Source organism: Lepisma saccharinum, chromosome 21 (assembly GCF_977018435.1).
Source record: "Lepisma saccharinum chromosome 21, izLepSacc3.1, whole genome shotgun sequence".
Taxonomy (NCBI): domain Eukaryota; kingdom Metazoa; phylum Arthropoda; class Insecta; order Zygentoma; family Lepismatidae; genus Lepisma; species Lepisma saccharinum.
In genome coordinates, this window is record NC_139249.1 from 51444494 (window position 1) to 51564832 (window position 120339).

General features: G+C 38.1%; 1 protein-coding gene across 1 annotated transcript; it reads right to left on the reverse strand.

Moving 5' to 3' along the window:
• Positions 1-5707: 5707 nt before the first annotated feature.
• On the reverse strand, positions 5708-65129 carry LOC146004188 (ribose-5-phosphate isomerase-like). Its single transcript, XM_083142857.1, is given in 7 exon segments — positions 5708-5796; positions 10729-10828; positions 49086-49227; positions 50419-50552; positions 60369-60484; positions 63950-64010; positions 65121-65129. Coding segments are annotated over 7 exon segments (651 nt in total).
• Positions 65130-120339: the final 55210 nt, after the last annotated feature.

Here is a 120339-nt window from a genome sequence, read left to right on the forward strand (position 1 = left end):
GAGAGAAATATTTTCCACATTATAAGGCAATTATTACCATATACTGACAAACCCAATTTTTTTTTATTGAAATTTGCAACAAAAAATGTCAAATTTTGTATTAAGTTCATTTATACTTAGAAAGGGTAATTGGGATGAGACTGCAGTTTAAGGTGCGATCAGAACCACTACCGGTATCCACCAGGGGCTGAACCTGGGATCCCTTAAGCCCTAAGGGGGGTTTGACGTACACCAAACGTCTGCATCATGGCTCTAAATGAATGCCTGTTCCGTGCCATCTATTTACACAGAAAGAAACAAATTTTCTTCAGCTTGCTAGTGAGACTGTATATTACTGCCACCTAGTGTAATTTTGCGAAAATATTTTGATAGTTACTTTTATTTGTCCCTTGTTTGCGCTAGTTTTTCGTAAAAAAAAAGGCTGGCGGGGAGCACAGATTGAAGGGTCGTGTGAGCGACAAAATTTGTAAAATTATTGAAGAAAGTGACGATGATTCATCCTTCAGATTATTGATTGATTGATTGATTTGGTTTTTTAAGTCCACTTTATGCACAGTATGGCTAATCGGGACTGGACCTACAGTTTAAAGTTGGATCCGAAGCACAAGGTGCCTCCACCGATCCTCTAGATTATTGTCAGGTAGTAAGGAAAGTGATTTAGACTACGCTGAAATGGAATCTCAACAAGCAAATTCAGCATTTTAAACAATGCCGTGCAGATCTACAGATCCCAGGCGCTAGACTTCTGGGTATTAAAATTCCGGCCTTAGGGGTTAATAACAAGGGTATCGTGAAAGCCCATGTGCTTTGCAACAAACCTTTCTCTGTTATATGAACATTTTGGAAGACAATATTGAGAAAACAATTGTCCAGATTTTGCTTTACAAGCAACCAAATCAACATAATCAAAAGGCTCTCTCTTGGAGCAGTTCTATATAGCTTCCACGCTTTACCCCCACTCCCCCTATACGCCTTCATGGCATGGTGCTGTGCACAGGGGAACACTTTACCTTTTTTTTCCAAGCTTTTAGAGAAGGTCACTCATCTTTACGAACTCAATGAGAAGAACAGTCCAGTTCACCAAGCAGTAGGTAAAAACAGATCTACAAACTCAATGAATTTTAATTTTCCATTAATTTTCATTACTATTTGCCTTATTAAACTTGATGCAGTTCCTAGTGTTCCCTAAGACTGAAGTCTGCAAACAAAATTACTACAAACAATTACAAAATGAATTGGCTGATGCAAAATAGCAGAAAACGAAGACTGCCGCCAATTTTTAGTGCAGTGCATTAGCCAGACATGCAATTTTATTACTGGAGCAAAGAAAAATTGTAGAAGCTAATTATTATTGAAATCTCAACTTTAAATTTTCCAAGTTTTTATTTCTTGCTTACAAAAATATATAGGTTTCCCATATACATAGAAATATTTTATATTTGTAAAATTTGGCATTTTCTCAATACAGGGTGGTGCACAAAAAAGTAGCCTGGGTCGGCATCATATTCTACTGACTCAGGCTACCTTTTCATGCACCAGCCTATATATACTGCTTACTGGAAGTGTTAAGTTAATACATGAATTACTGAAATTTTCAATCTCACTTTTACATGTAGAAAAAGCATGGCTAGGACTTGAACTTATGACCTTAATGCTATTTTGAAAACATAATACTATTGCACCACATTTCCGCATTTTTTAAATGCATTATCAAGAAATAAGTTATTGCATTTCTGCAAGAAAGTTAATGTTAGGTACACAAAATAACCCAGACATGTCATCAGCAGATGCATTGCACACACTGACTTCATATTGATCTATTCTTGGATTAAGTATCTCTTTGTGACTCAATAGACTACATCAGCATGACAAGAATTTATTTGGGCAGAGAAATCTGCAAAAACTGTTTATTTTAAAAACAGCTGGGGAAGACATATAATGTTCAAAACTGTCATAAAAATATTGAATACATATGAATAGTAAATATGTGATCATATAGATGCAGCTCTTCTAACTGAATATATATAAATGTGACAAAGTGGAACAAAATTAAGAAAATAACATACAAAGGTTTAATTTATCTTTTTTAAAAAAATGATGTCTCATTAGCAGTTGAAGGAGCATACACATATTTACAGTAAGGTTTTGTCATGTGTAATGATACATATAGTGCAAATGGTACGTTCTGTAATATAGATGTCACCAGGTGAATAACAAAATTGTAAATCCAGTGAAAAACTCTACTGCTCCCTTGCAGATTGTAGGGTTTGTTTCTCCACAAAGCTAGTTTTAGAATATGATGCAGCTACAAATGAAGCACAATTTGAAGACTTCAATGTGTATAAAGCTAATTTAAATAAATTTATTAAAGAATGTATTCTATATAAAATATGCAAAATGTCAGAACCAAACTTCGTGTTAATTTAGATAAATTATTTTTATATTGTATTAACATAAGCAGGTGAGTAAGGGGACCAAGGTGAAAAAACTCAAAATCCACGAAAACGTAAAATCAAGGAAAATTTGGAAAATTTTGCAATGTTGGGATCATGCAGATTTAATTTAAAATTGGGGTTCCACTGTACATAGTAGTACTGAGATAAATAAGGACAAATATGCAATTTGAATATTTTTTTTCAGCAGGATAGATCTGTCTTTATTTATCATTGCCACTGATAAGGGATAAGAGTTCGATTGTAGAGCAATTCATATCTTTCACAAAAAAATGACTTTGTCTTTACTACAGACTACTTACAGGGTTAGAAATTGCACTTCATATGCAACTATTACAAATTAAAGTTAAGAAGGAGAATAACAACACATGTGTACATTAATCAGGGAGGGGGACCATGTCATCACTAGAGCTATACCGATGCGATGTGTCGATATCGGAAGGTATGGGTTGGAATTTATTTACTGATATTGGCAGATACTTTTCCAGCATTTTGGTATTTGGCGGAGTCTAATTATCAAGGAAATTAGGCAAAATTAGAAGTTTATTTTTATTTTGCTCCAGTTTTGTGTGAAAAAAACTGAATTGTGTAATAACATCACATTTAATTTAATAATCTGATGTAATTCTTGAATATTCTAAGCAAAAGTGTTTGTAAAATGAAGCAAATAATTAAGAGTGAGATACTTACACATAAATATTAACCAATATTTTGAATAACTTTCAGTTATTTCAATTTTCAAGTATTGGTATCGGTGGGAATCGATGTGGGTATTGGTATCAGTTCAAAGTTCAAATTGGTTCTTGCACCAGGCATAGAAATCTATGGCTAATGTTCAGCAAAGGAGGGTCACGATTACTATTTATGTTCTAGCATTTATTAAGGTTAAAATAAAATTGTGGAAATTTTGCATGTATTGGCATCGATTTGTAAGTACAAAGTACACCACCTGATGACATGTTCCACCAGGCACAGACACTGCTGTGTGTAACCACAAATGAACAAACAATACATTAACATTTATATATTAGCTTTTACATTGTCTGAATTGCAAATATTCCATTGCTTATTATTCATTCTTCCGTGTAACCACAAATGAACAAACAATACATTAACATTTATATATTAGCTTTTACATTGTCTGAATTGCAAATATTCCATTGCTTATTACTCATTCTTCCGTGACAATTGCTTGATTTTTGTTATTTACTGTCGCTTTCTGCTGCTTTTTGGTAATCATGACGATGAGGATGAGTGATGATATAATGACACTGATGGAGGGGCACTCACAAAGAACACACATACCCATGCCAGGATTCGAACGCAGGATCCCTGGCTTTATAATGCAGTATGCTAGCCACGGAAGTTGATTATAGATTCTTGTTACATGCAAAATTATCGTATATATGCATTGCATTTTTTCTGAGATTAGTGAAAAGTACCTTTGGATTACAATGATGTGGAGTACATCATGTAGATTTAATTACATGTTTTGATTAGCACGTTTGAAAAAATCCTGATAATGTGACAAAGTTGTAAAATTCCTTTTCAAGGCAGATGTTAAATAAATTAGAAGCTCATCATCTAAACTCACCAAGAGCTGCTACAGGATCCTGTGAACTACAAATGTCTTAAAATTTGGCAAAATTGTCTGGCAACCCCGAAGCAATAAAACGACCAGATGGGAAGACGATATTATTGACACTTGTTGTTTCTTCCTTTTCCATGGTGCAGCTTTTTCGGTACTTGTGTGCTGTAGTTGTGCATTTGTCTATTTTCCTTGATTTGTCGCGATGAAGAGTGTGGAGAAATTGTTGGTGTGAAGTTTTTCTACCAGAAGTCTGGATGAAAAAATAAACCAAAAAAACCTAGGCCGAATTTGAATCTAGAACAAGTGTCAAAGAAGGGAGGTTGTGAGTTCACTCGCCTAATTTTGCATTGAAGGACAGAAGGATGAATTTCAGTTACAAGCATGTCTGAAGATTTCTGGTAAGTTTGAAGTTTCTACTTTAGAGCTTCTGGTAACGCAGATATCACCTTTCCAGTGAGATATTTATTTTGGTGTCCTATTTCACATATCAATCAGTCATGTTGGACAGGAAACTTTTTCTGTGTAACTTTTTTACTAGAAATTTTCACGATCAATGCACGTAAATATTAGTTATTGTGCTTATCAAGTTGTGTAAAAATTAATATCCCTTCTTCTGAATTTTACCCTCTGTTAAACAACTAAATCTGTTAGAATTCAATTTCTTCTTCCATCTTCTTCACATTAATGTTAAATAATTATTAATTTATTATCATATGTGCAGACGTGTAAAACATGATATTCGGTAAACACGAACGTATCAATATCTTATCAGGTTGGCTGTTATATGAAATTCATCATTTAAACTCACATTATTAGTAGAGCAAATTTGTGCCAGCCCCCGTGGTGGAGTGGTTAGCACATTGCACTACGATTCCAGAGGTCGCGGGTTCAAATCCCGGCCTGGGCATGGATGTTTGTGAGTGTCCATTCATCAATTTAATTATATCACTAGTACCCATCTTTTCAAATTAGCCAAATGTGGCACAAAAGGCAAAGTAAAATAAAGCAAATCAATAGAGCAAATTTGTGAGCTATCGCCCCTCCACTTTGGTTCACCACAAGCCGCTACTGTGTTCCACAAAGTGTTAATCTTAATGAAAGTAAAGCACATTAGAAAAACAAAACTGTAAAAAGAGAAATGGCAAAGAATAATCGCAGATCTATCACAGTTATGCATTTTGCCTCCCATATTACATAATGTTGTCATATGATCAGATTCTTACATAAAAAATACTAATGTGGTATTTCCATACACTGTGTTCATAATAAATTGCTTACACACAATCAAAATGGAGCCTTAAGAACAGGGACATTTAACAGACAGTAAGTAGAACAATTGATGATCATTACTGTGAATGAACTTAAGTACAATGACAGATGAACATCATATGTATGGTTCGAAAACCAGTGTACAACTGTAACCTTGGTAACAAATACTTTTACCACTACATTCTTGGCCTTAGATGCTTAAAAGTCACTTAAAAGTAACTTGACAGTCAAGTTACATTCTAAACAAGAACATTATAAAAAAATAATAATAATGATATTCATATGTGAACATGCACAATTCATAAGAATATTACAAAATATGATAACAGTCTCTCATGCATTTGTCACATTTAAAATGCAACCAGCATAGTTGCTTCAATGGTGTGGCTAATACTTATGGTTGCTTCTCCTTTATGCTTCCATCCTCCATGCCAAAGCAACCTTTAGTAATCATGTTGGCAAACAGACCAGTCTCAATGACACCTGGAAAATAAGCAAGCAGATAAGAGATAGGGTAGTAGACTTATGATTTGTAAATCAGTTCCTCAGTAGTGTTGACTTTCTCCCATGCAGCCCTGTGATTAATGCCTGGTAGGAGCCAAAACATTTTTTTGTTGATTCTAGCTAGCATTGCAAGTGATAGACACATGACAGGAAGAAGAAGAATAATTTGTATTTAGAGCATGTTATTTATTGGTTGTCATGGTATTGTTTTACATGTATGTGAATGGGTTCCAGGCGTTAAAGTTATGTTGTTACAATTTGAACCTACGTAAGATAAGGATGTAATTACACACAACACAAGGCTTACATCTATGGCGCCTTCGGTAGGATGTTGTTGGCGATTCTCTGTGAGAAGAAGCATGGATGAAGATGTCACAAAGAGTACGCGATGATCATCATTCAAGCATAGGTTTGTGCAACAGAAAATGTGTCGGCTTGATGAATTTCTATGGTAAGAAACCAAGATTGAATGGATTGTGTATTGTTTACAATAATTGTACAATAGTTTCCTGTAAGTACTGTACAAAACTACATGTAAGTGCTTGTTGCCCACCATTTCTTCGACCACGGCATGGCTGAGTAGACAGGAAGGGACTTGACAAAATTATATTATCTTGCTAATGATCGAGTCTGGGTGCAGACCTCAAAGGTAAATTCACTGAAGCATATAGCAGGAATGGTCTAATATATAAAGTTCAATTGTTGGTTGGATAAACATGTGTGATATATGTCAGGTGGCTATGAAAACGTGAGTGTGGACCAAACCCCTCATCAACAGATCTACCTGATCCAAAACTTGAATCGACACCAGCAGGTCAGCTTGAGAATGCAGAGGGAATAGATAACGAAAACGAACCAAATGCAAATGCTGGGCATGCAGCACTCAGAAGATCGAACAGACTTAGAAGACCTCCAGATAGATATGGGTAGACCAGCAATTAAAACAAAAAGAGAAGACTCTAGGAGGAGATGAGAGACAAATGCAGGAAGAATAAATGTTGTATTTATAGCACGTTATTTATTGGTTGTCATGGTATTGTGTTACATGTACGTGAATGGCTTCCAGGAATTGAAGTTATGTTGTTACAATTTGAACCTACGTGTTTTGTATGTCTTGTGTACATTTAGATAAGGATGAAATCACACACAACACAAGACTTACAGCGAGGACAATTGGGTTCCTAGTTCAAAGAAATAGTAGCCAACTCTAGTCTCGATAGTCAAAAAACAGCAGCTATAGGTAGAGGCATGCATATTTAGTTTTTGACAAAAACCCAAAATGTGAAATAACATACTGTAATGTTCATTTTCCATATTTGTGAAAGGTGTGAGGTACATTTTCCTGCCCTGTTTGGTAATGAAAAAATAGATTCTTAAACACGAAATTTAGAGTTAATTTACCGATGTGACACTTTCTAAAGTTTGAATTATCCTGTGAAATATGCAATTCATGGAAAATTTATTAATTCTGCTGTAAATATTTAATAAGTAAAAATGGACTCTTTTGCACAGGAATAAACTTAATACTCTGGTAACTACATAAATGTGCTATTAGAAGGGATACGTTTATTTTGCATAATCAGTGCAGTTTTCATATGAAATTTAGGATAACATTTACAATTTTTGAAGTTTGCCATAAGTTAATGTATAGTTTGGGTTTACAGTACATAGTCATGCATTCTATTAACATTTATAGTAAAATTTACAAATCACACTAAACTAAACTGTGGTGTAACAGCTCTTTCGAGGCCAGGCCATACTTTTCACTTGAATATTTAACTTATTATTAAATTGTCTAGCCCCTTGTTGATGTGCATTTATTTTAAACAACATTGCATTTCATTCTTTAAGTAGCACTTGCAGAGACATGTGACAAGGTGTCAAAACAGAGCAATCAAGAGTTTGATTGCTACAAAGATATAGTTTTTAAATAGCTGAATTTGACATAACATGGTAAATCCAAAACAAATATGTAAGGCTTATAGAAATGTTTACCACCATCCTTCGCCCTTTTCTGCCTCTGGCTGGGTTGGCATAGAAGTCGAGCCTCGCCTTTTTTCCTGGTCTTCCACTACTCCTCCCTTTCCATGGTGTTCCAATCTTGTCCTCTTCTCCTAACACTCTCCATTATCTGCTCTTTCCACTGACATCTTGGGCCTCCCCCCTGGCCTTATTCCCACTCCTTGTGTATTGTAAGCTCTTACTAGTAGTCTTTCTGCATCCATCCTCTTCATGTGTCTGAACCATCTCATCTGCGCCTGATATATCCTGTCCTGAAGCTTCACCACACCTACTGTCTGTCGGGTATCCTCATTCCTTATTCTATCCCTTCAAGTCTTCCCCAATATACTTGTTAAATATTTCATATCCACTACCTGCATCTTTCTTTTGTCTCTCCCTGTCATTGTATAAGTCTCTGTTCCTTACATAATTACTGGCACATAGTATGTTGTTGTATATTACCTTCTTGCATTTCATAGGTACATCCCTGTTCCATACTAATCTTTGAATGCTTTGATATAGTCCACCACCCATTTGATCTCTTCTGTTTACCCCCTCATCTATTCTTCCACTTCTCTCAATTATGCTTCCTAGATATTTGAAGCTCTTCACTACCCTCAACTCTTCCATGTCCATCTTTATGCTTGGTTCATTTCTGGCTCTGTTTCTTGTTATTATTAGCACCTCACTCTTTTCTGCACTGAATTTCATTCCTGCTCTTCTGATTTCCTCATTCCATCAAGCTGTCCCTGTACTACTTCTTCCCTGTTCCCCCATATTACTAAGTGATCAGCAAACAACAGGGCCTTCATCTCTTCCTCTCCTATCTTCTTCCCCACCTCTTTGTTAATTGCATTCATTGTAATTATGAAGAGCAGTGGGTTAAGATCACTTCCCTGCTCTAGTCCATTACTTAATACTGAACCATTCTTCCCACTGGTGTCTTCACACAGCTCTGATTGGTCTTGTATGTGCTCTGCACTCTACACACTATCTCTTCCTCGACTCCTTTCTCTCTTAGAGCCTTCCAAATCTCTTTGTTCTGCCAATGCTATCGTATACCTTTTCTATATCTACAAATGCCATATCAATTCATTTCCATACTCGTAGTGCCTTTCCTGTAATTGCCTTATAGTGAATATCAGATCTAATATTGATCTGCCTTTTCTAAATCCATACCGTCTCTGTCACTTCCCTTATTCTATTCTCTAATATTTTCTCATACACCTTTGCTGAGTGGCACATAAGTGTAATTCCTCTGTAGTTTTTACATTCATTTCTGTCACCCTTCTTGTATATGGGAAATATTGGTCCCTTTGTCCAATCTCTTGACATTTCTCTCTCACACCATATGTGGTACTGTTTTCAACACACTGTACAGCCACTGCACACCAATCACTACTGCTCCTAGTATCATTTCCACTGGCACTTCATCTACTCTTGGTCTTCTACCTATCCTCATTCTCGTCAGAGCTTCCTTCCATGTGAGATTCACTTTTCCTTCCTCTTTTTTTCCTTCACTTCATGTTAATTTCCTTTTTTCTCTCTCCACATTCTCCTTATTTCTTCATCCTCTTCTACAACGTTTCCCCTTTCATCCCTTAGCTTACAGCTGTCCCCTCTTTCTCTTCCCCTTTCTCTCACTAATCCATACAATATTTTCTTGTTCCCATCTACATCTTCCTCAAACACTTTGGCCCATTCTTCCATCCACTTTCCTCTTTCCTCCTTTACTACTTTTCTTGCCTCTTTCTTCTTTTCCACATATTCTTTTTCTACATTTTATGATTTTACTTTAAACCCTTTTCTAAATGCATCATTTTTTTTCACTGCCCCTCTAGTTCTTTCATTCCACCATGGTGTTTCTTTCTTCTTCTTTTCTTGCTTGTCCTTCCACATGCCTTTTCTGCTGCCTCTACTAATTCTGTTTTAAATCTTGTCCATTATGTTTCTACTCCTTTGGGTTCATCTCTTGGCACTTTTGTTCGCAATATTTCTTGATATTTCTCTTTTATCATCTTATCCTTCTCTCTTGTTCCTCCCTTCTATCTTTTATTTTCCATCTCCTCACATCTCCTACTAGTAGCCTGTGGTCACTGTAAGTTCTCACTGGGTATTACTTTAATGTTGTTCATTTCTTCTTTACTTCCTTGTTTACCAATGTATAATCTATTACAGACTTTTGTTTATGATTCCAACTGTATGTTGTCATATTTCTTCTAAAACCAGCTATTATCTACTAACAGTCCATTTCTCTTACAAAAGTCCAGTAGCCTCCTTCATCCCTCTGTCTCCATCCATCTGCTCCAAGTACTTCTGTATACACTTTCCTATCTCTTCTACTTGTGAATTAAAATCACTCATCACAATTTGCCATTCCTTTCTTACATGTTCTTCCAAGTCATCTTCAAATTCTTCTTTCTCCTCTTGTACATCCTGTTTGTGGGGCATACACTTGAATTATTTCTATTATCTTCCCTCTTACATTCATTTTTAGTTTAATTATTCTGTCATTTACCCTCTCTACTTCCTCACTTATTCCACTTCTGACAACAAATCCAACCCCACTTCATCTGCCCTCTTCGATACCTGCCCAGTACAGTTTATAGTCTTTCCTCAATTTAATTTCTCCTCTTCCTTCCCATTTCATTTTGCTCATTCCAAAGATAACGATCCCTCTTCTCTCCATTAGATCCACAATTTCTTCAGCCCTTCCTGTCAGTGTTCCAATATTCAATGTCCCTATTCGTAGCCCACGTCATCTCCAATTTCCAGTGCAGCTTGCTTCTTTCTTATTTTGAATTCTTTGTTTTCGGCTGCTGGCTAATCGGGCCTGTAACAGACATTTTTTTATTCACTGAAGGGAGAAAAACATATTCTAGAATGATAGGGCTACATAATTATACATACCTGGGATAATTTTAATATCCGTGTTTACAACACTCCAATCTAAGGGCACTGCAAATTTTCAGTCAAGTATAAAATTACCATTATCAGTGATCACAGGTCCCTAAAACAAAAAAGCTGCATGTAAAAGGGTCCAAATTCACATACTTCTCATGTAAATAAAAACAGGGTGTACTATTTTGTGAAAAAAAATTCCTGACTTTTCCAGGTTTTCCAGACCAAGAACAAAAATTTTCCAGACCAAGTCATTAGGGCAGTTAATGTACATGAACATGTATGTACAGTAGCAGTGATTAGGGAAGTGTGTGGGGGGATTGTCCCCCTAGTTTTTGCCCCACCAGTATGGTCTCTTAATGCTATCCCTTATCTACCAAGAAAAAATTAACTGTTCTTGCCCCAACCCCAAAGTTTTGGCACTCAGTCAAAGGTGATATATGTAAGAAAATCAGAGCACTTAGATGAAAATTCACACTTAGTCACACTCAAGTCTAAAACCGTAAACTGTAGCACATCAGATTAATCTTTTCACCACAAAGCATACTTTATCCTCTTGTAGCTGTATATTTATGGGAATTTACGAATATACTAGCAAGCTTTCATTATCACATTATGTGAAATTATTGATGGCCTCCCTTCACCCCTTATAGCCGATCCAATCCGATCCACCCACACATTACAAAATAATCGTTTTACCAATTTTTTTGAGTTAATTTATTTCCATAACAAGTCAGTAGTCACAAGAAAAATAATATACATGTTTATAAACTGAATGTAATTTTGTAAAATAGTCTTCTTCTTTTAAAATAAATGCACAATTTGAATACTTGAACTGTTTTTCTAACATATAGAATTGGCGTTCATTAACATGTGAAAGTTTCAAAAGAACACATTACTCGAAAAAACACAACTACACTATTTTCTTTAATGCTTTCATCTTTTCATCCAATTCTTGGATTTCCTTCGCAGATCTCTCAAGGATTTTAGCTTTCTTTGTACTCAGTTCTTTCAGTTCTGCCATACTTCTTTCCCTCTCTTCTAAATGAGTCTTCTGAGTTTTTGTTGCATCATGCTTTCTTTTCAGTGCTTCCTTCCACTTTCCATTTGCATTCCTTGCTGCTTGGATTAAAGATTTTGTTACAGGGACTTTTTCAAGCCCTCCATAAGTTACAATTGCATCATGTATATATACATCGTTGGGCAATAAGTGAGTCCTCATCAAGATTATCCATAAGGCATTACTTATTTACAGAGAAACTGCACTCAACAGAAGTGCATTAAAGCATTAAAATCTTCTGGACAAACGGTATAAAGGTACTGTTGTTACAGTCTTCAAGAACTGTCATCTACATCTGATCCAGCCGATCAACAGCAATGTCAAAATTTTTCATTCTTGCAATCACACTGTCATTACTACATAAGTCAGTATAGAACCATTTTATATCATCTGCAGCGGGGCCAGAAAAATGGCACTTTTCAACTAGGACTTGTAATGCCACTTGGTCTTCATTTACTTTTTCATCCAAAACAGATGCAGGGGAGAGACATGCTCAGCACCATATGTGAGCCTATATTTCAATGATGATGTCATACATATCTTCTTACACAAAAATTGTAATATTTTCAGATAATCTTCATGAAAATGTAACACTTGAACGTCAGATAGTTTCACAGATCTAAATGTTTCTCGGGTTGCAAATCCAATGTCAACTTCTTTTGCAGAAAACACACATTCTGGATAAGTTAGATTTATTTCAAAAGATCTCCAGAACTTACAGCTTCAAGCAGAATGAACTTCTTTATAAACCTGGGCATAATGGATTTCAATAGCTTGAGCAAATGTTCATAAAGGAAAGGTACCATTAGTGAATGAAACTGAAAGCTGACAAGAAAGGGTACTATATCAGCTGCAAGAAAGAAGTCTGAAAGAAAGCTACCCTGACTGGTAACAGAGGATTCCTCACTTGTGACTTAATAGTTTTAAAGCTTTCACACCTTTGTTGTTCCTTGGTACCAGAAACACTGTCAGCATAGGTTTTCAGAAATGGTAAGAAGTACTGTGCATATTCCACCACACTTCCATTGTCAAACCACCGAATTGGACAAAACTTTTTTGGAAAAAGTTTTCATTCTGTAATTCTTATGAAATCTGCTCTCTGAGCTGGAACATGTTTAAATAAATTGTACACTGCTCTTCAGAATACCACTATGTTCCAACCAGAACTCCGAAAAGATGCTTTGAAAGCACCATGAACAACATGAAGTCTGCAGGCAGCTTCCTATTTCCAGCAATGTTGTACTTTCTGGCTCATTAATAGCAATGTTTTCCCTGAAAATGGTGAGAAATTTCCAGTTAGCTGCTGGTCCATCCATGGATATTTGCACTTTGTTTTTCAAATTGATACTTTTACACATCTTCAAATACCAGTAGCAAGTCACTAGCTTTGGTATGGCCCAGAAACAAAAATACATTTTTTTCCAGAAAAATTGTAAATTTCCCTGACTTTTCCAGGTTTTCCAGACTGGTCGTTACCCTGAAAAAATATCACAACTGGCAATACAGTAATACATGAAAAGCAACACCAGAGAAATCTTGGAGCAAAGTTTGCTAACAGTCATACATAATACAAAACTTCCTTCTGGCAAGATTTTCAAGTTCAATCATGTCACAAATGTCAAGATCTTACCTCAAATGGGATAACACACCTGGCAGCCCTGGTAAAATGGATCAATTACATATGTTGGTTGCCACCGATAATCACAGTCTGAATATTTCCTTCTTTTACTGGATTTAATTGCTAATACTGATATTTTAAATTTGAATTTTTGTTTTTAAATCCACATATAAGCACAGATAGGCTAATCAAGACTGGACCTACAGTTTAAAGTGGGATCCGAACCACTATGTGCCTCCAGCAGGTATCAAACCCAGGACCCCTTGATTACAAGGTGACGATGTTACCACTACACCATCAGGGAGGTCCTGGTAATTAAATCACAAACTTTTTTTTTTAACTTCTGCCTCAAATGGAGTCTGGAATATTTCCCTAAATTAATTTGTAGACTAAACTATCATTTTTGTTGTGAAACAATTTTCTTTTTTAAATTTCAAATTCCTTAAACTGGATTTCTTTACCTACACTATTAACATGCTGAAGATAGAATTTCATACATTAATGTTTCAAATAATATTCAATGATAGGGCACAATGGAAAATAACAAAACAATTGCATGGATGAGATTTTGCAACATTACATATTTGAAAGGGAAAAAAATAACACAATTTTTGCCTACAATAAGTAAAGTTCCTCATTATACTCTTGACACATGGAAAAATTAGTCAAAAAATTAAATTGCTTCCTAGATTCAGAACTGCATGATATTATATAGACAGAGAAATTATTGAAATACCTCTACTAATTAATAGTTATGAGGGGACGGAAACACGTTATGAAATTTCAAAGGAACTTAAACCATATGCCATGTGTTGTTACCAGTGTCTAGACCAAGGATCACCAAACCATCGATTACGAGCTAGCGGTAGCTTGTGGGGTCACTTTCAGTAGCTCTTGAAGTATTGGCTATAATTTGCGATTGCAGCTATCTAGTTGATTTGGTGTTTTAAGTCTACTTTATGCACAGTAAGGAAATAAATACGTTACATAGTATTGATTAATATAACTACTTACGTGAGTGAGTATGGAGTCTTATTAGGACAACATTTCGGAGGTCAGACTGCCTCTTTCATCAGGTTCATGGATGTTTCTCGGCACAGAGCATAGTGCCGCGTAAATGAATTGTTGAATGAAAATTTGGTTAAGGGTTAAGGTTAAAAACACTTACAAAACTCTGCCATATTCCAACTTAAAAATCTCAGCATGTTAAAAACTTCGTAAAAATACTGCACACTTACATTAAAATAACTAAAAAAGGATCCCAAGTGGCCGTTATGAGCCCAGCCTAGTTTCCACCTCAACCGGAAGGAAAAAGCTGCCTCCCCTCCTTTATCTCTTAAGTCACCAGTCCAAAGTGAATTCTCGTTCTTCTTCTGCTGCTTTGATGACCTCCGAAGTAACATGGAAACCTATTTTTGTGTCAGTTTTCACTGCCTTATCCCATTTTTTAAGAAAACTGATCCATCCTTCCTCTAAATTACCGTTGTGTCTGTTGAGTTTATTCCTATTTCCCATGCAAATATATGCGGCTTCATAAACATTCCTATTTGATTTATTATTATCTTTCCTAATGAGTCCTCATTCTTACAATCTTATGCCCACTTTCAATAATATGTTGAGAGAGACCTGTTTTGGGTACTCCCTCCTCGATATCCTTGTCATGCTCGCCCTATCTCATGCGCATGCTTCTTCCAGTCTGTCCTATGTATTCTTTGCAGCATTTGCATTCTATCCTATAGACTCCTTCTTGTTCTTCCGGGATTCCCTGCTCCTTCCCCCTTTTCATATCCAGTGAAATGTTTTTCAATGTTCACACCACATTTTATACCATATTCTCTTACAGTTTTTTCTATTTTTTTCTGATAGCCCTTTATAATAAGGGATTCCGACAAAAAGATCCTTATTAATCAAATTCCTTACCTCTGTATCCTCCTTTGAATTCCCATTAAGGGTGTGGTGTTCTCCCTTTTTATGATCCTTCATGCTTTTCTAGTGACCTTATTCATTTCTTGATTTGTATACCCGTTTTTTAAGCCTACTTTCGTTATCCATGAAATTTCTTTTTCTTTTTCTATTCTTTCGTTGCATAGCCTTTCTGCCCTGATGAAAAAATTAAGAAAAACATTTGTCTTAATCCTTCCAGTGTGTTCAGATTTTTTGTTGATATACAAGTCACCAGCTAGCAGTTTATGGAAAACCCCTGTTTTTATTCCCTTATTGTTTTTTTGATACTTAGGTCTAGAAAATTAATTTTCCCATCGACGAGGTTTTCCCTTGTAAAACCAATCCTTTTTTCCTGCTTTCCTAATTCGTCAGAAACAATATCAAGCTCTTTTTATTTTCCTATTATTAAAATATCGTCGACGTACCTTCCGTAATATTCTAAACTACATCCTGTTTGCTCTAAAGCAGCTTTTTCTAAAAAAATGCATGAAAATGCTAGCCACAATGCCCGATACCAGGTTGCCCATTGCCAACCCCTCTTTTTGTCTAAAAATCTTATTGTTGACATAAAAATTAATTATAGCCGGTTACAAGGAAGACCCATCTAAGATATTCCCAAGTGGCAAGAATTTAGAAACCTTTTTCCAACAACCACCTCTGAAGGCAGTCTCATGCTTTTTCTCTAGGTACGCCCGGATACAAATTTATCACGTGAAAGCTACTAATCATATCTTCCTTCCTGATCTCTAACCTTTTGATGGATTTCTTAACCTCAACAGAGTTTTTGACACTATACTGTGTGTCCTTGTTAATTTTCTTCATTCTACTTACCAATACTTTAGTCGTAGGTCGGGATTATGGGTATAAGTGGAACCCCGGTCTTATGTGTCTTAGGAATACCAAAAGCAGTAGGAATGTTGCCCTCTGTAACATCTTTAATAAGTTTCTTTTTTTCTCCGCTTCCTAGAGTGATACTAGTTTCTATACCTTTCCTCACTTCCTTTCTTATTTTATTTATCAGGTTTCCCTTAACCTCTTTGTAATCGCTGTTTTTGAAGCTTTCTTCTAACTTATGATATTCCTCTCTCCCCATTATTACCATTTTCTTTTCTTTATCAGACCTGATCAGGTATACACTATTATCTTTAACCCATTTTTACACCTGAGTTTCTTGTCTTTTTCCTCTTTTTGTGTCCTACTTTTACCATTGGTTCTATAACCATTTTCTTCTTTCCTTTCGTTTATTTCCCCTCTCCCAACTGTCATCTTGTGTATTCCTAATTTTGCAATTTTCTTCTTAAAGAAATACCAAGATATATCTTTATCACTAGCTTTTTCTACCGTTCTAAAATGCCGTTCCTCGATACACTTCCATGTTACTTCATCAAATCGTTTCCCTATCTCCAAGTGTAATCTATAACAATCTTGATTAAGCCATTCCAGCTGCCCATACGCTTCTTTATACATTCCATAAAATTCTAAATTGCAATTCTCTGTTATGTTCTCTGCCGTTAATACTCAAGGGTTGATACCTCCATTTTAAAAACCCAGGTAAAATGCCCTTCTTTTTACATTGTTTGAGAAAACCGATCCTAAACAACACTTTATTGAGCATTATCCTCATTCTTTCAAAGGTATGCACTTTTCTCCCAGTAACGGAGATTCATAACATATTGTAGATTTGTGCGTGTTACTCACTATTAAAGGAAATAAATTTACAATATGGCACAGTAAGGCTAATCAAGACTGGAAATATAATTTTAAATGGGATCCAAACCACTATGTGGCTCCACCGGGTATCGAACCTGGGACACCTTGATTACAATGTGACAACACTACTACTGTGCCATCAGGGAAGCCCGATTCCAGCTATCTAATACGACATGGCGAGAAATTTTGAATCTGCCCGAGCCAGGTATTCTTCTTTGCCATGTGGACGCAAATGAAGAAAACAGGAAAAGTGCATTGATAATTGAGAAAGTGTTCTTGTCTAGAGAGGCTTAAAACTAAAGAAAATCTTCCAAAGTTGCCTTCATCACATTTTGTTATCATTCATATGTTGTCCTCACAGGATATTTGAAAATCATGCATGACAAAAATTGATCTGAAATAATTATGACATGCAGCGTTACACTTCACAATAAACATTTCCTGATTTCAATCCACTGAGGTAATCATTTTTGTTTTCATTGTAATCAAGGCATCTCAGGTTCGATAGCAGGTGGAGGTACATGGTGGTTTGTATCCCACTTTAAACTGTAGGCCCAGTCCCAATTAGCTTTTCTATGCATGAAGTGGACTTAAACACTAAAAACAAGCTATTTTGAATGCAATATTTCAAACACTACAACACATAAAGCTCTACAAAATGTATTATGTCAAGGAAAAAAAAAAATTTCAACAGTTTCACAAAATATACTTTACAGACTTACATTACAGTATCAGTCATCAGTAACAGCAATAAATTCTCAGCACATACTAGCTTACATTAATAAGAACGGCGACAATATGTTTCATGTTTCTGGTTGATACTGATCAATTGGCTGTTTTTGTGAAGATGGTTTTTAGTGATTTCAAAAGAAAAGAAGCACTGATGAAGATAATTTCTATGAAAGGGTATACTACAGGATAGGATGTGTATTCACAGACTAAGACATTTATTTCCTCATTGTAAAATGGTGGGTTTGACAACAGATGTATCTTCAGCTATGGTTGGAGATGATAATGAACTTGTAGCATTGTGTTACAAATGAAAAAAAACTTTCTGCAATTTGTTTCCTACACTCCATTATTCATCAGCAAATACTGTGCAGAAAGTTTTCGAATATGAATGACCCTATAGTTGTCGTGGACAATGCGAGAGCACATGGTCTACAATTGTGCTTATTCAATTGTCAATATGGTGACCTACGGTTATATGTCAAAACATCGACGCAAAAACATCGACAACAAAAAACTCGCCTACATTTCATCGACAGTACAAAACATCGACGGTAAAAACATCGACGGTAAAAACATCGACGACAAAAACATCGACGGCAAAAACCTCGACAGTACAAAACATTGACGGCAAAAATATCGACGGCAAAAACATCGACACCAAAAACATCGACACCAAAAACATCGATGCCAAAAACATCGATACCAAAAACTGACGGCAAAAACATCGATGGGAAAAACATCGACAGCAAAAACATCGATTGCCAAAACATCGACACCAAAAACATCCTTATTTTTTTGTCATTAAAACCGTTAATTTACAATGCAGTCATGTTTTATTATTATTGGAGGAAGGCGGAAAGTAGGAGCAGAGTAGAAAGACGGGGGTGAGTAATAGGGGGGAAAGTAGAGGGCCATTAAAATCCAACTCGCCCAGGTGAAATTTATATCTTGATTCGCTTCATGAATAGGATTTAGTGTTATGATAATAGCATCATGAAACTACACCTCTTCTTTGTTTCGACCAAACATGAGTAGTGTAAACCTATTGGTTCTAAGTACCCCTTGTAGGTATGCCTAGTATTTAACCTTAGTTGTGACATATTTTGATGATTTTGATGATTTTTTTATGGATTTTATTGCGTTCGATGATGTTCTAGCCCTATTTTTTGCTCAATCTCATTTTTCGAACCTCTTCTTTGTAGGTATGCCATGATCTTACGTGATATAACTTAACCTATTCACTTTTTACTGCTTTTTATGGGTTAAAATAACCTACAAAGTGCAAATGTATTGTTTCTATGCAACCCTTGTAGGTATGCCTAGTATTTAACCTTAGTTGTGACATATTTTGATAATTTTGATGATATTTTTATGGATTTTATTGCGTTCGACAATGTTCTAGCCCAATTTTTTGCTCAATCTCATTTTTGGAGCCTCTTCTTTGTAGGTATGCCATGATCTTACGTGATATAACTTAACCTATTCACTTTTTTACAGTCTTTTACGGGTTTATATAACCTACCAAGTGTAAAATGTTTGTTTCTATGTTATTTAACCTCAGTTGTGACATATTTTGATGATTTTTTGTTGATTTTATAGCATTTGACGATGTTCTAGCCCTATTTTTTTGCTCAATCTTAGTTTGGGGCCTTATTTTTGTAGGTGGGGCCCTCAACTTAAACGTCTACGATGTATTTGGCGGGGGCTCATTTTTTTTGTAGGGGAGGTCCTCTGCGTAAACGGCTACGATGTATTTTTTATGATGTGTGAGCCCCCCTTTTCACAATGTATGTTGTGGTCTTTTTACAATGGGATTCAATGCCCCACTACTTTTGGAGGTCAAAGTGGGGGCTCGTAGTTATAGAACTCGTCGAGCAATAGCAGATAAAGCAAGAATCGTTTTCCTACAGCCCATAGTTTATGAATTACAAAACATCTTAGAAAATACATCTTGAAATTTTAATCTAAAATAACTCGGAACCAGCAAGCACTAATCATCATCTGTCTAATAGGTTGTAGAGTACTTCTAATTTTTTATCGAATGCTATTAAAATTTTCGAATTAGGGTCAAAACTAAGCCAGCAAATCAAGTTTCTTAAAAAATTAAAAAATGTATATATTTCCGAAACTTGAGAGGATGGAATTAATTTTGTTTGCTAGTCGAGAAGTTTTCGTCAAACTCTATCCAACAAACCTATAATTATCATCCTAGCTCAATTAGGAGCCAAGAAAATTAATGTCTTAGAAAACGTCTTAAGATATTTGTCTTAAGAAAATTTTCTTGACAGACCAGAAATAACATCTTGACAGACTGGAAGTCGACTTTCTTAAAGATTAAGATATTTGTCTTAAGACATTTTATAAGACGTTGAGTATCTCAACTCCTATGGGAGCTAGAACCATGTAACTTTGGTCTATGTATATGCTAGTGCTTTTCCAACATGTTCACCCATCTTAGAACCTTCACAGAAAAAAAGTAAAGTTTCCCCTGTGCACATGTATAAATTTAAACTCCAACCCACCAACATTCCTATTATCTTACTGATTTTTTACCTTCCCAAAGCTCTTTTACCACTCCATTCACACACCTCAACTGTAGACCTCATGGTAAGTGAATTGGGCAATAAAATTCAGTCAGTTATTTCATTTGCACATAGCTGTTTTTTTTTTTTTTGCTTATTTTTCTCCGTTTTTAGAGATATTCGATATTTCAAGTGACCAAAAAAACAAACAATAACAGCAAATGTTGGAACTCGATGAATGCTTGAGGGGAACAAGTCATTTTTTTCAGTACGTCAACATTTTTAACTCTTTTTGACAGTGAATTGGTTAGGTGACTTGCAATGACGAAGGCCTTCTAGCAATACGAACTTAGCTTATGCCGGCGTAATTCGCTAAAATATCTTTAAATTTGCATATTTCTTATACCGCCGTATCTTGTTCTATTACACCTCTTCAAGAAAATTGCCAATTAGTGAAAATTAATTGAGCAACAACAGCAAAAGAGGTGCTAATAGGGGGCAAGCATACAGTGATATGAGAATATAAAAATTGTTGGTTTCTTCGATTCAGAAAGATGGATCGAATTGAAACTGGGATATTTTGCATTTTTTTATATGATAGCTAAAAAAACAGAGATTTTGATTTGCTAATAATTTATACGTCGTGTTTTCTGATTGGTTTAAGTAAGCAAGATTTCTATTGGCTCTATAAATCTATATAAGTCAGAGCACAGTGCTGATTTCTCACCTTTGCTGGATCGGCAGAGGAACCCACATTGCGGGGGATAGAACCTGAACGGGCTCCATCAAAGTATAGGAGACTAGAAGCATATAATTTGGCGGAAAAAAACCCAAGTAAGGTCATAGAGTTTTTCATAGGGAATAGTATTATGAGGTTGAATTTTAAGTTGGTGATATCCCATTTAATTTTATATAAAAATTTTAAATTTTATACAAATAACATATCTGAAATTTCTATCGTTTGTTTGCTCATATTTTAAAGCATATAAAAAAATGAAATCACCTAGCTGTTTTACTCGTAAGAATGATAAGATCGAATGTGTCACTTGTGGGAAACTAATTTCAAAGAATAATTTATCGATACATAAGACAAGCTGTAACGGAGCAAATCGTTTGTTACCTTCTAAAGCCTGTGCTCAATGTGGAAAAGAAATTAGCATTCGAAATCTAAGTAGACATTTGAAAATTTGCAAACCATCGACCGGAGGAGGAACATTGAAAAGAAAATTGATTGTTCTGAAGCTGAAGCTTCTGCTCCAAAACAAATTAAATTAAATAATAAATATAAACCAGTTAGGTCTGCATTTAATGGTCGACTTCAGGATTTATCATTCACGTCGGAAGCAGGCCGTGACATTCCTAGTTTCTTGCGTGAAGCGAAAACCTTTGTACTGAATACTTTGAAAAGTAATCTTGAAAATAATTCCATAAAAGTATACGTTGATTTATGTTCCGAATATGAGAAAGTCGATGGTACAACAAAAGTTTTTTATCATCGTACCAAAAACCAGGCTCTTTATTTGGCAGATGTTGAAAATTTGGAAGAGTTTTACTCTGTCAAATGAGTTGATTATGAAGCATGACACTTTCGAGGCTAAGGGGTCGGGAAGGTCTTTATGTGGTAGTCCTCATACATTAACCGTTTATGTGAACAAATTCATGCCTTTTTCTGCATCGAGTTACGTCCCTCTACCACCGAACATTCAAAGCAAGAAAGCAGTGTTAAATATTCAAAATAATGACTCAAAATGCTTTCTTTGGTGCATCTTGGCAGCTCTGTATCCTGTTCATTGGAAAAATCATCCAGAGCAAGTTTATCATTACAAGCAGTACGAGACAGTTTGTAAATGTAATGTCTATCATTGAATACCCCGTGGCATTGTCAGACATATCAAAGTTCGAGTCGCGCGCACGAGATTCTGATGGAAAACGCATTGCTATTAATGTATACGTCAGAAAAACATCTTGTGCATCACATCAGGATAAATTATATCAACGATAATAATGCTCATATAATTAATCTTCTTTTAATTTCAAACAACAGTATTCACCATTACTGCCTTATTCGTTCACTATCACAACTAATCAGAAGTCAAGCAACGAAGTATGCAAATCCCATCGAGGTTTGTCCAAGGTGTTTGACCACGTTTAATGATCGAAGAGAATTCAATCTCCAAATATATACCGCACGGCAAATTGCTATTGAAAAACGTGTCGAACATGAAATATATTGCGGTGACAACAAACCAGCTCGAATGTTGATGCCCAAAAAGAACGAAGTCGAAGAATTCAAAATGTATAAGGCTTTGTTTGAACATCCAGCCATTATCTCACAGATTTTGAATCATTTCTGAAGCCACTGTCCTCCTGCAAACCAAATCCAAAAATTTCCTCCACAACAATATACCAGCTTCATGAACCAAATAGTTTTGGTTACGACAAGATGAAATAAATTAACCATATGTATACCGTGGACGGAATGTTATCGAACACTTTTTTGAAAAGATGGAAGAGGAGGTTGAGAAAATTGGCAGCTTCTTGCAAATATGCAAACCGATGAATTTGTTGACATCAGAGGAACAAAAAATATTTGATGAAACTGTCGAGTGTCCAGTGTGCAATCAATACTTCACAAACGAGAATCGTAAAGTGTTTCACCATTCGCACACAGACGGTCATTTCATCAGCGAAATCTGTAATGCTTGCAATCTCAAAATTCAAAGCATATTTTTTCATAATGGATCGAATTACGATTTTCATCTCTTAATTCGGAAACTTGGATATGACACACACAAAAAAGATATTCTTGCTCAAAATGAAGAACGATACATTTCTACGTATAAGTCAGAAAGTTAAGATTTCGGCGACAAATAAAACCATAGAGATGAGGTTTCTCTCTGCAAGTTTGGACGCTCTAGCAAGTAAACTCTGTGACGAACAATTCAAAATTACGAAAGCTAGTTTTCTCAACATAGATATAAAACTGATTAGAAGTAAAGGCATTTATCCGTATGAATATGTAAACAATGAATCTAAATTTAATGACGACACTCTCACTCCTCAAAAAGAATTCTTCAGTCAACTGAGAAAAACAGGAATTACGGACAAAAAATGCGAACATGCACAACTGATGTGGGATAAACTAGAATGTAAAACATTCGGAGATTATCACAACGCATACTTGAAATCAGACGTAACAATACTTGAGGATGTTTTTCAAGCATTCAGGAAAACGTCAATGTCTATTTACAAGTTGGAACCTGCGCATTTCTCCAGCCTCCCGGGATTAGCGTGGTCTGCAATGTTGTTGCAAACAAAAATTAAGTTAGAATTATTAACAGATGTAGACATGTTACTTTTCATCAAGAGAGGGATTCGGGGTGGGATGGTACAATGTGCACAGAGACATGAAAAAACCAACCACATGCACATGGAAGAAAAATATGATGCGAATAAACCATCGAATTACATTTTTTACATCGACGTTAATAATCTCTATGGATATGCTATGGTACAGAAACTTCCTTATGGAGGTTTCGAATGGATAGAACCAACTTCTATAAATATTATTAATTTTGACGATTGTGATTTTTTTTTTTCAGAAATGGATATTGAATTTCCAGACAATTTGCATATATTTTTTCCGATTTACCACCGGCACCCGAACTTAAATGTCCACCTAATTCTAATCAACGCAAGTTTTTATTAACTTTGAAGAAAAAAGAAAGATATATCCTCCAGTACAAAAGTCTACAGTTTTTGATTGCGATGGGTGTTAAGGTATTGGATATTAGAAGAGTCCTCAGGTTTAAACATTCCGAGTGGCTCAAAGCATACATTGAAACAAACACACAACATAGAACAGTTGCCACTTCAGATTTAGACAAAGATTTTTTTCAAATTGATGAACAATGCTGTATATGGCAAGACAATGGAGAACGTGAGAAATCGCGTGGACGTGAGATTGGTTTCAGATGAAAATAAATGCACTAAGTGGGTGGCTGATCCTAGATTTAAATCACGAAAAAATACAACAAGAATCTGTCACTTTTCAATCTAGATATAAAAGTGATAAAATTCCGAAACCCAATTTATGTGAGGGCAACAGTTTTAGATTTATTGAAACTTCGCATGTTTCAATTTCACTACAATGTTATGCAACCTTTCTACAACGATAGCATTTCATTACTTTACATGGACACCGACAGTTTTATTTATAGCATTAAAACATCCAATCTATATAAAGATGAAAAAAATCCGTCCTTGCTTGATTATTATGATACTTCTTTCTACCCTCAACCCAACAGATTTGGAATTCCATCTAGTAACAAAAAAATTCTAGGTAAATTAAAAGACGAGTGTAACGGTGTCATCATTCTCGAGTTTGTCGGTTTGTGTTCCAAAATGTATACATTAAGAACTGAGAGCAGCATCACGAAGAAAGCTAAAGGTGTTGGTAAAAATACTGTACAAAACAAACTTTCATTTCAAAACTATCTTGATTGTCTGAAGAAATTTAAGCTGCAGCTACGAAGGGAAAAAAGAATTCAAAGTGTAGACCATGTGATTACAACAAACAAAGTTAGGAAAGTAGCATTAGTTTCGCATGATGATAAAGATGTATTTTGTCTTGTGGGATCAACTCGTTGCCTTGGGGCACTATCGTTTAGATAGTAGTAAGAAATGCATACAATGCACTTAAAAAAACTAACCTTATGGCTGGCAATATTTCTATCAACACAAGCATATAAAATAACCATGCCTATGAATCTGTTTGGTTTCAGGAAGCAAGCTATGGAGGTACCCATCCAAACTGCACCATCATCATCACCTCCGAACTTTGACCTGTTGCCCTCCCTACTATCTAAACTCAACGGTTTGCGCATTATTCATCTCAACAGCATCCTGACCCAGTACGACGATGACGTGGGCAAAACTTTCTATGTATTCTACAACAACTTGAATTATTACCAGTTCCCCATCTCTGGCAAACTTAAGTTCAACATGAATCCCGAGAACAAAGGGGAGGTCAAGGTTTGCTCTGGCAAGAACATCTATCGCATCAAGCATGATAGGATGGACAGTACCACTACGTACGATGTATCTGCTGGCGATCGCCTATACGTGGAGCTCTTGGACGACTACGATAAACTCATCCTTCTTTTTATAGAAATGCCTACTCTATAATAAATAACCAAAGCAACAATGCCTAATGACATCTTTGGTCACACCAAGCGCGATGATCACGGCGACGAGCTACTCATGCTTCACGTCAGGATGAAGAAGCTGCGAAGCGACGTGCAAGCTCTGCAGTCCACGCTCAACTCTAGCCTCCAGACCGAGATAGCCAGCCTGCAGTCTCAATGCCTGGACCCCGTACTCAAAATTGACGCCGAGCTTAAATCACTGCTGCAAAAATATACCGTCCTCGCGTCAATAGAAAACCTCGAGAACCTGGCACTGAGTGTAGGCAAGCTCCAAAACGAACTTGTGAAGCTGCAGCAGGCGCAAACTTCTGACGTGGAACAGCTGAAGCGACACTTGCAAGACCAAACTAGCACCATCCAGACTGAACTGAAAAACATTATTAAGAGTATAAAAACTCAAGATGACTACGATCGCGTGAATGCAAGTATTGCCAAATTGCACGAAAAGTTTCAATCATTCGAAATCCCTACGTTGGAAAGCATCAAGGCTGAGCTTCAAACAGACGCTTTCCATGCAGCCATCAACGAAGTTAAAACTAAACTCCAAACGCTAGAGGATTTTATTGACAATCTACCTTCGTCCAGCGAGCTGAATGCCATTGCCCGTAGCATGGCCAACATCAAACTCCAACTTGAGACCTACGAAGATTTCGGAAAGCTGCAAGGTACCATAGCCCATATTGAGGATGCTCTTGCTGTTATTAGAAATGATCTAGCAAACGTACACGAAGCACTGGAATCCCAACTGCCTAGCATCAGGGATACACTGGCCAGCGTCCAACAGCAGATCTCCAAGCTTGAAAATCTGAATACCGAATCCGAGTTGTCCCATTTCCATCACTTGATCGACGATATACAGGCTAAGTTAGAAACTCTGCAACAATCCCCCCCCCCTGGACAACATAACGCAATTGCAAGAAGGCATACGTGCTGCTGCTGCTGCCTCCGAGTTGGATGCGGTGAAAAAAGCTTTGGAGTCGCTCCAAAATACGGTGACCACCCTGCCTACCTGGCAGGAACTGAAAAATTTAAAAAGGGCTCTCAACCGAATACTGAATTCCGACGACATCAAAAACATCCAAACCGAAATTGAATCGATTCGGGGGTCTGTTGCAACCTTACTCACCAACCAGAACATCAGCGAGCTACATGAATTGTTTGCGGAAATTAGAACCCAGGTCCACGACCTCGCAATACAGAGCTCCAAGTTGACACTTGTGGAAAGTCTACAGCAGATTATTGCCATCGTGAAAGAACAAATTGGTAGTATCGAGGCAAGCCAGGAATCCGCCATAGCCAATTTCAGCACCCAACTACATGACTTAAACGAAAAATTCAAGAGGCTAATTGTCGATGTGAAGATCAAGCCTGACTATGATACTGTTGTTCATGCTATCGAGGAACACCTGTAATCGGTGAACGGTAGATTGGAGGACGTAGAGAGTAAGGTTCGAACCAACGCGAACACTCTGAACGCCAGCATCGACAATCTCAAGTCCACAATTTTCATCGAACTGTACAGCATTCCAAACAGAGAGTTTTCCTCGCCCTTCAATCCAGGTTCCAAACTCTACATGTTGACTCCTGCAAAAACCTATCACCAATTTTGCCTCGCTGGCACACTTCAGTTCGTCAAGGTTTCATACTGGTCTTTGCCTCACGCAACCCAACCATGACTGTAACGAACATCGGTGACGAGCCTAAAATAAGAGGAGTACAGTTGGTCGATTTCACCCACCCCGAAACTCGCGAGACTGCCTATGCCGAAGATGCCACTCAAATTATTGACATAGAAATAGGAGACAAACTGTACATAGAAAACCCGGCATTGTCTGCAGCCAGAAATCCCATCCAAGCTATATTTTTATTTTCGCGCAATGTCTAGGCAGGCTATTGTGAACGAGTTGCACAAACCTTTACGAAGAAATTATAAACGATTGGCGGTAGTAACCAAAAGCATAGACGATCTGTGGCAAGCTGACCTTGTGGAAATGAGCAGTGGCAACTTAAAAAAATTACATAAAATCAACAAGGGATACAAGTATCTTATCACCGTTATGGACACATTTTCAAAATTTGCGTGGGCTTTACCTATCAAGGCAAAAACAGGAACTGTGTAGTGGAAGCATTCAAAACTATTTTCGACAAAAGTGGCAGGCGACCTCGATTTCTTCAAAAAGACACCGGAAAATAATTCTACAACTCTGTCTTTCGGCAATTTATTCAAAAACAAAATATTGAACATTACTCCACCTTAGGTCACATCAAAGCCAGCATAGTGAAACGCTTCAACCGAACTCTCAAAACACGCATATGGAAACGATTCACGCTTCAGGGGAATTACAAGTGGCTCGACATGCTTCCGGAAATTGTTAACAGCTATAATCACAGTTTGCATCGCACGATAAACATGAAACCAGCTGATGTCAACAAATCTGACGAGCAGCGTTTAATTTCTACGGTTTATTGTCCAAAATACAAATTTACAAGCAAGAAACAGAAATACAAAATTGGAGATCAGGCGAGAATCAGTACATTTAAGCGTGTGTTTGAAAAAGGATTCACTAAAAATTGGAGTACGGAACTTTTCACCGTAGTTCGAGTCTTACCTGGAAACCGTCACACGTATATAATAAAAGATAACCGCGACGAAATTCTGAAAAGATTTTACGAAGAGGAACTTTCTAAAACAAAATACCCCGACACATATCTTATTGAAAAATTATTACGTAGAAAAGGTAACAAACTATTGGTGAAATGGCTGGGACTCAAGGAAAAAAGTTGGATAGACGCAAACGAGGTCATTGTGTAACGGGTGCTTGGGATGTGGTACGGCGACTGCCAGATTTTCCATCGGAACGTTAGGATAGGAGAAATGACGAGCTTCTACCCGACAACATTCGCTGCCTTATTGTTGGACCTTCTGTATGTGGAAAAACAACGTTACTTATTGATAATTTTCTTCTTGCACCCAACTGGTTAAACTGGAAGAACAGGCACCTGTATGTTTTCTCCAAAAGTTTGGAGCAACCGAAGTATCGCCATTTGTCGAAACTGTACGAGGGACTAGGCATAGCTATATTTGCTTCTGAAGTGACACCACTAGACTGCTGTCTCGAAAATTCGGTGGTGGTTTTTGACGATGTGATCCTGGAGAACCAGAACGAAATTCGCAATTTTTTTTCTCAGGGTCGGCACAGAGGCATGGACTGCTTCTACCTTGCTCAGACTTTTACCAAAATCCCCAAGCAGCTACTCCAAGACAATGCTAATTTCATTTGTTTCTTTCGTCAAGACTACACCAATTTAAAACACGCTTACGATGATTATGTAGGTGGGGACATAAACTACAATCAGTTTTCCAAATTTTGCTCTTCATGCTGAAACCAAGATCATTTCGGATTTGTCACAATAGGCATGACGCGGAAACCCAATAACGGAAAATACAGAAACAAAATTAATAATTTTCTAAACGTTGCAACGTTACAAGGAACGTCTTGACCTATTATAAATAACTACATACAAAAAAAAGATCAAACGCAAACTTGCAGACGAAAACCTGAAGCTGCGTAGCTACCTGGCAAAACGGTTTAAGGGTTGGAAATCCGAGAACCGTGGAATTTACGAAGAGAAAAAGCGTCTGGACCAACCTATCATCGATGCCATCAGTGGACTTGGTAAAGAAAGCAAAGATGTCACCGAGCAAAACAAAGAGTTAATCAACGAACTTGTGCCACTCACTGCTCGAAATTATACCATACCCACACCAATATCCAGCATTCACACTACTCCGTTCGAACTTGCTCCGGCTCCGAGACATCAGGCCCTAGGTAGTACCTCTTCGGACAAGCTAGTCGAGCTGGGTCCGTTGGCGAGGGATTACCTAAGCACCGGGAAATTCGAAAAAGACGAGGTATTCGGATTGTACCCGACCATGGAACATAACGAGGGTGTGGTTTGGAAGATTGGAAAGTCAAAAGTCACGTTCGAGGGCGACGATGTAAAAGTTAATTTGGGCGAGAAGAACAGCTGGGCCAGGTATCCTGGCACGGTGGGACTGTGGGAACCTATCACTAAGAAGCAACCTAAACATTATACAGACGAGGATTATAAAAGTTACACAGAAATTTTGATCATGATGGACGCACTGTACCAAAACAACGATGCAACACAGAATCGCGTGAAATCTAGCAGCGGTGAAAAGTACAGGAACCTCATCAAGCCAATATGGACCCAACTCAAGACTGGCAGCGGTGTTAAACTCTACAACACCTTGCCCAAAACGTTTGTTTGGGTAGACGAAGTAAGGAAGCTTGTAGATCGATTGCTGGTTATCGCAGGCGAAGAAAATGCAGGCAATCGCAACTTCCACAACGAGAAGGTGGGCATCATGGACATGATTAGCACCAAGCTTACCAACTTCATTGTCAACGACAACAAAAGTATAGGTTACCTTATCAACATCATCAACACCCTACCTTCCAAATTCTGGAATGTAGCCGAGGGTCGAGGTTTGGTGAACGATATTATCAACAAGCTATTCTTCGAGATTCACCTGCCAGGTTACCAGTACTGTGGTCCGGGTACGAAACTCGAACAGCGACTGGAAAGAGGAGACAAGGGAGTGAACCCACTGGACGCAGCATGCAAGGACCACGACATTGCCTACAATGCTCACACCGATCTTGACGCACGTCATGATGCTGACAGAAAGTTGGAGCATGCGGCTTTCGGGAGAATCGTCAGCAGAGATACCTCGCTAGGTGAACGGGTTGCGGCATTGGGTACGACCATCGCCATGAACACAAAACGAAAATTAGGGTGGGGATTGTAACTAAATAACCCTTGTGAAAAAAAAGCAACTTGTATAACCAACCTACCATCACTTCATTACATTAGGCAAAGCAGACATTTTTTCTTACCCTCTCACGATATATAAATAACATACTATCACCATGAAGCCCAAAGGTGTTGTTTACCAAATACCCTATACAAACCTTAAGTCTCTTGGAACATTAGATGGAATGCTCACCAAAAAGCAGCGCGAGAAGAAACATTCCTGTTTGGCAAAAGATCATGGAATGAAATTGCTGCTCAGCATTCCTCAGTTGAGGAGGTTACAAGGTTTGCGAAAGCAGCAGAAGACTGGAGGTTTCATATTCAGCATCCCGGCTATCTTGGCAGCTTTGGGTGCTGCAGGCAGCTTGGCAGGAGGCAGTGGCGCTATTGCTAAGACCGTCATCGATGCAAAAAAGAACAAGGCCGAGTTAGAAGAGCAGAAACGTCACAACCTGGCTATGGAGAAGAAAGGGAAAGGTGTGACCAAAAAGGGAGAGAACAACCTCGAAGCTTTGAAAAAGTTTTAAAAAAAGAAGAGCCCCTGTCCAACTTCGATATTGAATCTTTGGTCGAATCGTTGGGGATCAAGCACTTTCATGTCTGATTCTCTACCCTCTGTTGTGAAGAAAAAAGAGTGTGGTGTGGTTAACTTAGACAGTTACGAAAATCCAGGTACAAACATTGGATATGCTACCTCAAAGCCAACAACAACAAAGCATTTGTTTTCGATTCATTCGGAGGCATGCCACCTGCTGGGTTGGTACCCAGTCAACACACTAACGTTGCCACAACGTTGTATGAATGTTGTATTTATGATGAATGTTGTATGTAGGGGAACAACGTTGTGATAACGTTGCCACAACGTTGTATTTATGATGAATGTTGTATGTAGGAGAACAACGTTGTGATAATGTTGCATCAACGTTACAAAAAACATTCCACTGAATACGCTTTAGTTTGGATGATCACCACCATGAGCGCCACAACCGTCAGATCGGAGTGTTTTGTTTAATCTGAATTTGTGCGTGCACTGACCACCAAACCTTATATTTCCTACAGCGTACACTAGATGGCAGTGCGACTCAAATGCCAAACAAACATAACTTTTAGTAACACAAATAAGGAATCTTTCGATTGTAATTAGTGAAAAAATGTGTTTTATTATTCTTCGAAAGATGTGTGAATATTGAAGTTGTAAGGAAGATCAGAAAATGAAATGTGTTGAATACAAGTGAAACTCCCATGATAAATATTTTTATTCCAGACTATATAATCAGGAGCTAATTACTGCAAAAAGAAACTGATTACCAGGTGAAGTTAGAGATTGGTTAATTCATCACAATCTCCAGACTAACAATTGCCTATTTTGGTGGAGCAGGAAAAGTTTTTTATAATATGTAAAGAGAAACTGTGACGTTACAAACATGAGGTTTTCCTGTTACAAAAATATACAAAAATGGCTTACCATGTGAAATAACTATATTTTAAATATGCATTGTTATATTCATAAATTACACAGGCAGCAAGGTAATGTTGCAAAAAAGTTGTGGCAACGTTAACCCCTGACATACCTAACATTGCTACATAATATTCAGTATATGTTGTGCCAACGTTGTAGCAACGTTGAAAAAAATGACCCTTAAACGTTGACACAACGTTTTCACAACGTTGTATCAACATACATTCAACGTTGTAACAACGTTAGGTATGTTAGGGGCTAACGTTGCCACAACATTGTGGCAACATTACCTTGTTGACTGGGTAAAGTATCTCAGTGTTGCAAACCTCTACTACAATGACGAACGCATCCAGGGTTTCAGCGATGTGAACTGTGGCCATCTCTGCGTTTCCATGCTTGTCTTCCTCTCGCAATTAAATAACACAACAATCGAGGATTTCCAGAAAGCATTGTGGCACCAGAAGCACTATGGGAGTATTCCATGTCACAAGCGAGACTTCGCCTCTGAAACTCGCATTGCATGACGATATCATCTATCCTAAATCTATTGCTCTTCGTGCATTCTACAGCATGTACCTGATACCTAATGTGACGGTAAACAACAATACCATCAAAATTGGCAGCGAAAAAATCAGCATCACCCCTGGCCAGTACAATCAGTCTACCTTGCAGGCTCAATTGCCAAGAAGTGTACTGCTGTCGTAAAATTCTGTAACTCACAGGGTGGACCTTGTGTCTGCCATGGCAAACGTAGGCCTGGGTACCATTGGAGAGCTTTTGGGATTCGAGAACAACACAAAGCTCGAACCTGGCATCAAGCACATGAGTCCTAACATTCCTAAATTTCTAGCCATCGAGACTCTGAACATACATTGCAATGTGGCAGAAGGTATGATCACCAAATCCTCGGACGGCATCCCAGGGAGTCACAAGAAGACAGGTATTATCGCTACGTTCAAACCAAACTCTGAGTTCATGGAGCCAATTATCTACACACCCTCCCCACCGATATACTTTCCTGTTTCTCGTAACCGCATAGACAACATAGAATTGGCAATTACCAACGAGAAGGGAGAGGTGAATGATTTTGCAGGAGCCACGACCACTGCTGTCGTGCAGATCAATGTGTAATAAATAACCATCATGGAGCAAATCGAAAGTTACGAGTTGGAGTCCTTCCCTCCCAATCGTCGCACGTTTGCCAACCTCAATGAAGCGAATCGAGAGATAGAATACGACGTGGATGTCGAAGACGGGTTCATTCACCCTCACAGAGCTGATTTGTATATCAAGTTTGATGTTGTGAAGAGAGACAACGGCGAAGCATTCCTTGCCAATGCAAATTTAAGACTTGTAGATAATTTTGTGCCGTACCTGTTCTCACAGGTGGAAGTTAGAAAACATGGCACCATCATCGATAGGGTTGACTACCCCGGGATTACCTCTACAGCTGTGGGAACATTGAAACTCTCCAAGACCGATGCAGCATACTACCAGGCAGGAGGATTCGAAGCAGGTACCAAAATCAAAACTCAAAATCACACAGTACTGTTTCCCATGCGCCTGCTTAATGGCTTCTTCTCCGACTACACAGAGATTATGTGGAAGGGTGGTTTGCGCATCACTTGTCGCAGAAGCGCCAACGACAACGATGCGCTGATGCGTTACAGCACCTTGCTGCGGTTCAGCACTTCCCAACACACTACCCGATCCTGCCAAGTGCATCATCCAGTCCATGGAGCTGCACCTGCCCGTAGTGGAATACGAAACTAACTACGCTCTCAAGTACAAAGCAGACATTTTGAGGAATCACCAAGTACCCATCCAATTTTACGGTTATCAGTGCGTGCAGAAACCTGCTTCCGGCAACCATTTTGAATTTGACGTGACCTCACAGTTTAACAGCATCCGGTACGATATGTCAGAGTTTGTGGTCGTACTCTTCCAGGCAGGGGAGGACAACAACGAAGAAAAAGATTCGAGCCAGTTCGACAACTGCAAGATCAAGAACATCTACCTCAAAAATGGCAGAAACGAGATATTCCCACGTGAGAACTAGAACCTAAACATTGCAAACAACGACTACCTGAAACTGTATGAGGCATACACAGCTTACAAGAGAGTGACCTCCGGCAATGTGGACGTGTACTACAACCCCAATGAGTTCATAGCTGGCACACCCATGTTCGTCATTAACACATCGAAGAGAAATCAGGTGGTTGTTAACGATCGTACCAACATCAACATTGTGTGCGAGTTACAGAACGCCTTGCCTGCCGATACTCTATGCAGCGTCATTCTTATTGCAGAGAAAACTTTTGTGTATGATGTCAAGAATGAAAGAGTGACTGAACAGTTTTAGATACAAGAAAAAAATTGGAAAATTCTATAAAAATTACACTGACCTTAGATCCAAACATTCTTCACACATAAAAAAAATCACTATACTATAGAAATTTATGTCAATACTGAGTAGTGCCAACTTCTATTTGTAGGTTAGCTTCGCCTGTGAAATATCGTATGGTGAAATTTTTGTGGAGTAAGTTGGCAACACTGCGAGCCCCCACTGTGGCCTCCAAAAGTAGTGGGGGGGCATTGAACCCATTGTAAAAAGGCCACAACATACATCATGAAAAGGGGGGCTCACACATCATAAAAATACATCGTAGCCGTTTACGCTGAGGACCCCCACCTACAAAAAAAAAGAGACCCCCAAATACATCGTAGACGTTTACGTTGGGGGCTCCACCTACAAAAAATAAGGCCCCAACATAAGATTGAGAAAAAAATAGGCCTAGAACATCGTCAAATGATATAAAATCAACAAAAAATACATTTTAGCCGTTTACGCTGAGAGCCCATCTACAAGAATAACATAGAAACAACCGTTTTTACACTTTGTAGGTTATTTTAACCCGTAAAAGGCTGTAAAAAAGTGAATAGGTTAAGTTATATCACGTAAGATCATAGCATACCTACAAAGAAGAGGCTCCAAAAATGAGATTAAGCAAAAAATAGGGCAAGAACATCGTCGAACGCAATAAAATCCATAAAAAAAAATCATCAACATATGTCACAACTGAGGTTAAATACTAGGCATACCTACAAGTTTACTTAGAACCAATAGGTTTACACTTTGTAGGTTATTTTAACCCATAAAAGGCAGTAAAAAAGTGAATAGGTTAAGTTATATCATGTAAGATCATGGCATACCTACAAAGGTGGGGCTCCAAAAATAAGATTGAGCAGAAAATAGGGCTAGAACATCGTCGAACGCAATAAAATCCATAAAAAATCATCAAAATATGTCACAACTAAGGTTAAATACTAGGCATACCTACAAGGATTGCGTAGAAACAATACATTTCCACTTTGTAGGTTATTTTAACCCATAAAAGGCAGTAAAAAAGTGAATAGGTTAAGTTATATCACGTAAGATCATGGCATACCTACAAAGAAGAGGTTCGAAAAATGAGATTGAGCAAAAAATATGGGTAGAACATCGTCGAACGCAAAAAAATCCATAAAAAATCATCAAAATCATCAAAATATGTCACAACTAAGGTTAAGTACTAGGCATACCTACAAGGGGTACTTAGAACCTATAGGTTTACACTACTAACATGCCTACATTGGTCGATCTTGTTTTTAGATTTCTTATCAGCCATGGTTGTTGTGCAAGAGTGGTCTTTTCATTGATTTGATAATTTCGCGTTACACGTGCACCTTCTGACATGAAAACAATATTATTATTAGCACCTGATTCTTGCCCCAAAGATCAAACAATGGAATCGTAAACAATGTGAAGTGTGATGTTTCCTTCTGCTTTCTAGGAAGCTGCTTTTAACTTCATAGACGGGATAGTTGTATGCTCGTTATATTGTGGATGTGGAAGAAATGTTCCTTTATGACTATGGTACGAACCGACTGAGGGCCCCTTTGCTTTACCTCCCCCGCCCACCTTCACACAGCAGACCGCTTGTCACAGCCACTGGACAGAAGCCTTCAAAACATCGTCTCTCACAAACATCAGGGTTTATCCGCAGCTGATATAAATTCTGCCAGTCACACCAGAAGGGTTTCTAGAATTTTTGTCACAAATGTAGATTGTGCATGAAGTGTTTTTAACAAACAACGTGTTTTATTTTTTAAAATACACAGCCTTATATGAACTTAAGAAAATAAGGAGAATAATTTAGCTGTAATTTTTTGCTAGTAGTTTGTATTAGACATAAATATACAGGTTGTCGCCATACACATAGGCGGATCTGGAACTTGTTTCTGAAATGATGTCCTCCTGCATCCACATATTTATAGGAAATTTTCACTAACACGTATGAGTTCCTCTTTCGAAATTGCTTCAATTCATTTCTTCATATTTTCTTTCAATTCTTCTGATATATGGCTTCCGGTATAAAAGCTTGGTAGCTCGCCACGATGACGTTAGAAATATGTCTATTTCTTGTGCAAGGCGTCGGAGAGATTTCTGAGGAGTATGTTTCAATCGTGTTCCAACGTCGTCTAGTTTATCCTCAGTAAGCGCATGCCGTTTTACCTTAACAAGAGCAGACCCTATTTTCCTAAATTTGTTCACAAGTAACAGATCACTGTCTCTGTGTGAAACAGGAGCATGTGGGAATTCTGCTGCAAAACGCATTCTAACTTCCTTACAAGAATTAGTAATGACGTAAGAGTCGTATATAAAAATTTGTTGTTTAAAATTGTATGGAAGGCGTGGCATTATTAGACTGCAGAAAGAACTGGTAATACATAAACTAAAACAAATCAATCTAAAACACTTGATAATAATTTAACACTTCACAAACACGTGCAAACTGGACAACAGCTGTCTGGATACTGAAACACGGACGTATCCAATGTCAAGGTCAGCGTACAGTTGTGGGATTAAATGCCGGCAGATGTGTTATTAGTTTCTGACGCGCTAGCCACTGCCCAACGGCCACCTCGGCCGTGAAAGGCAGTGTATACGTATATCCTTATCACTAAAAATTCCGAGAGAGAGAAATACGACGTTATGAAATCAAGGAGTTAACAAACTATGAATTAGAAATATTAAAATTGAGCTCCACACCCAGGTAGTCTGGTAATAATAAGACTGCTGCCTTGTAACCAAGTGTACCCGTGTTCCATCCCTGGTGGGGGCACATTTCATTAAGTGGCTCGAATTCAACTATAAAATACTACAATTTGTGCAAAAGTCAGCACCCTTGTGCAAGTTAATGCTCTTCGGAGTCTTAGGAGTATGACTGACTACATTCCCCAAGCGTGCTGATTTTTGCACCGTATTGCAATATTTAGTTGGTTGGATTTATATTAACCTCATTTCTGAGGTTAGAAAATAATTTGTGCCCTGTCGTAGTAGCCCATTTCAATTCCAGCATGTGAAGAGAATATTAAAATTGTGATTTATTAACTTCTAAATTAAAGGAGAGCTTTACTAAGGACAGTAAGTAATGTGTTAATTGGATTTGGCAGTTTCAATTCAGAAAGTTCCGAATTTATGAAGTACGGAAAGCTACAATCTTCCGCCGCTCACTACTGTTGTGATATGGAAGGGAATTAGCAATAAGAACCCTTCAGCAACTGCTTGCAATGGTTGAAACGTTCAAAATTGCCTTTAACGAACTTTATAAGCTTTGTGTTATTCATTAACATTTAAATTCAGTGGAGGCGATTGGGTTCCAAAACTGGGGAGAAGGGGGGGGGGCAAGAACAATTTACTTTCTCTTCGTACATATGGTTTAGCATAATGCTGGGGCAAAAGCGGCAAAAAGTACGGGGTGGGGTATCTGCACCCCCATGCCAACCTAATCGCCGCCACTACACTAATCAAGAATCAAAAGGTTTTTCCATCCCATAAAAATTATATCCAGGACTGTTTTGTTAAATAACTGTTACATTTGAGGGAATAAATACAGCACTCAACCTCCAGTTACCAATCCCATTACGAAGGTAACCCATGATTTGCTGCAAAGTAGAAAAATGTTCTTTCACATTTAACTAGTTGAGGAGATTGTGTGTGTGTGTGTGGGGGGGGGGGCTGTTGCACCACCCCATACATTTTTCCACATTTTCTCTCGCACTATGCTAATCTTTATGTACCAAGGGAAAGTAAACTGTCCTTGTCCTCCCCCCCCCCCCACAGTTTTGGAAACCAATCGCCGCCACATTTAGACATCATTTTGCCACGTATTATCTATTTTTTTTTTTTTTTTTTTGTTTGACGAGGAATTTCTCTATCCAAGTTCATGGGCATAACTTGGAATCTAACTTTAGGGGGTCACAATCGAACTTTCCTCTAAACTTTTTTGGGGAGGATTCAAAAGTTTTCTAGGCCATAAAAATAGCATCCAAGATTATTTTTTATTTTGTGAAACAACTGTCACATTTGTGAATTCATAAAAATTGCTCCTCTGGCTCGAAGAGGTCAATAAAAGTACGGACAAAACTCCCCTTGCTTCCGCCATTCTCATTTGCGAAAGCAGTCCTCTTCTTATGCCTTCACTTCAGTTACATTTGTATTTGAGACTATATCCTTATGTCAAATATTTACGGAAATAATTTATGACTGTCGTAGCATTCGCACAGCAAGCCCATCTTGTTACAGATAGGATCCTTAAGATACCATGCATTGTTGGACTACTTGCAATTAAGCTATATATGTATTGCATTATTAAAAATAAGATTACACTGTTTAAATTATATGTTACTTTAAATGAATCTCTCAGGTTCAGATTCAAAACAACTACACATAATTTATTAATTTCCAAATATTAGCCATTTATTCGCCAGCCACATTAAGCTACACAGCTCACAACTCACAGCTAACGTATAAAGTATGAGTGAGTGTTAATTACAAGAAATTTCCTAGAAAACGGAGTGGAATAGTTCAATTATATACAAAGTAATATAAGCAACCCCCCTCTCCAATAGTTGTTTGGACATGTATCGACTTAAAAATAGGTAACATTCTTTTAGAGCATAATATTATAACTGCAATAAGATTACATTGCATTTCTAAGTAAAGGATTAGGGGAGACAGTCGGCCACCCTTGCCTCCCGTGCGCATGAAAATGAAGCTTAGAGGTTCGTTAGGTGTTGAACGTTCTCCTACTTATAAAAAAAAAAAAAATTCGCACCTGTTACAACTATTCCTAAAAATAGTGATTCAATTTTTGTAGCAAGTTTGGTGAGTTATGATTGGCCAAATGGAAGTTTTTTTAATGGAAAATATTGAGTGAGAAAACTTCTAGTTTTTCCTATTTTTGGTCGAAATGCGTCTAACCCACTATAAAAATCTTGGGGAGAAGGGAGCCAGAGATGTTTTGTGTGGCTTCAGTCCCCTAGCCCGCCTGGAACGCCGTCCCTGATGAGGTGGACATAAGGGAATAAGAGCGAATATTCTCAGAGAAAGTGACTCACTAGATGGACAGTTTGATTCAGATGGTCATTGATACCCATCACTGTAACATTTGTAAGAGTGCAGTGAAAAATTTAAAAATACTTTCAATCACCAGTTACTTTATTTGCAAAAGAAACTAATTTTTCCAATTGTCTCTGCAATAAACGCAGTGTTACCCTGTAATCAATGGGTTCCGGGTTCGATACCTAGTAAAAGCACATGGTGGTTCAGATCCTAATTTAAAGTGTGGGTCCAGTCCCGATTAACTTCTCTGTGCATAAAGAGGACTTAAAACGATTATTATTATTTTATGGGTGCACATGTAACATTGAAATTTTCGGTATTTGGAATAGTATTTATTTTGTCCTGCATGTTTATTTTTTGAAACTGAAATATGCAATTCGTAGTTTTATACAATATCAATTGTTTGCAAATATATTTATAACAAAAAACAATATATATATATTTAATCTTAATAATTGAGGATTTGGTGTTTTAGACCTTTAATTTAACCTATATTAAGAACCCGGTCTCTGGCACCATGAGCGATCAACAAGGTAATTTTTCTCGTGTGACCCACGAAGGGTTAATCGAAACTGAACCTATAGTTTAAATAATCCATACCACTGTGCAACTTTCCTCCATGGGGGATCGAACCTCGGACCCCTTGATTCAAATACAACTGTGGAACTGATACACGCTTCGTGGTGCGACACCCGGGGAAAATGTCTGGAGAGGAAGGGGGCAAGACAATATTGCAAGGGGGCAGTTATATCACTTGCACACGATGTGTACCAGTGCATGAACTGAAAGAAAGTCTCTACGGAAAAGTCAAGTAGTATATTTATTGGTCCTTTCGGTCTCCTGCGTCTAATAAACAAGAAATAACAACAGTCGGTGACCTTTTCATCTTGCACACGGAGGAGCCTTCCTTTCCCTTTCTCCCGACCACAAATGCTGCCGGCGAGAAGTGATAAATGGTTACCAGAAACTAAACAATCACGTTCACTGCGCAATCTCATTGTTTGAAATTTTGTCAATAATAATAATAATAATAATAACATCTTTATTGAGAGGGCGTGTTTCGGCATCGCGGACCGTTCTTACAACAATGACCATTATACATTGGAAGCACGGTAGCACTATAAGTTGGCAACTTGAGTTCACTCATTACACATTGCTCGTTTCACTGAAACACTTTATAATTTAGGGTAGCCCATCTCAAAATATTCGGGATTAGATCTGAATTCCTTAGTGTGGAAAACTTTGTCAAAAAATGATTTTCCCGTCGATGTTTTTGGTGTCCATGTTTTGGCTGTCGATGTTTTTACCGCCGATGTTTTCGGTGTCAATGTTTTTACTGTCGATGTTTTTGTGTCAAATGTTTTTGCCGTCGATGTTTTTGGCGTCGATGTGTTTGGTGTCGATGTTCTTGCCGTCGATGTGTTTGGTGTCGATGTTTTTGCCATCGATGTTTTTGGTGTCGATGTTTTTGCCGTCGATGTTTTTACCATCGATGTTTTTGGTGTCGATGTTTTTACCGTCGATGTTTTTGCCGTTGATGTTCTTGTCGATGTTTTTACGGTAGATGTTTTTGGCGTCGATGATTTTGATGTCGATGATTTTGCCGTCGATGATTTTGTTGTCCATGGTTTTGCCGTCGATGTTTTTACGGTCAATGTTTTTGGCGTCGATGTTTGTGATGTTGATGTTTTTGATGTTGATGTTTTTACCGTCGATGTTTTTGGTGTCGATGTTTTTGATGTCGATGTTTTTGCCGTCGATGTTTTTGGTGTCGATGTTTTTGCCGTCGATATTTTTGCCGTCGATGTTTTTGCCGTCGATGTTTTTGCCGTCGATGTTTTTGCCGTCAATGGTTTGTACTGTTGATGTTTTCTGCTGTCGATGTTTTGTACCGTCGATGTTATGTTGGAAATGTTTTGTCGGCGATGATTTGGCGCTACACCGTGACCTATTGCTTGACAATGGGGAACGATGGTCGAGTAGCGGAAGATTTCGACAGCATTTCAGTCATGTATTTTTTGAACCATGCCCTCAACTTCAAAATTCAATCTGGTTGCAGGGTTTGACATTCTTGGTGGGCATAATTGAAAAGCTGAATGAACTGACTTGCCAACTGCAGGCCAAGGATAAGAACTTGAGAGAAATTAATTCCAACATGCAGAGATTTTCAAAGCAGCTTCAGTTGTGGGAAAAAATCTTACCCAAGATTTGCCAGTTTTCCTGATTGAAATACAAACTGGAGAAACAGGGCCCATTACAGCTCTATTATTAAATTGGTGAAATTCTTTGAGGGTTGAGAGAGCAGTTTCAGAAATGTTTTCAAGATTTCAAGACAATTGAGCTCCTGCTGATTCTAAGGCACAAAAGTTTTCATTAACAGATGTTTCAGAATATTAAATGTACATTGGCCAGAAGTAATCACAAATCAATAACTTTGGACATGAGTAGCAGAAGACCAGATTAAAAACCAAATTAAAAGAAGAAAATGGAACTAGGTAAGACACACCCTAAGGAAAGCACTAAATGCAATCGAGAAACAAGCACTTGATTGGAACCCTCAAGGTGCTAGAAAAAGGGGAAGGCAAAAAAGCTAATGGAAACGTACTATTGAAGAAGAAGAAGGAAGACAACAGGGGAAAAGTTGGAGAGAAATTAAGAAGATCGCATGCAACAGAGTGAGGTGTAGATGATTCGTGGATGCCATATATTCCAGTAGGAACTAAAGGAATTGAGTCAAGTAAGTGATACTAAGGAATTTTCAACTTCAACATCTTGAAGAAAAGAGCTATGCAGTGGAAATGGAGCTCATGCTTTTCAAAATGATTTGTTATTAAAACCACTCGTCTCTTTAAGTGCAATTTGGCCTTTTGTGCCCAACGATGTTTTGACTTGGATGGTACTATGAGTGAAGACATTGCTCTGCTCTACTTATGTCAGGTTTATTTATATCAATTAAGGTGATTAAAAACAGGTTCAGGAATGCAATGACAGATGGAGATCTAGAAAATTGCATCCACTGAGGTAACTTAGGAACCCAACTTAACAAAAATGTGGATGAAAGTATTCACATGTCTTAAACTCTCTTTTTATGTTCTATGTTGTACAAATTTAAAAAGTATAATTTGATTATTCCTCTTAAAGTTTTCACAAAACAAGGAATAATCATAAAATAGCAATACACCCTTGGTAGCTCCCCATGTACTTTCAAGTCTGAGTAGGATATTAAAAATTCTTAGATTGATTGATTGATTTGGTGTTTGAAGTCCACTTTATGCGCAGTAAGGCTAATCTGGACTGGACTTACAGTTTAAAGTGGGATTCGAACCACTATGTGCCTCCACCGGGTATCAAACCCAGGACCCCTTGATTACAAGGCAACGACGCAACACCTGCGCCATCAGGGAGACCCTAACAATTATTGGAGTTTGGAGACCTCTAGTCTACACAAAGACAAACACATTACGAATTACCCAAATTTTGAAATCCACCTGGGTTCATTTTCAGGGATTGAGAAAGAAATAAGCATAACTTTGGATTAAGATAGGTTTAAAATATTAAAATTATACTTTCTGGTGTCCATGGAGTCTCAACGTTTTTAACCCACAGTAATGCTTATTCCTTTCTCAATCCCTCCAACACCCAGGAAGGTTTGAAAATTTCAATTTTTTCCTTTAGGTCTGTGTGAAAATCACAATAATTATGAATATGTAGGGTAGGTGGGGGTAAAGGTCTGCAGTTTTTACGTTTAATTTTTTTATCGATTTTTGGTCTTAAGTTTTTAATCTCAAAATGTCATAAATTGATACCTTATTTATACAGCTAAAATGAACACCAGTTTTAGAACCCGCAAAGTTAATGGTTTAAAGTAAGAATTTGATTTTATCGACATAAGCAAATTCGGACCTTTGCCCCATAGCATGGGGCAAAAATCCGCAGGTGTGCTTCGTTGCGGATTCTTGCCCCACACAGCAAGAACAAAATTATTACAATAACTTTTGCTATATTTACTGTATTAAACTGAATTATGATAACCACAGAACATAAAATAGTCACTCATTTTAAATTGACAAGTAGGTATCCCAAGATTTCAGTAACTTTAGAAATTAAACTCAAATAACTTTAGAACAAAAACAAATCACTCAGATCAGTCTTAAAACCTATCATGTCTTTGAATCGAGTAGAACTGCTTTGAATCGGTGTGGGCAATTTCCTCACAACATCGTCTTTATGAAAGAACGATCGTTCATCAGTTTCCTTGAATCTCATAGTTTGCGGAGCCCTTTTGTAAAAGACACCGATGTAGCCATCAACGTGAAGTTCAATGATTTTAGCCACGTACAAACGGAATGATGATTTAGTTTTTCCATACACTTTCACCACAACGAAGTCACTGGGTAGAAGTTCAGCTGGAATGTTGTCACATTCGGATTCATCGCTGGTTACTACAAATGCAGAATCGTCGCTGCTTTCATGAAGGGAAAATTGGGATTCTGATTCAGACGATGACACAATTTCTTCATCAACTCTTTTCTTTGGGTTATCAGTATTTTGAAAGAGTCTCTTCTTCGATTTTTTTTGATTCGTAGACGTTCTTCCCGTGATCTACCGTTCCCTGTCGTAGTGCTTCAAGTTGTTCCTTGTGTGGTGTCGAAGTGAGAAGAGTAGATTTTAGGCCTCTTCCGGTACATTTTCTTCTAAGATTTAATTTCGGGAGTGGAATAATATCATGGGGAGACACTGATGATTGACGAGAACTAGAAGTCCCATGTGCAAGATTTTGTAAAGCAGCTCTGTTGCTTGTCCTATCAACGGAAGAGGAAGGGACAGGAGTAGGTTTTCCCAGAGCAGCCACGTTGCTGGACTCATCATTCCTTGTTTCTACAAGAGCAGACTGAGAGTTTTCAGGCAGACTATCTTCAAAGCAAATTCTTCCACACAGGTCAGGATCTTCAAGATCAACAGTATCAATTTCATGTTCTTGTTCTGTTACTGAGGCTGGTAAAAAATCTTCATCAGTAAAAGTATTGATATCCAATGGATGAATTCCAGTCACTCGAAATCCTTGAGTGGCTTTTGACTTTTTCTACTGTGGCTGTTTTCTCGAATGCTCGACTAAATATACCTGCTACATGGTACTCAGTTAATAGCTCACCAGGATTCGATGTGATCCAATTGTCGCATAAATCATCATAATAAGCTTTCAATGGCCTAAAGAAAGCACGATCCAAGGTTTGGGTTCGGTGGCTGCTATGAGGAGGAATACTAACCATGTGTATGTTGTGTTTCTTAGCCGAAGTAATAGCCTGGAGGGAAACATGTGATATGTGATTATCCAAAATAAGCAAAACTGGGACTTCTGCAGAGGGGTTAGTGTGTGTTTTCTAAAATGGTCTAGATAAACTAAAAATATTTCCACATTCATATAACCAGAATCTGTCACAGCCATTGCAGAACCGATTGGCCCATCTTTCAGAAGAAGCAGATTGTTTCTTTTTCGTGAAAATATGAAAAATGGTGGGACGTGATGTCCTGTAGCACTCATCGCACAAGCAACTGTAATTGCTTTTCCTCTGTCAGCTGACACATTTTTTGACACTTCTCGTTTATCTTTTGGAGCAACATGTTTAGGTAATTTATTTGGGACGGTTTGGAAGCCACTTTCGTCCATGTTGTAGATGCGGTTTGGCGGAAAGTGGTATTTCTCCAGAATCTGCTTCAAATTTTGAAAATATTGGGTCAATTGTTGCCTGTTGAATCCCATTGTTCTAGTAACACTTGTCTTTCTCGGAGTTCTCAAGAGAGAGATGATTCCTCTTCATAAACTCCCTTGTCCAGTCTCTGCCAGCTAACTTCGATTCCTTTGAAAAGGAATGCGTGATTCCATTTCTTTCTGCATATTCATAGGCAAGGAAGCGTAGAGCCTTCAATGTAAGTCCATAGAAACGGGCATCCAAGTCTTTAAGATGTGTCACTATTTCCTTTTCTTGCTCGGGCGTGAACACACGTTTGAAACGTCCTAGCGACCCAACTCCGTTGCCAGCTTTCAATCTTTTACGAACTGTTGATTTATCGAACCCAAGAACTCTACCGATTTCTCTTACAGACATGCCATCTGCTTTCATTTGTTGTGCTTGTTGAAAAAGAGCATCGGTCAGTGGTCTCACTTCTGCTTTCTTTCTTTTGTAGTTCCTGCAATGAGAATATTAGGATTGTATGAGGACTTCTAGCATTAGAAAGTATTCTTTATCAGATATATTATGTACATTTGACAATAATTGAGTATATTCCCACGATTGAATTTTTCCTGTTGAATCAAAATTTTGCGATGTTGTTTGAGAAATACGCTAAGCTCTATTTTAGTGTTATAATTAATTCAGAAGCTATCAACACAAAATGTCTAATTTTGCTTCCACTTTCGCATGATTTGACAAAGCTACAAAGAGAAAAATTTTCAACAATACCGGTACCTAAAGAAGTTCATGAAGTTTAATAGATAGCTATGCAATTATAAATTAATACAGAAAGAATTTTTAAAGACAAAAAAATATTTAGCAATTCAACATGAAACCCCAACCACAAGACAAAACTTGGCAATAATTTAGTCGGTCGATCTATAGCCTTGAATTGTTAGCCTTCTTTTAGACATTGCTAATACAGTATAATCCCAACAATAATCTTACCAGGTTGTTAAACTATCAGCAGTTAAACAAAACAAGTAGACCTAAATGATAGAAACCATGTAGAAAGCAAATAGCACAGTTTCTGTTTTAGATACGCATTGTTACCACACAAACTCTACTTACAAAGAAAAATATGTTTTTACGACCATAATTATTTATATAGATAATTTATATAGATATTAACAATGTAAGGTAGAGAAAATTTTTATGGGGAATTGAATATACGATTTGAAAAATTATACGAATGGGGTAAAGGTCCGCAGCGGACGTTTGCCCCACTCTCTCAGCAGATTTTTACCCCATATCGCCATTTTAAAAAATGCTGCCAATTCCCGCCAAATAACAGCATAGCTTGATGGACTTCCTCCATTAAATGATTAATAAAGCTTTATACATAAACACACAAACATAGTAATACATGAACCTATAACCACGCCAGTGTCAGAGAAGTGGTTTGTTTATTCCAAATTACATCAAACTATACAAAAACGTAACTTACCTCATCGCTGTAAAGGTTTTTGTTCTAGGAACACCACACTTCGTATGTCCTGTCTCCTTGACTATACCTCGTAATCTGAACAACAGTGGTGCCAGTTCAATTCAAAGCCTTCGCAAAATAGCCCTGCGGATCTTTGCCCTCCCCGGACCTTTACCCCCGACCACCCTATGTATGTACATTTTTTCAAGCAAAGTACCATGATATTAAAGTAACTTATTCTGAAATACACAGTTCAATAAAACTGAATACACTACTAGTGTTGAGCGATATATTGTCCAAATGATATATTGCAATATTGAAAAAATATTTTTCAGGGGATATCAACTAGATGATATATTGTCACAATATCTTGGCGATATATATCGTGTTGGCGATATATCATCACGATAATATTTTCTTCATATATATCATCATGTTGGCGATATATCATGATATTTGGCAATATATATTGTGTTGGCAATACATATCATAACAATATTTGGTTAGCGTCGTTGCCTTGTAATCAAGGGGTCCCAGGTTCGATACCCGGTGGAGGCACAAGTGGTTCGGATCCCACTTTAAACTGTAGGTCCAGTCCCGATTAGCCTTACTGCGCATAAAGTGGACTTAAAACATCAAATCAAATCAAATCAAACAATATTTGGTGATATACAGGGTGTTTCTAAAGATCGTTTCCAACGTAGGAGGTGATTCTACACTTGAAAATAAACACAAGTTAATGTGACGAAATGCCGAAATTGGCACCAATTTGGATTTATTGAAGTGGGAAAAAGTGTGAAAATTAACTTCCACACAAAGATGACAACGCCGAATCAGCGATTGTCTAGTGCGAGGAAACAACCCTGCGGTGTCTGCTATCGTCCCTGCGGTGACATTAATGCATGCAACAAGATCCTCGGCTAACATGACAGGTGTTTCGTATACGAGGCGTTTCATCTCTCCCCATAGAAAGAAGTCCATGGGAGTGATGTCCGACGATCTTGTTGGCCATGACACAGGCCCATCCCTACCAATACATCGATTGTGTGCCACAAGAATTGCATGTGGATTTGCTAAATCCCAAACGTGACTGTTTTTGCTATTGAACACGCTCGTTTCGGTGAACATTGTTTAATCGGTCCACAACACCCTGTTCGCAAAATTCAGGATAGTTTCCATCTGATGCAAAAACCATTGGCAAAACACCACACGTGGGCCAAAGTCCTGAGTTAAAAGGTCTTGTACCTTTTTTAGTTTGAAAGGGTACATCCTCTCTTTGGACAGGACGTGTCACACATTAACATGGGAGGTATTATGGGCACTTGCTATAGCGTGCATACTGTTGTCAGGACACCACATCCACAAATTGATCTGTGAGCACACTTCGTGGGCTTCAATTTCTCGACGGCGTGGTAGCACTGATCCTGTTTCCCGAAGTCGAGTATACACTCTTTCAAAGAAGTTGTCCGATGGCAGCCTCCTATTTGGAAAATGTTCACCATACAAACGCCATGCTGCATAGCTATTACTTCCTGTCTTGCCATAAATGAGATGCATGTCTGCCAGCTCCTCTGTGGTGTATGCAGTCATCCCTATTGCTGGATATCTGCCGACCCGTAGATGACGAACACTAGTGCACTGTACACGATGGGCTGTCCTCATCGATAACACCTAGCAGTGCCTATTGCGAGGTTTGTCCAATTCTTTTACCAAGTTCAAGTCTTTCCACTCGTATGTATTCAACCGCAAACATGTGATGGTACCCTGATGCACTGTGATGCTGATATCACAGTACATGAAGCATGAATGGCAGCAACTGGTGCTTTCCTGCTGGAAGAAAACTAGTGTGTTAGCGCCCCTAGCGAGAAACGCCAAAGTCAAGGTCATGCTTCAGCCTTTCTGCATGTGGGTATGTACAAATATCGACAACACAACATCGCGACCAAATACATAAATACATCGCCCAGGTTGCCCATGCTAATCACTCCATAAAATCATTCCCTACCCCATGACTTCAACATTGATTGATTGAGTTGGTTTTAAATCCACTTTATGCACATTAAGGCTAATTGGGACTGGACCTATAGTTTAAAGTGGGATCCGAACCACTATGTGCCTCCACCAGGTATCTAACCTGCCATGACTTCAACAAACCCATTCACTTCCTTTGGGTAATCCCTTGCGCATCAACTACACACATCTGCCATGTGCTTTTTTGAATACAGGATGCTGTATTTCTTTATGCAACGACCTTCAAAGTGGTCAAATGGTTGGCCGTTGTGCCACTATTTCCTTGTAAACATAATTTTCGCACCTTTTCCCACTTCAATAAATCCAAATGGGTGCCGTTTTCGGCATTTCATCACATGAACTTCTGTTTATTTTCATGTGTAGAATCACCTCCTATGTGTTAGAAACCAACTTTAGAAACACCCTGTATATCCTGTCAGTGATATATTGTCACGATATTTGGTGATATATATCGTGGAGACAATATATCGCCAATATTACGATATGGAAAAAAGTATCATATAGTCTGTGATGATATTTTCTTGACGATATATCAAATTTCCGATATCGTCCATCCCTATACACTACTACTTCAGTCACAAATTATCCAAATGGGAGAAACATAATAAAAGAAAATTCACATTAAAAATAAACACTCACAGCTTTCATTTTTCCCATCCTCAGTTCAGCTTCTCCTCCAAAGAGAGATTCTATTTTGCTTCTAATAGGAACGTAAGCCATTGGAATCACTTCCACTGGGATTCCCTTCTTGCACTTCTCACCTAAAACAACTGAGTCTTTCCTACAAAGACATTAAAGAAACTAAAATCAAAATAATGTATTACAAGGTAAATGCAAGTGCAACATACAAATATTTGAAATGTAATTGTTAACTGCATTTTAAAATGCACAAGAGTGTTTTCAATGTGTGCAGATTCAGAGGTGTTAAAATGTAACCACAAAATAAATATTATTTTAACACAGATAATACCAAACTTTATAATCTGGCACACTGACGAGATTTGCTGAGATTTGCTATGCAGGCTCAACCAGGACTGAAGAGCTACCAATATCAAGATAAGTTAGTTTAGTACAATTAAGACTTTTTCAGGTTGACCGTGTAGCTAGACACATTCAAAATATTATTAACAACTGTATTTGTAATGGAAAAACTATATTTGCACAACCTCATAATACTGTATATCTCTAAATGCAAGATGACTCTGAATCAAAGATGACTCCTCATTTTCTAACAAGGGATTACAGGAAAACTATTTTCAAAACTTACAATTGGTTACCTTACTACAAGTAACTGAAGGAGACAATAAAATTATCGGTACACAAAAAATAAAATTAGATACAGACATCTCTTAGTCAGATACAGATCCCACTTAGTCCTCCTCACTGGAATGGTCCACAGAGAGTTAGAGCTTAATGGAAGCTCATGATTCTGTTCAGTAAAGACAAGAAAAACTCCACATCATATGCCGCGAAAGCAAGATGACCCCATACTTCTGCTGCAAAAAATCTCGTTTTGCATTCAGAAATATATGGTACATTAAACTTGTATCTTTCTCAAGAGCTAACAGTACAATGAATAGTAATATCTGTTACATAAGATAATCCAAAACAATTATTTCACAATGAAGTGAAAACACTACATTTTTACAGCCAGTTAGATGGCAATCTATTTTCGAAACTATTACAGCACATTGGTGTTATTGAATTTATCAGTATCACATATAATTATCACAATTTCTCACAACATTTGCTTAGGTATGTATGGATACAAAAATATCAAACTTTGTTTTAGAAATATTGAAATTATTTTAAACATAGGTAGGTTAATCTGAACTGATCCTACAGGTTTTTGAAATGGGATTCAACCCACTGAATGGTATCTGAACATATCAGATGCAGCAGAATATAGTAAAATGGAAATATAAAGTGAGATGTTATTTACAAACTTATGGTAACACTAACAATTACTTACATGTAATCTCCTATCACAATGAATTCTCTGGCACATGATGCCACAATCTTTTCTTGTGTAAGGCAACCACCACCACCTTTAATGATAGTCAAATTGGCATCTGTTTCGTCAGCACCATCTATTGCACAATCCAGCTGAAAGGGAAGGAAACGGTCACTTCAATAATACATATTTTTTAACATCACAAATTATTTCTTTACTGCTGGCAACATTTCAGCTCTTCTCACAAACTTCTTAGCTTGAAAAATATCATCAATAATTTGGATTTTAAATTTGTAGGGATTGAATTGAAATGAAGCAAAATCTAGCAAGTGTCGTCATGTATTGACCTAAATACATTTTCCTCTCACTTATGGTACGAACACAAAATATGACTAGAGGAAGTAAGAAATATGTCAATCCTACAATATTATTTTCTTCAATATCTTGTATAGCTTTTCTCTGGCTCATAGTTCGGTTTCTAATGAACTGCAAAGTTATGAACAGTAAACAATGTCATTAAATTAGGCACACAAGTTGTACTACGTAGATTTTTCAGCAATAAATGCAGGCTCGACCAGGACTCAGGCCTACTGTGCCATTGCTCTACCACTGAGCTACTGAGCCGGCCTGGCTTCGCCCGATTTTTTACTGGCGCTGTTTTACCTGTGTGGAATAGTCTCTGCAAGTACACTGGAAATCTAAAAAAAACCTCCCTTACGGATATGCAACCAGGAATTTTATATCATCTAGTTTCGCCTGGAAGAGCAGCTTGCAAGAAGCGTAGTGTTTCCAACTTTTGAATCTAACCACAGATTCACACGAGCAGATAGGGATCTTACTTTCCTCTTGATTTGATTGCAACGGATGACGAGTTTATTTTGAGAATATGTCTGGTAATAATAATAAGTGTTATTAACATTTACGTTTGAGTTTTTTATTATTATTTTACCACTTCCGAACAAATATGTGAAGAAAGGAGGTATCACGGATTTCGTTATCACTTGGATACTTGGCACCTCTCATGAGAGAGATCTGCATATGAAAAATTATCATTATGACTAATTCTGTTGTATATTTCAGAAAAAAAAGCTCCTTCGGATAGCGTAAAGTCGCCTTGTAATGAAGCGGTCCTGGGATACAATTTCCAATGGTGGTCCACCAGTCTAGACCATAAGTTCAGTTTCCATTAATGTATCTGTGTATAAATTGAACTCAGAAATTTTCCTAAACATTTACGTGTGCTCGGAACAACCCTTGAAAGGCAAAAGTAAGATGAGTTGGAAGTTGTGATTAGTTTTGTTTTTTCTGCTACCATAGGTAAGTCCAAAGAGAGGAGTCTGACCCCCATAACCACCCCCTCCCCATTCAGTGTGCCTATGACTGTTACGCTTGTCTTTTTCCCCACTGTATCCTATTTGCACCCATTACATATATTTTTTTTCATTTTGCAATAATGCTTACGGCATTTTTCTTCAGAGATATTATTTTTGTTCTTAAATTTTTGGCAACATCTGTTTTGGAAAAAGTTCCACGAAGTTTGATTTAAGTGTAAATCCATGTAGACATACTGTGTAGAGTGGGATTCGAACATGAAATATGAGCTCCCATCGCGAATCGAACCAGGTCTTCTTTGATTATGTTTTCTATCAACATTTATAAAATAGCAGTTGCTTCCTTAGCCTACTTCCGCTTGTCGTATATTTCATTTCGTATTAGTTCTTTTCACGTTTTTTTAATTTGCATTGTTCGAGCTTAATATTATTTGCTGTGATAACTTTCTCTCTTAATTTGGTTATAAGAATATATTTATACTTTTTTTATTATTATTATTATTTTTTATTTTCCCTTCGCACTCCTTACAGATTTCGGTATCGCGCTTTTCCATATTTTCGGTAATTTAATTCTCTTGTGTATAATTCCTGTGACTATTTTTAATTATATAATTTGCCCCTAGTCCAAATCAAGAAAATTTGTTAGGAAATGTTTCCCGTGTATGGTGGTGTAAAATTGATGCCAGCTTTTTCTTGCGATAAGGGTTTTGAAAGTGCAAGGGTCTAATTTATTAACCATGGTGGGAAGGGGGGCGGAGGTGTGCCAGAAACCTTCCAGGTGGAATATGCTTGAAACGAAAAGTAGGTGCACCATTTGACCATACTCTTGCATCAGCAGGTGGGGTGCTGAGAATGCTATCTGCGAGAGAGGGGAAAATGGCGAGCAACACTGCCACAGCAAGTCACTGTAAATGATTTCATCATCTGTGCTGGGTGAAACCGGTTCTTGGTGCTCCTATACTTTTCCGATACATTTCTGCCAGCCTTTTTAGCGAAGCGAGGCCATATGTTCCAGATTCGAACTCTGGCCAGGCATGGATGTATCATTGAGTTTGTTCCGTCACCATTTTATAAATAAATAATTCATTCGTATTATCGCGATTAACTCAAGAGGTAGAAGAGTGAAGTAAAAAAAAAACAAATAGAAATTGATATACTTGTGCCTGCTGCTGGCATAACAGCGAAGTTAACCTTCTATAAATGATGAAATATAGGTAGCCCTTGAGCTCAAATATACTTATACTTTGGTAAACAAAAAAAATCAAACTTATCGCTGATCTCTTACTACATTTGAAATACAGCCAAGATCGACATAAAGCATTGCAATTATATTGTTAATGTTTCACATCCCATAGTCTTTCTTTTTCTCATAGCAGGGGCGGGGATTCATCCGTTATAAATATCTAGGAAAGGATTTAGCAGAAATCCGTGATATACTTAAATATCATAACATGCTGCGTAGCCAGGGTTCTTGAGCCCTAGCCTCTGATAATTGTGAGGTTTTCTTTTTCGTTGTTTCATCAATTTTCATCAATTTCCCTGAAGCATCATTCATCCTCTGCCGCTATTGGCTATATGCAGAAAGTTGACATAAAATGAGTAACATTCGAAAAGAAAACACAAGGATTTACTTTCCCATAGCTTGCCAAACATGCACATTTCCATATTTTATGCTTTCAGTACTATCATTATTCTTTGCAGGCAATGGGATTGAAGCAACTCTCACAACTAACATAAACTACATTTCACTCATGCATGACAATTCTCGTGGGTAAAGTGGAATTTTTGTGTACTGGCACGTGGTAGCGCAATATCTATCTTCTGGTCCACTAGATCAAAATCTATACTTTTTATTCCAGTTGAGTGATTGACTCACAATTTCGCCATTGAAGGTTTGGGGTGTATTTTGTATATTGTGTTTATGATGCGCTAGGAAAAAGAAATCCCAAAGGCTCGCACTTAACAGAAAATGGTGTGTGTTCCCCCCCCCTCTCTCTCTCTCTCCCAACTCTGTCTCTATCTCTATCACCTCCACGTCCCCACTATTTAGATACACTGTAGTTAGAAACATATTTACCGAAGAATATCCACATTGAAAATAATATTGCCCAATTGTTTTGATATAGGACATTTCAATTATTCCGAACGAATTATGTCTGTCAGAGGACTAGGGCCTCCCCGATGGAGCAGTGGTAGTTGCCATAAGGAGAAAAATACTACTCGCTATATTAGATGCAGTGCTTGAATCCAACGGCTGGTGGACACAGTATTGAAACCCTGTATGGTTTAACCGATGCCCTTTGCTACATCCCTGGACAAAACTAATTACACATATCTCCATATGCAACTTATCTTTCAAATTCTTTCTTATTGATACCTTGGTTTTTATGGTTACTTTTTCACACATCTGCACCATTATATTACATTCTATAATATTAATTAATATTCACATTATTGACAGATTTGATTCACATGAAATTCAAATGAACAGCACACATGCAACCATTCCTAATATTTAACTATTAGTTACATTACACCTCTCACGTTCTAAGTGAGGATTGCCCAGTGGGAGGGGCATTATGGTGCAGGCTGTGATGGAAATTTGACTGAGTAAACAGGGCACACGTTGAATTATGTTATTAATTAGTCATTTCTGTTATACAAATAGTAATTTGTAGATTATCAAGGGATTTTTTTTTTTGAGTTGGTGTTTTAAGTCCACTTTATGCACAGTAAGGCTAATCGGGACTGGACCTACGGTTTAAAGTGGGATCCGAACCACTGTGCCATGTGCCTCCACCGGGTATCGAACCCGGGACCCCTTGACTACAAGGCAACGATGCTACCACTGCGCCATCGGGGAGGCCCTATCAAGGGAATTGTTACGGGTAATAAATAATATTAGGGGGTGGGGATATCCAACTATTACATATTAGACCTTAGATTGATAGGAAAATATTATGGTTCTTTAAATTTCCGCTCCTCTTTCAGCCCGCACGGGAACCACCTTTATGGCAGTGAACCTCTGTTGTCACGTTTACCTACGAAGGGACTCGTGGTCAATCAACCAATTAGGCCTACTGCTTGGGCAAGAAACGATAACTTTACGAAGCCTCCTTCCCCAAAGAAGCCAGCAGGGAAACAGGAGTTTGTCAAAATAACCTTTCTGCTCTGTGAATGAACACTGGTTCGAACAGAGTTTCAACTTAAGTGGACATTACCCATTGCTATTCTTTTTGACTGACTATATATGAGGCGTTGCGGATATGAAGGGCGAACTCAACAAACGAACATTATATGTTTCAAGTTGAGAGACACAGGCTAACAAAACAAATAGGTCATACCATCAGAGTTTGCCCTGTACCTCACAACGTGAAACACATTTTGAGTTTGCCCTTCGTATCCGCAATGCCTCATATATTCTATCTATACATTTCAAGAGAGCACCTATTCTCTCATCTTCAGGTGAACAAATTTTGCTATGTCTGTAGTGTGATTGGAACTATGACAGTCCGTGATTTTGCACCAAATCCGGTGCGCTAACCAACCACTCTTAGATGCCCATTCAAAATCGACAGCCATAGAGGAAAATATTGAAGTGAAGAGTCTTATTGAAGGAAACAGCTCGACTCACCCTCACATTTGATTTTTTTAGATAACTCGCATACACTTCGTATAGATGGCACCACGAGACTGAAAATTCACACTATTTGGCATGTCAAATAGACCTTATTCCAGCTTCGCTGAAAGTTCATTGTATATAATAGTTGTCAGTCATAAAGTTCAATGCCCTCTGCATGTGTGTTGTGATGGGTTACCGTGTTTCAATTTTGTTTTAATTCCATTTCATACTCAGAAAGGCTACCTGAGGTGGGGCCTACAGTTTAAAGTGGGATCCGAACCACTAGGCACTTGTGTCTCCACCAGGAACCGAATCTGGGACTTCATGATTATAGAGGGTTAGTTTCGTGAATTCAAGGAAGCCAAGGTGGGAAAAATGTGAAGAAATGTCTTCTACACAGAACTAACTATCTATATTGTGTGTGTGTAAAATTTTCTAGCACATCCATTTTCCTACCTTCATTTTATCATCATTATATTGAATTTACACCAGTGATTTTTAACTATGTTCTAGCTCACGTCACTGAGTCGTAAAGTATTGTCTGTAGTTCTGTTTTAGTATAGTTTGTGAGCTCTCACCCAATAATTTTTAAGGTGGGAGTGGGGAGGTGGGACTTAACTTCTGGAAAAAATAGTGCGAGTTCAATTCAGAATACGAAAATCGAGCGGGATGATTATATTGCTACAATATCTTCAGGAAAGTAAAGCATAATATTGAATTCTGCCCCATATCTCGCCTCTGATTGACCCCATGATATTATTTATGTTTGTAAGTAATATATTAACCATGAATTTCAGCATAACTGAACGCATATAATGAGATAATTTACTAGTTTTACCAAGCTAAAGGTGTGGAGTGCAGTCTGTTGCCCCTTTCATTAGGGAATTCCACATGTAAAAATTGGTCAGCTGTTATTGTGAGTAACAGTTATAGGAAGGCACTACGCTTACACCAAATTCTGTTGTTTATATTTCAATTTCCTTCAACAAATCCTTTCTCGGTTGACTAGATTCTAAGCAGAGCGTCATTCAGTTGTCTGTCAGTGTTCTTTTTGCAGAAGCAACAGCAATCGCTGACACCCACGGTGCCCCGCCCACTCGAAGAGATGTGTTGCCTCGATGTAGTGCAGAACAGTGACAGTGTTGCCTCTCAATTCGATCTTTGTGTTCTTTTTTGTCTGGAACTACACACATTTCAGACAATGTTTCCCATACAACAAATAATGCAAAAGCAGGCAGGCAACTGTTAAATAGATCTTTTCTCGATTTTGTATGAACACTTTCCACAGTCAAGATATGTTAACTTGGTTCTGTTTAGTATTCCCACAATTTGGCTTCATGCAGTAGGGGTTCATATTGCAAGCTAAAACAAACGTAGGCAGGTATTTTAACATTTTAATTTTCATCCGTTTCATGATTCTATGAACGAATATGGTGGTAAAATACACTACTTGAGACAATATCACTAATAGTAATTGGCCGTTGCTGTGCCCGAGCGTGGTAAGTCGTCGGCTTTTGATCTCGCTTCCAAAATTCTCGGGTTCGACTTCCGGCCTGGGTATGATTGTTTATGAGTGTCCCTTCATGAATTTTATCATACACTAATCCTCATTGTTGCTATTAGCCAAAAGTACCATAAATGTGAATCATAATAAAGAAAGGTAATAATAATGGTAATAATAATAATATCAATCTAGCCCCCATTTTCCGTTGATCAATTTAATCTATTCATCCTCATTGTTGCGATTAGCCAATAAATGGTAGAGAAGTAGCGAAAAATAAGATGCAAAATAATAATAGAATTTTCTCAGGAGAAGGAGAAATAAATGCTCCAGAAAACATGCAATACAGGATAAGAGTGGCCTGTAATGTGAGTCTGTAAACAAAATACAACTCACGATTGAAGAAGTTTATGTGGAGGTTTCGTGTTCTACCAAGCAATACAGAATTGGATGGCGTAGTGGTAGCATCGTCACCTTTTAATCAAGGGGACCCGGTTTTGATACCCAGTGGAGGCACAAAGTGGTTTGGATCCCACTTTAAACTGTAGATCCAGTCCTGATTAGCGATACTGTGCATTGTGGACTTAAAACAACAACAACAAAAAAGCAACCAACCAACCAATACAAGGTTGGAAACACTACGGTTATAGGGTAGGACACATTGCACCCCTCGGGAAATTACTGTACCAGGCGAAAGTAGATGGTATAAAATTCCGGGTTGCATATCCGTAAGGCAGGGCGTTTCGTAAGATTTCCAGTGTACCACACAGGCAAAACAGCACCAAGGAAAAATCAGGCGAAGCCAGGCAGGCTCGGTAGCTCAGTTGCAGAGCAATGGCATGGTAGGCCAGAGACCTGGTTTTTCATCTACATAGTAAACAATGTGTTTTATTTTTCAATGGACCTTGGCACTAAGTATAAAGCACAGTATAAAAGAAGGAAATATCTTCTACTGAATGAATGGCATAAATTTTGACATTCATGTAAATTAACAATGGTTCATTAAAATCATTCATTCACATCATAAGTACAGGACACAAACACTGAAGGACTACAATTATAATCTGACTGGTCAATACGATTGTAAATGGAGATCCTGATTACCTGAAAACCTCAAGTACATCACTCACAGTATGAAAATCACACATGGGACAGATTAAATGATATTCTATCAATATAAGTGCAAAATTCTGCCATTTTGTTAGTCTCATGAACATGAATGTATAATCCATACACCTAGTTTTGTAAAGTGAATGTTTAAAATAAATTATTATTTCAAAGGTAAAACGCATTGCATACATTAATTAATGAGGTTAATGAACTATTAATGTCCTGCACGGAACATTGGCAATTTTATATTGTATCAGTAGAACATTGGTATTGGAAAAAAAGTCATATTGGGCCATCCCTAATGAAAATTATTCATAATGCAAAAATGTAAATTTTCGAACATTCTGTAAATATAAACCCATGTTGTTACAATGGAGTACGCATCATAGAGTTGCCTGCTATATTTGTTTCCTTTGCCAATACAGGACACACCTGAAGGGGAATATAAAAACCAGGCTTCATGCACTAACAATGATATATTTTATATATTATATCTTGCATTAAATTAATATATAATATAAAATTTCACAGGATGTCCTGAAGGAACATAATCCTAACCACAAAACAATGTAAATAGAATTGTATATACATATATAACTCGGGTTCTTCCTGACAATTAATGCAATGCCACAGTGCATGTGCATCATCTCCCGAATAACCTTAGGCAAAGCATGCTGATGTAACTGGTTTTTGCAGGAGAGGAGACTGTTCAAATATATACAGGGCATCCAGCCTAGACTTTTAACATTACAAAAGAGTTCATGAAAGTTGTGCGAATTACTCACAAATTTAATATATATTATATATATATTAAAAACTCCATAGGTACAAGAGAGTTTGACGTGGTTATGATTTATACATAACCTAAACGTGAGCAGCCTGAGGAAAGTAGCAGTTGCATCCCGAAACATGGCAGGAGTTACCTAGATTCTCGCAAAATGTAAGTTATTAACACACACACACACACACACACACACACATATATATTACAAAAGAGCATAATTTTGCAGAGAAACACAATTTTATTATCAAAATCTTCATTTTGATAGAAAAACTCATGCATATTTTTGTTCCAGCACCAGCACTTCACCAACTTTGCTTTGAGCCCCCCCTCCCCCCCTGTGGCATGGCAGATGTTGAACCGATATTCTAATTCTGTCCAGGTATTCACTAGCATTTGAGGGGTCACACTGTTAATCGCCTGATGAATTCTGTTATGCAGATCTTCCAAGGTCTCGACAGGCATACTGTAGACTTGGTACTTGATGAACCCCCAAAAGAAAAACGTCTAGGGGGGAAAGATCCGGTGAGCGCGGAGGCCAAGCAAGTGATATACATCCTCTTCCTATCCATCTTCTAGGAAAATGCTCATCAAGAAATTGTTGTACAATGATAACAAAATGTGCCGGGGCTCCATCTTGTTGGAAAATGGTTTCTGGAGGCATAATTCATTCCTCTCACAGTTTCTTCAGCAAAGAAGAACAGGCCTATTATCTTCTCTTTCATTAACCCACAACACACATTAAATTTTGGAGAGTCTCTCATAATTTCACGAAACTCATGAGCATTGTCACTTCCCAAATGCGGCAATTATGCTTCTTAACTTTGCCACACGTGTGGAATGCAGCTTCATCAGAAAAGCACACCTTGTCCAGAAAAGCATTGTTGGTGTCAATTTCAGTTAATATTTTGCCCGATAACGCCTGTCTTTCAGGTATATCATCAGGATACATTCGTTGATGTAAGTGGATCTTGTAGACATAACCTTTTGTGCACAACGTCATGGATAGTAGACTGAGAAATGTTGAGCTCTAAACTTGCAAGTCTTATTGATTTACTTAGACTTCTTGTGAATGCAATGCGAATCACTTCAATGTTTTCCTCTGATACCCTCCGCTTTGCGTACTTCCCGCACACTAACACAACACATCCAGTTTCTCTTAGTTGTTTATCCCAGTTAACAATACTCACATAGATAGGAAGGAACAATGTTGTGATGTTGAAGATTGAATTCACGCCGAAAAGCATGTTGAACAAGCTTCACAGATTTGTTTTCTGCCAGTGAAAGAACGCAGAACAGTTTCTGCTGAACCGTCCACTCCGTGTCATGTCAACTCGAAGTATTCTTGTAAATGGCCCCAGTTGCCAGTCCCATACAAACAATAAGTTTCATTTGAAATTGAATATAACTAAAGTTATACTGTTTTGTAATGTTAAAGGTCTAAGCCAGACACCCTGTATAATAAAATAACAATTGTGGATGTAATAACTTGCTGAAATTAAGTCACGTCAGATTACACCATTGAGCATGAAAATTGCAATTCATATCTGCAACAATACTAAATATTTTAAGGGAGAAAAAAATGGCAACTCTCAACATGGCACATCCACTTAATTTACTTACTTGTGGGGTTGTTGCTAGATCTCCCAGAGGAAGTTTATGCTGAAGAATGAGTTGACGAGCTTGGAAAGAAGTTGGGATGCAAATCACACTCAAATGCTCACTTTTCATCCTCTCGGCTGCAAAGGAAAATGAGCAATTTCTTACATGGGTAAAAAACACAAAGCTAAGAATCAGATGAACATTTTATGTGTCACTTTCAAAGACTGGTTGATTTAGAAAAATGTAAAAAGTAAGAAAATACATTTTGAATGTCAGAATATGAAGCATTGTTGTTGGATTGTTTTATCTCAGATATATTTTTAAAGTCTTTTTTCTAAGTGTTTTTCTATCTCTCTAACAGTTAACTATTTTTACAAATAAAACAAAAAAGATCTAAAGAAGGTGTTATTAGGTTATGTGATGAAAACGTCCATAGCAAATCTTCAATAATTTTCTGTTCCGCAACACACCACCCTTACTGGGTAGTTTCTGGCAGGAAAAAACTAAATAAACAATTAAATAGGCTCGTTAGTCCTGGGTTCGCATCCCATTCATCACCATATTGCTCGGAACCAAAGAATCAATCACAGGCAAGAACGTATTGAATTAATGTTGCAGGGTAATTGCTGAAACTTGCAGTAATGGGCTTCATACATTTATTTACAATAAACAAGGCTCGGATTCTTCCATTAATTTACATATTCTATAATTTGAGCCCCACAGCAGAACAGTTAATGTGAAAACTAGCCTAGCATCAGCGGAACTGTCTCGGGATGCTTTGTGAGTGATGGGAGACTGCTGAAGTCCGTAAAATCACTCCCTCCAGCTATCAGTTTCACACACATTGTCTATCTTGCGAATATAAACAACTGCCAAGGACTCGTTCTTTAGCTGAAAGAAATAATCCAAGAATCACTCTAATTCTCATTTGTGATCCAACCCATGAAAATTCTTGAGCAATAAATTCCTGAATGCATCCAGTTCGCCTAAAAAGCCATAAACTTACATCCCTTTTGTTTCTCCATTAAAAGTTGATAACGGTACTCTAAGATCGTCTGGAAAAATCTTTGGCCTGTTTGTTACTGTAGCATTATTTTCTGAACCCATTGTTGGCATCAAAATATTTTCCACAACAGCGAACGTTGCAGATTGAGCCCTTTTCAGCATTTTGACCCTTTTTCAAAAACCGTTAATTAGTTCCCCTTTCTTTGCCTGTGTCCTTTCACACATTACTTTAATATTTTTATCATCATTGTAATTTTATAAAAAAGATTGAACAGTATTAACAATATAGACAATTCTACCACACCTGAAGAAAAATTGGCCAATTTATCCACGTGTTTCTTTATTGATATGTAACTACAGACACTGAATACTTTCAAAAATGTGTCAATCTTAAACTTATTTGAGATTACTAATGTTAGTAAATGTAACAATTCAAAACTGCAGTACAGTGTGGATATGTATAATACCTTATGACCTGGCACAAAAGAGAGATGTTCTCTTCTGATCCAATCAAGAAGTTCAGCAACTTACATATTCACAATGAGTGGATGACCATAACTGTGGCCTATAATGCAACAGTTTAAAGTTTTGATGAAAAAAAATTGTGTGTGTCTCAAAATTGTGACAAATTTAAAAAGTGAAGTAATATTTTTTTAATTATATTCATCCTCATAAATACGACGAACTTCTTTCTGTGCCAGTAAAACACCAAGGATATTTATAATACAGATACATGATTTACAGCATTTTTCCTGTTATACAAACACACACATTGCAATCTGTGCAAAAACCATCAGTAGTACATTTGGTATGTTGCATTTACTGTCATGTTATATTCTATTTTCATATTTAGCTCATTTCTGAGCACATTATTTCAAACCAGATACTTGAAGCTCACTTGTGGTGTGGAAGAGCTGTTTCAGCAGACTACCATTTTGAGCACCGCTGTGGCAGTGGTTCAACATGAGTTGACACTCAGGTACTAATACTCCCAACATTTGCCACACAATAATACAGGGTGTTTCACTTGCTCTCGGCCCTGATTTTCACTTATAAAAATCAAACTATTGGTCATAATGTAATGAAATTTGCTTGGCGTATAAGAAACATGGTGACATCATTGCTATTGATTTATTTAGTTTATTTTACTTTGCGTTTTGTGCCTCGTGGCTAATTTGCGAAGATGGGAATGAATGATGAAATGAAATTGATGAATGGACATTCACAAAAAACCAAGCCCGAGCGGGATGTGAACCCGGGACCCTTGGCAGAATGATGTGCTTACCACTCGAGCACAGGGTCTGGTGGTGACATCATTGGAGATGGCGCTACAGTCTCTCTAGTCCGTGCATAGGCCTGCACTTCCGTGTTGGCGGTTCTGTCGTTAAATGACAATTGTACGGATGTGTGCTTTCAGTCTGAGTTCTTGGCCTTGCTGTTGTGACGTACCAGGCTTTGGGCTACTGAGAATCCTTACAGTGTGCACGAAACACCTCTTCATGATGAAAAATTGAAGTGTAGTGCACTTTATCAAGGTGCTGCATTATTGGCACAATCTTTTTCGACACAATAGTGGATACAGAAGTCCACATTGGAATCTTCCATGAGTTTGTAAATCAGTTGGATGACGAGACGAGGAACTTTGTAATGGCTATTTTCAGCAGAATGGCACCACTTACCAAACTTCCAATGCCAGCATGCAAGAAATTGTGTCCTTCTTCTTTGAAGATCGTATCCAACACTCGTGATGTCACCATGCTTCTCATACATCAAGGTATGTCCATAGTAAATTTCATTACATTAGACCAACAGTTTCATTTTTATAAGCAAAAATTAGGGGCTGAGAGTGAGTGAAACACCCTGTACATTGCACTGATACCCTAATGTTGATTCATGCATGAATGTGTCAGCACTAACATTATTTAGCACCCATCACTTTACAAGGTTAATATGTATGATAGGTTTCACAATTTAAAACAACCAGGAAGAGCTTCTTAAATTCACATCATGGAGACGAAGTACTTACCAAGACTAAAACCAAATACACACATCTGATGATTGAAACCTTCATACATTTGATAAAAGCTGAACCTGTATAGGAGATCTTGGCATACATAAGGACAATACGAAACTGTAACCCCACAGAGGATTACACTGGTTGTAGGTCCAGAAACAAAAACCATCTTAGCAGGCAAAAAAATGCATTGTGTGAAAAAGGGGTTGGCATTGGGGTTTCTTCACACTAAATATTACAATGTTAAAAAGACCCAAACATGACTACAAATGAATGGCTTATTGCAGAAAGGGACCTGAGTCACTTTTGCACAATTCTGAGAAAAACAAGAAAATCGTATAATATTGAGAGTGTAAAAAAGAAATGTGCTGTTGTTGGCTCAAATTTTTAGCATAATGAATAGTTAATTTTGCAACCCTAAATGCGCCTTCCTGCAGTATGCTGCTAGAGACAGAGGAGATGAAAAAGTTGTGACTCCGATACCTCAAAAATGTGACTCAGGTCCCTTTCTGCAATAAGCCATTCAAATACACTTTTAGTACTTCTCAACAAGTTACATTTTCTATAAAAATGAAAAGCTCACCTAATCTCTCGACTGCATAAACAATTGTAGAACCACTTCCGATGCCAACAACTGACTTGTCCTATGATATAAAGAGAGACAAACACAATAATTAATTCGAAATTGAACTACAATGGTTGAATTGAACATTAAACCTTAAACTTTCAAAGCCCATATTCTAGCTCAATAGTAACAATGTACATCAATCCTATGAAATTTATTTTTCAGCTTTCCATTTTTTTCTATATAGGATGACCACATCTAACTTGCCAGTATTTAGTAAAGAGGTGTGGGGGAGCAACATGTTAATGTTGAAGGAATTTTTCCCCAGAAGTGTACCTGATTCGTTTGGTTTATTTTACTTAGCTTTTCTGCCACTTTTGGTTCATCGGAAAGATAAGGATGAGTGATGAGATGAGATTGATGAAGAGATATCAACAAAGAACACCCATGCTCAGGCCAGGATTCAAACAAGGGACCCCTGGTGTTGTAGAGTTGGTGTTTTAAGTCCACTTTAAGCACAGATAGGCAAATTGGGAATCGGCCTACAGTTTAAAGACAAATAGACAAAATCGCATCTAAAAGTTCATTTTGAATTACCATTGATGCATCTTTCAAGATCCTTGAATCACTTTCTAAATAGTCTTCCAAAACATTGTCAAGAGTCGCAGTGTAATTAATGAGGCCTTTATCTCATCATGACCACGCAAAGCCAATTCAAAATCCCCACAAAATTTAATTGTATCCATAATACGTGACAAAATATATCAATTTTTGTCACGAGCTCGTTTTGCCTTCGAACAGAAACTTCATAAGCATCATCAAGTTGCATGCACTCTGATATGAGTTTTCCCCAAGACAGCGAGCCTCATTTCATTGTCGAAGTGATTTTTTGACGAACAATTTTTTTTTTTTTTTTTTGCAGGAAAATGTTTCAAGTTTTTTTACCCACTTTTAGTCCATGTGTCTTCTCAGTTGAATGCACAGAAAACAAAAAGGGAATTAGGTACAGGACACCCACACATCCATTCACACTTTTCGTAGATATTTTTATTAAATTTTCTGTTGTATGTTCTGCTTATTTTTATCATTGAACTTGTGATTTAGGCAAAGCTCTGGCCATGACGGGCATAAACCTTTGGCCAACAATCAGTATTGGTGATTTAGAATTTTACTTTGCATTTTATCTCACCTGGTTCATTTCGCTTTATTTTCACACACACTGTAACAATTCAGTAAAGAACTCACTAAATCACATCAATTTTTAAAAAATTCTCAAAACACACAACCTTCCCACCTATGTCTTCCCAAGTTCCCTCCTTCCCTTCCTTTTGTTCGATAAGGTACGGTAAATTGCCCCAGTCACCATCTAGCGAGAAACTGAAAAACAGTGCCCCACATGTTGGGTCTCAGCGATCATTTGCAATGAAAACACCCATAACCCCCTGACCTCTCCCGCAGCTCAGAACGAAGGGATGATGTTAAAGCAGTGAGGCAGGAAGTCTGCAGGCAGAATGTGACCATTGCTATGTTGTTAAGTTTCCTCCAACCCACTCTAGTCATCTTCGCTCCGATGAAGACGGCTTGAGACAAAGGAAATAAAATACAAGCGTTGCAAACAATGAATTGTTATAATTGTAGTTCTTTTTAAATACATATACATAATGGATGGAGGGGGTACATGACCGTGTGACCTAATGGTAGAACCGCTCCTGGCTCTAGGTCACCTCAAAGATGTTCTATGGGGTTCCAGTAAGGGCTTTCAGGGGGCCAGCTAAGCACATCCACCTGATTGTCCTTAACCACGATGCAATGGACCCTGCTCTGTGGACAGGGGCATTATTGTATTGATAGAGAAAAGGGCCCATAGTAGTATAATCAGATTCCTTCAAAATAACACTTTGTACGAGGCCTATTATTTTTATTAATTTAAGCACAATGGTAAACCTATTTTGATGATGTTTTTGTCGATTTTATACTATTGCAAATCTGTGATTTTTTACCTCACACTTGGTACGAATGTCGAGGTATATTGGTTTTATTAATTTAACCACAGTGGAAAACGTATTTTGACAATGTTTTTGTTGATTTTATACTATTGCAAATCTGTGATTTTTCACCTCACACTTGGTACGAGTGTAATTTTTTATGAGTTAAATTACGTAACATTACATAATATTGTGATGCCCCCTATATTAATCTCCCTTTATTGTATTTTTATAAGGGTAAACTATTGCATCATGCTTATGCAACACGTTATTACATAACATTACGCAACACTACAATGGCACAGAAGGTAACTTGTTGCATCATGTTTATGCAAACAGGTTATTATGTAATATTATGATGACTTGTATCTGACGTGGTGTCTTCTGATTAGCTTCTTGTCTCGGATGTTTTTAGGCTACTTAAAGAGTTTTTTGCATTACATTATTTGAATTTATGCAACCTATCTAAATACCACACCAAAATACTCTGTGATAGTTGTAGAGTCTGTTATTTTCTTGACATTTTACAATATATATACCAACTGAAAAATAACACTAAAGACCAAACATACTCATGCAGAGTCTTACAAAAAACTGAAACTTAATAAAATACTAACCTGTTATGATAAGATGTGATGTGACAGATTAGTCAGTTTTGCGAGATCAGTTGAAGAGTATGGACGTGTTGTTGCAGTGCTTTTGTATACATTTTTTCATGTGATAAGCGCAGGGGGATATTTTTCTTACTATAAGTATTTATTCATTATTTTATACTTAGTACAAATATATATTTTATATATAATTAAAAATAGCTAATATAAAATAAAACGTCATGAATATTTTTGGGTTTAAAAAGCAACAACATAATCAGCCTGTAGAGAGAATTCTAGTAAACATGGATGTATTTAGAGAAATTTATCATCAATTGAAAGAGTTACTTCTTGTTCACTTGAATAGTATTTCATCTCATGTTGACGAGGATACTGGAAAGCACTTATTTGTATTTAATAATAACTTATCATCACATAAGTTACCTGTTAGTGGGAAAATTCAAAGAAACCTTTCACCACCCAATGCGGCAGTTTTGCACATAGGTCGAAATTTGTACAGAATTAAACATAGTACATTACTTCCTGATACGTCTTATGATGTGGAAGCTGGTGAATTTTTGTATGCTGAGATAATTGGAGAGTATGATAAATCGATTCCTCTGTTTATCGAAATAAGAATAATCTATCCTCTTATTAATATATAAAATACCTAAAAACAAAAAACAAAAAAAAACATGGATATATTTGGTAATAGAAGGTGACAGGAGATTCCAGATAATTCCAGCGAGATTGCTAGTTTAGATGTACGTCTAAAGAAACTGAAATCAGATTTACTCATACTACAGAATTCGCTAAATCAAAATATTCAAGCAGAGATTACAAATCTTCAAACTCAACTGATTGATCCTATAGTAAAAATTGATGGAGAACTCAAATCTTTGCTTGATAAATATACTAATTTAGCTTCAATAGATAATCTTCAGAACTTAGAAGAGAATATTGCCAACTTGAAAAAAGAACTTGATAAATTTAGACAAATCCAGAGAACGAATACCTAACAGCTGAAACAGCAATTAAATGACCAGGCAAATAGTATTCGTACCGAACTGCAAACCATCATCCAGAATATCAAAACTCAAGAAGAATATGAGAAGGTAAATGCTAGTATTGCTAAATTGCAAGAACAGTTTCAATCTTTCAAAGTTCCTACATTGCAAAGTATCAAATCTGAATTACAGACAGATGAACTGCATACAGCTATAACAGAAGTTCAATCGAAACTACAGACATTGGAAGATTTTATCAATAATTTACCTTCATCTTCTGAATTAAATGCTATTGCTAGGAGCGTTGCTGGCATCAAATTACAGTTGGAGACTTATGAAGATTTTGGGAAGATACAAGGTACCATAGCTCACATAGAAGATACTATGGCAACTATGAGAAATGAGCTAACAAGTGTACAGGAAACTCTGGAATCGAAACTGCCTGGCAATACTGATATTCTAGCTATAGTTCAACAGCAAGTTACTAAGCTCGAAAGCTTGAATACTGAATCAGAATTATCGCATTTCCATCATCTTATTGACGACATTCAGAGTAAATTAGAGACACTGCAACAGTCTACACCTACGCAGGATGACATAACGCAACTGCAAGAAATTTTGAAAATTGCAGCTGATGCAACAGAACTCGATGCTATAAAATTAACTCTTACCCCACTTCAGAATGCTGTAGCTGCTTTGCCTACATCTCAGGAAATCAGAGCTATGAGGAGAGCAGTACATCGAATTTTAAAATCTGAGGATATCAAAAACATTCAAGCAGAAATTGCGCATCTCAGAGAAACTGTTGCTAGTCTCCCCAACAATCAAATAATTAACGAACTACATGCATTATTTACAGAAATCAGAAGTCAAGTACATGATCTTGCTACCCAGAGTTCTAAATTGAAACTTGTAGAAAATTTACAGGAGATTATTTCTAATATTACGTTACAAATTACCACTCTTGAAGCAAGTCAAGAATCTGCTTTATCAGGTTTTGCTACTCAACTTCACGATCTCAAAGAGGAATATAAACAACTGTATGTTGATGTAAAAATCAAACCAGCTACGATGAGTTGGTTCGTACTATCAACGAACACTTGGAATCGGTATTAAGCAGACTAGATGACGTAGATACTCGTCAATTTTATTCTATGGAAATTGTTAGGTTACAAAGTGTTCCAAATGCTCGAGGGCACTGGACGTACATCAGTGCTGGCAATGTTTACAAATTATATCCGTACACTCAGGTACATGAATTTTTTGTTGATGGTAGTTTACGATTTCTGAAGTTTAGTTTGCTAAAACATGGAAAACATAATGAAGTTCCTCAGTTTACTATAGTGCGAAAAGATGGTATACACAAGGCAGTTCAAATACCTATTGCATACTGGGATGAGTCTACCAATAAATATAAAGTACATAACGATGAACAATTATCAGTTTTTGATATTAAAATTGGTGACAAGCAAGTATTTGACATAAAGCGGTTATACCCTGAGGACAATCCATTTTATGCGATATTCTCACTTCGAACTCGATGTCAAGACAAGATATAGTTCATGAAATACACAAACCAGCCCGTCGCAATTACAAGCGATTAAGTGTAGTAACGAAAGGTATAAATGAATTCTTCCAGGCTGATCTGATTGAGATGGCTCCTCTAAGGGGGGACTTTATAAAAATTGGATAAGATAAATCATGGTTACAAATATATGCTTACAGTTATTGATACCTTTAGCAAATATTCATGGGCAGTTCCCTTAAAATCCAAAGACTGGTACTTATGTTACCGAGGCTTTTAAATCTATTATACTATTCACATGAAACCTGCTGAGGTAACCAAATCTGATGAGCAACGATTGATTTCTACTGTTTATTGTAAAAAGTATAAATAAACTACAAAGAAGCCAAAATTTAAAATAGGGGATCAGGTAAGGGTCAGTAAATATAAACAGTTATTCGAGAAGGGATTCACTAAAAATTGGAGTACGGAGTTATTCTCAGTGGTTCAAGTTTTACCAGGGAATAGAAATACATGTATAATAAAAGATAATCATAACAAAATATTGAAAGGGAGATTTTATGAAGAGGAATTTAGTAAAACAAAATATCGAGATAAATATCTAATCGAGAAAATATTGAAGAAGAAAGATAATAAATTGTATGTGAAATGGTTAGGTCTGCCAGACAAAAGTTGGATAGAAGCAAACCAGGTGATTCTTTGACACCAACATGGAATGTGGTACAGCGTTTATCAGATGTAGTGGAAACTAATAAAAAAAATGGAGAGTTGTTACCTGATAAGATAAGATGCCTCATTGCAGGCCAATCAGGTTGTGGAAAAACCACTTTGCTGGTTGATAATTTCTTGCTTGCCCCCAATTGGCTAGATTGGAAAAATAGACACTTGTATGTATTCTCAATGAGTTTAGAACAACCGAAATACCAACAACTCATGAAGCTGTACGAGGGACTGGGCATAGCTATATTTGCATCAACAATAAAACCTCTCGACCAATGTTTGAAAAATTCTGTTGTGGTATTCGATGATGTTATTCTGGAAAATCAGAATGAAATTAGAAATTTCTTTACACAGGGTCGTCACAAAGAAATAGAATGCTTTTATTTAGCTCAAACTTATTCCAAAATTCCCAAACAATTACTACGAGATAATACAAACTTAATGTGTTTGTTTCATCAAGATCATACTAATTTGAAACATGTATACGATGGTTATGTGGGAGGAGACTTAAATTACAACCAATTTTCAAAATTCTGTTCATTTTGTTGGAACAGCGACGATTTTGGATTTGTTACTATCGACATGACTCGGAAACCTAACAATGGTAAGTTCAGAAAAAAAATCAACGACTTTTTAAACGTTGAAACGATATAAAATAACAATTAATCAAAAAATAAATATGACAAAACACAAAATAGAAGATAATTCGAAATTAGGAGAGTACTTGTCCAAACGTTTCAAAGGTTGGAAATCAGATAATCGAGGTTTTTACGAACAACACAAACGTCAAGACCAACCTATTATCGATGCAATTACTGGTCTTGGTAAAGAGATTAAGAGTGTTACAGAACAAAATAAAAATCTCATGAATGAATTGGTACCTCTTACTGCTAAAAATTATGCAGAATTTCCACCTACGCCATTATCTAGTATCCACACTCCCTGGTACTTAGGGAACCACCTGCTAAAGCAGCTATAGAAGAATCAGAGAAAATCGAGTTGGGTCCCCTGGCAAGGGATTACCTGAGTACAGGAAAATTCGAAAAAGTTGAAGTATTTGGTTTGTATACAACTATGGAGGGAAATGAAGGCGTAGTATGGAAAATTGGCAAATCTAAAGTAAAATTCGAAGGGGACAACATAAAAATTAATTTGGGTGGGAGAAACAGCTGGCCAGATATCCTGGTACCGTAGGGCTATGGGAGCTTATTACCAAAAAACAACCAAAAAAATTTACAGAAGATGATTATCAAAGTTACTCTGAAATTTTGACACTCTCTGATGCTTTGTACCAAAATAACGATGCCAGTCAAAAGCGTGTGAAATCGAGCAGCGGGGATAAATACAAAAATCTGATTAAACCTATTTGGAATCAACTCAAAACCGGTAGTGGTATAAAACAATACAATACTCTACTTAAGGAATTTGTATGGGTAAACGAAGTGAGAAAACTTATAGATAGGTTGCTGGTTATAGCAGGGGTGGAAAATGCTGGGAACAATAATTTCCATAATGAGAAAATGGGTATATCAACATGATTGGTGACAAATTAGCTAATTTTATTGTAAACGATCCTAAAAGTATAGGATACTTAATTAAAATTATCAATACTTTACCTCCTAAATTCTGGAATATATCAGAGGGTCGAGGTTTAGTGAATGATATTATTAATATACTTTCGTTCAAGTTACACGTACCTGGTTAACAATATTGTGGTCCTGGTACAAAACTTGAGAAACGAATAGAAAGAGGGGACAGGGGTATTAATCCTCTGGATGCAGCTTGCAAAGAACATGATATTGCATACAACACACACAAAGATCTAAATGATCGTCATGTGGCTGATCAAAAACTGGAAGAGGCAGCTTTTGGAAGATTAACAAGCAGAGATGCATCATTGGGTGAAAAAATAACAGCGTTGGGTACAACCATTGCTATGAATACAAAACAAAAATTAGGGTGGGGTTTGTAATATAAATACCCTGAAAAATAATAATAATAATAATAAAACAACCTGAAACCAAAAGGAGCTGTATACCAAATACCATATCACGATCTTAAAAATTTAAAACTTAATTCGATTTTAACTAAAAAACAACAAGAAAAGAAGAGACAATGTATAGCCAAAGGAAATGGAATGAAATTATTACTCAGTACGCCACAATAAAAACAATTGCAAAATACAAGAAAGAAAACACACAGTGGAGGATTCATATTCAGCATTCCAGCTATCCTGGCTGCATTGGGGTCAGTTGGGAGCTTGGCTGGGGGTAGTGCTGCTATAGCCAAAACTGTAATTGATTCGAAAAAAAATAAGGCAGAACTAGAAGACCAAAAGCGTCATAATTTTGCCATGGAGAAAAAAATAGGCAAAGGTGTGAAGTCTAGAGCACTCAGAAAATTAAAAAAAAAGAAGAAGCTATTACCAACCAAGACATTGAATCTTTAATTAATATATTTAAAATTAAACACTTCAGGGGGGTTTTCATGTCTGATTCTCTCCCTGAAGTTAGTCCTCACCCTCGAGAATGTGGTGTGGTGAATTTGGACAAGTCCGAAAACGTTGGTACTCACTAAATATGCTATTACAAACAAAATGACAATGCTTTTATTTTCGATAAAATACCCCCTACAGAATTAATTCGTTACTTGAAACATGTTAAAATTTATTACAACGACGATCGTATCCAAGATTTCGATCAAATTATATGTGGCCATGTTTGCATTACGATGCTCAGAATTTTAAATAAAATACCAAACATCAAATTAAAAGATTTTCAGAAAGCTGTATTATATATTAAATATGGGAATTTTTCATCTCTCCAGCGAGACTTCGGTTTTGAAACTACATCTTCACGATGATATTATCTATCCAAAATCCATAGCTCTGAGAGCATGAATATTTAAAATATATAAATAGATACCAAGATGGAAAATATTGAGAGTTATGAATTAACAGTCCTTCCCTCCAAACAGGAGGACATTTGCAAATTTGAATCAGCCCAATAAAGAGATACAGTATGACATCACGGTGGGGGATGGGTTTATTCATCCACATAGATCTGATCTGTATATAAAATTTGATATTGTAAAACAAAGTAATGGTGAAGAATATCCCCTCCCTGGGGCTAATGTAAAACTTATAGATAATTTTGTTCCATTCTTATTTTCTCAAATTGAAGTCAGAGAGCATGGTACATTGATTGACAGGATTGATTGTCCTGGAATTACATCCACTACTGTGGGAACATTAAACTGTCCGAATCAGATTGCATATTATAAAGTTGGTGGGTTCGAAGCTGGAACAAAAATTCAAGCAAAAAGTCACACAGTACTGTTCCCCATGAGATTGCTATTTGGATTTTTCTCTGATTATAAAGAAAATATGTGGAAAGGTGGTTTGAGTGTCATATTTCGCAGAGCACCCAATGATCATAATGCCATCATGAGATACAAAACTTTGAATGCAGATGGAACAGCTAATGAGGCTACTTTACCCAAAGCTGCGAAATGTGTGATCCAGTCTATGGAGTTGCGAATGCCTATAGTTCAATATGAATCGAATTATGCTCTCAAATACAAAGCCTACATTTTAAAAAATCCTCAAATTCCGATTCAATTTTATACATATCAATGCATTCAGAAGCCTGTGGAGGGTAAATTGTTTGAATTTGACATTACTAATGAGTTCCAATCTTTGCAATATGACATGCCAGAGTTTGTAGCTGTGCTGTTTCAAACAGGTAGAGATGACAATCAGGAAAAGGATAGCAGCCAGTTTGATAATTGTAAAATTGAAAACGTGTATCTGAAGAATGGCAGAAATGAAGTATTTCCTAGTGAAAATTACAATTTAAACATTGCAGAACAAGATTATTTGAAGTTATATGAAGCTTATAGTACATTTAAAAGAGTAACTGAAGGTAACATAGATATGTATTATAATCCAGATGAGTTCATAATTCACAGACCAATGTTTTTAATCAATGCATGAAAATGAAAATTGGTAGTTATAAATGATCTAACTAATATTAAATTAGTATGTGAATTTCATGAAACTCTACCAGAAAATACTACATGTAGTGCAATTTTAATTGTGGAGAAATCATATATTTATGATGTAAAAAATGAAAGAGTGATAGAACAATTTTAATAGGAGAGAATAATATATAAAAAAATAGACTACGTGTTGATTGTTTTGTTATTTTCGAAATTTTGGTTTGATGTTAAGTTTATTTTTTTAACATGTGTTGAGTGAAATTATTATTAACTTCTAAACTAAAGTGCCCCCAAGGCAAAGTATGGATTCCACACTCGAGAATACACCTCTTGTCATCCTGTGGATCCAGTGCTACTTTTTTTTATTTTATTTGTTGTAATCTCATGGTTTGAGGTTTGTATTCTATTATCATCTCGAAGTATCCTCAACTGTGAAGAAAGGCAATCAATATAATCCTGGAATGTTAGTTTGTTTTCCATAGTATCTTTGCATGTTCCTTTTGCTTTCTTCGTGACGCTGCTTTCTGTTCTGAATGTTCGAACGCAAACCAGCGAACTCAACAATAATATCACCGTTACATTCATCTTTGAACTTACCGAGAACCTTCTTGTTGCGGGAAGGAATTCCAAATCCGTTGGGTTGAGGGTAGGAAGAAGTGTCGAAATACCCAAGCATGGAAGGATGTTTAAGATCTTCGTAGAGGTTAGGTGTTTGTATGTCATAAATAAAACTATCGGTGTCTATGTACAAAATTGACAGCTTATCATTATAGAAAGATTTCATAATATTATAATGAAATTCGAACATGTACAGTTTGACAAACCGAGAACTGTTGCACCAACGTAAATAGGTTTTCTGAATTTTATTAATTTTATTTCTAGATTAAAAAGTGTTAAATTCTCGTTGTAAATTTTTCGCGATTTGAATCTAGAATTAGATACCAATTTTCTACATTTATTGTTATCTGAAACCAATTTTATGTCTACATGCTTTCTGACGTTCTCCATTGTCTTCCCATAAACGGCATTATTCATTAGTTTATAAAAATCTTTATCTAATTCTGAAATGGCAGCTGTTCTGTGTCTCGTGTTGGTCTCAATATAAGATTTTAACCACGGAGAGTGTTTGAACTTGAGAATTCTTCTCACATTTACCACCTGAACACCCTTCCCAATCAAAAACTGGAGATTCTTGTAGTGGACGACATATCTCTCTTTTCTCTCCAGAGTTAACATAAGCTTGCTTTGATTAGAATCAGTTGAACATTTAATTTCGGGAGCCGGAAGTAAATCGGAAAAAATATCATGCAAATTATTTGGAAATTCAATGTCCACCTCAATAAACAGACCAAATTCACGATCGTCGAAATGATTAATATCAATTGAAATGGGGTCTATCCACTCGAATCCTCCATATGGAAGTTTTTGTATCATTGCAAATCCATAGAGATTGTTTACGTCAGCGTAAAATATGTAATTCGATGGTCGATTTGCATCGTATTGATTCTCAGACATGTGAATGTAGTTTGCCTCTGCGTATCTCTGCGAACATTGCACCATCCCCCCACGTATCCCCCTTTCTATAAAAAGTAACATGTCCACGTCCGATATCAATTCCAACTTGATCCTGGTCTGGAGCAACATAGCAGACCACGCCAAACCAGGAAGACTGTAGAATTATGCTGGATCAAATTGATAAATATCTATTGCTGTTTTTCTGAATACCTGAAAAACATCAGCAAGTATTGTTATGTCTAATTTGAGATATGCATCGTGATAATCGCCGAGAGTATTGCATCTTAATTCCTTCCATATTAATTTCGCATGTTCGTATTCTTCATTCGTAATTTCGTTTTTTTTTCAGTTGACTGAAGAATTCTTTTTGAGGTGGGAGAGGATCATCGTCAAATTTAGATTCATAGGTTACATATTCATAAGGGTAAATGCCTTTACGTTTAATCAGTTCTACGTGTATGTTGGGAAAACTAGCTTTTGTAATTTTAAATTGTTCGTCAGTAAGTTTACTCGCTAAAGTATCGAGACTTGCCGATAGGAATCTAAAAGAATCTAGAAACCTCATATCTATGATTTTATTCGTTCCTGGAATTTTATCTTTCTTACTTATAGAAATATAAGTATCTATTTTTTGCGTATCGTATCCAACATTCTTAATTAAAAAGTGGAAGTCGTAATTGGATCCATTGTGAAAAAATATTGGTACGAATTTAGGCTTCAGGATCTTGAGGTTGCAGGTGTTACAGATTCCACTAATGTAGTTTCCGGTGAAATGATTATGGTGAAATATTTTCCGATTCTCATCCGTGAAATGCTGATCACACACCGGACACGTTTCAATGTTATTGTAAGATTAAAGTTCATCGCTGGATAATGGAAGCATTGATTTCGATTGGAATAAGAAGCTGCTAATTATCTCAACCTTCTCCACCATCTTTTTAAAAAAGAGTTCAATAACATTCGGTCCGCGATATATATATGGTTTATCTATCCTATCCTGCCAAACAACAACATATCCAAAACTATTTGGATCATGAAGCTGGTACGGTGTTGTGGAAGAAAATTCGGGATCCGGATCGCAATAAGACAATGGTTTGAGAAAAGCCTCAAAGTCTGCAATGATAATGGCCAGATGTTCCAACAAGGCCTTGTGCATTTTAAATTCTTCGAATTCATTTGCTTTGGGCATTAACATGCGAGCCGGTCTGTTGACTCCACAGTAGACTTTATGTTCAGCAAGTTTTTGTTTGGCAATTTCTTGATTTTGGAAATGTTGGTAATTACGTTGGTCACGATCCTCGAATACGGTTAAACACCTTGGACAAACTTCCATGTGTGCACGAAACTTGGTTGTTTGGCTTCTGACTAAGCAGGAGAGTGAACGAATTAGCGTGTAATGATGAACATTATCGTCAGCAATAAGAAGCAGATTGATTTCCACGGCTTCGTCATCAACAATATTAGTTATCCTGACGGGATGCACAAAATGCTTAACTGAAGTATACGAATATACATTTATAGCTAATCGTTTTCCTTCTCCATTTCGTACCCTGTTTTTAAACTTTGTTACGTCAGAAATAGCAACAGGGTATTTGATGCCTGTCATAGCATATTCAATCTCGTCTACATATTGTGTGTAATGACTAACCTGTTGCAGATTATTTGAACAATGAACCGGGTGAAGCGCCGCTAAAATGCACCACATAAAATACTTATTGTCAGTGTTATGAATATTCAGCACAGCTCTCTTATGCTGAATTTCTACTGGAAGTGGAACGTAGCTGGAAACAGAAAAAGGTGTAAATTTGTTTACATAAGCGATTAATCTGTGAGGACTTCCGCATAAAAACCAACCCGAACCCTCACCCTCGAACTCGTCGTGTTTTCTAATCAATTCACTAGTAAGATTAGAATAAAAAACGTTCAAATTATCAATGTCTGCCAAATAAAGAACTTGGTTTTTCGTTTTGTGAAAAAAAATATTTCTTGTACCATTGGTTTTCTCATATTTACAGATTAGATGAACATATACTTTTATGGAGTTGTTTTCCAGTTTATTTTTCAAAATATTTATGATAGATGTTTTAATTTCACTTAAGAAACTATAAATATCACAGCCTGGTTTCGAAGTAAAAAAAAAATCCAGGAGTTGGTTGTTGAATGGAGATCTAATCGGCTTTTGATCATTAGACATCTTAATTTGTTTGGAAGTAGAAGCTTCAGTTTCAGGATGATCAATTTTTCTTTTCAATGTTCCATGTCCGGTTGATGCCTTGCAAAGTTTTAGGTGTTTACTTAAATGTGCAAATCTAATTATTTTTTCGCATTGAGGACAAGGCTTAGTAGGTAACAAACGATTTATTTTCAACCTGTTTCGCTACATCTTGCCCTATGCTTACTAATATTAGTTTTGGAGATTGATTTCCCACAAATAGCACATTTGATGAAATTGGTAGATGACATTTTTTTAATATGCTTTTCTAGAGAAAACGCAAATCGAAAAATTAAGTAAATAACAATAAGACGCACAATCGACTCAAAATTTAATGACATAATTACAATAATTGATAGAATGTAACTTAAAAAAACAATAGTTATATTTATAATAGAATTTTTCAGCTTAGGTATTTATATATAAATTTTCTCGGGAAATTACAAAAAGAAAACGCACAATTAAGTCAAAATTCAATCAATGTGAAAAAACCACTTAAATCACCTTCAAAATAAAATAAATATTTGTACTAAGTATAAAAAAATAATTAATAATTACGATAAAATTTTTAGCTACGTTATATATATAGAATTTTTCCGAAGACAACAAATAACATCCAATCACATCAAAACTAAATCTGATCAAAATTACTATAAAAAAACCCACTTGAAACACTTTTAAACTTGAAATAATAAATAGTATGTAGCTTTAAAATAAGTTAAAAAACTTAGATTTTATAAAAAAATAAGGAGCACTGCAACAACACCTTCGTACTCTTCAACTACTCTCACAATACTGACTAATCTGTAATGCGAAAACTCTTTAAGTAGCCTAAGCGCAAAACCATGTTGAAAAACAGAAGACAAAACGTCAGATACAAGTCATCATAATATTACGTAATAACCTGTTTGCATAAACATGATGCAACAAGTTACCTTCTGTGCCATTGTAATGTTGCGTAATGTTATGTAATAATGTGTTGCATAAGCATGATGCAATAGTTTACCCTTATAAAAATACAATAAAGGGAGATTAATATAGGGGGCATCACAATATCATGTAATGTTACGTAATTTAACTCATAAAGAATTATGACACTCGTACCAAGTGTGAGGTGAAAAATCACAGATTTGCAATAGTATAAAATCAACAAAAACATCGTCAAAATACGTTTTCCACTGTGGTTAAATTAATAAAAACAATAGACCTCGACACTCGTACCAAGTGTGAGGTAAAAAATCAGATTTGCAATAGTATAAAATCAACAAAAACATCATCAAAATAGGTTTACTATTGTGCTTAAATTAATAAAAATAATAGGCATCGTACCAAGTGTTATTTTGAAGGAATCTGATTATACTACTGCCCATTTAAAACTGATGCCACAGTGTAAGCAGCTACTTTCTAAAATGTCATAAACACCACTGGTCATGTTGCCACTGACCAAAACTAATGGCCGGAGCCCAAACCAGGAAAAAACAGCCCCAGACAATGACACTACAGTCACGTTCACTTGGGTGTCCAGTGACTTTTGGCTATATAGTGTATATTCTATGCATGCCTTGCAATTTTTGGAACTTGTCAATACCGTGTATGTTTATGTTATTCCAATTATATTCTGTAATTGATAATAGGATAATTGGTAAGCTTCAATATTCCTTTCAAAATGTGTAGCCATACACATCGGTAATTTTTAGCATTGGTATATAAATGCCAAATTACACTTCAAATCATTAGTTCTCATGGCTTAGAAACTTCAAAGGTTATTTAACAACTTTTTAATGGGGTTTTTCCATATTTTTCACAAGCTGTACACAAGGATGAGAGGACCTCCCTGATGGCATAGTACAGTGCTCAAAAAAAGTTTTGCATATTATGATTGCATGGGGTTTGAGTTGCGATATCCCCAAAAGGTATACAATTTTCATTATGTGAGCAATGCCCGAGATAGAAACTGACATAATGCCCCAAGGGAGTTTGATATTCAGCAGATAGAGGGCAGTAGTTGCCACATGATCCCTGAGCAGATTTGAAAGCAGCCCGATGGGAGGCATTGTCCATGTCTTATCCGCACTTGTGAGTTGGAAACTGCACAGAGAGCGGGTGGAAAACGAAGGGCAACATGCCTAGAGGAACCATTTCTCCTACGGACCGCATTAGAATTGTAACGCTGCTGCAAGAGGGATATCGGCAAGTGGACGTAGCTGTCCATGTTGGAGTGAGCCAAAGTGATGTCTCTCGAGTGTGGAAAAAGTTCAGGGAGACACAATCAGTTGCTGATCGACCAAGGACGCAAAACAACACGCAGGGAAGATCGGTACATGGTGATTTCGGCCCATTGTAGACCCACTGCAACTGCTACCAGTTTGTGCCAGGATCTGCGGAGGTCCTCAGGAGTGAATGTTTCCAATCAGACAGTGCGGAATCGACTTCATGAGGAAGGATTGACGTCAAGAAGACCCATACCCAAGGTTCCTCTGAAACCACACCATAAGAGAGACCGTGTAAGGTGAGCAACAATGCACAGCGAATGGAGTAAAGAACAGTGGGAGCACACGCTCTTTACAGACGAGGTCACCATCACTTTGCACCCGTTAAGCAAAAACATAAGGGTTTGGAGACGATCAGATGAGAGATTGAACAAGCCCTTCATCCAGGAACATCACGAACAGCAGGGGGACTTCATCATGTTTTTGGTGGAATCATGTTTGGTCGACGTACACCCCTAATTTCTCTCCAGGGTCACGTGACTGGTCTGGTGTACAGAAACGCTATTCTCGAACCCGTGGTAGCAGGTTTTTCTACAACTGTGGGGGATGACTTCACACTGGTGGATGATAATTCTCGACCACATCAAGCCAGAGTGGTTCAAGAGTTCCTTGATATGCATGCCATTCAATGCGTGGTGTGGCCAGCGTATTCTCCAGACATGAACTGCGTGGAACATGCATGGGGACACCTGAAGCAAGCAATTATCAGCCACGAAAATCCTCCTGTGAACAAGGTGCAATTGCGGGAGGCTGCCATTCAAGAGGGGGACAGTCTTCCTCAGGAAAAGTTGAATGCTCTTATCCTTAGCATGCCCCGTTGTGTTCAAGCATGCCTTCGGGTTTGAGGTGGCTATACAAGGTACTGAACTTACATTTGTTGATCCCAAGCATGCCTGCGAGCCGTAGGTACACGATATTGCACTGCCTTTCTTTTGTGTTTTGCATCCCACATTTTCAATCTTGTGTTTCTGGTGTGATTTTGTTTCTTCTGCATGACTGCACTGTTTTCTTTCTGTTTGTATGTCTCCCCTGTACTCTTGAATATGATTCCATGTATCTAGTACAATAAAATGATCACAAACCCTGAATATGCAAAACTTTTTTTGAGCACTGTAGTAATGTTGTTGCCTTGTAATCAAGGGGTCCTTGATTCAATACCCAGTGGAGGCAAATAGTGGTTTGGATTCAACTTTAAAACTGTAGGTCCAGTCCCAATTAGCCTATTTGGTGAGTGTGATATTAATTTTAAAGTTTGGAGAAATTTGCTTCTTTGAGTGAACCAGAAAGAAAGATAAATATTCATATACAGAGTGTCTGAAAAGTAATGCAACCCGGTCTATACGACCGTATAATGGAATAGCGAAACGGAATGAGAATCAACGCTTTCTGCCAAGAGTGCCCTGTATATTGGGAAAATTTAGAGAGACAAACATATGTAAGAACAGGCATGTTTTAATAACAATTAAGCAAAGTGTTGCTAAAGGCGGATTTTTTCTTCTTTTGCAAATCGTGTGTATTGATGCACAGAACTCACTGAGGTAAATTATTGCAACATTTCACAATACCAACGAACAATTTGGATGACCATCTATTGAATTTGACAGAAAAAAACTGTGACGAAGTTTCAAAAACATTGTACAAGCGAATAAATGGGCTGTTCCAAAAATCGATGTTTTCACAATATTACGAGGGACACTGGCAACTCTATTGCTGTCACGTGTCACTAACAGACGTGTTTTACCTCAGGCTATCACACTAAGGCACTTTTAACGACAAAGGAGAAACTTGGTTATTCTCGAAACTTATGGCGACATTAACTAAAAATTCTGACTTATTAAGCATAAAAGAAATACTAACAGAATGCTCACAAATAAATGGCCAGGTGCAGAAAATTATTGAGGATTTGGAAATTTTTGAAGAGACACCTTAGGGTGTGGAAGAAAAAATAATGGAAAACATTCGCGGGGGTACACTGGAATGTAAGATCACTGAAAGCAAGAAAGCAAAAGCTGGTGAAATTAATAGATGAATATAGACCTGAAATTTTATGTTTATCGGAAATCTCTGTGAACCCATCAAACATAAATTATTTTAAAGTAAATCATTATCACATAATTTATGAAAAGATTAACGATGATAGTAAAGGAGTTGCAATTATGATTCATGAAAGCATTCCATTTGAACCTATATCTTTTTATTATACATTGTCTGTATACGACACATACAAAATTGAAGTCGTAGGAATGAAAATTGCTTTTATGAATCAAAAAGTTAGTATTATATCTATATATATTCCTACAGGTGCAGAGTCACAGAAATTAACGACAAATACATTATCGCAAATGTTTAATGCATAGAAAAGCCTTATATTATAGCAGGGGATTTCAATTGCCCACACACAATATGGGGAGATCAGGATGAAGACAAGTTGGGGAAAGTGTTAGTAGAATGTATGGATTTGTACAACTTTAATGTAATTAATGACGGGTCTGCTACCTATATAGGAAGATTAGGTACTCGGCCAAGAGCTATAGATTTAACGTTAATGTCAGATGATATATGTGGTCAATTTCAGTGGGAAACAGACAGTGATCAAAGAACCAGTGACCATTATCCATGTTTCTTTTATGCTGATACTAGTTCAGTGAGATCTTTCACTATTCCGCTCAGAAAATGGAAAGTTAACGAAGCTGATTGGAATAAATATTCTAAATTACTTACAATCTTATTTAAAAATTCAGATTTAAATAATATTGATAAGAGTACATATGATTATTTTGTAGATTCTGTTAGTATTGTTATGGACAGATCATGTACAAGGGCAAAAGAGGAAGTTGTAAAAAAGTATCCAATAGTACACTGGTGGAATAAAGATTACCAAAATTTTAAAATACAGAGAATTGAAGCTACTAAAGTTTATAAAACAATACCAAATCAGGAAACTTGGATTAATTATAAGAAAGCAATAGCGCAGGCCAAGAAAAGTTATATCAGTGCAAAAAGACAATCGTGGGCAAAGTATTGTGAAGACATAAATAACAAAGAAAGTATCAGTACCGTGTGGGCTAAATTCAATCCGCAAACCACATACCCCTCGATTAATACCACTCGAAGAAACCTGGAAAGATGAATTTATTATGAAGGTAACATCTAATAATAAACACGAACCTGCAAATGCCCCTGATGAAATTTTCTCTTTCAATCCTAAAGATAGACATTCACAAGGATTATACACCAATATTATGATCGATGAAATAAGAGACACAATAATTAGAGCCAAGGACACAACTGCAGGAAAAGATGGAATAACATACTCAATGATTCAAAATTTACCGGAATGTGGTATAATATATCTTTGTAACATCTACAATTATATAATGAAATCAGGAAATGTTCCGCAATCGTGGTACACTCAAATGATTTTACCAATATTGAAACCTGGCAAAAGTCCACATAAAGGAGAATCTTATAGACCGATAGCTTTGTCTTCAGTACTGGGGAAAATTTTTGAAAAAATAATTCTAAAGAGAATAAGTTGGCATATAGAGGGACAGGGACTATTTTCAAGGCTTCAAGTTGGATTTAGGAAGGGTATGGGGTGTACAGATGCCTTGGCAATGTTATCATAAAAAATTTTGATACAATGAAAAGAAAAAGTAGTCTTATTGCTGCTTTCTTAGATATTAAAGGGGCATATGATAATGTAAATATAAATAAATTATTAAACATTCTACAAAATCTCAAAATACCTTATATGCATCTAAAAATAATTTGGAATTTATTAAAAAATCGTTGTTTATATTTTTACTTTCACAATAAAGTTGAGGGTCCTAGATGGATAACAAGGGGACTTCCACAGGGAAGCCCTTTAAGTCCTTTAATTTTTAATATATATTTAATGGATGTTCAAAGAATATGTCCTTAGCCATTTGGATTTATACAATATGCAGATGATTTATGTATATATGAGAGTGTCAAGCAAGTAGATAAAGGAGTCACCAACATGGAAGCGAAAATAATAGAGATAAAGAAATTTCTTGAGAATAGGTCTATGAATATATCGTCAGAAAAATCAAAGTTGATTATATTTAGTAAAAAAGGAGCTCCGAAAAATGTGAATCAATACACAAAAAAGCTACACATTCCCATAGAAGATTCAGTAAAATATTTAGGCTTTATATTAACATGGAAATTCATGTGAAAATGTTAGTGAAAAAGGCAGAAGTAATTTACAATGTATTTCGTTCTATGGCTACAACAAAATGGGGAAGTCATCCTAGTACCATGATGAATTTTTACAAAAACTATTACAAACCAAGAATAGAATACGGGATTATAGTCTTTAATACAGTTTTGGAACGTGCATTTCGACCTTTGGAAGTAATGGAGAGGAAAGTTCTACGAAAGTGTCTAGGACTGATGAAGAGTACTCCCAATGTTGCTGTACACATGGAAGCATGCGAATGGAACTTAAGTTATAGGAAAAGAGAAATATCTATTAAATATCTGTTAAAAACAATGTCAGAAGTTAATTATCCGTTTAACGACATTCTATTCGACTTGGTTGAATTATATGATACAGGCAAAATTAATAACTGCGAAGATATAGGATGGGTGCAATTATATAATGAGTACTATGAGGATCATCAAAAATTATTGAAAGTAAGGAGTAAATCCATTTATACTCTAGATTTTCCCATTTGTGAATATAGAGATATTTATTTTCCTGAACAATATACAAAATATGATTACATGGAAAGATGGATAGATTATTACTTGATATATACAGACGGTTCAAAAAGTAGTCAAAATGTAGGATGTGCTGTTTATGATGTACAGAGGAAGGAATCAATTATGATACATTTACCGGAAGATTTTTCCATTTTTACAGCTGAAGCTTATGCAATTTACCAAGCACTAATTTATACATATAAATTGCAAGAAAAAATATATTAATATTAACGGATTCCAAAAGTGTATTATATTCAATTCAGTCCAATTATGATTTATTATTTAAATGCTCCCCATACATTATAAACTGTGTAAAAACTTTACAAAATTTAAGGAGCAGGGGAAAAATAATTAATTTAACCTGGGTTAAAGCACATTGTCAAAATTTAGGAAATGATATGGCAGATTTGTATGCAAGACAAGCTAGGGTAATTCAACCTGTTCTGGAGCTGAAAACCTGGTACACAGACCTTCTACCGAGGGTGAAGAAAACGTTGAAGGAAAACTGGACGGAATGGTGCAAAGGTGAATTTCAATATGCAGGCAGCTTTTATCAGAGGATTGCTAATTTCAATAGAATGAGGCCTTGGTTTACAAAAGTTCAAGGTTCACGGAATGTGATAGTATTACTAAATCGTATTAGGTCAGGATATACAACTACTAAAAGTCATTTACAAAAGATCCGGATTGTACAAAACCCAAACTGTACATGTGGCAACAAGGAAGATATACACCATATCATATTTGAGTGTAATAGATACACACAAGAAAGAGAGACATTCTATAAAACTCTTATAAACTGTGAAATTCCTTTTCTTCAGTGTTTGGAATCTTTGATTTGTGAACCTAACCTTACAGTTGGATATACAGGGTGATTCTAAAGGTATAGTACAAACGAAAACCACAGATATCTCCCATGAAATAGAGACGAAAGATCCCCTTCCACTTTGCCGAGAGATGCCTCCGTGAGGAGCTAGACAACGCCGAAAACGTGTGAAAATGAACTTCACACCTCTGTACAGCCAATACCAGTGAAGATAGAAAGGCAGAACGAACGAAGTCAAAAGGAACACCAAAGTCGCCCATCCGAAAAACACTAGGCGGCAGCTGCGCAACGCATGCGCATGGGGTTCCACAAAGGAAATAGGAGTGTCCCGCAAGACAAGTGAAGGGAAAGGGTAGCGATCGACAACGGTAGGGAGAAAAGAAGCTATGAAGCATGAAGTAACAATTGCACAGCGGGAAACAAACACCATGACTGAAGCAGTGCAGTCGAGAAAAGTAGTGCGGGGTTGCAGAACCACGGGAGGACGACGTAGGATGTAAAAACACACTGAGAATGCAAGCAAAGTGGTCCGTGACACTCGACAGGCAACAGACGCGTACATGGTTCGGGCCAGAAATGGCGGCGCTGGCGGTGCAGCGCAAGGGGAGTCCCCAAAACACAGTGGGGAGACACCGCAGCAAGAACAAAGCACGGTGCAACAAAAGAGAGAGAGGACCGGACGGGGAATGGTACCTGCCAAGGAGACAACAAATGCGGGACGAGGGATTCCCCGTAGCAGCACCGAGGGGATGTCACACAGAGGTCGTGCGCCAGCAGGACAAACACAGCAACTACGGGCACAGGAGGTTATTGCTAATGAAAGGTGCACGTACAGATAGGACCACGTACCCCGTACTGACGTTGTAACAAACGTCGTAATGGGGCCCAATCAGCCTCTTAGAAATGAAGCCGGAGGCACATCGCTGGGTGGGAGCGGGCAAAAGGCTGCTGGAGTGTCGTATGGATCCCACCACTCCGTACGGTGGACGACACTAATGGACGAGGTCGGAATGTTTCCATCCCGATCACCAGGTCCACCGTTCCCAGACCTGACGCGGCTGCTTGTTTCCGAGCGAACACCTCGAGTCCCTCCTCGGCCGCAACCTTCCACTCCGAAACCAAGTGTGGCCTCACACCACCGCAGCCGCACACTGCCGCGTGGGTGTGAGACCGGGCCGAGCAAGGCTGGACAGATAAACTGCGTGGGACAATCGTGTAATGAAGCTACGTGGGGGTATGCACGTCTGTTCAACTGCTGGGTTACCCCACATTGGTGTACACAAACACCACACGATCGTACGTAGTGCTCCCCGTCGACTCGAGCAAGATGGACGAAGTACGTGTTGTGGGTGAATGGGGCAAGAATGAAGGACGCTACATGTGTTCCACGATGACAAGGCCCCAGAGTACATGGCCCCACCTGACGGCAGTGGTCAGGTAGTGAAGAGCACAGGCACGGGTGGCTCAGGAACGTCAGCTGATTGTACCACAGCGCCGTGCGGACGTGTGGGCTGATTGGAAGTGCAGCGTCAGGGAGCGTGTCAGTGAAAGAGCCGGTGCGGTGGTGGTGTGCTTGACGTACGACAATTGAGTACGTTGTTTCGAAGCCGTTGTGACCAGTGTGTGTGTGTGTGCCACCTGTGCACTGCAGTACAGTATTCCATAATTGGCACTATCCTCACCGTACCATGGAACGCTACACATTTGTAGAACTGAGGTACATGCATTTTGTCTACGGCCTTGCAGATGGCAATGGCCGAGCAGCTGCACGCCTTTATTGCGGATGGTATCCGGAGAGGCGACAACCCGACAGCAGGTTATTTTCGAACGTGCACCGTACCCTTCTTGAATCGGGTGTGTAACGTGCAGGCCATCATGTCGGTCACCCAAGACATGTGCACACCGCGGCGGTCGAGGACGACGTACTTGCTCGCGTGGACGACACACCGTCCACTAGCACCCGTAGCATTGCACGTGCAGTGGGAGTATCACAGTCGACAGTGTGGCGTGTCCTTCATGATGATCTGCTGTATCCCTATCATCCACAGCGAGTCCACGCGTTGCAGGCTGGGGATTACCCACGACGTGTGGAATTCTGTCAACGACTGTTGCAGTTTTGTACCGACGATCCCCGTTTTTTGCGCCATGTGCTTTTCACGGACGAGGCAATATTCACCCGTGAGGGCATCTTCAATTGCCGAAACAGCCATGTGTGGGATTATGAAAATCCACATGCAGAAATCGAGGTGCACCATCAGACCCAGTTTGCAGTGAATATCTGGGCAGGTATCATCGATGAACAGATTATCGGTCCATACCTGCTGCCACCACGTTTAAATGGCCGCCTCTATGGCACCTTTCTTGCATCAGTCCTTCCAGAGCTGCTAGAAGATGTACCCCTCAACGTGCGACATCGTATGTGGTTTCAATTGGATGGAGCGCCTGCACATTTTGATGGCACAGTGCGAAACCTTTTGCACCGTACCTACCCACAGCGCTGGATCAGCAGAGAGGACCCCGTCCCCGTCCCCTGGCCCGCCCGTTCGCCTGACCTCACACCAATGGATTTCTTCTTGTGGGGCCATGTGAAAACACTCGTCTACGAGACCCCGGTGCCTGACAAGGAAACATTGGTAGCGCGGATACTTGCAGCATCGGCCGAGGTGTGTACCATGCCAGGGATTTTTGATAGGGTTCGCCAGAATTTCCTGCGACGCTGCAATGCCTGCATTGAATGTGGTGGTCGTCAATTTGAGCAACTTTTGTAACAACGTCAGTCCGGGGTACGACTACGTACTACGTACTATTCCTATCTGTAAGTGCACCTTTGCGTGGCAATAAACCTCCTGTGCCCGTAGTTGCTGTGTTTGTCCTGCTGGCGCACGACCTCTGTGTGACATCCCCTCGGTGCTGCTACGGAGAATCCCTCGTCCCGCATTTGTTATTTCCTTGACAGGTACCATTCCCCGTCCGGTCCTCTTTCTCTTTTGTTGAACCATGCTTTGTTCTTGCTGTGGTGTCTCCCCACTGTGTTTGGGGACTCCCCACGCGCTGCATGTGTTTGTTTCCCGCTGTGCAATTGTTACTTCATGCTTCATTGCTTCTTTTTTCCCTACCGTTGTCGATCGCTACCGTTTCCCTTCACTTGTCTTGCGGGACACTCCTATTTCCTTTGTGGAACCCCATGCACATGCGTTGCGCAGCTGCCGCCTAGTGTTTTTCGGATGGGCGACTTTGGTGTTCCTTTTGACTTCGTTTGTTCCGCCTTTCTATCTTCACTGGTACTGGCTGTACAGAGGTGTGAAGTTCATTTTCACATGTTTTCGGAGTTGCCTAGCTCCTCACGGAGGCATCTCTCGGCAAAGTGGAAGGGGAACTTTCGTCTCTATTTCATGGGAGGTATCTGTGGTTTTCGTTTGTACTATACCTTTAGAATCACCCTGTATATTACTATCTTTTTTTAGGAGATGTGGCTTAACTATTTAGTAGAAAAAAAATGTTGATAGTATCTTTTAATAATAATGTACTAAAAAATGTAAGTTTATGTACAGTACATATATAGATATGGGAAAAACTGCTTAGCGGTAATCCCAAGTAAAATGTAAATAAAAAAATAAATTGCTAACATAAAACGTGCAAAACTGCTCAGGCTCACTGCCATTGTTAGTGTTCTGAATCAACATTATTCTCAATAGTTTATCTGCTTGACTAACCTTGTATTAATTCCAAACTGATTGTAAAGGTATAAAAGGTGGTGTTTCATTTCAACCCAATTGCCACGATCACCCACAGGTAGGAAGAAAAACTAATAACCATAACTAAAAATCAATAACAAGTCAATCAAATGAAACTATCTCCCCATTTTTGTACGAAGATATATAGAATTGGTAGTTCAACTATAAAATTTTGCCTCCCCAAAAATTCCCATAAGGTAGGCATGTCATGAATTCCCCCTGTGGGTACACCTGCTCCAAAGTATGTGTTAACACACAAAATTAGAAATCAAACCATGTAAAAAAAAATAATAATAATAAATACTTATGTGCCATAATTTGTTCGCATTTAAATAATCGGAAATCAAGCTGATATAATCTATATTGTAAACTGATAATGCAATTGTATATTATACAATGTACCTTCTGAACTGGTAGCTGGAAATCAGCAAATCACAGATGGGTTCAATTGTGTTCAGCTGTCATTTACATTAAAACCCTTAGTACCCCGCGCGGTCTGACGAAAGTAAGCCCAGTGTCGCAGAGGCTTTGAGCGCGAAATTTGAATTCGTATACATAATGGAGAAAAATCGTAATAACTCTGGCACTATGGGACCAATCTACTTCGGATAACTTTTGTTTTGCAGGTAATACATCAGTGCATGCAACCATGTAAAATTTGGATGCCCCAACCGCGGGGGGGTTACGGGCGGGGGCTGCATCCCCCGAATTTCAATCAAAAAAACATAAAAATGAGGAGTTTGCCCCCTCTTCTCCAACTACTTTGGGGAGAAAACCCGAACTTTTGCTTTTTTTCAAAGAATGGACCTTGCGCAACAGAATGAAACTTGATTCATGTTCGTTGGTGCAATACAATTTGAATAATAAGGCAAAACGTAAAACTCTTGTTTTTTTCCTCAAAACAGCGAATTTGCATATTATTCATAAAATTGTTATAACTCTGACACTATGGGACTAATCTACTTTGGATAACTTTTGTTTTGCAGGTAGAACATCAGTGCATGTAACCAAGTAAAATTTGGATGCCCCAACGGTGGGAGGGGGTTACGGGCGGGGACTGCATCCCCCGAATTTCAATGAAAAAATCATAAAAATCTGGAGTTTGCCCCCTCTTCTCCAGCTACTTTGGGGAGAAAACCCGAACTTTTGCTTTTTTCTTTCGCACTTGCATCTTGTGTAGCTACTGTGAATCTATTTCTTCCCTGTTGATTAGGCTCTTTGTGGAAATATGTCCGGAAGGAAACGATTGTGCCTTAGGGAAATCGATGAGCTGTTATATGATACGAACTGTTTATGGTGAGGCCTTTCCTAACAGAGGAGGGAAGGGAGCCTTTGCAATCGTTTGTTTTGTCTCTACTTCTGGATAGACTCACGCTTCTGGCGCCTCTGGCTATCGTCAAGCTTCATTGCATTTCTAACATAGAGGCGACAGAAAGCTGACACCGCCAAACCTCATCCAATCCGCTCTCTCCTTGCCCCCCCCCCGTCACTACTTCAGCTGGATCACCAGGTCTAAACACACAGAAGAATGTGTGCCTTATCAGTACTAAATCACAGCGTTGGAAGCTTGGAGGAATACAGCATCGTAAATACCAAGCATTTATTGTGTCTGTCAACTGACGAGCCCCCTCCATGTAGGACTGCCTTGACGGGGCGAGGGGGCTTAGTAGGGAGGCCAATTTCATATCATTTCACCCATTCTTCATATCCATATCTCACGTTTTTCACCATTCCATCACGTCATTCATCTCCATATCTTTGACCTCCCTCTAAGAAACTTATGTAGGGAGGTCATTTTCATCTCATCATTTCACTCATTCTTCACATCCATATCTCACCTTTTCAACATTCCATCACGTCATTCATCTCCATATCTTTGACCTCCCTATAACTAAGGGTCCTGCTAGAGGAGACAACCTCGATAAAAAACCCCTATCCCAAGGTGTGAGTTGCACGTGCCGATGGGACAGTGTTGGCTGCAGGGGTAGGTGCAGTCGCGAACGTGGCCTCGGGGATTTCGGTTTGGTCCTCGAGTAGCCTCCATTTTTGGGGGTAGGCCTTCCTCGGCATAGAGGGCATGTCGAGGCGACAATTTATGGACCCTCCTATATAAATTTATTTTGTATATGGGTACAAAAAACAACTCAAACGGGGGGAAACCCCCAAAACGAGCGCGGCCCTCGAGCCCGCTCCAAGTAGTGGAAAAGACAAGTAACGTGCCACGTTACCTTGTTATCAGTATTGTTGAGAAGACCGATAGTAAGGATGTTTCTGCAACAACAAAGAAACACGGAGCTGCTACATTGAAGGACTTGTCACCATTCCTTATCAAGAAACAGCTAGACTACGCCGCTGGTTCCGATGTTCCAGAAATAAAGAAGCTGAGAAACGGGAGTCTACTTATCCAGACCAGCACAGATCGCCAGACCAACAACCTTTTGAAGTTACGATCTTTGGGCCACTTCACTGTTAATGTTGAACCCCATCGTCAACTTAACAGTAGTAAAGGTGTGATTCACCACTGGGATCTGCTAAATGCTGAGGAGGAAGAGATCCTTGAAGCACTCTCAGACCAACATGTCACCGCAGTGCAGCGAATCAAGACGCGAAAATCCGGAGAACTTGTGCCAACTGCTTCGATTATACTAACTTTCCAAACGACCACTCTCCCAGATATTGTACGGGCTGGATATTTGAGACTTAAAGTCCGGCCATACATCCCTAACCCGATGCGATGTTTCAAATGCCAGCACTTTGGGCACACTCAGCCTTCCTGCAAGGCCACTACCGCCCTTTGTGGTAAGTGTAGTAAGCCTGATCATGGGACCGAACCTTGTTCTTCAGGCCCCAAATGCATTAACTGCCAAGGCGAGCACCCAGTCTGGCATCGTGACTGCCCCTCTTTCCAACAAGAGAAGAAAATCAGAGAGTTGGTCGTCACAGAGAAAATCTCTGCTGGCGAAGCAAAACAACGTCTCCGTGAAAGCATACGCACCACTTTACCTGTGCCATTCGCTACTGTTGCTGCAGCTGCTCTTACCCGCCGCAGTGTGGGTGTACAAACCAGCGACGTGTCAACTCAAACACCAACGATTCCCGTAGTAGCCCGCCCTGCTTCGAGGAAACCAGCAACCACTCCTCGCTCCACAGAGAGGAAGTTCAAGCAGGTGCATAGCAAGGATTACTTTCTCAAGTCCAGTAGCTCTCCAGTCAGGGTGGCGGCCACCACCCTGAAACTTAAGGCGCAGCTGAAAGCTGCCCGGCGGGCGCTCAAAGCACCCGCCCCCACTCCCCCTTCTTCATCCCCTTCGCCCTCTGTGTCCTTACCCGAGGACATGATACAGGACGAAGCCGCAGATGAAGAATTTATCAAGGTGACAGGGCCTAGAAATAAAGTACGCCTTAAAAGGTAACAACCATACCTCCAGCTATGGCTTATTGTCTCCAATGGAACCTTAACGGTTTCCGTACACATCTCGAGGAACTGCAAATTCTAATATCTGAATTTGACCCTGCCATCATATGTCTCCAAGAGACACATTTTCGTCCAAATGAATCAGTGATTCTGAACGGATACACGCTTTACCGCACCGACAAGCTTCCTGAGGGTCGTCGTGCACACGGTGGTGTTGCAATCGGTGTTCGAGATAACATCCACTCAACACCAATCTTTCTCACCACCCCCCTCCAAGCTGTCGCCGTGCGGGTCCATCTACCGCAGCCAATATCTGTGTGCTGTGTTTACATCACAAGGGAGGAGCGATTCTCTATTGAGGACCTCCTTTCTATATTCGAACAACTTCCGTCTCCTGTAATTCTTTTGGGCGATTTTAATTCCTACCATTGTTTGTGGGGCTCCGTTCGTACAGAGCCCCGGGGTCAAATTGTAGATCAATTCCGTGAGGCATCAGGTATAACGTTGCTGAATGATGGGACTCCCACATATTTCAGTCCTTCCTCAGGCAGATACTCTGCGTTGGACTTGTCCTTCTGCAGTCCCAGCCTTGCTCCTACCACATCTTGGAGCGTTCACCCTGATCTCTGTGGGAGTGATCACTTCCCTCTCATTCTTTCCTTCGAACATCTTCAGCAATCACGTGAACAACACCCTCACTGGAATCTCAGTCGGGCTGACTGGGATGCCTTCGAGCGTGCAGTGGACCTTGAAGTCGATCTTGCGTCGACTTTACCACCAATCGACGCATTAGATGCCTTTGTGTCAAGAGTGCATGATGCTGCACGCACCTCCATTCCACATCCCAGTGGACCTGCGAGGCGTCGCCCAGTCCCCTGGTGGACTGCAGAGATCAGTGCAGCCATCAAGGACCGTAATCATGCCCTAGATCGATTTAATAAGAACCACACTGCCGCAAACCTCGAGCAGTTCCGCATTAAACGTGCCCGTGCCCGTCGGCTCATCCGAGCCAGTAAGAAGGCGTGCTGGGTCCAATACGTGTCTTCTCTGACGAAGCAGGCTTCGTCGAAAGCCGTTTGGACCAAAGTACGTCGCATCCAGGGGAGTGCATCTACTCCTCTGAGCGCTCTGGAGCACGATGGGACGTTGTACACCGATTCCGGAGACATAGCTAATATCTTGGCCACGCAGTTTTCTGATGCCTCTAGCTCGGAAAATTATGAACCACGTTTCCGCCGCGAGAAGGACCGTCAGGAACGACGCCCTCTAGTTTTTCGAAGTCATAACACCGAGCCATACAACTCTCCATTCACTGAACGGGAGTTCGATCAGGCGCTTCGAGATTCTAAGAATACAGCTCCTGGAGTGGACAAGATCCACTATGAGATGCTTCGTCATCTGCCCATTGGAGCAAAATATTTCCTTTTGACGGTATTCAACAGACTTTGGTTGGAGGACTCTTTCCCTTCGTCCTGGAAAGAAGCAATTATCGTTCCCATCCTGAAACCAGGTAAACAACGCACCGCAGCCTCGAGTTATAGGCCTATTGCCTTAACTAGCTGTGTGTGCAAGTTGATGGAACGCATGATCAACAAGCGTCTCACCTGGTTTTTGGAGGAAAACTGCTTGATAAGTAATTTTCAATGTGGTTTTCGCTCCAACCGTTCCACACTGGACCATCTGGTTCAGCTGGAAACACATATTCAGGATGCATTCCTCAACAAGGAACATTTAGTTGCAGTTTTCTTTGACCTCCAAAAGGCATATGACACAACCTGGCGCTTTGGCATCATAAAGCAGCTCCATTCTTGGGGCGTCCGTGGCCATATGGCGTACTTTATTCAAAACTTTTTATCTGATCGTTTTTTCCGCGTACGTGTTGGGAACTCCTTTTCGGATCTTCACGAACAAGAGAACGGTGTCCCACAGGGCAGCGTTTTAAGTGTGACTCTGTTTGCCATAGCAGTGAACAGTGTTATGGCAAACATTCTTTCCCCTGTACATGGCCTTCTCTATGTAGACGACCTCACGATCTTTTGTCGCTCACGGAATCTCGCGTCAGCTTCTCGTCAACTCCAACTGACGATAAACCGTTTGGTTGAGTGGTCCTCCCAAACAGGTTTCACCTTCTCATCCGAGAAATCCGTGTGTGTTCACTTTTGTCGTCAGCGTACATGTCATTTAGATCCTGACCTGTACATGGGGAAGTCCCCCCTGTGCTTCGTGAATGAGGTCCGCTTCCTGGGCCTCATTTTCGATACGAAATTAACATGGCTACCTCACCTTCGCCAGTTAAAGTTCTCTTGTCTTCGAGTTCTCAACCTTTTACGTGTTTTATCCCATACTTCCTGGGGTGCTGATAGGACGGTACTGCTTCGATTGTATCGTGCACTCATCAGGTCGAAGCTTGATTCTGGATGTGTTGTGTATTCTTCTGCCCGCCCATCTAGACTTCGCATCCTAGACACCGTCCACCATGCTGGTATACGTGTGTGCTCTGGTGCTTTTCGGACCAGCCCTATCGCCAGTTTGTACGTAGAGGCATCTGAGCCGTCGCTGTCTCTGCGAAGACAGCGGCTGGTAGTGAACTACTTCCTCCATCTTCGCTCGATGCCTTCACATCCCTCATTTCACACCATCTCAGACGAGAATAGGCTGGCAAGGTATCGGCTCCGCCCTAGTGCCACAAGACCATTTGGTGTTCGTGCAGACGAGATCCTGTCAGCACTTGGTGTTGACAGTGATCTTCCTGGCGTCTCTCCACTCATTCCGCCTCTCCCTACCTGGGAGTTTCCTGCACCTTCTATCGATTTTTCTCTGACTGCCCTTCCAAAGTCAGAGACACCAATGGTTGTATACCAGCAAAGGTTTTCAGAACTTCGTGCGAAGCACCCCAATTTTAATGTGTTTTACACGGATGGGTCCAAGACAGTCGAATCCGTTGGTTGCGCCTTCGTCCTAGACTCTCAAAGCTCCAGTTACTCACTACATCCTGCCTGTTCCATCTATACGGCAGAGTTGTACGCCATTCTAAAGGCACTGGATTTTGCAGATGTCAACGGTCTGAAGAAGGTCCTTGTGTGCTGTGATTCGACCAGCGTGTTGCAGTCTCTGGATTCGCCGTATTCCCGGCATCCCGTAGCGCAACGCATATTCAGACGGCTTGTGTCCTTATCTGCCAGCACGGATGTACTATTCTGTTGGGTCCCTAGCCACGTGGGCATCCAGGGGAACGAAGCAGCTGATGCTGCCGCCAAGTCTGCTGATGCAGATGGCGACGTTCTCGTCCACCTTTTGCCAGCTAGCGACCTGCAGAATGTGTTCCGTTCTCGCCTTCTTGACACTTGGCAGACCGAGTGGGATGTGGAAACGGGCAACAAGCTTCACTCTGTTAAGCCCACCATAGGTGCTTGGCGTTCCTCATCCCGTCCATCTCGGCGAGAAGACGTTATTCTTACCCGCCTGCGTATAGGACACAGCCGTCTCACGCATGGTCACCTACTGCAAGGGCTGGACCCTCCGTTGTGTCGTACTTGTAATGTTATTTTAAGCATCCGACACATTCTCGTTGAATGTGTCGATCTTGCTTACCTCCGGCAGACTTTTAACCTTTCCGGCTGTTTGTCATCCCTCTTGGGTGATGACAGCAGTATTTTATCACATGTTTTTAGTTTTTTGCGAAGAGCTGGACTCTTCCACCGTCTGTGAGGAGGTTTTTAGTTTATTCTGACTTTTTAATGTGTTGTGTTTGTCTCGTGCAGGTCATTTTACAACCTTGCACTTTTAGTTTTTCCCAAGGGGCTCTTTACACCCCTTTTTTAAGTTCTCAGTCAGAATTTTAGATAGGGGGACATTTCCCCGTATACACAGAAGGGTGCGAAATGGCCTTAAGTGCCGACGCACCCATAAATTTTAACTCAATCAATCAATCAACCAACTGACGAGCGCCAACACGTGAGCCCAAGCCCAAACACGTGTCATATTCCGAGAAAGGAGGGGGGGAGAGTTGGAATTTTCGTAAACACGATTGCAAAACATGTTCCCGAACGAACTGTCAGTGTTTCAACCTCAATATACTGTAGAGATATGGAGACCATTAGACCGAGAAAACCTCGTCATGTTAATATTCACACTTGTTTATTTCCTGAACTTGTCCGACCAGCGAGTGATCCCAAGAATGCGCTAGCTTGTAACTTCCGTAAAAACCAGGAACTGGGAAGGCAAACGCGTGGATCTAAACAGGATCTACCGCGTTCGAAAGGTTTAACAACCTTTCGACGCCTAGAATGATAAAAGCAAGCTCCTACCCGGAGCTAGCTCTCTTTTGATTCTGACACTCATCGACGCTACATGGATAACTAGTCCGATTACAACACGTTACACTGCTAACTACGACGATGGAACACGGAGTTACCGCTGCCTAGCATGCTACAAGGCGCAAGGGATCGCTTGGCTTGGTGAACTGAGGATCGCTGGATAGAACCTTGGAACTGTCACGATTCGGTCTGCGAGAAGCATTAGGACAAGACATCACACACATCTACCAGGTATGAACAAGCGTGAATAACCTTTTACACCAACTTTCCATATCTCTACCCTCCTACGGAGCAGGTTCAGCCATCAAACATTATTAAGCTCTACCTAAATGTTTAAATGAAACTTCCCTGTGACCTCAAAGCCCAGGTAAAACGGGCTTACAACATGGTGGAGGTGCTTCAGGCCCTTTTTTGCAATTAAGTACCCTCCTGTACGAATTGCTTTACATTAAATTATTCTCTCCCACCCCTCCCTCCCACTTTGGGAGCATTTTTAAAGTAAATTTTTAGTAATTCCAATTCATACTCCCACAGTACGCTTAAGATGCGTCAGACCCAGTGACAATTTTGTGTATTACCCTATGGAAAACAACCCCTCTTTTCTCTTTTTATGCCGACCTCCCCCCCCCTCTTTTTCAACAAAATCTAGTTCTTCTGCATAACATGTATTCAAGCATCATTCACACAGGAATGAGAACACTTGCTTATACTTCTTTGACCAGCGATATATTAATGACATAAATAACTGTATACCCATACTTTCATTTGTTCTTTGGTCAGCACGACGAACCTTCGTTTATGAATACGTCACAGATAGCGTTGCACGAACACCTAGATTCCTCCCTCGACCAAATCATAGAGTTAGCAACTGCAATCACGGCAAATCCAACAAATTCACGACCTTTAACCCCAATTCCCTCCCCTCCACTAACACGGTTAAGGTCTGCTAATAGAAATTACCCTCAATTTGTCCTTGGACTGCAAACACCCAACAAAAACCAACCCCAGCCCTTAGCAAGTACCCCAGGTGAAGTTCCTACTCCCTCTAAAGGTACTAATAACTCTGATCACTTAACTGTAGAAATTCCCACGACTAACATGGCCACCTCAATTCCAACTGCATTATACCCGGCACCATTTAGCGGAAATGACCCTAAGCACATTGACTCATTTTTCCTCAAGTTCCAAAATGTAGCACACGCCGCAGGATGGTCGGAAGCTAAGCGTAAAGAAATGTTACCTTTATTTTTGACGGACACCGCTTTAACTTATTTTCATGACATGCAGAAACGACCCAATTTTGTAGACTTGACATACACCCATATCAAAGACGAACTAAGTACGCTATTTAGGGGATCATACTTGTCAGCAGATCCTGTACAGATAATTCTCCAAAGAAAACAGGTGGTAACCGAGCCCATTCACACCTACGTTATTGCTAAAAAGGCATTAGTCCAGCAATACTTCCCGAACGCCACTGAAGAACAAACTCTCTCTTACATCATCACGGGACTGCGAGCCAAATACATTGGCTGTTTAACCAATAAGCATTTTGATAGGACAGAAGAATTAATTGCCCACCTACAGAATTTCGAACGCCAGCAGTCATTAATTAATTCCCGTATGTTGGAAGAGAAATTGGAAATTGATCAGGCCATCGCTCAGGCGAGCTTGCCCCAGACATTCATCCCGTCACCACTTCACAGCTGTTCGCATGCACAGGTCTATTCCCCCCCCCCCCTAGTAGTGCACACAACCCAGCTCAGCACTTTGTACCATACAACCAGTGTCCATTCCCTTCTCTCCCACCATTGACACATCAAGTCCAAAGTCCACAGTCCAATCCGGCTCTCGTAAATAGTTCTCACACATTGTACCAAGGAATGTATCATATACCGAGTTCTGATAATGTCCGCTGCGCGGCGACACCAGCCGTACCCAGAGTAGAACACGCTCCAAGTGCTCCCTCTGGTGACGAAATAAACAAACTTTCGTCACAAATCTCGACCTTAACTCTGCACTCGAACGAAGAGATCAACGCCAGTTCTCTCTTCAATCTTTGCTCAAATGTGCTGGAATTTGCGAAGACGGCTAATCAAAACGCACATAACAGAGGTTTCAACAAGGGGAATAATAAGTCCTCTTCCTACAGAAATAATAATAATTCTAGAGCTAATCACAGAGGTAACTTTCGATCGAACTCAAGAGGCCAGTTCAGAAGTAATAGTAACAACAGGTTTCAGCGTCGAGATCAGGCTAATCGCGACGATGCAAATACCTCAGCCTGCAAGTTTTGTGGTCGTTATAATCACGAAAGCGACAACTGCTTTTACAAGCCACAACGAGACAGTGTTTTAAACTAAAATCGTCTTCGACTTGCAGGAACGAAATCGAAGATAATACCAGATTAGATAAAGTTCCTATAATTGAAAGAAATGGCCTATATTTTATTAATAGTAGCATACAAGGAAAACAGGTAGATTTACTTATTGACGTGGGTTCCCAAATCTCAATTTATCCTTCCCACCTTCTCCCTACTGAAAGAAAAACATACAAGGTACAATCCACAATCCAAGGTGTGTCCGGATCGAAACTGAGTGTGTCTGAAATTGTAGTTCTTCCTATCATAATTGGAAAGCGTAAATATTCGCACCCATTTAGAATAGTAGATTCAATTAACGTCCCTCCCCTTTTAGGAAATGACTTTTTGAGAACGCAGAGGTGCGAAATGTCGTTAAAAGACAACACAATAACTCTTTGTCATTTAGGACGTACTCCTAATTATAGTATTTTAAGATCAAAGTACAAGACTCACCAGCTGTCCCATGACATATTCACTCAAATTGAGAATGTAAATGTGTATGAGGGAAAAGCTACCCTTTCAAACACAGTTCAGTTAAGTCCACGATCCAAGACTTATATCAATTTGAACATTACCACTACGACACCTAATACCCATAAGCCTGTACTTTTTACACCATCTGCTTCCCTTATGAGCCAGCATCCAGTAGTCCTTCCCAATGCTGCAGTAAACACTCAGTCACCTGTCATTCCCAAAGACAACCCTATAGAAAAGACTAATCATGACAAGAAAGATGATGATGATGATGATGACTTATTTTTTCATCAAGTATTTCATGCACAAGCAGCAGATTTTGATATTAGTTCAGAACAACGTAAAGACCCCTATTTCAGAGACATTATTGATGTATTAGAAAACAAAGATAAAGCTAGTGACCCTAAACTAGAAAAGCTTTCGTATTCTTATGTAATCAAAAATGGAGTCTTATACAGGACTAATAAAATCAAAACTGGTTATAGGGATAGACTTTGTATTCCTCATGCATTAAGAAATCAAGTTTTCGACCTTATTCATGCACACAAAATGAATGGAAGTCACCAAGGTGCACAAAAGACATATAATTTAATGCTTATGCGTTACTTTTTCCCCAATATGAAGAAATTTGTGTACGATAAGGTTAGACATTGCATCCCTTGTCAGATTTCAAAGAAACCACAAGGTTCTAAACCGCATACGCTGCAAACATTTCAACCAGCCCAAATTCCTTTCCAACGAATTCATATTGACGTATGTGGTCCTTTAGTCTCTTCAAAAACGCACAAATACAAATATTTCCTATCGGTAGTTGATAGTTGTACAAGGTACGTTATAACAGCTCCTTTGGCTAATCACGATGCACAAAACATAGCAACAGCCTTAGTTGAGAAAGTCTTTTTAGTCCATGGCATCCCAGAGACGATCTATTTAGATCGTTCAACGCCCAATTCAAGTTTACTCTTACGAGAGTTAGCCAATATTACAGGCGTACAACTAAAATATGTAGATACTTGTGCCCCTTTCACGAATGGATTAGTTGAAAGTTCATTTAGTTACTTAAAGAAAGTTATGAGAGTCTTTGTGTTAGAAAAGAAAGCTTCGTGGTGTGACTATTTAGCTAGCGCAGCGTTCAGCCACAACGTTACAATCCATTCTGGATCCCTCCAGAGCCCGTATTTTACTTTATTTGGCTACAACCCAAGGATCTTAGCTGACGCAGTCCTTCCTTCGAACCCCGACAATGTTTCCCAGACGAACGCACAGAGACTTGAACTCCTGACCTCCATACGTAAGACCGCACATGACAACTTGAACAAGCGTTACGAACAGCAGAAAAAGTACGTAGACAGCACTTCTAGGAAAATACAGTACTCACCAGGACAACATGTATGGATTCTAGATGCCACTCCAACTCCAGGTGTGTCAAAAGCCTTTGCGTCCTCTTATAAGTACAAAGGAACTATTCTTCGCAAAGTTAATGAGAATTCCTACGAAGTAACTTACATCGCCGGCAGGAATAAGCAAAAGACTGACACTATTACTATTTTTAGACTCAAAGCCCGCTACGACTAGTGCCATGATAACCCCACTAACATTTATTAACACGCCACTCCGTTGTCACTCGCTTTAGCCTCCTCGCTCCTCGTTGCGTACATTGCACATGCTAGCATCTCATGATTCAGCATTTTCTCACGCTCATCGACTCCCCTCCCCCCTCTTTCCACTCCCAGTGCACGCACTTCATTTCTGCGTTAGAACGAACTCATTTTTTATTTTTAATACAACATGGTTATTTTTATTTTTAACAAGATTAGGATTACAGAATGCTATCTCAATCGTCGGAACATGTATAATACATCTCTTGCCTAATAATTATTTTTTTTTACAGATATTTTAATGTTATTTTATATTTGCGTTTCAACGCATAGTAATAGTCAGAACATATCACTTAGCTGATTTGACTAATAAGTACTTAGTGTGTTTATGACTCTAACTAGCAAATATTTTTTTTTTCCCCATTTGCTGGTACATATACGCTCAAATGAAGAAAAAAGTACAAAGAAATAAAGAACGAATGAACTAAGATAGAACAAGATCAATGATTTAAAGAACAAATGAACTGCGTAGAACTTGCTTGAACTTTTGGCTTTTTGGCCATAGCAATTTTTTTTATTTACGCTCAGGTGTAACGCGAACTGCTTCTTTGAAAGCTGCAATGCACTAAATATGTTAATAAAGCATATAATAAATATAGGCAAATGTTCCCACTCTCTCCTTTAATTTTATAGTTCAAATATTGATAGCATACAACATGGTATAGCTCATATCCCATGAAATTACAATCTACTGTATTTTTCAACGAACTCTTACACAAATCTATTACTTACTCTTTCTCACTTCTTTTTCAATTTTTTTTTTAGCAGCGAATCGAAGGCGCTTAAACCTTTGTCCACAAGACACGTAAAATTCTTGCAATTGCTTTTATAAACGACATTTACACATATTACAGAAGGAAATGTCTCGTAATCACTTAGTTCGTTCTATTATCGCTGAATTCCCCTTTCTTTTCTCATTTCAGACCCCTACAACAAGATGTCTCCAGCTCATTATGCTATTATCGCATCCATCGTAATAGCTCTTCTTGGCATACTTATTTTATTGGCATTATTAATTATATCTTGCTGTCGTTCCCCCAAATCACCTGTCACCACACCACAACTAGGATTAAAGAAACTTTCCATCAGTGCCCCGATTGCTTTACAATCACTTTCACATGCCCCGGAGACACCAGTCATTCCCACACCACCCCCTCTTCCCCCGGCCCCTTTCACTACTGGTACGAAACAGATAAATACTCCACCTCAATGTACCACCATTCTTTTGAAAGGACGCCAACTTCTGGCACCTCAAGTCAAGCCACCGCCGCCCCCGGCCCCTATCCCGGCTCAGCCGACTATTCCACCTATTCCCCCACATTCCCCCCCGGCGAACTTCCCTCATGTAAACCTGTTAGTTATAAACAGGCGCCCTTAAAAACTCTACACCATACAAGTAATAACGCCCCTTCGCCGTCATTCAAATTAGATATTACCTCCCCTCCCCCCCGAAATAATTCTCCAGTTTTAACTGAAAGTCCCTTTTCAATCGATTTTATAACCCGTCATCACTTATTGTAAAACCCTGCTCCACTACCTTTTGCTTTTTCCTAATTTTTCCCTTTTTTTTGCGCTTGTTTCATTATTTCATCGCCACGGATGTTACTGGACCCATGACGACCACCGGCTTGTACCATCGAGCGACAGACCTAGGCTCATCGCAGAGACCAACAACGATTTTGTGGAATTCCAGCACCAAAGGACCCGTTCCCGTCTGGACCCCATGGCTGATTTTTCCATCTTCCACGCCGCGACCCAGATGTGGAGCGCTTACCCAGGACGTTTCTTGCCCCGAAGCGCCATCGAAAATTTGACTTCCAGACTGCTCTACCATGACGTCACGGCGATCTACATCGACAAGGCCCCGCCCACTGAGTGCATTGTGCCCGTGTTTACTGACGACACATGATACTTATTGTTATCTTACATCGGCTACAAGTGTTCCGGTGCTCAGCTACTTCAAGTACCGTAAGGCACACGCAATTAATACAAACATATGTCATTTACAGTGCCAAAGTTTGTGCCCATGAATGCTACCCATATTGGATTAGAGATACGTCTCTTTCTTTTGTGTCTTTTTTTTTATCGTCAGCTGCACAGCACGTCCAGCCTATGGCGGCATGCAGTTTACAGAGTTGCCATAGGTAACATACCTCAAGCCTCCGCCCAGCATTGTGTATATTCCGCCGAGTGTACTTTGAACTCAGCAAACAGTAAATACAACCGCTTGCGGTTCCCGGCGTTTCTTCACACTGTGCTGACATGTGTTTTTTGTTTTTTTTTATTATTGTGCTGTCATCACTCAACCAAAACTAGTTCAGTGTCACACTTATGTAATTATTTTTATCCATGCCTCAAGACTTAGTTAATTGTGCTCGTACTTTTTGAATTTATAAGAGGCTATGACCTACAATTTTATTATTTTTTTTCTCTACGTGTTTTTATATATTTTTTTTCTCAACGGTGTTTGGTGCCACGATATGATATGACTCTTCTGGTGATTTCATTTTTTTTTTATGGTGATGCGATTCTTCTAGTGATTTACTGTATTGGTTATCTACAAGTTTGATATGTTAATAAATCATAATTTTTAAATATAACCTACTCCGGACGAAGTAGTCGACCATCACAGAGTGGCTCGATTATTTCAACAAGGGGAATGTAGAGATATGGAGACCATTAGACCGAGAAAACCTCGTCATGTTAATATTCACACTTGTTTATTTCCTGAACTTGTCCGACCAGCGAGTGATCCCAAGAATGCGCTAGCTTGTAACTTCCGTAAAAACCAGGAACTGGGAAGGCAAACGCGTGGATCTAAACAGGATCTACCGCGTTCGAAAGGTTTAACAACCTTTCGACGCCTAGAATGATAAAAGCAAGCTCCTACCCGGAGCTAGCTCTCTTTTGATTCTGACACTCATCGACGCTACATGGATAACTAGTCCGATTACAACACGTTACACTGCTAACTACGACGATGGAACACGGAGTTACCGCTGCCTAGCATGCTACAAGGCGCAAGGGATCGCTTGGCTTGGTGAACTGAGGATCGCTGGATAGAACCTTGGAACTGTCACGATTCGGTCTGCGAGAAGCATTAGGACAAGACATCACACACATCTACCAGGTATGAACAAGCGTGAATAACCTTTTACACCAACTTTCCATATCTCTACCCTCCTACGGAGCAGGTTCAGCCATCAAACATTATTAAGCTCTACCTAAATGTTTAAATGAAACTTCCCTGTGACCTCAAAGCCCAGGTAAAACGGGCTTACAACAATACAAATATAAGTGTGGCAAACCCTCGATAATTGTATCTAAAGCTGTTTGTAACATATGTGTTACAGCGGCTACAAGGGACATACTTTTTTGTAACATATGTGTTACGGGGGCGGACTAAGGGATTTACTACAAAAAATCACTGATTCAAATCACTTTAAGAAATAATTTCTAGAATAATGTACATAAGGATTCTGTAGATATCAGAATCAATTTTGGTGATAATCTTGCAATCATTTAATGCTCTAAGAAAAAAAAGGAAACAAAATATGTGTACTGATGGGGTGAAGTTCATAAGGAATGAAATGTAATATGTATATGTAAACTGTAAACACACGTAAATTTCTCTAGATTTAGAATTCAATTTACAGAAAACTGCATATTTACATGTAATTTTCCAAGTTGGCTTAATTAAACTGTTCAAATATATTTACAGGGATGTTTACCATATGAAAAACATATCTATATGTATGGTGCGAAAAACCATACACCCAAATTTAAGTGTGTTTTTTTTAAAAAAATAGATTTAAATTTTTAAAAAATCATCAAAAATGATTTTTTTCAATAAATATCGCGATTTTTATCCCCCTGCTACTATGGCACTTGTAGTACCATAAAAACTAAAATCTGGGCTATTGTAAGTGAATAGTTTCCTCCCTCGCATAGTTGTAAACATGCAAGTGTTGCTAAAAAGAGTCCTGTTACGAGGTGACCACTCATGAGTGCAAGGGAAAATAGCCGTTAAAGGAACATGATGGCAACAAGGCATTATTAAGCTTGGCGAGTGATGTTAATTGTACAGCATCCACCACCACCTGCTCAAAAGCAGACACCCTCGAAGACAACCGACCAAAATAGCTCCCAAAGAAACCAACCAGCAGACAATTTAATAGGTACAGTTGAAGAGTGGAGCTTAATATTACATATCACAAATATATAACTTCATTTTAGTCACAATGATTTGCATTAATCTTTATATGGGACTAATAATTGCAAGAGACTGGTTAAGGTTGTCACAAGAACATGTTTACTTCAGATTGAAGCACCACTTATTGAGTGAGCGGCAAGCTTTTGTAAAAAAAAAAAAATGAAACCGTTTGACTCAACCTCCTTGACAATTACATCATTTTTCTTAATAATCAACATTTCGATGTTTCATGCAATATAAAATTGGTCCCAGCATGTGGAACAGGTAACGGAGATATTTGATTTCAAAGTATGGCATGCAAAAGTAAAAACCTGCCATCTCAGAGTACTTTCACTGCCTTTTATTAGTGAAAACTGTTTGTATGCACACTCAAATAGCGAAAGAACAGGTTCAAAAGATAACACCATGGAACTTAACTAAAACATTAAAAATTGTTATCAGTCTCAAACCTAACAACGTATAATTATAAACACCAATAAATCTAACGTATATCGAACAATTTCACTTTGGTACCAGTTCCAAATGTTTAATGATTTCTAGCAAGTTTTATAGGAGTAATGGGAAGTACTTTAGAATACTACAAATAATTGTGGGAGTAAGTTTGAAGTTTGGAGTTAAAAGCTTCATTAAATATTAGTTACAGGAGAAATTACAATTTGAAATGTAGCTTGTGCGAACAGGCATTCTTGGCGGTATGAATGTAGAATATAGAGAATGTCTGCAATTCCTTTCCTAATTCTTATACTTACTAAATATGCAGTCCTGGCAATGTATGTGGAGTTAAAATTTAAGGGCCACGTGTAAAAATTGTACACTTACGTCTATATGTGTTGCAAAATTACGTTCTTCATTACCGCAATCATTCTACATACATAAACATAACAACCATGTTTGATGATATGAACAAGTGACGTTCGGCATTTGTTGCGCTGTCTACAGCATTGCAACACTGTTCCTTCGTTACATGCAGAGCATTAGTTGTTGCTTCATTACTTGAAGAGCATGTGGAATGCGGACTTTGATTAGAGGTAGATTTGGCAATGGTGTTCGAGCGTTCTTCTAGAAAAATGGCATATTGTGCAGTAAGGAAGCTAATGATACAAAACTTATTTTTTTGTTACAATATGTGCTCATTGGGAAAAGATTTAACTGATATCGCCACGAAACTTTTTCTGGTAAGGTTAGGGTAAGAAATTATCTTGAATTTTGAATCAGGTGCAACACAAACAACATTGGAGATATTGAATTTGTTGAATCGGCAGAGAAAATCCGATTTGCAGGTTGTAAACTTCTATTGGCTCCCGAGCGTTCGTGTGTATAAATGCAACACCCTCCCCCCAATTTTTTATAATTCTCTAGGCTTTGAATTAATAATGGAGGTTAGCATATTGAATCTTTCACCCGGAATTCATTATAAAATTTAAAAATGAATTCTTAATGATTTATTGATTTGGTGTTTTAAGTCCACTTTATGCACGCTAAGGCTAATCGGGACTGGACCAGGCATGGAACTCGGGATCCCTTGATTAGAAGGCGACGATGCTACCACTGCGCCATCGAGGATGCTCAATTTTTAATGGGGATGTAATTCAAATTATTAATATTACAAAAGCCTCCCTGCTATTTATTCCATCCTGTTTATTGATTACGAAAGATTGTTGTTTCAATTCAACATGCTAGAAGGATTTGAACAGGTATACCAGCCACATAATCGGCGTTGGCTTCCAACGTTTCGAGCACATACAAAGCTACAACATCTCATCCCTGAAGATGCGAGCAATGTATGCGATGGAAGCTAACGCCGATTTAACCAGGCTGGTAACCCGAGAACCTCTGTTTGATTGACGTCACCAGGAAAGCTACAACTTCTATGTAGAAGGGTGGAAATGCAAACGAGTTTGATGAGATAATTGAGGAAATTAATGAATGATAAGTCTGACGAGGTGGAGGCCAAAATAAATATGTACATAAGAAGATGGGAATAGCGGTAATATTTCATATGTCCAAACTCTTTGCACAGCCGACAGAGAAAGATATAGAGAAAAAGTGAAGTTTTGCGGTGTAGATGCATATGAACTGGACCATGGTGGAATGACAAACAGGTGGATACATGCGCATGTCTCTCAGCCATTACGTCAGAGCTCTGATGTCAACATAGTGGCTACAGACAGGAGACGGGGTGCTTTTCAGAGGGTGACAAGTGGAGTTTCTGGTTTTGTTCTCTTCTGTAGACCACTGAACTGAATGTTTCTTTCTTTTTTTGTTGTCTTCGTTTCACTTCTAGTGAGAAGAATCTAAGTGCATTGCGAAAGAAAATATGCATAATTGTGCTATTTACGACTGTAGCAATCATTACACGAAAGGAACGAATATCAAGTATTTTGGATTTCCTGTTAAAGAATAATAATTTTGTCACAAATGGGTATTGGCTTGCAGGCAGAAGAACAAAATAAACCTCAGAAATGGTAGTGTTTATCTCTTTATACACACACACACACACACATATATATATATATATATATATATATATATATATATATATATATATATATATATATATATATATATATATATATATATATATATATATATATATAGGGTGTCATTTTAATGGCGCCCACGGACCACAGATTCGTATAGAGGACATCAAAACAAATAACTTTTCTCAGTATCATGTTTCTCGTTGGTGCGTCGATTCGATGCTACAGCCATTCAAAAAAGACCGTTTTTCCGCTTGGATGCTGGCAACCCAACACAACATTTGGCCGTATCTTTGACGTCATTTCCTGCGGCGAAACAGCGCAGGGCAGGGTTGCAAGGAACACACACATTCACTGAACAACTAATCACAGCATTGTATTTCTTGGAAAATTGTATTTTGATACCCCACACGACCCCTTTGCCATTTGCAAAATTTGACAGGGTGTCATTTTAATGGCGCCCACTGACCACAGATTCGTTTAGAGGACATCAAAACAAACAACTTTTCTCAGTAACATTTTTCTCGTTGGTGCCAACCACATGTAGGTGTAAAACGAATCGAGAAACGCGTCCAGTAGACCAAACATCATAGCCTACCAGCCAGAAGATCAGCAGTCATCTCAGGGGAAGGGGAAAGTGAGCCAACGATATGAGAAATGGTAAAAATATATTCAAAATGAAGTGTCTATATCGGATTTTGTCTGAGCCCACATGTCAAATATCAACAACAATAAATTTTGTTGGATTTACAGCTTACACGTGGCTGTTTACGCCCAGCTACATGTCAAATATTTGCAAATTTCGTTGCAAGGTTGATATCTACAGGTTTGAGTCCAGATGCCTTATGGTACTTTTGTGCTGATAACGGAAGTATCCGAGGTTCACGTTCTTACATTACGGTTAAAACACATACAACCACAGTAACAATCAAATTATGAATCAGTAGCAAATATACTTACCTGTTCACAGTTGCAAACAATTACATGTGTATCTGGTGCATAGATAAACACAGTCGTCCGAGAACTTGTATTACTACTACTTATAACCCTGTATTTGCAACAATTTTTTCCACTTGCCTCATAATGCCCTGAATATACGATATTATGTGTTGCATACCTTTGGAATTTTGAGATCTGTCATTTTTATTTTGTCGTCTGTTCAGTGTGTCACAGACAACTAGTATCAGAAGAACGAAGTGGATAGACTAAATTGTATATGCCAAGTTGGTAACTAGATTTGAAAATATTTGACATGTAAGCTGAGACAAAATTCGATATGATCACTTCCACTTGAATTCTATTTTCTTTCTACAATTTTTCGTGTCATTTGTTTACTTCCTGTTAGGTTACAGAACATGTTTTCTTGTTTTGTTTTACGGTACATAATGTGGTTGATTGTAGCTATGTTATTTTTCGCAGAATGTGTGTGTTCCTGGCAACCCTGGAACGCATCGCTTCACGACGGGATATGACGTTACAAATGCAATCAAATGTTGTGTGTGGCTACCAGCATTCAGGCGGCAAAACGGGTTTTTTGAACGACTGTAGTGCCGATACGATGCGCCAACGAGAAAAATGTTACTGAGAAAAATTGTTTGTTTTGATGTCCTCTATACGTTTCCATGGTCCGTGGGCGCCATTAAAATGACACCCTGTATATATATAATATACGGTATGTGCATGTATTATGTGCTTTCACGTATCACATTTTACGTTGCTTTTCTGACTACTTGGGCTAATTGGTAGTATGCCAACCAGAACTAAACAAAGAAGTGCCATGCTACCATCTCAGTCTTGGATCCCATAACATTTATTAATGAAGGGAGTGAGTGGCCTTTGAAATTAATTTGATCTATCCTAAAGAAAATAGCAACTTCGATGTATAGAACTTGATAAAACATTGCTTTCTAGTTTTTTTCCTCTCTGAGATTATTGTTATGCCCTTTTTTGTGGGAATTATTACGAAAACAAGCAAAAGCTCTTATTTTGTTGGCAATATTTCAGCCTTGGATTCACTAAGCTCTCTCCAGGCAAATGCCCTCATTCAGCATGAAAAAAGCTTGTCAGGTTTAAAAGCTGAAACGGCAACAGCAACAATTTGTGATTGTTTTTGAAGAATTTCCAACTAGAGCATTTACTGTAAAAGTTTTATGTTTTTCAGATAAAGATTAGAATTACACATAAAAATTTAATAGCTCAACTGAATTGCAACTCAGCGTCTATGAAAGCAAGGTCAATGATTAGAAAATCGTGTCTTGCCTAAAGTGTTATTTTATAATATTAATACGAGATGCAGGAGTTGTTTTTTAAAACAAATGTTAAATTAAAATTTGTTATGTCAATAAATTAGTGCTTAATTACAAACATGTTTATCCATTTCAGCACAAAAGATTGAACCTGTCTTGTGTGCATAATTAATAATTCTATATTTCCAATATTTGATGAAATCAATGCTTGTTTCATTCTCATATTATAAAAGATATGAAAATAATGGAAGTGTGAAGATTGTAATATGCACTTCATGTTTTGGAAGAAAATAAACCATACATGCCAGATAGAAAGAAGTGTGGGGATGCTAACAATACCAAACAAAACAATCCTAACCTACTCAAGATGTAAAAAGAGTAACACTGCAAATATGTATGAACCTAATTCTGTGGCTTCTGGTCTAACTTGCTAAGTCTAAAAAAGTGTATTTTTTTATTGTGTAAATTTGCTATGTTCAAACTGAATAGCATGGATTCTAGAATAAATAATAACCTATGGCTTAACAACCCTCAAATGGCCTTGACATATCTCCCGACTGCCAGTCTCCCTCCCACAATCCTACCTAGAGGGGTGGAGATATTCAACAGTAATGGGGTGACGTGGGGTCAGATCGTCAAACCCTCAGCCCTTATAGGAGATATCCATGACTGGGTTACGCTACTCACTAGTAGCACCCCAATACAGTCCAATACACAGACTGAGAACCCAGGTGAACTCGAACCCATGACGTCCCACAGTCAGAGTCAAGAGCAGAGCACCTTAGACCTCTCGGCCACAGAGGACGACGTGGATTCTTGAAACTTGGTAAAATTATAAGTCAGTAGAATGGTTGTCTAGTTCGGTTAGAATGTTAGATAGTATTTTATGAAAACTGCAAATTTTGAGTTATGTTTTGACCAGACACCACAGCATCATAATCCAAAGAGCTATAACCATAACTTGTCTAACCTTCTAATAGCATATAGGGGCATGGAAGGAAACATTGTTCTGTAAAAAATATGCAAAAAGCAATTGGTAAAACATTTTATTAATGTTTCAAGACATGTATCACTTTAAAAACACATGTGTACAATAATCTGAACAAAATTTTACAATCAGAAGTTATTCCCTGTGTAGTTACTCAGTCAGCCAGAAGTAGCTCAGACAGTAGATATCTAGTTCCAAGTTCTAATTATTTAATTAATAACTAATCATGGTACAAATGAATTTTTAACATGATTTGATTAATACATTCTTCATTGGCTTGGTTGATTACTTACTTTGTGTTTATGTTAGGGGAATAAAATACATGTTTTATAATACTTAGATGTAAGAGAATTTATTTTTCTGCGAAACTTGCTGATAGGTTCTATTAATTTCGTATTCTTCCACCATCCACTTGTGAACTCATTGGGAATAGTGGAAGTTTGTGAAAAAGTAACTCACATACAGTATGTAACATTGTTATTTGTACACATAGAATTTCCGAGGAAAAATGTCATATCTACTAGTAAATATAATAATTTTCATATGTACCTGGAAATTAATGTTAATGAAGTTTTCACCAACAAATGTCAATAAAAATGTATGTTCAAAGTGTATAAACAGAGCATATAATTTGTGTGAAAAGAGAAAAACACGCTGTTTTATGCAACATTGTTATTCGCATACAGCGCCACCACTATTCGGGTGATTTCGTGCAGTTTGCAACTTCGTAACAAGTTTGAACATGCAGGCGCGCTCCCTGACAAGCAGAATGCTGGCGTAGGTATTGTTGTAGGCCTATCGTCTATCAATCATCGTGTTCGAAATGGGCAAGGTGAGGGAACTTAGTTCCGATCTGAAGGGTGTTGTTATAAATTTGGCCCTTAGAGGTTATTTGTTAAGAAAAATTGGACAAACAGTCAATAAATCACACTCCACAGTTCAATACATAGTAAACAAACTTAGAGAGGAAGGTTCAACAAAGAAAGTGCCGAGAAAACCGAAAAGAGATGGTTGAATAAACGTGATGAACACTTTATTTTAAAAAGAGTGCGAGAAAACCCTTGAGTAAGTGTTCCTCAGTTGTTGGAACTGTGTTAATGTGATCATTGTCTTTATTTGATTTTCTCCAGACCCTATTTATCCCATCTGACCCATATATATTAATCTTGAACTTGTGTGGATGTGCTCATTTGCAAATAAAATTCTATTCCTGAGATTCATCTTATGTAAATACGGCATCTTTCGTGGTATTCTGCCATGATATTCATGCTTCCACAAGGCACGTCGGACAGTTTGATCAGACATCATCTTGCCAGCAACATTTTCTACTAATGGTCATAGTTAAACACGGTGGTGGGTCATTAATGATTTGGGGCTGTATGTCACCCAAAGGTGTTGGTACAGTCATGTTAGAAAAATTTGTCGCATGGATTTTTCTAAGTCCAACGACTAACGAAATTATGTTGGTAGCTCTGAAACAAGGAAGTGTTGCAAAATATATGATCCTCCAATCAGAGTGAAGTTCAATCCGGAAGAGCAGGAGGCGTGACTCATGGTCTTGTCCACAGGAAGTTCAACCCATGCAGCATTTTCAAATATGAGATAATGTCCCCATTGGTTAAATATTGTTTTAATAATGCGAACCAGCAGAAAGAATGTGCAAAAGTTTACTTTGTTGATTTAATTGCCTTTAATCGTTTCAAAATAGTATTAAATTGTCCCAATTATAGTTCACGAACTTAATATATGTATTCATGTATGTGTTTGACAATCAAATATCACTCATTAGAACAATTTTCACATTGTTTTCACTACGTGAGATGACATTTCATTTACATTTAAGATAAAATAGTGGTTTGGGTGTAATAACAGTTTTCATAAATTAATTTAGAGATGCATTTTTATTTGTTGAGTTAATGATTAGGTCAATTCGTTATTTCTCACGAAAAGAGGGAACCACAACTGAAAGAAAATTCACAAATCGCATTATTGAGGTCAAGAGTTTGTTTTAACATCACTTTTTGCACACATAGGCTAATCACGAATCGGGATACATTTAAATTGGAATCTGAAACATTATGCGACCTGACTGGAACTCGGAAAAGGAAACACTGATTACAAGACGCCGATACATTACCACTATGGTCTGGCAAACACCAATAATAATGAGGGGTTGTGGGAGTGGGAGAGGGGTGACAGAAAGTAGAAAATAAAAAGTATATATTTATACACAAACAAGCCTAAGAAAATATTTATTTTGATACATGTGTGGGGGGAGGGGGAAAAGAGAGGGACAGAAAGATATTGGGAGAGATGGGACAAAGATGTGATTGTAGAAAATGTTTTATTTGATGTTCAGTAATAAAAACAATCGAATCAATAATGCTTATCTTATAAATACCATATCTAATGTACACTTGTTTTTGAAATGGGCGCGGGGAGCTGTTTGTTTAAATTCTGTGCAGGATAACAAGTGGAGACACATAGTGGTTCGTATCTCACTTTAAACTGTAGGTCCATGCCCGATTAGCCTATCTGTGCATAAAGTGGACTTAGAATTCAGTACGAAAATAATGTCTATCTATTTTTTTTTTTATTTTAGATGCATTGAGACCACTAAAATTACCAATTCTTATAATAAGAAACCTGTCCTCATCTTACCATTTTGAAAGAGAGAGAGAGTTAATTGTATAATCTTTCGTTGTTAATTTCAAAGAAGACTAATTCAAATAGTAACAATGGGAAAGAATAAAGCTTACGAAAAGTTTTTGCTACCGTGGGGATTTGAACCTACGACCATTAGAGTGACAACCCAGTGCGATAACCACTACCCCACAAGTTCGTTCCTTCATACAGCATGATTATAAGTTAAGATCAATTCGTTCAATGTGCATTAGAAATATAATCCCCATCCGCCTCTTTATAAACAACACACTCAAATGCTCCTTTGTAGCAAATGAAATAAAGGTGGTATGAATGTCACAAAACATTTAAGCAAGATCTACGCAATCGTTTTACATGGAGAGCTACAGCTTCGAAAATTGAGTTTGTGACGTGGCTCCTTTTAGTGGTAAGGTAGATATTGGTATGGCAAGGTTCTAGCATGCACTAGCCAGTAATTTCCAAGAAATAAATTTCAATTTTTTTTTAAGATGGTAAAGTGGTTCGGTGATAGACTATCAGTATCACACACTGAAGATTATAGGTTTGACTTCTGTTCGATTAGCCCTATTATTATTATATAGAGCAACTAAGTATTGTATTTAATTAATAATTCAAAGAAATAAAAATGTTATCTATTTTTAAAAAATAACACTCCTTGCTAATGATTTTTCAATGTTATTTGAAAATAAGTGTAACTTCGTGTTGTAACTAAAATATTAAAATATTCTGAATTCGGTTAAAAGCTGAGGCTGTAAAGAGACACTCAGCACCCACAAGGACCAAACAGAGGACAACACAGAAAATTATACTGGCCATGGGACCAGTCGCCAGAGCCTCGTTCGTCTGCAAACTGAAGTCCAGGGTGTACTATGTGGAAGCAACAATTGGGTGTACTTCGTGGAAGGTCATCCCTTACACCCTTGTAGTGTGTTTAGCTCAAGATGTTAGCTGTAAATATAACTTTTTATTCCTCCTGATTAACAATTTGTTTTTATATCTATTTAAAATCTAAACCAACCTCACTTCCATGTAGTACACCCTGAACTGCATTTTGCAGACTAATGAGGCTCTGGTGACTGGACCTACTGTTAGTATAATCTTCGTAGGACTGTGTGTGTGTTGTCCTGTTTTTTGTCCTTGTTTGTGCTTACTGTCCCTTTACAGCCTCAGCTTTTACCCTAGGTAAGGATATTTTAGTTTTCAGACACGCTTTTATTTTTGTCATGATAAGGGGCTTGGCCCTGTATAGCGTGATGGGTGCAAAATACCCTAAGCTTTGATGCACACAAATTGTAATTCAAATTTAAAAAATTAACATAGATGTTTCAAAACACCTATTGATCTACTGAAACCAGTACAGTAGAAAAACTGCTAGTGAAAATAATTTATTCAGTATAGTGTATAATATATTAAGCTTAATATTTTGTCTGTAAATATTAATTATTTCATTCCCCTTATTATTTTTTGTATTTATATCTTTTTGAAAATTTGAACACAGTAGATGTTTCAAAACACTTCTTGATCTACTGAAAACGGTAGACAAAATTTCAGAGGAGTAAGTAGAAAAGAGAAATGAAATAATACCCAAAGAATATGAATTTATGTTACATACTTTTTTTATTTCACTTTCCAAACCCTAGGAGCTCGAAATAATACATGGCTTGCGATTTACTAGACAGTGTGCTTTTCTGTGATTGATTCATCATGCCCAGTCGGGGATTACTACCGTTCAAGGTAAAAGGGGAATGGAAGAAATACACCACAGTACCATGACGTATGAAGTAACATGTTCCCAGGCATCCAGTACAACTGATAAGGGTTCACCTGACCTTGTAATGTGGGAAACACGTTTCACGCTGGTTTTCAGAATGCAAATACGCGGTGGCTGTGGCTAAATCAGGAACGGTGGAATGAGAAATCGTTTGTAACATTTAACAATGACATTTCACATTTACAAAATATGAGATATGCAGACTTTGATTTATTTATTATAGTAGATGGTAGAGAATATCTTACCACGAAAGTCAAGTTCTAAATTGCAGACATCAAAATCTACTCCAGGTTGTACAGCAGATAGGTTAATAAGGTTAACAAGATTGCTAACGACTCTTAAGACAAACGTTCAACGCAGGTTATTGAGTAAGAAAATGGGAAATTGTTAAAAATTGCGGCCTAGTTGAGTTAAGATCGAAGATTCAAATCTCTTATAGAACCGGCTCTTTTTCAACTAATTTTTGGTGCATAATAGATTTAATAAATTGTCGACATTTATAAGAAACAAAATATGAAAACTCTCCTCCTCCGTGGTGGTGCGGTCTAAGACTCTGTGCTTTGGTCTCTGACTGCAGCGGGACAGCATGGATTCGAGTCGTCCTGGGTTCTCAGCCTGTTATGTGTATAGGACCAGTGGCAACCATCGTGAGGAAATTGGGGAGCTACGAGTGACTGGTGTAACCTGGTTTCAGATATCTTCTATAACGGCTGAGGGTTCGATGTGCTGACGAACGTCACCTCGTTGCCAGTTGAAGATCTCCACAGATCTAGCTAGGATTGTGGAAAGGAGACTGACAGTCGGGAGATAGCCCAAGGCCCTTCGAAGTTTTGATATATGAAAAATATTCCTTCTGTAAATCTAATTTCTCATCATTGTCACGCGAGATTTTTTCCAGTATGACTCCAGCAATACTAAATAGTTCCTAAATGAGATAATGAGATGGACAGAGATATATTAAAATATGACTTCACTGTTTGAAAAACAAGCATTAACACATTTTTATATTCACATACCTCTTTACAAATTCCTGAGCATGTCACAACAAATGAACCAATCTACTGCACACTAGAGCATCGGCTTATCAATACCTATGGGGTATCCTACAATTACAGTAAAACCACAAACTAAATTTTCGAAGCTGTAGCTCTCCATGTAAAACGATTGCATCGTAAATGTTGTAGATCTTGCTTAAATGTTTTGTGACATTCATACCACCTTTATTTCATTTGCTACAAAGGAGCATTTGGGTGTGTTGTTTATAAAGAGGCGGATGGGGATTATATTTCTAATGCACATTGAACGAATTGGTCTTAACTTATAATCATGCTGTATAAAGGAACGAACTCGTGGGGTAGTGGTTATCGCACTGGGTTGTCACTCTAATGGTCGTAGGTTCAAATCCCCACGGTAGCAAAAACTTTTCGTAAGCTTTATTCTTTCCCATTGTTACTATTTGAATTAGTCTTCTTTGAAATTAACAACGAAAGATTATACAATTAACTCTCTCTCTCTTTCAAAATGGTAAGATGAGGACAGGTTTCTTATTATAAGAATTGGTAATTTTAGTGGTCTCAATGCATCTAAAATAAAAAAAAATAGATAGACATTATTTTCGTACTGAATTCTAAGTCCACTTTATGCACAGATAGGCTAATCGGGCATGGACCTACAGTTTAAAGTGAGATACGAACCACTATGTGTCTCCACTTGTTATCCTGCACAGAATTTAAACAAACAGCTCCCCGCGCCCATTTCAAAAACAAGTGTACATTAGATATGGTATTTATAAGATAAGCATTATTGATTCGATTGTTTTTATTACTGAACGTCAAATAAAACATTTTCTACAATCACATCTTTGTCCCATCTCTCCCAATATCTTTCTGTCCCTCTCTTTTCCCCCTCCCCCCACACATGTATCAAAATAAATATTTTCTTAGGCTTGTTTGTGTATAAATATATACTTTTTATTTTCTACTTTCCGTCACCCCTCTCCCACTCCCACAACCCCTCATTATTATTGGTGTTTGCCAGACCATAGTGGTAATGTATCGGCGTCTTGTAATCAGTGTTTCCTTTTCCGAGTTCCAGTCAGGTCGCATAATGTTTCAGATCCAATTTAAATGTATCCCGATTCGTGATTAGCCTATGTGTGCAAAAAGTGATGTTAAAACGAACTCTTGACCTCAATAATGCGATATGAGTATTTTCTTTCAGTTGTGGTTCCCTCTTTTCGCGAGAAATAATGAATTAACCTAATCATTAACTCAACAAATAAAAATGCATCTCTAAATTAATTTATGAAAACTGTTATTACACCCAAACCACTATTTTATTGTAAATGTAAATGAAATGTCATCTCACGTAGTGAAAACAATGTGAAAATTGTTCTAATGAGTGATATATGATTGTCAAACACATACATGAATACATATATTAAGTTCATGAACTATAATTGGGACAATTTAATACTATTTTGAAACGATTAAAGGCAATTAAATCAACAAAGTAAACTTTTGCGCAATCTTTCTGCTGATTCGCGTTATTGAAACAATATTTAACCAATGGGGATGTCATCTCATATTTGAAAATGCTGCATTGGTTGAACTTCCTGTGGACAAGACCATGAGTCACGCCTCCTGCTCCTCCGGATTGAACTTCACTCTGATTGGAGGATCGTATATTTTGCAACACTTCCTTGTTTCAGAGCTACCAACATAATTTCGTTACACGTTGGACTTAGAAAAAATCCATGTGACAGATTTTCCTAACATGACTGTACCATCCACTTTATTGATGGTATCATGTATGCATATGTCTATTTGGACATATTCAAGAACAATGTAAAGCATAGTGCCCAAAAAATGGACATGCCGCCTATCTACAGATTCCAACAAGACAATGACAGTAAGCATAAGGCATGAGTTAACATGAATTGGCTAATATGGAATGTGCCCAAATTACTACAAACACAAGCTCAAAGTCCAGACTTAAATCCCATTGAGCATTTATGGGCAATTTTAAAGAGACGAGTCCATAAAGCAGCCGTCAAGTCCAAACAAGAGTTGAAAACTGTTGTGCAAGCCGAGTGGAATAAAATAAGATCTGAAACATCTCGGAAACTGGTTAATTCTATGAAGAACTGGTGTCAAGCAGTAATTCAAGCCAAAGGAAATGCATCAAAGTATTAAACTGTCTCGTCAATTTGCTCTGAATATACTTTTTTCTTTTATATTATTAAGTGTACGAATAGAATCGTTGTACAAAAAATGGCATGTTTCTCTTTCAATTTCATTTATTATTGTTAATTGGTTATACAGAATTTGGGTAAAATTTTATGTTCCTAACGATATTAGTTATTGAATTGTAAAGAAACAATTTCAAAAGAGTGTATTTCCTTTCAGATATTAAAGCATTTTCTTTGAAAATCAGTGTGTACGAATAAGAATGTTACATACTGTACGTCTAAGTACTGTGTATCCTTATGCTTCAATATGCATTTCTGTGTGAGCAGCACTTTGCTTACTGTCATCTTTGATGTGGATTACTGCTGCTACTATGTCACATGCTGTAAAGTGAAAAGGTGCTTCATGCCCCTAAATGCTTTCATTATTCAGTTGAGGACTATTTAACATTAAAATGTCCCTCAATGCTTCCAACAGCTCTTCATATGCTATCTAGTCCCAAGCTTAAAAAAATGTCCAAGCTTCACATGAAAATCCAGGAGGAATCTATGCGAGACAACTTCAAAGAAAAAAATGCCTACCCACTGGGAAGTGTGCATGCTTGCATAAGCTACAGCTACTTGTCATGTCATAATTTCTCCAGTAAATTAATAATTGGTGAAATTCTAACTATGGTAATTAGTCATTCTTACTTCAGTATTCTGAAATACTTCCCAACAACTTGCCAAAATCAGTGAATATTCAGAACTAGATTGCAAAGTAATCAGAAAAAAATTGCATTTTTAAGGAAAAACACTTTTTGGATGGGCTTTTTTCAGCTTTTTCTCCAAACTGCTTGCAATCAATGAAAGTACATTAGCTTGAAGCAATTTTCTTTTTCCACAGCTTTCATTTGTCTCTCTAATGTAAAGTGACACTATTTTCTGAATTTAGAATACAACTTTTGACACATAAATCATACAAGCAGCATTTTCAAAAAATGTTGACCTTTTTTTTTCCCCAGGGTTGGTTTTTCTGTCATTTTCATAATTCTGTATGCTGCTTAAATGTATTAACATACTCAACATTTTTAGCGAAAAATATAGGCTCGACCAGGACTCCATTATGCCATTGCTCTACCACTGAGATACTGTACTCACCTGGCTTTTCCTGATTTTTCACTCTCGCTGCTTTACTTATGTGGAATCGTCACTCAGTGCTAACAACAGATTCTGTTGCACACTGGTAAAACTGAGAAAGGCAGAGACTGAAATAGATTACCTACAAATGGCAAAAAATGAGATCTATCCTCTTTCAAAAATCTGGAATTTTTTTAGAAAAGTTTGTTTAGAGCCCACTTTATGCTGAGATAGCCTAATCGAGACTGGACAAACAAATCTGAAATGGAGTCTGAACCAGTACATCTGCACCAGGAATCAAACACTGTGGATAGATTGAACCACTACATCTGCACCAGGGATCAAGCACTGCAGATAGATATATAGATTAAAAGACACTATGCCATTGGGTAGGTCTAGAT